The 135467-nt window shown below is 51.6% G+C and overlaps 5 protein-coding genes across 65 annotated transcripts; 1 reads left to right on the top strand and 4 right to left on the bottom strand.

Moving 5' to 3' along the window:
• Positions 1–35174: 35174 nt before the first annotated feature.
• USP11 (ubiquitin specific peptidase 11) lies at positions 35175–49861 on the bottom strand. Of its 8 annotated transcripts, none has more exons than XM_085007735.1 (21): positions 49697–49861; positions 42879–42988; positions 42575–42786; positions 42086–42203; positions 41801–41946; positions 41616–41677; positions 41392–41491; positions 40872–41045; positions 40634–40792; positions 40003–40227; positions 39782–39865; positions 39579–39673; positions 38635–38841; positions 37921–37973; positions 37458–37715; positions 37311–37381; positions 37021–37133; positions 36254–36403; positions 36051–36166; positions 35779–35867; positions 35175–35698 (listed from the first exon to the last, which is right to left on the bottom strand). In XM_085007735.1, the coding sequence occupies exons 4-21, from the start codon at positions 42129–42131 to the stop codon at positions 35561–35563; spliced, it is 2286 nt and encodes a 761-aa protein (XP_084863861.1). In that variant the 5' UTR covers positions 42132–42203; positions 42575–42786; positions 42879–42988; positions 49697–49861; the 3' UTR covers positions 35175–35560. The 8 variants fall into 8 exon arrangements, with proteins under 8 accessions (XP_084863861.1, XP_084863864.1, XP_084863857.1 ...); XM_085007738.1 differs by having other exon boundaries at positions 37473–37715; XM_085007731.1 differs by having other exon boundaries at positions 42575–42705.
• A 3076-nt stretch (positions 49862–52937) lies between these two features.
• Positions 52938–65666, bottom strand: CDK16 (cyclin dependent kinase 16). Of its 17 annotated transcripts, none has more exons than XM_085007810.1 (17): positions 65220–65666; positions 60939–61022; positions 59471–59678; positions 58726–58859; positions 58499–58624; positions 58343–58399; positions 58122–58236; positions 57370–57464; positions 57209–57271; positions 56834–56957; positions 56531–56651; positions 56323–56420; positions 56128–56233; positions 56004–56046; positions 55748–55838; positions 54340–54417; positions 52938–54254 (listed from the first exon to the last, which is right to left on the bottom strand). In XM_085007810.1, exons 2-17 carry the CDS (start codon positions 60942–60944, stop codon positions 54217–54219), a joined length of 1503 nt encoding a protein of 500 aa, XP_084863936.1. In that variant the 5' UTR covers positions 60945–61022; positions 65220–65666; the 3' UTR covers positions 52938–54216. The 17 variants fall into 17 exon arrangements, 16 of the variants coding, with proteins under 16 accessions (XP_084863936.1, XP_084863943.1, XP_084863933.1 ...); XM_085007817.1 differs by having other exon boundaries at positions 56004–56067; positions 56164–56233; XM_085007807.1 differs by lacking the exon at positions 65220–65666 and adding an exon at positions 64776–65121.
• Positions 65667–68699: 3033 nt separating this feature from the next.
• On the bottom strand, positions 68700–90738 carry UBA1 (ubiquitin like modifier activating enzyme 1). 8 transcript variants are annotated; one of them, XM_085007728.1, is made up of 28 exons: positions 90593–90738; positions 89808–89880; positions 87645–87746; positions 82670–82786; positions 82482–82540; positions 82214–82382; positions 81985–82119; positions 80937–81043; positions 80590–80680; positions 80346–80478; positions 79789–79886; positions 79553–79699; positions 79268–79444; positions 79043–79147; positions 78861–78941; positions 78360–78515; positions 76500–76665; positions 76144–76340; positions 74371–74435; positions 73932–74127; positions 73153–73227; positions 72837–73026; positions 71217–71305; positions 70826–70918; positions 70506–70697; positions 69352–69453; positions 69139–69239; positions 68700–69003 (listed from the first exon to the last, which is right to left on the bottom strand). In XM_085007728.1, the coding sequence occupies exons 4-28, from the start codon at positions 82784–82786 to the stop codon at positions 68868–68870; spliced, it is 3177 nt and encodes a 1058-aa protein (XP_084863854.1). In that variant the 5' UTR covers positions 87645–87746; positions 89808–89880; positions 90593–90738; the 3' UTR covers positions 68700–68867. The 8 variants fall into 8 exon arrangements, with proteins under 8 accessions (XP_084863854.1, XP_084863855.1, XP_084863853.1 ...); XM_085007729.1 differs by having other exon boundaries at positions 90620–90738; XM_085007727.1 differs by lacking the exon at positions 89808–89880 and having other exon boundaries at positions 86835–87746; positions 90635–90738.
• A 7126-nt stretch (positions 90739–97864) lies between these two features.
• Positions 97865–127540, bottom strand: RBM10 (RNA binding motif protein 10). 30 transcript variants are annotated; one of them, XM_021080362.2, is made up of 24 exons: positions 127235–127540; positions 125184–125325; positions 112939–113122; positions 111236–111466; positions 109308–109377; positions 107438–107511; positions 105911–105997; positions 103845–103905; positions 103529–103705; positions 103010–103170; positions 102738–102835; positions 102564–102651; positions 101765–101951; positions 101515–101657; positions 101303–101420; positions 101126–101217; positions 100875–101039; positions 99529–99678; positions 99366–99431; positions 99087–99275; positions 98936–99010; positions 98511–98617; positions 98306–98435; positions 97865–98211 (listed from the first exon to the last, which is right to left on the bottom strand). In XM_021080362.2, the coding sequence occupies exons 1-24, from the start codon at positions 127302–127304 to the stop codon at positions 98086–98088; spliced, it is 2991 nt and encodes a 996-aa protein (XP_020936021.2). In that variant the 5' UTR covers positions 127305–127540; the 3' UTR covers positions 97865–98085. The 30 variants fall into 30 exon arrangements, with proteins under 30 accessions (XP_020936021.2, XP_020936023.2, XP_020936022.2 ...); XM_021080364.2 differs by having other exon boundaries at positions 101765–101879; XM_021080363.2 differs by having other exon boundaries at positions 103013–103170.
• Positions 127541–128063: 523 nt separating this feature from the next.
• NDUFB11 (NADH:ubiquinone oxidoreductase subunit B11) lies at positions 128064–130595 on the top strand. Of its 2 annotated transcripts, none has more exons than XM_003135056.5 (3): positions 128064–128283; positions 130075–130205; positions 130369–130595. In XM_003135056.5, exons 1-3 carry the CDS (start codon positions 128077–128079, stop codon positions 130493–130495), a joined length of 465 nt encoding a protein of 154 aa, XP_003135104.1. In that variant the 5' UTR covers positions 128064–128076; the 3' UTR covers positions 130496–130595. The 2 variants fall into 2 exon arrangements, with proteins under 2 accessions (XP_003135104.1, XP_084863975.1); XM_085007849.1 differs by having other exon boundaries at positions 130297–130595.
• The last annotated feature ends 4872 nt before the right edge of the window (positions 130596–135467 follow it).

Here is a 135467-nt window from a genome sequence, read left to right as displayed (position 1 = left end):
GTGTAAGATTGTGAAATCAGGTGTTAAGATACCCTTAACACATCTCAATTTGAATGGCAGATTTGCATCAGGAATACTTAATTTATATTTAGACTTCATAAAATTTACAGATGAAAAGGTAGATTAGTATTCACAAGTGCTTCCAAATACTCGAAAGCTTTTCCAATAACTGAATTGAGTATCTATTTCGAATTTTAATGAATTAAAATGAACACAATTTTAAATTCCGTTCTCGGACTCACTAGCCTCAGGTGTTCAATAGCCACACCTGGCTGGTGTCTGCCATATCAAATGGCACCATTCGAGACAATCTGCCATGGACGGTGGTCAAGTTGAAAAGGGACATGGTCTCTGTTTGGGAAAAGCAAGCATCTTTTTTTTTTTTTTCTTTTTCTTTTTGCCTTTTCTAGGGCCGCTCCCTCGGCATATGGAGGTTCCCAGGCTAGGGGTTGAATCGGAGCTGTCGCCGCCGGCCTACACCACAGCCACAGCAACTCGGGATCCGCATCTGCAACCTACACCACAGCTCATGGCAACGCCGGATCCTTAACCCGCTGACCAAGGCCAGGGATCGAACCTGCAACCTCATGGTTCCTAGTCAGATTCGTTAACCACTGTGCCACTACGGGAACTCCGGAAAAGCATCTTAAGACCTTGTTTGGAAACCAGCAATTTCCCTTCTACCTATCCCAGACTTGAGCGGCAACAGCCCCCAGCTAACTGGACTCAGACTGGCCCCCATCATCTTGAATCGGTTCTCTCCAATCCTGTTGCTGTGGTCCTTAAGTCTGTCTTTTATAAACGGACAAGACTGCTTGGTGTGTCTCATGTGAGGTCAGCAACCAAGGGCCCGAGTCCTGAGCTTCTACCCTACAGGACTTGTCCCCATACTTGTCCCCATGCAGAGGCACAGTTATATGACCCCTGAAATTTTGTTAGTATGTTATGCTGTTGCACCTTACACCCTTAAACCTCTTAGAATACAGCAATGTCAGTGAATTTAATAAAAATAGTGTTCGTGGAGTTCCCGTCGTGGTGCAGTGGTTAATGAATCCGACTAGGAACCATGAGGTTTCGGGTTCGGTCCCTGGCCTTGCTTGGTGGGTTAAGGATCCGGCGTTGCCGTGAGCTGTGGTGTAGGTCGCAGGTGCGGCTTGGATCCCGCGTTGCTGTGGCTCTGGCGTAGGCTGGTGGCTACAGCTCCGATTTGACCCCTAGCCTGGGAACCTCCATATGCCGCAGGAGCAGCCCAAGAAATAGCAAAAAATAATAATAATAATAAAAAAGACAAAAAAATAAAAATAGTGTTAGTTAAAAAAAAAAAGACATGTTTTCGAGTTGTAGACCAGAGAGCACGCATGATAGAAGAATTCATGGAGATTGAAGGGTTGAAGGGACACAAAGATGAGCACTGATGGTGAATTGTTGACAGAAGCGCACATTCAAGGACAGGCCCAAGGAGCACTGAGGGTGGAAGAGTTAACAGAGGCTTGAGTTTGAGGTCAGACCCGTGAGGTAGTAATGGTTAAAAAAAATGGAGTTTTCCAGCTCAGACAAGATGGCATAGACTGGTTTTCTCCCTGTTCCTTCTCGCTAAACACAACGATCAAGCCTGGAAATAAAACCAGAGAAAACCAAAGGAAAACGATGACAGGTGGTTAAAAAAAAAAAGAAGAAGAAGAAGAAGAAGAAGAAGAAGGGGGACTCATTTAGGATTCCAGAACTGGGAGTTCCCGTTGTGGCGCAGTGGTTGACGAATCCAACTGGGAACCATGAGGTTGCGGGTTCGATCCCTGGCCTTGCTCAGTGGGTTAAGGATCTGGCGTTGCTGTGAGCTGTGGTGTGGGTTGCAAACGCAGCTTGGATTCTGAGTTGCTGTGACTCTGGCATAGGCTGGTGGCTACGGCTCCTATTAGACCCCTAGCCTGGGAACCTCCATATGCCATGGGTGCGGCCCTAGAAAAGGCAAAAAGACAAAAAAAAAAAGAAGGGGTCTTTGTTACAGCAACTCACCTGGATGAAACCGAGCAGGGAGGGCCCTGGGAGGTTTCTGGGCCCACAAGCTTTTCTGTGTCCCGCATTTCTTGTTTTTGGCAAATGGGCTTCAGACTCCATGACCTTCCCTGAGCTCCAAAAAGCAGGTTCAAACAGTTGCTGGTCAGGGAAGGGAGGGGATGCAGAGACCAGGGAGGAACCCTCAGGAGACAATAGTGCAGCCTTGGGGCGAGTCCTGGTTCCTCCTCAAGGAATATACATAACAATATCTTTGAGTTCTCCCACAGAACCAAAATCGCCAACAAATGCAAGATGTGGAGGAAGCCTTCTTCATTCCTAAGGAAGTAACCTCAGAGCCAATCCTGGGACCACCTAAACACCAGCTTTGAAAAACAATGCAAGCTCTCATCTATTCTGATCCTTATCAAGGGCCCTATTTTCTTTCTTTTTCTTTTTCTTTTTTTTTTTTTGGCTTTTTAGGGCTGCACCCATGTCCTATGGAAGTCCCCAGGCTACAGCTTGAATTGGAATTGTGGCCACTGGCCTATACCACAGCCACGGCAACACAGGATCCCACCCACGTCTGCAATCCACACCACTGCTCACAGCAACGCCAGATCCTTAACCCACTGAGCGAGGCCAGGGATCGAACCTCTGTCTTCATGAATGCTAGTCAGATTCGTTTCCGCTGAGCCACGACAGGACCTCCCAAGGGCCCTCTTTTCACTCCCAAACTATAAAACCACATCCCAGTCTCTTCCAAGAGGGGTGCAGTCTTTAAGGCATTAGCCTGCTGTGACCCCCATTGCCTGGCAAAGCAACGAAGCTGTCTTTTTCTCCTTCACCCAAAACTCTGTCTCCAAGTTTGTATTCGGCACCAGCAACAGAGACTGACTTTCGGCAACATAGATACTGGCTTTTATCAGGAATGGCCCTTTTGGTTAGTGAAGGGGGGCTGGGGTTCAGTAAGCCAAGTTATGCAGATCTGTGGGGTCAGTCATGAAGAGTCTCTGAGGTGAGTGATGGGGACCTTTTGAGATTAGTGATGGGGGTCCCTAGGGTGAGAAGTTGGAGATCTGTGGGCTGAATGAGTGCATGTCTGTCAGGTCTCAGACATAGCAATAATAATAATAATAATATTAAAGGTCATTTTAAAAATGTAAACCAGCTATGATGGAAAAAAATCACAATCATTAAAAACAATAATAATAACAATAATAATAATAATACAATGGATAAAGTTTTATTATTTCCTTGGCTTCTTTTGCAAAAAGTATACCTAGTTGAGCTATGGCTGTCTTGTCTTTAATAGAGAATAGCGTGGGGATTTCCCGTCGTGGCTCAGCGGTTAACGAACCATGAGGTTGCGGGTTCGGTTCCTGGCCTTGCTTAGTGGGTTAAGGATCTGGCGTTGCTGGGGCTGTGGTGTACGCCGGCAGCTGCAGCTCCGATTGGACCCCCCTAGCCTGGGAACCCCCATATGCCATGGGTGCAGCCCTAGAAAAGACAAAAAAAAAAAAGAATAGCAAGGCAAGATTAAATTTATATAATTATAAATTGTATAAATTTATATAATTATAATTCTAAATTTTCTTTTAATTTTTGACATTTATTTTGTTTTCACATTTTTTTCATCTCTTCACAGAGGTTTCGTATGTGCAAGGTACCTATCTTTTCCAAAAAGTTATAAATGCTTTTTCCTCTCCAATATCTGTTCCTCTAGTTTCTATCTCTGGTTTCATAAGCAGCATTGGCTCGTTCCTCTAGGGCATGTCAGGTCCCAATTGGGACCAATTGCATCTTTTTCTGACTTTAACGGAATGGCTTTTGTTGTTCCAAGATTAACATGCTGGTTATTGGTTTTATGACATTAAAGAAATATCCAACTATTCTTAGTGTATTAAGAGTTTTTATTTAGAACAATCATTTTTTTGAATCACATATGTTTTTGTTTGTTTGTTTTTGCTTTTGAGGGCTGCCCCTGCAGCATAAGAAAGTTCCCAGGCTAGGGATCAGATCGGAGCTACAGCCGTTAGCCTACACCACAGCCACAGCAACACCAGATCCGAGCCACATCTGCCACCTACACCACAGCTCACAGCAACACTGGCTCCTTAACCCACTGAGCAGGGCCAGGGATCAAACCCGCATCCTCATGAATAATAGTTGGATTCATTTTCATTGCACCACAATGGGAAAGCCTCATTCCATATGTTTTTGACGTCTGGAAGATAATCCAATTTTCTCTGAATATCAATCAGTACAATGATTTACAGTAATAGAGTTCCTTCCATCTGACTCTACTGGTAGTCCTGGGGAAAAAAAAAAAACCCACTTGTTGGGAGTTCCCGTCGTGGCGCAGTGGTTAACGAATCCTACTAGGAACCATGAGGTTGCGGGTTCGATCCCTGCCCTTGCTCAGTGAGTTAACGATCCGGCGTTGCCGTGAGCTGTGGTGTAGGTTGCAGACGCGGCTCGGATCCTGAGTTGCTGTGGCTCTGGCGTAGGCTGGTGGCTACAGCTCTGATTAGACCCCTAGCTTGGGAACCTCCCATATGCCGCAGGAGCGGCCCAAGAAATGGCAAAAAGACAAAAAACAAAAAAAACCCACTTGTTTATGCCTAATTACTCTTCTGGTGAGTGGCATGTTTCACATTATTTCATACATGATTTATGTCTTGATATGGATAAATGAAATTTGTCTGTAGTTACCCTCCCCTCCCACTTGGTTTCCTCCTCCTGGTAAGTTTGGATCAGTGTTATATTCAATTCAAAAAGCATTGAAAAGTTTTCCCTTTTATCTCTAAGCTTTGACAAATTTGAAGGGGTGCTGGTATGATTCCCCTAGGGTTCCCTCTGGGTCTGGGGCACTTTGGGAGGGTAACTTGAATTTTCCTTCTGTTCCTTCTGTGGCAAATGGTGTATTCCATTTTCTCTCTCTCCCAGAGTCAATGTTGTCCATTTAAATTGTCCTAAAAAACATCCGTTTCATTTAGATTGCCAAGTTCAGTTGGATGATATTGATCAAAGTAGTCTCCTATGATTCTTCTGACATCTCTTGTAATTCTGGCTACTTCTCTTGTACTTCTTACTCACTGCTTTTGTTAAAAATTAGGTCACTAATGGCTTACCTATATTATCCAAAGAAAAATTTATTTGGAATTATATGTTTGGGCTATCATTTTTTTCAGTTTTATACTTTTTCTTTCTTTCTCTTTTTTTTTTTTTTTTTTTTTTTTTTTTTGCTTCTTTAGGGCCGCACTAGCGGCACGTGGACGTTCCCAGGCTAGGGGTTGAATCAGAGCTACAGCTGCTGGTCTATACCACAGCCACAGCCGCGAGAGATCCTTAACCTACTGAGAGAGGCCAGGGATCGAACCTATCACCTCCTGGTTCCTAGTCAGATTCGTTTCTGCTGCGCTATGATGGGAATTCCAAGTTTTATACTTTCATCTATATTTCTTTCCTCTGCTTTCTTTTTTCCCTCTGTCTTCTTGAATTGTCATTTTTTTTTCTTGTTAAGTTTTTAAGGCAATAGTTTTTCCTCTCCATTTTGATTTAGGTATATTGTACGGATTCCATTAGGTAATTTTTTTTTAACTTAAAAAAATGCCTGCAGATAACCTTGCTTGATGTCTTAAAAATATTTTATTTCGGGGAGTTCCCTGGTGGCTCGGTGGGTTAAGGACCTGGTGTTGTCACTGCTGTGGCTCTGATTACAGCTGTGGTGCAAGTTAGATCCCTGGCCCAAGAATTTTCACATGCCATGGGCATGGCCAAAAATATACAAATTTTTTGGAAAAAAATAGTAAACTTAGAAAAGTCACAAGTACAGTATACAGAAGTTTTCTAGATTAAGGGGCTAATGCGATCCTTGGCTACTTTAACGGGTATTTCCTGCAAAGGAGGACATTCTCCTGTATAACCAAAACACAGCCCTCAAAATCAGGAAATGATGATGGTTGTACAACTAGAAATATTATAAAGTTCATTGAATTAAAAAAAAATCAGGAAAGGACATGAATATGTTACTACCATCTAATCCTCAGACCCCACTCAAGTTTTACCACTTGTCCCAATACTGTCCTTTCTAGCGAAAGGGTCCATCCAATTCAGAATCGCATATTGCATTTAGTTGTCCTGCTTCTTCAGTCTCCTTCAGTCTGAAACTATTTCCATGGGCTTTCCTTGACTTTCATCCCCTTGATACTTTTAAAGATTACAGGCCAGTTATTTAGTAGACTATCTCTCAGTTTGGATTTGTCTAATATGTCCTCATGGTTAGATTCAGATTTTGCACCTTGGGTAGGAATATCACAGAGGCGATGCTATATCCTTACCATTTCACCCTAACAATACTGAGAACATTCACTTTGGTTTTTTGTTTTTGTTTTCGTTTTTTTGCCTTTTCTAGGGCCAATTCTGTGGCATATGGAGGTTCCCAAGCTAGGGGTCCAATCGGAGCTGTAGCCACTGGCCTACACCAGAGCCACAGCAACGCGGGATCTGAGCCGGGTCTGCAACCTACACCACAGCTCACGGCAACGCCGGATCCTTAACCCACTGAGCAAGGGCAGGGGCCGAACCCGCAACCTCATGGTTCCTAGTCGGATTCGTTAACCACTGCACCACGATGGGAACTCCGAGAACATTCACTTTGAAATGTATTTTTTTCTTTTTGACGGCTGCACCTGCGGCATATGGAAGTTCCCAGGCTAGGGGTTGAATCGGAGCTGCATACACCACAGCCACAGCAATACAAGATCCGAGCCACATCTGCGACCTATGCCATAGCTTGCACCAACACCAGATCCTTAACCCACTGAGCGAGTCCAGGGATTGAACTCCATCCTCACAGAGACAACACTGGGTCCTTAACCCGCTGAGCCACAATGGGAACTCCTGAGAACGTTCACTTTGATTCCTTGATTAAGATGGCGCCTGTCAGGTTTCTCTACTATAAAGTTATTGTTTTCCCTTTGGAGTCGATAAGTATACAGTGAGGAGGTGTTTTGATACTATGTAAATGTCTCATTCCTCGTCAAACTTCCCATTTGTTCATTCATTTATTCATATTGGTATGCACTCATGATTTCCAATTTTATTCAATAGGTTATAATCCACAGCTTGAGGTTTTTAGCTTCTTTTTTTTTTTTTTTTTTTTTTTGCTATTTCTTGGGCCGCTCCCGAGGCATATGGAGATTCCCAGGCTAGGGGTCCAATTGGAGCTGTAGCCACTGGCCTACACCAGAGCCACAGCAACGCGGGATCCGAGCCGCACCTGCAACCTACACCACAGCTCACGGCAACGCCAGATCGTTAACCCACTGAGCAAGGGCAGGGACTGAACCCGCAACCTCATGGTTCCTAGTCGGATTCATTAACCACTGCACCACGACGGGAACTCCGTTTTTAGCTTTTTATTTTAAAATAATGATAGGAGTTCCATGGTAGCTCGGCGGGTTAAAAATCCAGCATTGTCACTGCTTCAGTGGAGTTCAATCCCTGGCTCCAGAACTCCTGCATGCTGCAGGCATGGACAGAAATAAAATAAAAAAAATAAATAATGATAGATTCATAAGAAATGCTAACAAGAATTGTACAGGAATTCCCATCTTGGCACAGCGGAAACGAATCCGACTAGGAACCGTGAGGTTGCAGGTTCGATCCCTGGCCTCGCTCAGCGGGTTAAGGATCCTGTGTTGCCATGAGGTGTGATGTAGGTCGCACATGTGGCTCAGAGCTGGTATTGCTGTGGCTGTGGGGTAAGCTGGCAGCTGTAGCTCCGATTCGACCCCTAGCCTGGGAACCTATGTATGCCGTCGGTCAGGCCCTAAAAAGACCAAAAAAAAAAAAATGAATTGTACAGGGAGGTCTTATGAATGCTTTGGCAGATTCCCCACATGCTAACATCTTGCTTAGCTATAGTACAATATCAAAACCGGGAAACTGACATTGGTACACATCACAGAACTTACTCAGATTTCACTGGTTTTAAGTACATTAATTTGTGTTTGTTTAGTTCCATTCCACTTTATCACATGTAATCACTACCACAATCAGTATAGAACTGTTCCATCCCCACAAAGCTTCCTTGTGCTACCCCTTAAGACCCAGAACAAACTTCTACCTTCCCCACCACTTGAATCCTTGGCAACTCCTAATCTCTTTAATCTCTTTTTTTTTTTTCTTTTTGGGGCTGCTCCCACAGCATATGGAGGTTCCCAGGCTAGGGGTCCAATCGGAGCTACAGCTGCCGCCCTACCCCACAGCCACAGCAACTCGGGATCTGAGCCGCATCTGTGACCTACACCACAGCTCATGGCAACGCCAGATCCTTAACCCACTGAGCCAGGCCAGGGATCGAACCTGCAACCTCATGGTTCCTGGTCAGATTCATTTCTGCTGGACCACAACGGGAACACCTCTATTTTGTTATTTCCATCTTATTATACAAATATAATCATAGAGCATGTAACTTTTTGAGATTGTCTTTTTTCTCTTTTTTTTTTTTCATTTTATTTTATTCTTCACCTTTTCTTTTGGCCACGATGTGCAATGGCTTGATGTGGGGATCTCAGTTCCCAGACCAGGAATCGAACCCGGGCGGCAGCAATGAAAGCACCAAATCCTAACCCCTAGACCACCAGGGAACTCCTGAGATTCCCTTTTAGCATTCAACGTAATTCCATTGAAATCCATCCAAGCTGTTGTATGTATCAGTGGTTTGTTCCTCTCTCTTGCTGAGCAGTATTCCAAAGTACAGATGTGCATCCATATCCCTAATGTTGAAAGATACTTGGTTTGTTTTTTGGGTTTTTTTTTTTTTTTTCAGTTCGAGGCTATTGTGAATAAAACTGTGAGCATTTGTGTCAGGTTTTTGTGTGAACATAAATTTTCAGTTCTCTGGGATAAATGCCCAAGAATGCTGGGTTATGCTTAGTTTTATAAGAAACTATAAGAAACTGCCAAACTATTTTCCAGGAAAATTGTACCATTTTACATTTCCACCAGCAACGTATGAGTGATCCAGTTTCTGTGTACTACCGGTATTTAGTGTTATCGTTCTATTTTTTTCAGCCTTTCTAATAGATGTCGTTCTCATTTTGGTTTCAATGTGCATTCCCCTAATGCCTAATGATCATCTTTTCTTATGGATACTTTCCAACTCTATAACCTTTTTGGTGAAATGAACTGCAATAAAGCAAAACCAAGTAGGAGTTCCCGACGTTGCGCAATGGGTTCAACAGCATCTCTGCAGTGCAGGTTTGATCCCTGGCCTGGCACAGTGGGTTAAAGGATCCGGCACTGCTGCAGCTCAGTGTAAGTTGCCACTGTGGCTTGGTTCTGGTCCCTAGCCCAGGAACTCTATATGCTGCCAGACAGCCAAAAATCAAACAAACCAAATAACAAAATAAAATAAAATCCTATCCTAGGCATATATTTAACAGGAAAACCATAAAACACTCCTGAAAAACACACAACTAGACTCGAACAAATGGAAGGAAAGACTAACATCATGAAGATTTCATCATCTTTAGGTTCATTTTAAGTTTAAGGTGATCCCAACTAAAATACCGTCTTATGTTTTCCTGCAGCTAGACAGGTTGATTATAAAGGCAACATGAAAGAATATAGAATGAGAGTATCCAGGACATCCCTGAAAGAAAGGAACCATGGAAGTTCCCGTCATGGCTCAGTGGTTAACGAACCCGACTAGGATCCATGAGGATGCAGGTTCGATCCCTAGCCTTGCTCAGTGGGTTAAGGGTCGGGCGTTGCCGTGAGCTGTGGTGTAGGTCGCATATGCAGCTCGGACCTGGCGTTGCTGTGGCTCTGGCATGAGCCGGTAGCTGTAGCTCCAATTTGATCCCTAGCCTGGGAACCTCCATATGCTGTGAATGTGGACCTAAAAAGCCAAAAAAAAAAGGTAAAGAAAGGAACCATGAGCTGGCTATTGTGAATGATGCTTTTGTGACCATGGGGGTGCCGGGAGCTCTTTGAGATAATGATGTCATTTCTTTCAGATATATACCTAGAAGCAGGATTGCTGGATCATATATATGGTAGTTCCATTTTTAATTTCTTGAGAAACGGCTATAGCATTAGTCAAATAGCCATGATATAGAAACAGCCTATTCATTGACAAACAAATAAAGAAAATGTGGTATATGTACCCGTGTGTGTGCGCGTGCACATACGCTCATGCGTGTATATTTCAGGTACGAGAAAGAAGGGAATCCTGCTGTTTATGACAACTTGGATGGAACTTGATAGTATTATGCTAAGTGAAATACGTCAGAGAAAGACGAACGCTGTATATATAGAATCTAAAAAGGGTAGACTTGGAGTTCCCATCATGGTTCAGTGGTAACGAACCCGACTAGTATCCATGAGGTATTGGGTTCGATCCCTGGCCCCGCTCAGTGGTTCAGGATCCAGCGATGCTGTGAGCTGTGGTGTAGGTTGCAGACAAGACTCGGATCCCACGTTGCTGTGGCTGTGGCGTAGGCTGGCGGCTACAGCTCCGATTTGACCCCTAGCCTGGGAACCTCCATATACCATGGGTTTGGCCCTAAAAAGACCAAATAAATAAATATATAAATAAGACAGACACAGAGAAACAGAGAGAATAATGATGGGTACCAGGACCTGGCCCGGGGGAAATGGGGAGATGTTGGTCAAAGGGTATAAACATCCAGTTATAAGATGAAAATGGTCTGGGAGCTACTGGGCAGCATGGCTAACAATACTGTACTGTACACTTGAAAGTTAATAAGAGGATAGATCTTAGTGTTTGCATCACACACAAAAAAGTAAATGTATGAGGTGATAGATGTGTTAACTAATCTTATTGTGGTAATTATGTCCTAATATATACATATATCAAATCATCACCTTGTACACTTTAAATGTATACAATGTTATGTCAATTAATTTTTTTGCTTTATTTATTTATTTATTTATTTATTTATTTATTTTAGGGCTGCACTTGCCGCATATGGAAGTTCCCGTCTAGGGGTCCAATCGGAGCTGCGGCTGCCAGCCTACACCACAGCCACAGTAATGCCAGATCCCTAACCCATTGATCGGGGCCAGGGATTGAACCTGCATCCTCATGGAGAGTAGTCAGCTTCATAACCCACTGAGCCACAGTGGGAACTCCCTACATGTTAACTATGTATCAATAAAGCTGGGGGAGGGGAGAGAAACCGTGAGAGGAGGGATTAACCCTCCAAGATATTAAATCATGCTATAAAGCCTCTATAATTACAACATGTAATATTGGCACACAGACTAGTTTAACTGAATAGAAAATGGAGACATAGATTCAAGTACACAAGGGATATTAATATGGTAGAATTGTCATCTCAAATCACTGGTGAAAAGATGAACACACTGTATATTGAGATGGGTCCTACATGAGAGTTCCCGTCGTGGCTCAGTGGTTAACAAACCCAACTAGTATCCGCGAGGATGTGGGTTCGATCCCTGGCCTTCCTCAGTGGGTTAAGGGTCACGGCGTTGCCGTGAGCTGTGGTGCAGGTCGCAGACACAGCTCGGATCTGGCATTGCTGTGGCTGTGGTGCAGGCCGGCGGCTACAGCTCTGATTCAACCCCTAGCCTGGGAACCTCCATATGCCATGGGTACGACCCTAAATAGACAAAAGAAAAAAAAAGATAGGTCCTATATGGATGAGAGATCTAAATATATAAAATAAAACCAACACACACAAAGGAAAGGCAGTGAGTTTGCACCACAGTGGGAACTCCATACTTTTTAATGTGTTCTTCTTTTTTTTTTTTTTTTTTTTTTTGCTTTTTGTCTTTTTTTGTTGTTGTTGTTGTTGTTGTTGCTATTTCTTGGGCCGCTCCCACGGCATATGGAGGTTCCCAGGCTAGGGGTTGAATCGGAGCTGTAGCCACAGGCCTACGCCAGAGCCACAGCAACGCGGGATCCGAGCCGGGTCTGCAACCTACACCACAGCTCACGGCAACGCCGGATCCTTAACCCACTGAGCAAGGGCAGGGACCGAACCCGCAACCTCATGGTTCCTAGTCGGATTCGTTAACCACTGCGCCACGACGGGAACTCCCTTAATGTGTTCTTTTAAGAAAATTTTAGTTCATGAAAATATTACCAGCAATCCAAAGGTTTTCTTAAAATTCAGTTTAATTTAAAACCTGAGGGATTTCCCATCGTGGCTCAGAGGTTAACGAACCTAACCAGCATCCATGAGGACGTGGGTTCGATCCCTGGCTCGCTCAGTGGGTTAAGGATCCGGCATTGCCGTGAGCTGTGCAGTAGGTCGCAAATGCGGCTCGGATCTGGCATGGCTGTGACTCTGGTGTAGGCTGGCAGCTACAGCTCTGAAAGGACCCCTGGCCTGGGAACCTCCATATGCCACAGGTGTGGCCCTAAAAAGACAATAAATAAATAAATAAAAATTAAAAAAATAAAACCTGAGGAGATGAGCCTGAATCTACCCCACATAGAAGATAGAAGAAATAAACAGCTAACCATGTGTAAAAAAAAATTTAGATATTTGGACAGTAATAGTGTTTAAATATAAGTCTCCAGCAACAGAAAGCTATTTTATTTACATCACTTGAGGGTTTACAAAAAGTGACTCTCAATACACAGCAACTGTACAAAGGATAAATGTCAGAATGCAAAGGACCTTTAAATTTAAATGTATAAGATTATTCTATCCTCAGAGTTTCCATTATGGCCCAGTGGGTTATGAATCCAACTAGTATCCACAAGGATGCGGGTTCAATCCCTGGCCTTGCCCAGTGGTTTAAGGATCCGGCATTGCTGTGAGCTACGGAATAGTTTGAAGATGTAGCTTGGGAGTTCCCGTCGTGGCTCAGTGGTTAACAAATTTGACTAGGAACCATGAAGTTGCAGGTTCAATCCCTGGCCTTGCTCAGTGGGTTGGGGATCTGGCGTTGCCGTGAGCTATGGTGTGGGTCGAAGACTCAGCTTGGATGCTGCATTGCTGTGGCTGTGGCATAGGCCGGTAGCTACAGCTCCTATTAGACCCCTAGCCTGGGAATCTCCATATGCCGTGGGAGCGGCCCAAGAAAATGGCAAGAAAGACCAAAAAAAAAAAAAAGATGTAGCTTGGATCTTGCATTTCTGTGGCTGTGGCGTAGGCCTGAAGCTGCAGCTTCAATTCAACCCCTAGCCTGGGAACCTCTATATGCCACAGGTGCCACTCTAAAAAAGCAAAAAAAAAACCAAAAACAAAAACAAAAAAAAAAGAGATTATTCTATCCAAAACATAAAGACTTTGCCTTACGCTTATCTGCTTATTTAGTATTTAGTATTCTTAGTATTAGGTATTTAGTATTATTATGATACTAAAGCCCTTATTTAGATTTGATTTCTGATTTTACCTATTTGCTTCAGTAATTTTTTTTGTCTTTGTAGGGCCACACCCATGGCATATGGAGGTTCCCAGGCCAGAGGTCTAATCGGAGCTACAGCGGCTGGCCTACACCACAGCCACAACAACGCCACATCCCAGCCACGTCTGCAACCTACACCGCAGCTCATGGCAACGCCGGATCCTTAACCCACTGAGCAAGGCAGGGATCAAACCCATGATCTCATGGTTCCTAGCCAGGTTCATTAACCACTGAGCCATAATGGGAACTCCCTGCTTCTGTATTTTTATTCCGAAGTTGCAGTAATGGTACGTGAATAATAAACATTCGTTTTCATGTTCTAATATTTTTAACAAAATATTTTCTAAATGAATCATATTCACCAAGACTTAATGAGACAACCTTATAGCTAATGGTACCGCTTCAAATTCCCTCTGTCCTAGTCATTCACACCTAGCCTATCATTTCTGATAAACTGTTAGTTTCTAAGCTACAAGTTTCTAAGTTCATTTATACAGGAACATTCGGGCCTGAATGTTCCTGTATAAATGGCAGGCCAATAGCTCCACGCTGGCATCCTGGCCAGCTTGTTTTTCTCCGCATAAGTCACGTGGTCAAGGCTGGACCGCAGTTGCCTTCATCCTGGCAGAATTCCTTGTGATCCTCCCCCAGAACAAGGGTAGTCGTTTGAGGACCGGTCACAGAACGTTCCTCATCTGCCTCCTTATCTCCCAGAAGTCTTGCCATCTTCCCAGAGGCTCCCACAAAGCCATTTCTCATCCCCCTGCCCCCACCGATCTGGTGACGCATTGCTGCTTGATGATGACTTGACTTTATGCTTGGAAACTTTCCCCTTAGGGTACGGTCGCAGGCTTCTGTGGAAGTCCTACAGCTGCTTGGCTGCAGTTTAGAGGCGGGTTCTCGGTGCCAGAGTGACCCACCATGCATGCTTTCTGTCCTCTGGCCCCTCTGGTTCAGGGTCTTCCTGTGGGACGAAGCATATAGGGAGTGACACAAGAGCGACCTTGATTTTACCGTCTGTGTAAAGGATCAATCCTTATGGTTCGTGGTCTCCTTACCAGCTGCATCTGTGGAACCAGAACAGGCCACCTTATCTGAACCGCTGCTTGAGGACAGCTTGACCACGTGACATCCAATGTGGGGGAGGTAACGTCATGATGCCTTTTGGGAAAAAAAAAGACATTCGGGCAGGGTCGGCCAAGGTAAGGGTTATGAGGAAACCCCCTGGGATCTGGCAGTGCATGCTTTTTTTCTTTTCGGGGCACTGCCACATGTAAAAAGCACTCATGGGGCAAACTACAACCCCCATACACGATTTGTCACCAGTAGGTGCGTCAAGATTTAGTGCAAGTGGAGTTCCTGTCGTGGCACAGTGGTTAACGAATCCGACTAGGAACCATGAGGTTGTGGGTTCGATCCCTGGCCTCGCTCAGTGGGTTAAGGATCCAGCGTTGCCGTGAGCTGTGGTGTAGGTTGCAGACGTGGCTTGGATCCCGTGTGGCTGTGGCTCTGGTGTAGACCAGCGACTACAGCTCCGATTCGACCCCTAGCCTGGGAACCTCCATATGCCACGGGAAGCGGCCCTAGGAAAGGCAGAAAGACAAAAAAAAAAAAAAAAAAAAAAAAAGATTTAGTGCAAGTACCTCTACCCTGTGTTGTCCAAAGCTTTCACTTTATACATGATATCCTATTGGTTGGCAAGTCCAAAGTCTTAGATGCAGCAGCTCTGACTATGGTATCACCTCATCTTTTCCAATAGGGATAGCTAATCAACCCCAGCAACATCCAGAGCCCTGCTTGCCATGGAAAGTTTCTTGGATCTATGCGGACAGATTTACAACACTCAGTCCCTCTGGAAGCCAAGTTTAAACACTTGCTGTCTCGGAGCTCCCGTCGTGGCTCAGCAGAAACGAATCTGACTGGTTGGTATCCATGAGGATACAGGTTCAATCCCTGGCCTTGCTCAGTGGGTTAAAGATCCAATGTTGCCGTGAGCTGTGGCGTAGGTTGCAGATGTGGCTTGGATCTGGCATAGCTGTGGCTGTGGTATAGACCAGCTGCTACAGCTCCGATTGGACCCGTGGCCTGGGAACTTCCATATGCAACAGGTGTGGCCCTAAAAAGACAAAAAAAAAAAAAAAAAAGGATTTGGCATTGCCACAATTGCAGTGTAGGTTGCAGCTTCTGCTTGGATCTGATCCCTGCCCGAGGAACTCCATATGCGGAGGGGAAACCAAAAAAAAAAAAAAAAAAAAATTCAACAGATCGCCATCCCACTTAATCTAGTCAAGCCTAATGAGCCTTTTGAACTACAAGTGTCAGTGACGGACAGTTATGCAGATTGGATGGAGTCTGTAGGAAAAAGAAGTTGCCTCTAGGCCACTTTGAGTCAAAGTGGTAAAACATTACTATCAGTAGGCTGTGAAGTTACATCTGTGTGTTGTCATACCCAGAGCAACCACTAAGAAAATGACACAAGCAATATACTCAAAATTGTAAATGAATATTCTAAAAATGTTCATGTACCCAAAGGAAGGAAGAGGAAACAGAAGAATAAAAATCAGAGGGGGAGTTCCGGTCGTTGCTCAGTGGTTAACGAATCCAACTAGGAACCATGAGGTTGTGGGTTCAATCCCTGGCCTCGCTCAATGGGTTAAGGATCCAGTGTTGCCGTGAGCTGGGGTGTAGGTCGCAGATGCGGCTCAGATCCTGCATTGCTGTGGTTCTGGCGTAGGCCAGCGGCTACAGCTCCCATTAGACCCCTAGCCTGGGAACCTCTATATGCCACGGGAGCGGCCCAAGAAAATGGGGAAAAAAATCAGAGGGAACACATAAAAAACAAATAAGAAAACGGCAGACACAAGCCCAAACAGATTTTACTAATCACTTTACGTTTAAATGGTCCGAATATACCAATTAAAAGCCAGACATTGGCAGAGTGAAAACACAATTCAACTATATGATATCTAAAAGAAATTCATTTCAATTATAATGACGTAGGTAGGTTGAAAGTCAAAGAGAGGAAAAAGATAATGCAAACATACATTGTTTAAACGTAGCCTTCAGAGCAAATAAAAGGGACAGAAACACAGCATGATGATAAAAGAATCAATCTACCATGGAGTTCCCTGGTGGCTCAGGGGGTTAAGGACCCAGCATTGTCACTGCAGCAGCTTGGGTCACACTGCTGTGGCACGGGTTTGATCCCTGGCCTGGGAACTTCTACGTGCCATGAGTGTGGGAAAGAAAGAAAGAGAGAGAGAGAGAGAAAGAGAGAGAGGGAAGGAGGGAGGAAGGAAGAAAAGAAAAAGGATCAATCCACCAAGAAGACATAGCAACCCTAAACATGTATACACTAAACAAAATCATTTCAAATACATGAAGCAAAAACTGATGGGTCTGAAAGGAAAATTAGATAAACCTACAATTACAGTTGAGGACATCAACACCCCACATCAGTAATTAGTAGAACTACTGGAGGGAAATTCAGCAATGATAAAGAAGATGGAGTTCCCATCGTGACGCAGTGGTTAACGAATCCGACTAGGAACCATGAGGTTGCAGGTTTGATCCCTGGCCTCGCTCAGTGGGTTAAGGATCCAGCGTTGCCGTGAGCTGTGGTGTAGGTTGCAGACGCGGCTCGGATCCCACGTTGCTGTGGCTCTGGTGTAGGCTGGTGGCTACAGCTCCAATTCGACCCCTAGCCTGGGAACCTCCATATGCCGCGGGAACAGCCCTAGAAAAGGCAAAAAAAAAAGAAAAGAACTGAACAACACTCCCAATCAGTAGTATCTAATTGATATTTATAGAACATTCAACCCAACAATAACAGAATACACATTGTTTTCAAGGGCCCATGGAACATTCACCAAGATGGACTATTACCTGAGCCATAAAACAAATCTCAAGAGTTACTGTCATGGCTTAGCTCAAACAAATCTGATTAGGAACCATGAGGACGCAGGTTCAATCCCTGGCCTCGCTCAGTGGGTTAAGGATCTGGCGTTGCGGTGAGCTGTGGTATAGGTTGCAGTCACGACTCAGATCTGGCATTGCTGTGGCTGTGGCACAGGCCAGCGGCTACAGCTCCGAGTCGACCCCTAGCCTGGGAACCTCCATATGTCCCGGGAGCGGCCCTAAAAAGACAAAAAATAAAAAATAAAAGTGAAAGAATAATGGGATCACCTACATATTGCTAGTGAGAATTTAAAACGGTACAGCTACTCTGGAAAATAGCTTGAGTTTCGCAGTTTCTTATCAAACTAAACATACAGCTAACCTATGACCCACATTGCATCCCTGGGCATTTATCCCAGAGAAATTGAAAGCGTATGTTCACACAAAAACCTGTCTCCAAAATAGTCTTAACAGCTTTATTTGTGATACCTAAAACTGGGATTAACCAAGATGTGCTTCAGTGAATGAATGGTTAAGCAAACGGTGGTAACATCCCTATGACAGAATATACGCAGTGACAAAAAGGAACAAACTATTGATACAGGGAACAGTGCAAGTGGATCTCAAGGGAATTACGCTGAGTGAAAAAAGCCAGTCTGCAAAGGTTTCATATTATATGGTTCTATTTATGTACCATTCTCGAAATAACACAATTATAGAGATGGAGAACGGATTAGTGGTTGCCAGGGGGACAGAGAGGGGGATGGGGGACCATAAAGGCACAGCACCGGGCTCTTTGTGCCAAAGGAACAGTTCTGTGCCTTGACCAAAGTGCTCATTACATGAAATCTACGCAGGTGATGGAACTGCATGGCAACATACACACACACACACACACACACACACACACACACACACACACACGGCATGTAAAGCTGGTAAAATTCGAATAAAGTCCATCGATTGTACAAATGTCCATTTCCTCATTTTGATATTGCCGTCGAGTGCTGGGAGAGCTGAGAAAAAGGTGGAATCTCTTTGTACTTCTTTTGTTTGGGGCAAGTTAGTGTGGATTTCTTATTTTTTCCAAATTCAAAGTTTAAAAAAGGGAGTTCCCGTCATGGCTCGGCGGTTAGCAAACCTGACTAGCATCCATGTGGGCGCAGGTTCGATCCCTGGCCCCACTCATTGGGTTAAGGATCTGGCGTTGCCGTGAGCTGTGGTGTAGGTCGAAGATGTGGCTCGGATCTGGCATGGTTGTGGCTGTGGTGTAGGTCGGCAGCTGCAGCTCCGATTGGAGCCCTAGCCTGGGAACCTCCACATGCCATGGGTATGACCCTAAAAAAGACAAAAAGACCCAAAAAAAAGTTTAAAAATGACGTGTGTGGGAGTTCCCACTGTGGCAGAGCGGGTTAAGGATCCGGCCTTGCCGAAGCTGTGGCATAGGTCACAGCTGTGGCTCAGATTTGATCCCTGGCCCAAATATACAGTATAAGAAAAACCGTGCATGGAGAAGGAACTGTGCTCAATTGGCAGAGTTGCGGCTGTGTGTGTGTGGAGCTTGCCCTGGGCTCGTGGACCATAAGTGGCATCTGACAACTGGTTGATCAGCCTCCCTGGGGACAACATGGCAGCAGATCGCACCAGACCCACACCTCTGTTGTCAGGGGTCTGTTTGTGACCCTTGCGGTGGATGCCCAGGGAATGAGACCCTTTCAGGATTGGCATCAATGGCTCAACACACTAGCTGGTCCCACACTGCCCAAGTAAGGACCATGGGCGCCTGGACACAGTGCCACACAGCGTATGGTAACCCAGTTACTGTTCAGGACGGGGCCCCAGCATAAAGCCTAGTGCATCCAGCACAGGAAGCCAAGGAAGCCTGGATATGTTGAGATGCCCTGTTCCACGGCCGGGTGGCAAAGAGAGCTTCAGGGCATGTGACCCTCTAGGTCCCTTCCCTCGCTTCTCTTGAGGTTGGCTGGGCACTGACTGCAGTGGACATGTTTTTAGGGCATGGCACTGCCACCTTGTCTGAACAGCAGGTGGGGACAGACTAGTCAAGGCCTCCGAGATGGACAGTCCTACATTTTGGATACCCCAAACATCCAGCCACCACCAAATGGGGCCACCTTTTAGCAAAGGTCACCGGGGAGGGGCCATTCGCTGAACATTTCATGGCCCGTATCACCTCCAGGGGCAAATGCCATTGAAAAATAGAATGGGTTCCCTTTTCTCCCCACGCTCTCCAGCATTGGTTATTTGCTGATTTGCTAATGATGGCCATTCCGACTGGTGCGAGGTGGTACCGCATGGCAGTTTTGATTTGCATTTCGCTAATAATTAGTGACATTGAGCGATTTCCCATGTGCCTACTGGCCATCCGCATGTCTTCGTTGGAGAAAGGTCTTGCCAACTATTACATTCAGAAGGGTTAAGCAATGAGGTCTACTGTACAGCATGGGCAACTGTAAACCAATCCCTTGGGATAGACCGTGAAGGAAGACACCATAAGAAAAAGAATGCATATGTGTGTGTGACTGGGTTGCTATGCTATACAGCAGAAATTGACACAACACGATAAATCAACTATAATATTATTAATTTATTTATTTTTGCTTTTGAAGGCTGCACCTGCGGCATATGGAGGTTCCCAGGCGAGAGGTCGAATCGAGGAGCTACAGAGCCACAGCAATGCCAGATCCGAGCTGGGTCCGCAACTTACACCACAGTTCACAGCAACACCCGGATCCCTAATCCACGGAGCGAGGCCAGGGCTCGAACCTGCGTCCTCATGGACGCTAGTCAGATTCTTTTCCGTTGAGCCACGACGGGAACTCCCTCTAATATTTTGTAAAGGGTGGGGGTGGGGGGAGTATCCTGGAGGTCTCCTTGTTGGAACTCTGTGCTTTCATCACTGCAGCCGGGGTTCAATCCCTACTTTGGGAACTGAGATCCACCTCAAACCGCTGCCCGCCTCGGCCAAAAATCAAAATCAAGGATGGACTCGTGAAACTGGAAAAAGCTAAAAAGAGAAAGAGAGAGAGAGAGAAGAGGGCCAGCAGAGCTCATCTTGCAGTAGAGCACACAGTGAAAGAGGCAGCAGGGGCTCCAGGTGTGGCAGTGCGCCCCAAGAGAACTTCCTCTTTGGAGACAGGAAACAAACTCCTGGATTTGGAGAACTGACTTGTGGTTGTCAAGGGGGAGGGGGGGGATGGACGGGGGGAGTCTGGGGTTCGTAGATGCAAACTCTTGCCTTTGGAGTGGATAAGCAATGAGATCCTGCTGTATAGCGCAGGGAACTATTATCTAGTCACTTGGGGTGGAACAGGACGGAGGATAACATGCAAAAAAGAATAAAGATATATATCTATGTATGACTGGGTCCCTTTGCTATACAGCAGAAATGGACAGAACATGGTAAATCAACTATAATAAAAAATAAATTAAAAATAAAAACAAAAATAAAGCTGGGGGCAAGGCGAAGACGCCCGGACTGGCTGTAAGAGACCCAAATCACTCGAGATGTCCTTTTCACTCTGTCTTCTTCCTTCCACGCAGAACTGCAGGAAGCCGGCACCTGCTGTAATAATTGATTTTTCCACTTCCACTACAGTTTATGGAACCCACTTCTGATGTGCTCATCAGGCCTATACTTAGTGGCTCCGCACAAACCAGTCTGAACTCTCTAGCAGGACCGGGGATGGACAGTCCCATGGTCCTGGACTTCTTCCTCCTGGCCACCAAGGCAGGGTAGGTGTCGTTGCCAACGCCTCTTGCTGCATCTGGATTACATGATGTAGTTAGCTGGCTTGGCTCTGGATCAAGAACCTGCCTGAGGTCTGGTCTCCAGCAGGTGTGATCTTTCTACTGGGAGCCGTAGTCCTGGTCACTCTGATCTGATGTCACTCAAGACAAATATAAAGGATTCTGTCCAAGTCCCTGTCAGTACAGCTACTAATGGGACTTTTGATGGGATGATTTTGTGCTGCTTTTAAAAAAACACATCAGGTGGCTTTTTATTTTTCTGGTTTTGTTCATTAGTGATGCCTGTATTATAGAGGAGATTTTATGAAGAGAAACTTTTTCAGGCAACGATGTCACTACCAAACACACACGATTTAATTCTGAATGTAAATAAATCAAGGTAGGCGTTCTCTTGTGGCACTGTGGGTTGAGGATCCAGTGTTGTCACTGCAGCATCTCGCGTCACAGCTGTGGTATGGATTGGATCCCTGGCCTGGAAACTTCCACAAGCCATGGGTGTGAGTAAAAACAAGAGGAGTTCCCGTTGTGGCTCAATGGTAATGAACCCAACTAGTATCCATGAGGATGTGGGTTTGAAACCTGGACTCCCTCAGTGGGTGAAGGATCCAGCGTTGCCGGGAGCTGTGGTGTAGGTCACAGATGCGACTCGGATCTGGAGTTGCTGTGGCTGTGGTGTAGGTCGACGGCTACAGCTCCAATTAGACCGCTAGCCTGGTAACCTCCATATGCCACAGGTACGGCCCTAGAAAAGGCAAAAAGAGGAAGAAGGAGTGGGAGAGGGAGAGGGTGAAGGAAAAGAAAAAGAAGAAGAAGGAGAAGAAGAAATCAATGTAGGTCTAAAAAGACTAGAATGGGGAGTTCCTGTCATGGCGCAGTGGTTAACGAATCCAACTAGGAACCATGAGGTTGCAGGTTTGATCCCTGGCCTTGCTCAGTGGGTTAAGGATCTGGCGTTGCCATGAGCTGGGGTGTAGGTCACAGATGCAGCTCGGATCCCAAGTTGCTGTGGCTCTGGCGTAGGCCGGCAGCTGTAGCTGTGATTAAACCCCTAGCCTGGGAACCTCCATATGCCACAAGTGTGGCCCTAAAAAAGACCCCCCCAAAAAAAAGGACAAGAAAAAAAAGACTAGAATGGTTTGAAAATCAACAATTTTTTAAGATCATATATACATGTAAATTTTATTGGAGTAGGACGTGTGCTTCTAAAGAGAATTATTAGCTGAAGGCAGGACAGGTCCGGCAGTGCCATTGTCAGGGAAAACCTCTGCCGTGGGCCTGAGGGACCTTGCACATCCCAACATAGGCCAAGGCGTGGCTGAAGTCTGACACAAGTGTTGCAGAATGTCCTGTGATTTCCTAGGGACATGACAAAACAAGCAGCCGGGTGAGGAGCCGTGGAGGGGCAGTTTTCTGTCCGCCTCCCCGGCTCCGGTGCGGCTGGGAAGCCCACTCTGCCCACATTTAGGGTACAGCTGCAGGCTTCTGTGCAAAGTCTAGACAATTGTTTGGCTGGGGTTTAGAGTTGATTTCTTTCTTTTTTTTTTTTTAAGGGCCGCACCTGCAGCATATGGAAGTTCCCAGGCTAGAGGTCGAATCAGAGATACAGCTGGCAGCCTACACCACAGCCACAGCCACGTGGGATCCGAGCCGCATCTGCAACCTATACCACAGCTCACCGCAACGCCGGATCCTTCACCCACTGAGCGAGTCCAGGGATCGAACCCAAAACCTCATGGATATGAGTCGGGTTTGTAACCCACCGAGCCACAATGGGAACTCCTGGAGTTTACTCTTCAATGACTCATGGTCTGTGCTGCCTGTTATCTGGCTCCTGAGGTTCAGTAGCCAACTGTGGGCCCAGGGACATGGGAGCTGACAGTACACAGGTCTTACTTTTGCTCCCTCTGTAAGTTCTACACTGTCTCAGTGCATTTGGCCTCACTGTCTCTCTTCCAGCTGAATCCATGGACCTGTGACAAGCCAGCCTAGCAGCTGCCACCACACTGCTGCTTAAGAGCTGCATTGCCTGAGTGACATAAATGTGCTGAAACACGAGGGAGGATATGCTTTCTCACACTTTGGCATTTTAATGGAATATCTTCTCACTGTCACTTTATCTTACAGAATTGCTTAGCTTAAATTAAAGTGGGAGTAAATGCTACATCCTAACATTACGTCTTTTTTTTTTTTTTCTTTTTTGGTTGCTCTGCAGCAAAGTTCCCAGGCCATGGATCAGGTCTGAACCGCAGTTGCAACCTACCAGCTTCGGCAATGCTGGATCCTTAACCCACAGTGCCCGGACCAGGGATTGAACCCGTGTCCCAGTGCTCCAGAGACACCACTGATGCTGTTGCACCACCACGGGAATGCCCATCTATGTCTTTTTTTTTAAATAAAATTAACTTTATTTAACCATTTATGCTATTAAAGGAGAATGTTTATGTGACCACAAAACTTTTTTTCGATATGATTGGTTTTTCTTTTTCTTATCCATACTGGGGTCAGTGCAACGAAAACAAAACAATGTTACTAAACAGATATAATATGAATCCAAATATATATGTTTTTATACATACCCTGCATGATAAAACTCTAGAAATTATGAGGAAAGTATCACAGTCAGTGGATTTCTTTTTTTTTCCTTTCTTTTTTCTTTCTTTCTTTTCCAGCCGTAGCTAAAATCTGTATGAAGCAGTGAGTTGCAGAGACGTCAACAGGAGCATTAGGCTATAAATAACACATCACACACCAACTTCAGAGAATGAACTCCCGGGGCCCTTTGCCCGCTGCTGAGTTTTGAACACCCCGTTTCCATAAGCTGGGACTCAAAGCAGTTCTCCTGACTCCAGTGCTTGAGTGTTTTTTGGGAAGCTGGGACTCAAAGCAGTTCTCCTGACTCCAGTGCTTGAGTGTTTTTTGGGTTTTGTTGTTGTTGTTTTTGTTTGTTTGTTTGTTTGTTTGTTTTTGTCGTTTTGCCTTTTCTAGGGCTGTATCTGTGGCACATGGAGGTTCCCAGGCTAGGGGTCGAATCGGAGCTGTAGCTGCTGGCCTACACCACAGCCACAGTCACACGGGATCCAAGCCATGTCTGTGACCTACACCACAGCTCATGGCAACGCCAGATCCTTAACCCAATGAGCAAGGCCAGGGATCAAACCCACAACCTCATGGTTCCTAGTCGGATTCGTTAACCACTGCGCCACGACGGGAACTCCTTGAGTGGTTTACATTATGCTACGTGCCTAGTAACTGGAAAAGCTGTATGTAATAAGAAATCAATTTACTTCATAGAGTTTGCAAGGTGATAACATAAAAGGAAGGACTTATTCTGAACAGTTTTGCATTGTTACATAATTATACAATGTTTTGGGTGACCAAAAAGCAGGGCTATGACAGAACATTTCAATACAAAATATCTCCCTATAGTGTCAAAAATGGGGCAGGGCAGGTGGTAGGTATTTACTCCATGGACGTTTAAATAGATCAATCCTGTTAATTACACCATTTTAATAATATTCTATGAAATCCAAATGTTCAAAAGACCAGCCTTAACATTCATACACATGCTGAAACTGTATTTTTTTTTTTTTTTTTTTTTTTTTTTTTTGTCTTTTAGGCCTGCACCCGTGGCATATGGAGGTTCCCGGGCTAGGGTTCCAATCCGAGCTGTAGCTGCTGGCCTACACCACAGCCACAGCAATGCAGGATCCGAGCCGCATCTGCAACCTACACCACAGCTCCCGGCAACGCCGGATCCTTAACCCACGGAGCCAGGCCGGGGATCGAACCTATGTCCTCATGGATGCTAGTCAGATTTGTTTCCGCTGAGCCATGATGGGAACTTGCAACTGTACTTTAACACTCATTACTAAATACTATTCATTGAATATTTGTTCCAAGCCCCACAGATGAGGACGGTAAGCCCCCAGGTAGGCCTCTGCCTCCTTTCTCACGCCATCTCTCAGAGCACACAGTCACTCAATCTGTCTGTGAGGCAAAATGGTCATTAGGAATCAAAAAGTTTGCTCACAAAATCCTCCAACTCACCTTTTAATTTTTTACTTGAAGACAAAACAAAAACACTGCAATTCATATTTTTTTTTCTTTTTACCACCACACCTGCAGCTAGGAGTTCCCAGGCTGGAAGTTCCCAGGCTAGGAGTCCAATCGGAGCTGCAACTGCCAGCCTACACCACAGCCACAGCAACGCAGGATCCAAGCCACGTCTGCGACCTACACCATAGCCCATGGCAGTGCCGGATCCTTCACCACTGAGGGGGGCCAAGGGATTGAACCTGCATCCTCATGGACGCTATGTTGGGTTCTTAACCTGCTGAGCCACAATGGAAACTCCCAATTCACATATTTAGACAACTTTATCACTGTTGCTTGTAGGAAAGTCCTATCTTGGAATTGTACAGAAAGTTCTTGTGTTTGGTAAAGTGGGGAATATTGGGTTCTGCTCATCGAATTGATGAAAGAGTATTCTTCATGCCACATGTGGATTATTAATTTTGCAGAGAATTTCAATGCCAAAAAAAATCCCCACTACATCTATTTATTTATTTGGGTTGCACCTGCGGCATGTGGAAGTCCCCAGGCCAGAGACTGAACCCGAGCCACAAGAGCAGCTGAAGCCACAACAGTGACACCACCAGATCCTGAACCCACTGAGGCACCAGGGAACTCCTGAATCAATATAATTTCAATGTCATTTCACAATTGAGAAAGGATCTCACAATTCTGTTGCGTTGCACTTTGCAAAGAAACCAAGATACCCTTTCTCTATCACAAACTATTTCCAGTTTCCATTTCATAATCTTTATTGGATGCATGAGGACTTTGGGGGTGGTAAAAAAGAAAGTTTTGGATTTTTAAAATCACTATGGCCTTTAAAAGTGTAGCAAGTTACTGCATTGTGCTTTCAAAAAAGGTATCAGGGAGTAACAATATAACAGAACAAAAACTGAAAATTATTTTCAAGGACTAAAGAAAGGAATTTGTAGTACATGTTGCATGCTCTCTGTGAAAATAGCCAACTGTGGTGAAATATCTTTGGCAGGGGGGAGTAGAGATTTTCACAAATACAGAAGAAAATACTACTTTTCTGGTTCTGAAGAGTAACAAGGACAAGGAAAAATATGTCAGAACAAGCAGACATATCAGGTTCTGTGTCTTGAGGATCAAAATCCCTTACTGATTCTCACTAAGAGAATCACTGTGAAGAAGAAGGTGAGTTTGATAACAGCATGAAAAACAGAAAGAGAACAAGAAAAGCAGGAAGCACATTTGAATAGCCACAGGAATGGCTTTGACCGTGAGCAATGGTGTCCGAATTTCAGGAGCGACAGAAAAAGCAGGTAGACAGATGGTGGAGGAAATTTGCTGCAACTCTCAAGCCATAAGGAAGAGAGCCTTGAATGTGTCACAGTTGCTTTTGAGCACTTCCGGGGTCATAGATCCATCTCTGTGAGGAAAAGCTCTGCTAGCCCTTCAAGACTGGCTGTCTTTGGGAAATATGGGACAGTTCGAACGGAAAAGCCTAGGATTTCTTTTTTCTTTTCTTTTTTTTTTCTTTGTCTTTGTCTTTTTTGTCCTTTCTAGGGCCATACCCGAGGCTAGGGGTCGAATCGGAGCTGTAGCCACCAGCTTACACCACTGCCACAGCAACATGGGATCCAAGCCGTGTCTGTGACCTACACCACAGCTCACGGCAACGCCAGATCCTTAACCCAATGAGCGAGGCCAGGGATCGAACCCTCAACCTCATGGTTCCTAGTCAGATTCATTAACCACGGAACCACGACGGGCACTCCAGGTTTCCTGATGAAAGGAAATCTTTGATGGGGTATTCAAACCCAGAGCAGCATTTTTTTTTTTTTTTTGTCTTTCTGCCATTTCTTGGGCCACTCCCGTGGCATATGAAGTTTCCCAGGCTAGGGGTCGAATCGGAGCTGTAGTCACCACAGCCACAGCAACACGGGATCCAAGCCATGTCTGTGACCTACACCACAGCTCATGGCAACGCCAGATCCTTAACTCACTGAGCGAGACCAGGGATCGAACCCACAACCTCATGGTTCCTAGTCGGATTCGTTAACCACTGCGCCACGACGGGAACTCCAAGAGCAGCATTTTTGGACAATATTTTTGAAGAGCATTTTTTTTTCATTTTTTAAAGTTTTATTGAAATAAAGTTGATTTACAAGGTTGTGATTATTTCTGCTGGACAACAAAGTGGTCCAGTTATATATACACACACATCCATTCTTTTTCAGATTCTTTTCACATATAGATTATCATAGACTATTGTGATAGCTCTTGTTGACCATCCATTCCATAATACCACACTATGCATATGCCAATCCCAAACCTGCAGGCCATCCCTCCCCTGCCCCCAACCTACCCACTTTGGTAACCATAAGTTTGTTTTCAAAGTCTGTGAGTCTGTGTCTGTTCTGCAAATAAGTTCATTTGTATTTTTTTTATATTCCACATATAGGTGATATAATAGGATGTTTGTCTTTCATTGTCTAACTTAGTATAATCATCTCTAGGTCCATCCATGTTGCTGCAAATGGCATTATTTCCTTCTTTTCAGCTGAGTAATATTCCATTGTATATAGGTACCATATCTTCTTTACCCATTCCTAAATCTTGATGGGCATTTAGGTTGCTCCCATGTCTTAGGTATTGTAAATAGTGCTACAATGAACATTGGGGTGCATATACCTCTTCCTCTTATGGTTTTCTCCAGATAGATGCCCAGGAGTGATATTGTTGGATCATATGGTAGTTCTATTTCTAGGGGTTTTTTTTGAGCAGCCCCCATTCTGTTTTCCATAGTGGCTGTACCAATTTACATTCCCACCAGGAGTATAAGAGGCTTCCCCTTTCTCAGCACCCTCTTCAGCATTTATTGCTTGTAGATTTTTTGATGATGGCCATTCTGGCTCTTGTAAGATAGTGCTTCATGGTAGTTTTGATTTGCATTTCTCTAATAATTAGCGATGTTGAGCATCTTTTCGTGTGGGGTTTTTTTCTTTTACCATTTGTATGTCTTCTTTGGAAAAATGTCTATTTAGTCCTTCTGCCCATTTTTTGATTGTGGTGGTTTTTTTTCATATTGACCTGCATGAGTCGTTTGCATGTTTTAGAGATTAATCCTTGTCAGTTGCTTCATTTGCAAATATTGTCTCCCATGCTGTGGGTTGCCTTTTTGTTTTGTTCATGGTTTTCTTTGCTGTGCAAAAACCTTCAAGTTTAATTAGGTCCTATTTTTTTTGTTTTGATTTTCATTTCTCTAGGAGATGGATACATCAGAGAGTGTTCCGCCTGTGCTTTTCTCTGAGAGTTTTATAGTATCTGGTGTTATATTTAGGTCTTTAAACCATTTTGAGTTTATTTTCGTTTTTTTCTTTTTGCTTTTTGCCTTTTAGGGCTATCTGTGTGGCATATGGACGTTCCTAGGCTAGGGGTCCAATCGGAGCTACAGCTGCCAGCCTACACCACAGCCACAGCAACGAGGGATCCAAGGCACATCTGCGACCTACCCCACAGCTCCTGGCAATGCCGGATCCTAAACCCACTGAGGGAGGCCAGGGATCGAACCCATGTCCTCATGGATACTAGTCAGATTTGTTACCACTAAGCCACATCGGGAACGCCTGAGTTTATTTTTGCCTGCAGTGTTAGAGCGTGTTCTAATTTCATTCTTTTACATTTAGCGATCCAGTTTTCCCTGTACCACTTAGTGAAGGGACTGTCTTTTCTCCGTCGTATATTCTTGCCTCCTTTGTCAAAGATTGGAGGGCAGGTAATTAGTATGTTCTTCATGGTTGTTTGGGTCTTATATGAAAAGACTCTCTAAGAAACCATCACCTTCTGTGACAACAGGTCAGGCCACTCGACTCTCAATTCAACCCCTGGTCCTCAGCAATGCAACAAACATTTAATTTAAGTCTAAAGATGATGCGCCGTAGCCGTCCTTAAACTCTCATGATGAGACTTTAGCAAATAGGGACCTCAAAGGGTTGTCCCCAAGAAACATAAGACGACCGAGCCTCTCTGCTGAAAAGACAATGCCAGACTCACTGAAATGCCACATGCTCTCAAGTCTACACAGCCCCTGGAAAGAAGCCCCCACCTGATGGCAGCGGTTAAACAAGGGCAATGCAGAACGGCATTTAGACATCGCTGAGGAAGGGGTTCGATGGTGGGAGGAAGGGGAGGAAATACGCAAAGCATCTTTTTTTGATGTAATCACCTGTTTGTTCCAGAAAAGATGCAAGTGAGTCATTGCTCTCCCTGTGTCTCCTCTACCCACGTCCCCCACAGCTCTTACAATTCCAGAGCGGAAATAATGGCCAATAATCACGGCCATCGCAAGTAACCAAGTGATGGTCACAAATGCGTGATCATGAATGTGAAATATCTTAAAATATAAATTACCCAAATGAGTAAAGCACGCACACACATCCTTAATGGAGGTTACCATAGAGACAGTGAGTCACACTGTTCCCACTTTTATTGCTTATCATGGCTCGGGAATGCATTCACTGTAATTATATTCCTCCTAAAACACTAACACACATGTGCAAGCACATGCGCGCGCACGCACACACACACACACACACGTGCACACACACACATAGGCTAAACCCAGTCAAACAATGTATTCCTACAAAATTTAGGTTACGCTATTGTTTCATCTGTGCTCTTGGAACCATGGAAACTCAGAGGAATAAGAGCTCCAGGTCCAGGAGTTCCCGTCGTGGTGCAGTGGTTAACAAATCCGACTAGGAACCATGAGGTTGTGGGTTCGATCCCTGGTCTTGCTCAGTGGGTTAAGGATCCGATGTGGCCATGAGATGTCGTGTAGATAGGTCGAAGACGCGGCTTGGTTCCCACGTTGCTGTGGCTCTAGCATAGGCCGGTAGCAAGAGCTCCGATTTGACCCCTAGCCTGGGAACCTCCATATGCTGCGGGAGTGGCCCTAGAAAAGGCAAAAAGACAAAAAAAAAAAATTAAAAAAAAAAGAAATTTAAGATGTCTGTCCTTCCTTCAAAAAGATCTTGGGGAGTTCCCTGGTGGCTCAGTGGGTTAAGGATCCAATGTTATGACTGCCGTGGCTCAGGTGGCTGCTATGGTGCAAGTTCAGCCCTGGGCCTTGGAACTTCCACATGCTGAAGGCTCGGCCAAAAAGGAAAAAAAACAAGGAACAATCTGGTCGTTACCAGGGGGAAGAGTTGGGGGTATAGATGAGATAAGTGAAGAAGATTAAGAGGAACAAACTAACCCCCCCCCTTTAAATCTGGGTTAAAAAAGAGCTACCACAAATGGCTGAATTCCTAAAGAAAGTCAGCTTTGTAAAACTGCTCACTTTCAGGAGTTCCTATTCTGGTGCAGCGGAAACGAGTTTGACTAGGAACCAGGAGGTTGCCAGTTCGATCCCTTGGCCTTGCTCAGCGGGTTAAGGATCTGGCATTGCTGTGAGCTATGGTGTAGGTCGCAGACACAGCTCGGATCCCGAGTTGCTGTGGCTGTGGCGAAGGCCAGTAGCTTCAGCTCTGATTAGAACCCTAAGCCTGGGAACCTCCCTATGCTGCAGGTGCGGCCCCAAAAAGAGAAAAAATAAAATAAAACAATAAATAAATAAATAAATAAAACTGCCCACTTTCAAATCTCATGCCAGAACCCCTAAGAAAGGAGCAATCCCTGTGAACCTGAGACATCCCTCCCTTGGCCACCCTGTGACGGAGAGCCCTTCATTAACTAAGAAGGCATTAATCCTACCATGGCCAGGGGCAAAGAGAGAAAGCTAGGGAATGAGGTGGTCTCAAATAATGAACCGATCTCTAAAGAGAGCTGGCCCTACCAACACGGCTCATGCCTTCAAATTATAGGAATACATTTCCTTTCTTTTTTTTTTTTTAACGCTAACACATGATCAAATTCATTAGCAGTGACAGTACTTTCTTTTTCGTTAAAGAAATAAAATTGCTTTTTCGCACATTTTCTAATAGTACAAAATAAAATAAATAAATAAATAAATAAAATAAAAAATACAAAATAAAATAAGAAATAATAGTACAAAGGGTGTGGCTATACACAGGGAACACTACTCAGTATTCTGTGATATTTTGTCTTTTTAGGGTCACACCCGCAGCATATGGAGGTTCCCAGGCTAAGGGTCGAATTGGAGCTATGCCACAGGCGCAGCAATGCTGGATCTGAGTCGAGTCTGCGACCTACAGTACAGCTCACGGCAATGCCGGATCCTTAACCCACTGAGCAAGGCCAGAGATTGAACCTGCATCCTTATGGATGCTACTCAGATTTGTTTCTGCTGAGCCACAATGGGAACTCCATATACTTCAATAAAATTTTTAAAATTGGAGACGTTCCCTGGTGGCTCAGGGGTTTAAGGATCCAGTCTTATCACCGCTATGGGTCACTGCTGGGGAGTGATTTTGAGCCCTGGCCCAGGAATTTCTGCATGCCACAGGCATGGCCCCCCCAAAAAAATTTAATGGGAAAAAAAATGAAGAAAATAAAAGAGTGGGGCTGTAGACAGAAGAACCTGCTGAAAGATACCACTTATTTGCTCTAGGACCGCGGGTGAAGGCAAAATGCCTACCTGCCTGAGCAGCAGCTCCATCATCAACAACGTGGCAATGATAACACCACATCCCACAGTGTCATCACAGAGGACAAATGAGAATGTATCTGGAAGCTTTTTGTGTGTGTCTTTTTAGGGCTGCACCCATGACACATGGAGGTTCCCAGGCTAGGGGTCGAATCGGAGCTATAGCCACTGGCATGCGCCAGAGCCACAGCAACGTCGGATCTGAGCCATGTCTGCAACCTACACCACAGCTCACGGCAATGCCGGATCCTTCACCCACTGAGCAAGGGCAGGGATCGAACCCGCAACCTCATGGTTCCTAGTCGGATTCGTTAACCACTGAACCACGACAGGAACTCCTGGAAAGAATTTTTTTAAAGAGTATATATTACGTATATATATGTAATTGAATCACTTTGCTATACAGAAGAAATGAACACATTGTAAATCAACTATACTTCCATTTTAAAAAAAGAAAAAGCTGGGGAGTTCCTGCTGTGGCGCAGCGGAAGCGAATCCGACTAGGAACCATGAGGTTGCGTGTTCCATCCCTGGCCTCGCTCTGTGGGTGAAGGATCCGGCGTTGCCGTGAGCTGTGGTGTAGGTCACAGACGCAGCTCGGATCCCGCGTTGCTGTGGCTGTGGTGTAGGCTGGCAGCTACAGCTCTGATTCGACCCCTCGCCTGGGAACCTCCATATGCCGTGGGCGCGGCCATTAAAAAAAAAAGAAAAGCCATCTTCAAAGTCCTAGGGAGGTTTTGTGGCATCTTACTCACCCTTGCCCTACCCTCCCCCTGGGACATGGAATTGTGGTCTGAAAGCAGCAGCCCGGTTCCCAGTACCCTCTCTTGAACTGGAGGGGGCAGAGCAGACTTACAAGTGATGGCGTACCTACTCTCTGTCCATCCACCTCGTTCTAGGTTCCTTTCTTCTTGCTTTCTTTTAAATTATTCATCATTCTGTTTCCCTCCCTCTTTTTTGAAACTTATACTTTTGCCAGTCTTTAGTTTTCATACCCTTATCAAAATACAGTATCAATCTAACTTGAAATCTAGGAGATGCATTCCTTAGTAGGCTTTAAACTATATCCAAATTACGATTTCCCTCCTCAGCTGTCTGATGTGTTGTTAAACTCATCCACCGACTTTTTTTGTCTTTCGAGGGCCGCTCTTGCGGCAAATGAACGTTCCCAGGCTAGGGGTTAAATGCGAGCTGCAGCTGCCAGCCTATGCCACATGCCAGATCCGAGCCACATCTGCGACCTACACCGCAGCTCATGGCCACACTGGATCCTTAACCCACTGAGTGAGGCCAGGGATCGAACCTGCCTCCTCATGGATACTAGTGGGTTCCTACCCCCCTGAGCCACAACGGGAACTCCTCCACTGACTTCTTAAAATTTATTATCTCAGATATGTCACTTCTGTTTGGTTCTTTATCAACGCACTTTCATTTTTAAAAGTGTTAAGTTTCTTGTTCCCATGTAATCATCTCTATTGCCATGACCAGGATGAGCATAACTGTTTTACATTGAGAGTTCTGCTCAAAGGGGTCTGTAATGCTGCCTCTTGCCTCCTATGTCTCCTGATTCTTAGGCATGTTGTCTTCTCTTTCTCTCTCTCTCTTTTTTTTTTTTTTTTTTTTTTTTTTTTGGCCTTTTCTAGGGCCGCTCCCACGGCATATGGAGGTTCCCAGGCTAGGGGTCTAATCCGAGCTGTAGCCACCAGCCTACGCCAGAGCCACAGCCACACAGGATCCGAGCCGCATCTACAACCTACACCACAGCTCAGGGCAACGGCGGATCCTTAACCCATTGAGCAAGGGCAGGGACCGAACCCGCAACCTCGTGGTTCCTAATCGGATTCATTAACCACTGCGCCACGATGGGAACTCCGGCATGTTGTCTTTTCAAGCTATTTTTGGCTGTATCAGGAAAGTTATTTTGAATGAATTCATTTGAGGAAGGCTTTTGTCCAGGACTGATTATCCATAGTTAATGAGGTCTCCCTGTGCTTAAAGCCGATTCTGAGCCAGCTCTTTATGCCTGCTTCCTCATCTGCAAAATGGGGTAACAGTGCTCAAATCATATGGCCTTTGTGAGGATTAAACGACAGTCATGCCTTTAACTAATATTTGTTGGAGTTCCCGTCGTGGCTCAGTGGTAGGTGAATCCAACTAAGAACCATGAGGTTGCAGGTTCGATCCCCGGCCTCGCTCAGTGGGTTAGGGATCCGGCGTTGCCATGAGCTGTGGTATAGGTTGTTGCAGACGTAGCTCGGATCCCGTGTTGCTGTGGCTCTGGCATAGGCTTGGCAGCTACAGCTCCAATTGGACCCCTAGTCTGGGAACCTCCATATGCCGCGGGTGTGGCCTTAGAAAAGTCAAAAAGACAAAACAAAACACCCCCCTAGGATTTGTTATTTTCACTTAGGTCCATCTGAGCCGGGTTCCTCACAGCAACTACGTTCATTGTCACCTGTTAATAGCAGGCCCAGAGGTTTGTGGGTAATAAGGCTGGGCTGAGTGAGCCTCAGAGGGGGTCTTGCTAGGTTCAGTGCCAAGGCCACAGGCTGCGGGGAATGGTGAGGCCCTTCCTGTGGGAATGGCCTCTCAACTGCCCTGATGAGGATTCCCTTCCTCAATGTTAAGAGTTGGGGTGTTCGTCCACGTCCAGATAACCACACATTTGTCCCCTCCACGCCGCCCCACGGTTGTCCCCCTGGGAGCCCTATTTCTTGGGGGTGAGAGCTGGTGGCTGATGGCAGGGCTCAGGTTGCATTTTATGCTCAGACACACCACGTGGCTCCCGTTCCGTGGTAGGTGCTCCGTCTCATTCTTCTGTGGGATGAGGCCTGGCGGGGGGAGCTAAGCACGGGGGGCAACCCAGACACGGCCCATCTGTCCAGTCGGCTTGGCTGGCTGGGGCCAAGTGTGCCACCTCTGCAGGGGTTCTCCTCAGAGGACAGTCCGGAGGGCCTGTGAGGTCATCTGGTTCGCATCTTTATGTCCACACAGATGCCTGCCTGTTCCGGGTGTACCTTCCCCACCTCGGCTGTGGTGTAGGTCACAGCCACCAAGATTTCTCTCTTGGGTCCAGAGAGGTCAAACGTCCCTCCAGGGACTCTACCTCCAGTGTAACTGATAAGGTGCACTGCCTTCTAGACATAACGGGAGCAATTACCTGACCTCTGTATCCTGCTTCCCCATCTGCAAGCGGCAATGACAACTCATAGGAGTCAGTGTTTGCAAAATGCTTTGGAAAACACTGGGCATGCAGTTGGTGCTGAGAACCATGTCTGGCACCCAGATGGTGCTTCAGAAGCCCTGAGACTATAGTACCTGGCACACAGACGGTGCCCCATAAGCACCCAGAGCAGCAGCCATCACACATCTGGTGTTTAATAAGCACACGGGCATAAAACTGGTGCTTCGTATGTGAAAAAAAAAAAAAAGAAAGAAAGAAAACCCACACTGCCAAGGAACACACTGGCACTTTTATATATACACAGCGCAAGGAAAAGGGTTTCAATAAGAAAATACACTCTGTGTTCGGGTGCGCCCCCCCCACCCCCTCAGGACACCCCAGGGTGAGGACAAGGGGGCAGGAGACAACCATAAATAGAGAATAGAAGGGAAGGGCAAGGCTCTAAGGGGCAAACACAGGTGGGGAACACACTGCTGGAGGGAGACACGACCTCTTCTTCCCCGGGAGAGAGCGAAATAGCAGCACAGGAGAACAGTAGCCACGACGAAGCCTGTGACACCTGGCACGGGTACCTAACACGGTCAGAGGACAGGGGTGGGCTCGGGAAGGAAGGGAGCGGAGATGGCTTCCTTCCCTGTGGCAGGGCCAGGGCCTCAGTTTACATCCATGAACTCAGAGCTGGGCGGGATACCACAGGCGGGGGACGCGGGGCGCTCAGAGAAGCCGGGCTGGGGCTGCAGGCGACGGGCCACGTCCTGGCGTTGGTAGAAGAGGACGTAGGCTGCCTTGGACTGCGAGGAGAGCACGGGCGTCAGTGAGGGTCGGGGAAAGGGGGGGTGGAGGGGGGGAGACAGGAGGATGCAACCCACACCTCGATCTGATTCTCCGTCACGGGCGAGACGCTGTTGTCATCAAAGTAGTGCCACTGACCGCTGTCCTTGTTGCAGGCGAACGTGGTGTCTGTAACAGAGGGCGAAGCCCGGCGTCCTCGGCCGCCCTCCGGGGCCTCGGAAGCGTCCAGGGCCCGCTCTCGCTCCTCCCACCCCGATGCCCTCGCCGCCCCGTCCACACGCTGCGTTCCCCACCGGGGGTACCCCGCCCCCCCACCCCCGGGGTGTGCCCCTGCCACCCCCGGGCACCTACAGTGTCCGTCACGCAGGCCCCCGTAATGGTTGGAAACCGCGATGAGATCGTATTTGTACAGCTCTGGGGCCGACTCGTTCTGCGGCTTGATGACGAACTCCGAGAAGTCCAGGTCCCTGGGGGTGGGGAGACAGGGTTAAGCAGGGTTACCAGCGCCCCCTTCCCCCCCCTCCACTTCCCTGCCAGCCTCCCAGGGACCAGACCGGATGGGAAACTCCACAAGAGTGTCCAGCTTCTCGCGGGAGAACTTGGTGTAGGAGAAGCGCTTCAGGTGGATGATGAGCGTCTCGGGCAGCATCCACAGGTCCAGCTTCTTGGTGGCCAGCTGGTGCTGCTTGCAGGTGGGGCAGTACCTACGGAAGGGGTCAGGACACAGACACTCTCTAAGCACCTACTGCATGCTCTGTGTGCCATGGGGCCTGCAGGGGCCGCATCTGGTCCAGAGATGCTCTCTTACTCCTAGCCTACCTCTTCTTTTTTTTTTGTCATTTTGCCATTTCTTTTTTTTTTAAGTTTTTTTTTATTTCATTTATTTTTTTGTCTTTTTTGCCATTTTTTGGGCCACTCCCGCGGCATATGGAGGTTCCCAGGATAGGGGTCGAATCGGAGCTGTAGCCACCGGCCTACGCCAGAGCCACAGCAACGCAGGATCCGAGCTGCGTCTGCGACCTACACCACAGCTCATGGCAACGCCGGATGGTCAACCCACCGAGCAAGGGCAGGGATCGAACCCGCAACCTCACAGTTCCTAGTCGGATTTGTTAACCACTGAGCCACGATGAGCACTCCTGCCTCTTATTCTCATTTGCTCTCCTGACACACTAAAGTCCTGCCAGCCACTCCCCAAGTACTTCCCAACTGCCTGGTGCGTGAGGGGCAGGGCGGCAGGAGGTACATGTAGTGGTAACAGGGACCAGGGCAGGGAGTCCCACCCAACTGGACCGCCAGAGGCCCTGTTCTGGCCCCTTACCAGGGGTTTTCCTTCTCCAGGGTCTCCACAGTGGTGAAGAGCTCGATGCACTCCTGCAGCCGCACCGGAGCCTTCTTCAGCACGTAGCCGACGCAGTCATGCTTCACGTAGCCCTAGGTCAGGGGAGGGGATGGCCAGGCATGAGGACGAGTGGATGCAAGGGAGCAAGCGAGGGAAGAGCACGGACTCTGAAGCTAGGAATCCGAGGCCTGGGCGCTCTGTGGGCCATGGCTCGGCGGAGGCATGGCGCGAGCTGAAGGTGCCCCCCGCATCCCCGGGAGCTCGTTTACCTCGGCCTCCACCTCGTCATAGTACCGCTTCTTCATCTCTGGCTCCCAGTCGATGGCGATGTACGGCTGGGCTGGGGACGAGCGGAGGTGGTCATGGGCCCTGCTGCCAAGGAAACCCCACCTCCCGCCTCCCCAACCCTGGCTCACAGCTGAAGGAGACACCATGAGTATCCTCGTTGAAGGTCGAGCGGTCGCTGGTCCCGTTGGAGTTCACTGTCTGCAGGGTGAAGAGGTGCTTGCGCCGGGCCCTCTGGGGCCAGTGAGATGGTCCAGGGGAGTTGTCCACGGGGGCCCGGCTCCCGCCCGCGACGCCAGAGCTGGGCCCAGCCTGCTCCAGCCCAGGGTCTTGGGAGCTGCTCCCAGCCACATGTCCAGGCTTAGGGAGGGTGTCCTTATCCTCCAGGTCTGCGAGGACAGGGGAGGATGTCAGCGGTGGGGCCGTGTGAGGCCTGGGGGGCGGAGCGGCCACGCACATCCGGGTGGACCCTGTGTGGGTCAGACCCACCCTGGACCCTGCCGCCTCGAGCCGACCCACCGCCCCTCCCTTGGCCGTGGGACCACACTCGCAGACCCTCATCCTGGCCGATCCGCCCTCCTTCCTCCGTCTCACCTTTCTCATCACCATCGTCCTCGTCATCCGAGCTGGGTCTGGTCACGTAGCGCCTGCAAACAGAACAGAAGAGACGCTCGGGGAGGGACACGAGGGCAGGGAAGGCAGAGCCTGGGATTCTTCTTTGCTTATGATGGGAGGCCCCTGGGAACCCTCCACACAATCAGCCGTCAAGGGTGAGCCCAGAAGGCCTCAGAAGATGCCAGGGGAACGCAGGAAGAGGCGGCCTGACAGTTAAGGAGGGTGGATCTTAGGTGTGACAGGTCACTGCTAAACAGACACACAACCAGTTGTAAACATCCATCAGGGAAGGCCTCTGAGGAGCGCTTGTGAGGGCAACATGATGAGGAGGTAAAGCCTGGTAGTGCGCTGCTGCTTGCCTCACTAAAGACTCCGGATCTTCAAAGCACAGTGAAAATCCATTGGTAAAAACACAAATCAGCAAGCCTCTCTGAGGAAGAGACAGTTAAGGACAAGATGAAGCTGTCTGTGTTTCATCTGTCTTGTTCACCTCTGGAGAGGTGGTGGGCAAAGCCAGAAATTGAGAGAAAGAAAGAAAGGAAAGAAAAAAAAAACAAAAACCTATGCATTTCTCTGGCCACGTTAAGTCTGAGCTGTCTTCTGCAAGTGGAAGGGAGGTGGCCAAGTACCCAGCTAGACACTCAGGTCTGAGTTCTGCCCCCCCCCCGCCCCCGACCCCAAGGGCAGACTCACGAGAGGCGGTACAGCAGGATGTGATACAGGGCGTCCCAGGAGAGGCGGTCCCGGGGTACCGACACCAGGAGCGGGTGCCCAAAGAGCATCAGGCCATAGTAGGAGTTGTTGTAGTCCCGGGCTGGGGTGCGCTCCCGCAGGTAGATGGGAAGCACAACGTCCTCTCTGGAGTTCTCGCCGATGGCAGCCCTGCCGGACACCTCGTATCTGCGGGGGATGGACGTCAGGTCATGCCTGATCAGGACACCCAAGAGGGATTCGCAGACTCCGCCCCAGGTACTCCAGCCACTCACCACTCATAGCCTGAAAATATTCTGAAAAGGGTCTGAAGAGTCACCCAGGGTTTGGTGTTTCACAAACTGTTGGGATGATGGACACAGTTCTTTGTCTACGTGATGTGTGATAAAGTACTTTGGTATTATCAGGGCACTGAGGGAGTGGACATTTTTTGTGTGTGTGATACAGGGACCTGGAACCATTCTCTTTCTGGAAAACTGCTGGGTTTATGAAGACCTTTTCTACTCATAAAGCACTTTTTATTGTCGTTATCCAAAGATTGCAGACTTGTTCTCAATGCTTTTGTGTTCAGCAAGCATCTCAGCATTCCCTGTTTCAAAAATCACCCGGCTTTGAAGGACTGCGATATGAGCAAGGAGTGCCTATCGGCCTCTGGTGCCTATGAAGGGCTAGTTAAGTGTTGAACAAAGGAAGGAAGAAAGAGGAGCCTCCCCCACATAACGGGGAAGACCGCACCCAAGGATGCCCTGTAGCAGGATGCCACCCCGCTCTCTGACCAGCCTGAGCCCCCCCACCCCACTGAGGCACATGGCCGAGGCCCCGAGCAAGGGCAGGTGCCCTGCGCATCAGGCCAAGGAGAGGAGAGGGGATATGGTTAACGGAGGAGGGTCCTGAGCACCCTCCATCTCCCCGGTGCTCTCACTCACATGAAGATGTCATCTCTGTCCAAGATGCTGCTCAGAGACTCCTCCAGCTGGTAGATCTTATAGAAGCGGTGACTGAAGACGTCGGCCACCATCATCTGGGAATGAGAGGCGGGGAGGGGACCGGTCAGTCTACAACGTCTCCCCTCCACCCTTCTGCCTCCGTTCCCCTGAATCCCAACTGCCCTCCATCCACAAAGCCTCACCCTTTCTGGCGAGACGCCAGTGTGTTTGGCCAGAGCCACACACAGATCCGAGATCTTGCCTTTCTTGGGGACCACGAGCCGGTGCTGAGGGAGAAACGGTATCCACAAAAGAGCAGCAGGACACGTGGAGAGTCAGGGCAGGAGACCCGGAGGCAGGGCAGAGGAATCCCACTCTGACCGCAGGGCCCTCATCACGGCCCGTGCCCCCACTGTCCCCGTACCTGCTCTGGCTTGCGGCGGGGGTCCATGGAGACGAAGAAGACCTCCATGACCCTCTTGTGGCTGACAGGCAGCGGGACACTGAGGTAGCAGAAGGGGTCGAATGTCACAGACACGTTGCCGCAATCGGGGCACACCAGCGTGGACTTGAAGAGGCCATGGAAAGTGTCCACGATCACGGAATCGTTCCGCCGTTTGTGGTTCTGCCAGGCCTCCTGAGCCACCTCCTGTTGACAGCGGTGTGATGGGCGGTGAGGTCCACCCGGGGCAGGGGAAAAGCACGGTTTTGGGGTGGATGCGCATGGGATTCCAGTTAAGGTTAAGGCCACGGGCAAAGTCCAGAGGCAGTGTTACCGCCAGGGCTGTCTGGAGACTGTTCACTGTCAGGGCTGGGGGTGAGGTGGGGCAGGGGCCCTGGGTGGGGGTTAATTCTGGATTGGTTGTAGGGGCCGGGAGTGGGGGGGAGCAGATGTGGCCTTGCTGCCAAGGCTGGGACCGAGGTCAGAAAAGAGGGGTGTAACAGAACATGGTCAGGTGTGGGATACGTCAGGGGGACCAGAAAATCCCTGGGGCAGAGGCCCCTAGTGGCTTTAATGAGGCCCTCGGGATGGGGGGGTCTTCAGGAGCGCCCACCTGATCTGGCCTCCCCGCAGCATCGCACAGCTCCACGTATTCCTTCTTCTTGACACGGTTGAGGTCCTCGTGCAGCCCATCCAGGAGGAACGACAGCAGCTCCTGTGAGTCATGCTGCTGGTAGCCCAGAAACTGGGACGCGAAGTGGCCGACCTTGGTCTGAGAAGATGGGCAGGGCCATCAGCGCAAGTGCGCGGGAGTCAGGCGTTGGGGGGGAGAGCCGTGGGCAGAGCTGTACCTTGAACACGTGGGGCACGATGGAGCGGTGGTGGCCGGACCACGCCTGCTTCACCAGGTCCGCGTAGGCCTCGGCGATCTCCCCCTTCATGCCCAGCGGGTTGCAGAAGTTGAGCTCCTCCAGGTAGCGGTTTTTGAGGAAGTACTCGGTGAGCTGCGGCACGTTGCTGAGGCACTGCAGGAGGCAGGGGCCAGCCAGGGGAATGAAGAGGAGAGCGCGGTCACCAGGGTGGGGCAGGAGAACAGCAAGAGAGCAGGGAGGAGGAAGAGGGGAAAAAGGGCTGGGGGGAGGGGAAGAGGGCACAGGGTGGTGGCGAAGGAGCGGAGCCACGGGAAGGCAGAGAGCGAGTGGAGGGGACAAGGCATCGACGTTCTGGGAGGCCGGGCATGTCACGCCAGACCTCTGGGGCCCCAGCGTCCGACCTGACCCCTTGCCCTGCCGTCCCCCCTCGCGCTGTCCCCAACCGCCACTGCTTGAAGCCACCCCCGTGCTGTGCCAGATCTAGCCCTCAAGGTCCAACCTGCAGGGCCGAGTTCATGAAGCACGTGTTGCCCAGATTGGTGAGACCGCAGATGCCTGGCTGGCCCTGGAAGTCCTCCTCCTCCTCCGTGGCGCTGTTCCTGGGGTGGATGAGAAACCCTTATGAGCTGAGGCCCTGCTACCTGCAGGTGAGATGCGCTCAGGGGCTCGGTCGTTCTGCCTACGGCGGGACCCCACTCTGAACCGGAAACCCCAAGGGCTCACATGGCGTGCGGCTGTGCGCTGGGCCAAGTGCCATCCTTGTTTCGGGTCTCCATGATGACCACCTGGTTTGGAGGGAGAGGAATAAAAAGCAGGAAAGGCATTCATGGAGGGCCGCCTGGCACCTGGCCCTCACTCACCCCAGCGTGAGCACTGCTGGTGGGCAGACAGGCCCTCCCCGCCCTTACCTGCCCAGTCTTGAGAGCGGCGTCAAGCACTGTGACGTGTGTGTTGCACAACCTCTCAAAGGAGCCCTCTGCGTTCTTGATCCACAGCCGTGTCTCCTCCTGGGGGCTCACCAGAAACTGCTCCCGCGCGGTGTGTAAGACGAGGTCTGGGCAGGGGGATGGAGCACACTCAGCACCTTCCTGAGCCCGTGAAGGAGCCACCCAGCTTGGCATCAGACTCCTGAGGTCGCCGAGCTGCGACTGCGGCTGGGAATGCCACCCCGGGCCGGCTCCCCGGAGACTCACCGAGCGAATCTGTGTGGCTGAATTGAGCAGTGTGGGCTGTGTCCATATCACTGTGCTGGACAAGCAGCAGTTCTACTGGGTACACTTCGACCTTCTGGATGCCGGGCAGCTCCACGACCTGGAAGGAGGGAAGGGGGCACACACAGGTGTACCCAGCCAGCACACACACGGACACAGGCACCAGCACCTGGGAGGAGCACGCCCACAGGCGGACACACAAGGCACCGTCACGCGTATGAGGATGCGTGGGGGGGGGCGGTGGCGTGCACAGGCAAGCAAACACAGGGGACACAGCAAGACACTGTCTAGTGACTGGTGAGGGGAGCGGAAAGCCGATACAGGTGTATGGATCCAGCACACACCTCCACACACAGCTCTGGACCCGTGCCCTGGGCCCACGAGGCCTTCCTCCTACCCTCCCCCCGACGGAAGCTCCCCCACCACCACCACCGCCGCCGCCGCCACCAGCGCCCCCTGCACCCACTATACCTTGCGTTCGACAGGAGGCTGGCCATGCTCTAGACCATACCAGTTGACCAGGTAATGCCAAGCAGCCGCTGGGAGCAGCACATAGTCCTCACCTTCCACCAGTCCCTTCTTGAGGCGCCAGTTTACCTGGTCTGCAGGAGAGCAGGGGGAGGTGGCAGAGGAACAATCAAGGAAGGAAAGTGATGAGTCACCCTGGCCATCTCACCAATGACCTAGCACAGAGAAGGGGCTTATGATCATGTGTGGCGATGGAGGGGACAAGAACTCCAGGGCGAGGCTGGCGTGGGAGGCAGAGGCCTGGTACCTTCAAAGAGCCCAGCATTGTTGATGCAGCCAGGGGAGGTGCTGGAGTCCTGGTCTCCTCCCTGCACGTACTCTTCCCACTTCTGGTACCAGTGCTGCTCCACGAGGAACCTGGACCAGACAGGTGACAGGGGCGATCACATGGTTACCAGGGGGTTGATGCTACCACTTCCCATGGCTATGAGACTAAAAGGATCAACACGTTACAGGCGGAGGTGACCAGGTTCGCGTACACTGAAAACTAAGACCAGGCTATACATGTCAAGCAAATGTTTGTAATGAAAAATGAGAAATGCTTCCCAGGATTCAACATTTCAGAAAACTTGCAGCCTCATATAAAAATAAATTAGAGGCAAAATTTATTCAGTGAGACCCAGATTTGGAGAGAATACTTAACTTCTTAGGATACTAAAAGAGAGTTGGTTAAAAAGAGACAATGTGCTAAGAAACAGCAAAAAAAAACACCCCAGCCTCATACCCACAGTGCCAGGAAACAGGAGATTTTATTCTAGAATAAACAGCAATTCACTCGTCTTAGTCTGTGGAGTATCACAGTTAAACTGGGTTCAAATTAACTGTTTTTTACAGCCAATGTTATGAGACTTTAACCATTGGTTAAGTGGGCAGTGTTTGAAAAGGGTACAAAAATCTTTCGCTAAGAACTTGAAAAGAAATTTAAATGCCAAAAGAATCACCAGGTTTTCCTTCAAAGACCACATACTGCCATCTTTAAAATCATTTTTTGTACTTGGGATTTATTTTTGCTCTATATTTTTCTAAGCTTATGGACTAGCTCACTCTTTATAAAACAGTGGGGAAAAACATATAAAATTTACCATCAGAACCATCTTTAAGTACAGCATCACCAGCTCTCTGTTAAATGACAAACTTTTATACACACGACTAGGAGACATTTAGGACTGCTGAAATCTGCCTTCCGAAAATGTCATGAGAAATTCTCAAGTCTGCAAAATACCTGACATATACGAAGTGCTAAAGGGATATGTGCTGTTACCATTCTGATTCCCCGGCTTGGACAAAAAAGTTCACGTACACAGGATCCTCATCCTCCCAACCCAAAGCTGCCCTGTTATGGATTTTTTTTTTTTTTTTGCTTTTTAGGGCTGCACCTGAGGCACATGGGCTCCCAGGCTAGGGGTTGAATCGGCGCTATAGCTAGAATCGAGCTGCGTCTGTGTGTCAGTGACCTACAGCCACAGCTCACAGCAATGCCAGATCCCTGACCCGCTGAGCGGGGCCAGGGATCGAACCCGCTTCTTCATGGATTCTAGTCGGATTTGTTCCCTCGGCGCCACAACGGGAACTTCCTCCGCTATGGAATTGTTGACACAAAAAAAGGCTGTCCCAAGTAACAGCCTCAAATAAACACTTCTTTAAAAATTACAAAGCTGATGAAAAATATGTTAACACTGTATTGGTTACTTTTCCAGCAGTCTAACTCCAGACATTGGATTCTTTAAAATGGCAACGTTCGTTTATAAAAGGGATCAGAAAGGTGGGGGGCTGGAGGTATAGAAAAACTTTGAAATAGTAACATGTCGCCCGAATAGGCAAACATTTTCTGTGGGTTGCTTTTTATTCATTTATTTATTTGAGGGGTTGCAGTGACCCCCACAGACCCTGCACTTTATGCATGCCAGGGACACGCACCCTCCCCAGCCCAGTGCTCAGGCCACAAACACTTTCCTCACTTAGCTTATCCAGAAGACCCGACCAGGGACCTGACCCCTGCCCCCTGCCCCCAACTTGCAACTTTGCAGCCCCCCTTCATGGTTTTTAACTGCCTTTATTGACGGTCTGTGAGGTTAATTTGCTCAGGAAGGCTAGTTTATTGTTAACGTGACCTTCGATGCACAGGGAGGCACAGCTCCTGGGGTTATTTTTTATAGCAGATTTTTCAAGGAAAGTTAACATTAAAACCACTCTTTATAGTGGTAAGCAAAACCTCCAGATCTGGCTACAACCTGAATTTCTAAAGGCTTCATAGAAGACCAAAGTTTTCCATAAATTTTCACAAAACATTGCTACCATACTTTCTCAATTCAAAGCCACTGAAAATTTTTAATATTTCTGAATTGGGATGTCTCATAATCTGTCAGCTCAGGTGGCAGTCATGACAGATGTGTCACTGTCTAATCAAAAAGCACCCAAGTGCTACATTTACGCCTACATATTCCATTTTTGGGGGTTGCTACTCTAAATGGTATCTTAAATTTTAATTTTCTAATTTCTTGTTGCTAGTACATAGAAATAAAATAGATACTGCTGAAGTCACTTAATGTTTGTGTTTCCTCGAATTTGTTAAAATGATGTGAAATATGTACTTATGGAAAGAAATTACTAACCAGTAACTGTCCTCTAGATTTCTCCTGTGTCTGGAGAAAATACTGGGTTATAATATTTTGATTAATAATTACACTAGATGTAATACAAAGAAACAGATATGTGGATATCAACTGAGAGATGAGATTTTCTACTTGTTTTGTTTATTATAGGGTTATTAGGTTATTCGGACGGTAAGTGTACTATTACATTGTTCTAAATTTATTATTTATATAGCTGTAAAAACCTAACTACGTAAATAAGAAGGCATATAAATCAATCTTTCTGCAAATTGTTAAATGAAGAGCGTACCAAAGGAGAAAAAATAGAATCTGAGCCATTTTCTGTAAAATGACAGTAATTCATGCCCAGATTGGCAATGCCTTTTTTGTCACCAAATCAGTTAACTCTTGGTGCTTGCCATTCTAATTCATTTTTTTTAAAAAGAATCCTTGCTTTTAAAAAAAAGTTAAGCTCCTAATAATCTTTGTTAGTTATCACTGTGTGTTTTGCAAGGTTGACTTGCAAATATTGTCTTCAACTTATATCATTTTCTATCTTGTTAAAAAAAACCAAACCATTCTTGTTTTATCGTTCCCAAATTCAGAATAACAACCCTGTTAAAATGTTTTCTTTTGTGCCTAAACTGTCACTGGGAGATACCACAAAGGTTTGCCCTATGATGCATCAGGTTTATCTAAAACGCCCCCCATTTTCATTCACATTTTCATAAAAGCTCTTTCACTTTCCAAACTTGATTTTTAAAAAATGACAAACCAAAAAGAAAGCTTGTATTCCTAGGTTTACTAGTTAATTATATTCAATTACAGATAGTAATATAAACACCTGTCCATCACTGCAGACTTTTGAAGCTAAAAAGCATACTCCCGTTCAAGCAACAAAGACGAGTACAGTAACTGTCTCCCAAAACACACCCTCCACTCCACCGCCCCAGGACTCTCGACTCACAAACCCTTTTCCCTTTTTGGTTCACAAAAAGTCTGAACAGGTACTGGGACTACCGCCTCCATTGGAGGGGAATTGTCAGAGGCCTATTGTTTATTTCAGTCTTTTCATTAGATCTAGCAGCCATGGCATATTTACCTTGTGTGACAGCTACAGCAGCAATCGGCAACCAAACGTGGAAATTTCAGTTGATTTAGTTCTAGCGTCTTCACTAAAGGTAATGGTTCCCCGCGCTACGCAGCCTTCTCCATTGACAGAAAACCCTCAGCATCTCTAGGCTCTTCTCGAAGCTCCAATGAGATGCTGCTTTCCCTTCGCGCACCGTTACCAATGCTGCGATACTGAACCCAGCCACCCACCTTCCTTACCTGAACAAAGAGAACCCCATGCTTGCTTACCTCTGTTAGGAAACTATCCACAACCTGCACAGACCTACAGACGCCTTCAGCTAACCAAGATTTAATTGTTGGGGGCGGTTCATCCTTGAAAATTTGCCAAGGAGGCTATACTAGCACAGCTTCTTTTTTTTTTTTTTTTTTTTTTTGCATCCTCTCTTAAAATGTAAGCTTCGCCTAAAAATAAAATCAGTTCAGATGGCCAAATGAATGAACTGCCCTCGGCCAGCTCTGCCAGCTGACAAAAGATAGAAGGTGCAAATATTAAAGTGGATATTAGGTTTATGATTTGGGCTTAGTCCATGACTTTGAAATGCTCTATAAACACAAATTTCCTGACCACTGCAGCAAACCCTTGTAAAATGGACTGCAAATTAAAGAATCTTGAGATGCTTTTTGCTCTATACAAACATTAAAAAATGGAGTTACGGAAAAATGCTGCATGATATTATCTACAAGAGCAGCGATAAACCAGCTTTAATACTGAACCAACACTGATAGGATACATTTTTTTTTATCATCAGATCATATTTTTTTATCCACATAACATGAAGTTAACTACTTTAAAAGTGAACAATCCAGTGGCATTTAGTACATTCAGTGTTGTGCAACCTCTATCTACTTCCAAAACACTTTCAACACCCAAAAGGAAACCTGGTAGGGGTGGGGTAACCTTAAAGGGTATTGTCACAACAAGGCTGTAAAGGCAGGATGGGGGCAGGAACCAAAGCCCCCAGGCCCTAGGCAACACCTCCAAATGGGCTATAAAAATGTTCCTGTTATTGCTGTTCTTCTGAGGAGGCACCGAGGCTTTGCCTTGCTGGAGAGCTATAGTGTGTTGGTAAAATAAACTGCTTGGCTTCCTGTTTCTCATTTGGAGAAATCCCCACTTGTCCCTCCAGGAACTGGAACATGTATCTCACTAGTGCTGTGATTAAGGAACTCTGTAAAATTAGCAACCCTCACTCCTAAAGGCTTTCAGGTGAGAGCCATGCTTGAGGCGATGGATCGAGGAACAGCAAGAGTCCAATATGGCCGGATGGAGAAAGTGAGGGGCAGGGTAAGGAGAAGAGAGATGGGAGAAGAAATGAGAGCCAGGGACCAGCCCCGCCATCATAAAGCCCCTGCAAGTCCCTGTAAGAATTTTAGCATTTACATGGCCTGAGAGGGGAAGACCGTTAAAACGTGTTGAGCAAAGTATTGTAAAAGCAATACTAGGTATGGACGAGGAAAATAGTACCTTCACAGTGGAGAAACCCAGCAGAGACCACCTTCCCCCAGGGATCAAGGCTAACGTCACCAATGACGTCATCTGGATACCGAGTACCCACCTGATATGATGCAAAAGACACACGGTATGCATCCAGTAGTTCATGTATATCCCCCATAAAATGAAAGCTTAGACCACAAATACTATTTAGGGATGCATACAATGGTGGAAAAACGTTAACGAAATTAAATTCAGGAGAAGAGTGTCCTGTGGCGCAGGGAGAGGGATGTTTTTCACCTGGGAGGGGCACAGAAGGATTTCTTAAGGTAACGGTCTGAATCTTCAACCCAGGTGGCTAATTCACACAGTTTTTACTATTTAAAATTTTTACTTTGAAATGGACTCAGAAAAACTGCAAAAATAATACAAAGAATTCCCGCGTGCCCTTCATCCAGATTCTCCAAATTTAACATTTTAACCATCTGCTCCATCGCTGTTTATTTAAATACATTTCTATGTACGCTATTCTTTCAAGCGTTTCAGAGTAAGCTGCTTACACGATGGTTCTTTGCCCCTAAATGTTTCAGTATGCATTTCCTAAAAACAAAGATATTCCATTTCATAATCACAATACAGTTATCAAATGTAAGAAATTAGGAGCACTAATATCTAATCTACAGACCTTAGTAAAGTTGTACCAATTTTCCCATTCATATCTCTCACAGCAGAAAAGAGAAAATACATCTTCGGAGAAAAAAAAAAAACCTGATTTTTAGAAAATAATTTATTTTTTCTGCTCCGGGATCCAACCCAGGATCACACGTTGCATTTAGTTATCATGACTCCTTCAATCCCATTAATTTCTTCAATCTGGAACAGTTCTTCATCCTTTGTCTCTCACGACCTTGAAATTTTTGAGGAGCACAGGCCGTTTATATTTTTTAGAATGTCCATCAACCTGGACTATGCAAACATTTCATATATATCTCTTCGAGTCTTAAGTATTTCACAATTTAAAAAACGAGATGCAACTCGGCGAGAAATACAACGAACCCAGGCACAGTACATTTCAAGCACTGGTTAGCAAAGAAATCAATTAAACAAGCCGATTTATCAAGATACGCATTGACATTTTTCAAAATAGCTATTTTTTTCCCGATTCCAAAAACAAAACCGTACTAAAACAGAAAACAAAGTAACATCGAAGGCCCCTCCCGTGCCAATCACCTGCACTTTCTCCCGTCCTGGGAAGGGCTCCGCCAGAGGCAAAAACCTCGTCGCGTCACAAACTTTGCTCATTCGCAGGCGCCATTTTCTGCTTCACAGGCACCACCTCCCCTCTGCAGTCTTTCCTTGGTCTCAGGACACGCCCCTTGGCCTGCGTCACAAGCCTCGTTCCCAGGCGCCAGCTCCCTCCGCAACGCAGGCTCCGGCTCCCGCCCCCCGCCCCCCGCCCCCCGCGCCCAGCCGCTCGGCTCAGACGCCGGGCTTCTGCCCGACGTCATCCGCTTCGCCTCCGTACTCGAGCGCGGATGGGCAGCCGGGGCCGCCCCCCGGATGCTCCATTATGTCTCGCAGACCAAGCGCCCCGGCTCCTCTGCCGAGACCGCCTGCTTCCCAGGCTCCAAGTTCCAACCACGCGGTCGGGCCGTTTTTTTTCTCATGCCCCGCCCCCTGCCTCTCCACAACAAACCGCGTCCCGTTCTCAGGCCGCAGGCTCCACCTTGCAGGCCCCGCCTCTTTCCCAGACAAGGCACTTCCCCGCCCCTCCCGTCCTCAGTCCCACAGGCCACTCCCCCGCCCCCACGGCAGCGCTCCTGCGGACCTCGGCCGCCGCGTCCCCCGCCGGCACCAACGCCCCCTCCGTCCCCTCCAGCAGAGGCTCTGCTCACAGCTCTGCCTCACCAGCTTTCGCCGGCCTGCAGCGGACGCCCTCGCCCATTCTCGCCGTTTTCGATCTGGCGCCGCTGGCTCTCGAGGCCCGGCACCGCTTCGCGCTGTAGCTCTTGGTCCTCGGCCGCAGCCGCTGGACTCGCTGCGACCGCCGCCATAGCCGTTCGCCCTCCACTCACAGCAACCGCAGCTGGGGATAGGAAGAGGCCCCTCAACTGCCACTTCCGGATTCTGGTCCCGGAAACGGAAGCAGAGCCCCCCAAAGAGCCAGGGGGCTACTGCCATCTTGAAACGGGACCCCACGCGTGGACGCGTCGAAGGGCCGGGCGGGCATCGGACCGTGGGCAGTCATCTCTGCGACCAATAGGCGGGGTAAAATCTCCAGTTGGGAACTAAGGACAAAGGTGCCTTGTGGGATTCTAACGCCATGTTGAGTCACGGCAAACGGTTGTGGGGAAGGTGAATTTAGAGCGAGGTGGACCAGGACGTATTGAGGAGTTCTCGGGGGAGACCCAAAGGTTCCAGGTCTTCTCGGTCCCATGCTTTGCTAGGAACCGAGGGCCTCTATCCTGGGAGCGGTGTAGTTAGCCAGACCAGAATGCCCTTCCTTCATGGCACTACCCTTCTTTTCCATCAAAACCTAATGCAAAAGAGGTCACCACTTCCAGGGTGCCACCCAGGCCTCGGGCCTCTTCCCTGCCTGACCTAGATTTATTCTCTGGACAAACGTGTTGAAGGGAAGTGAGCCCCAGGGCCAGGTGTATTTATTGGCGTTACAGCAATGATAATAATAGTTGGCCCTGTTCAGGTGTTTTATTGCACGTAGGTAGTAGCCTTAGGCAGCAGAATGCCTGTGGGCAACAGTGGGGACCAGAAACGTTAATTCACTTTGCCCCAGGTAGTATGTGGGGCAATAACTAATATTAACAATAATACTTCCCTCTTTGGAGCTGTGGTTTGAACTCGGGAATTCCAGTTTTACAATTGCAACCCTAAAACACCAGGCCAGAGATTCTCAAACTGTGGTCCTAGGCTTTCTACTGGATCAGGAGACCCTTTCCGAGGGTTCACAAAGTCAGAACTCCTCACAGTACTTTTCCATGGTCATGATCTCTTGCAAGTGCGGTGGAATTTTCCAGAGTCTGCATGACCCAAGCAAAAGCTCTTTTGATGTCCTCAATTTTTAAGAATATAAAGGGATCCTGAGACCAAAAGTTTGAGAACCAGGCCACTACACCAGGGTTTTTCAACCTAGGCACTATCGGCATTTCTAGCACTGTAGGATGTTTAACTGCATCCCTGGCCTCTGCCCACTAGGTACGGGTAGCATCCCCCAGTTGGGACAACCAAAAGTGTCTGCAGACACTGCCAAATGTTTCCTGGGAGTGGGGGGAAGATTATCCCCTGCCGAGAACCACTGCACTAGGCTATACCATCCTGTTCTCTGCCAGGGCTCCCGGCCCTCTGTGTTGACAATTGCTAATATTTCCCTTTTTGACTCCCTGCATCTACCTGCCTATTGGCTGTCTCCACCTGACCATCTCACAAACTCCCCGAGACAGGCTCATCATTCTGGGTCCAGTTCAGTGGCCTCCCTATCACCACCCATTCCCACAAGCAAAAACACACCTTGCGTTGTCACACTTCTAGGCCTGTGCACACACAGGTAGGTCCCTGGGCCTGGGGTGTCCAGAATACCCTTTCCCTGCGCAATTGCAAACCCCACTACCACCCATACACACGCTCTCAGTTTGCTTCTATTTTCAGTTAATTAACTTCTGCAGGGCAGCCTCCAGCTCAGACCTGGCACAGGTGAGGGGATCACAACTCAGTTATATACACTTTGAAGGATGAAAGGGAGCAGCCCTTTCACCTGGGGATCCCCAAAGTGGCACTGGAATTGGATATGGCATGTGGCCGATTAGGGGCACCTCAGGCCCAACTGAAGCTTGTCAACTTCTGTGAATGACTCTGACTGCCCCTCTGCAGACCCTCCCTACCCATTTAATCGGTAGCCTGTCTTTCCTACAGTCCAACAAGAGGCCGCCCTCCCTAGGCCTAGCCTTGGCTTCTCCACCTTCCAGAGGCCAACCTCTGCCCACACCAGTGACCCTACCACTTCCCAAAGCAGTTGGGTGAATTCTAGTCCTTCTAAGCCTGGCCTGGCAATCTTGGCCCCTTTTTGTAAGGTCTTCTTCTTCTCCACAGCCCTTGCTTCCAGAGGTGGCCATGTCATCCGATTCTAGCTAAAGGATGGCACGAGAAGTCTGCTGAAGAGCCTGTGGAAGTTTCAGCCCCGTTACAAGGAAATAGGTAGGGAGGGTGTTTTCCCTGCTTGCTTTCCCATCTTTAGGGACATGGCAGCCATAGTGGAACCATAAGGCTTCAAGCTATGACCGAAATGCTTACAGCAGCACAGTAGAGGTCCTTGGGCCACTGCCACTGCCGGACTTCAGTAACCAGTCGCTTACTTAGGTTTGCGTTAAGTGTAGCGTTCGCCTGGCCCTGCCCACCCCACCTCTTCTGCCTGGAAGTCTAATCCTAGGCACTGTCCCAGATGGTGAACAGGGGCTAGACAGAACTCCCAGGACAAAGGAAATCAAGCCTTGGGTTGAGGCCAAGTCCCAGGCTGTATCTTATGACCTCTCTAGCCCGTCACAAACCATCTCAGCTCTCCTAGGGTTGTCTCACACATGCCCATGGTTTCCATTACTTCCTAGACACCAGCAAACTAAACTTCCAGTTCCATCAATGGCCCCACTCCGGAATTTTATCTCTGTATTAAAGGATTCCCCCATCTCCTAAGTGGTTCAAAATCTGCCCTCCTCCCATATTCTCTCTCCAACTAGTCTGTCTCACAAGGTCCTAGCCAGACATGTCTTGGTCATACTGGGCTTCTTTGCCTCATCTCCCAACCCATTTTATTGGGCTTTCCAAGTGTCTTTCAAACAAACAGCCTCCCTACACCTGCCAGTCTCTACCCTCTATCTGGCTTCCTTAAATTCTTGGATAAATCTAACTCCTCTTTCTGCTAGATTCTTAGCCCCTCCTCTATACAGCCTTCCCTACCTGCTTCAACTCAATGTTCCGCCCTTATGTGTGCAACCCCTCAGATGCCTTTTTCAATCCGGACGCATCCCTGGCCCACTCCCAGGGTTCTCCTAGATGATGGGGACCAGGTATGAATTCTCCAAGGTCCCAGGACTCATCCTGGGTTGAGCCCGACTCACCCCAACAGGGATCTGCAATCAGGTTTTTCACTTTAGACTTTTTAATATTCATACAGCGATTATGGTGCATTCAGGAATCCCCCACCCCGAACCCCCTTGGAGGGCCCCTGCCCCTGCCCTCCCACCCCATTTGAGGGCCCCAGGGTTTAGAGTGGAGGGGAAGGGGAGGTAACCACCTGTCTGGGGACTGACCCCAGAGACTGTCCCTGCCCTGCCTCACCTTCCCCAGGGGTTAGGGAGTAATGCCTGGGCACACACACCCCACCCCCCGCAAGCGCCCGTCTGTCCCCTGCTTGTGCACATAGACACACTATGGCTCCTCACTGAGTTGGTCAGTTCCTGGCAGGGCCCCTACTCAACAGCACCGAGTGGGCTGGGGGCAGGAGGGCTGGGCTAGGGAGACCCTGAGAAGGAGGCCCCAGCTATGGGACTGCAGGAGGGAAAGAGTGGGGGCCCCCCACCTCATCCATCTCCCAGAGAGTCTCCAGTAGTCCCCAAGTCCCCCAGCGGCTGGGGATGGCAGGTGGGGGTCGGAAGGCGAATGGTCGAGGCATGCTTTCCCTTAGCTGACCCCAGGGTCTGGTGATGGGTCAGGGTTCTGAATAGGGGCTGTGTCCCTGCCGTGGAAAGGCTGGGAGCGGGGCTTCATTGCACAAAATACTGTAGGAGGGCCACACGCAGTTGAGTGGGGCCCAGCCAGTCTGTATACAGAGATATTGCATTTTAAAAATGAAAACCTCATTTAAAATAATTAAAAAAAAACAACAATGAATGAAACAAACAAACAAAAAAGGCCCACACAACATGAGGCAGGTGGGGCAGGCAGGAAAGCAGGCAGGGGAGCCTCAGACCCAAGGCATCACCATGTCCTGTCTGAGTGGAGCTCCCCAACCTGGACTAGCTCTGGACCCCTGGCTGGCCGTGGGGCAGTGGTCCTGGGGGAGGGTATGATGGCGAGGGGTATGGGCCTGGCCTCAGTGTAGGAGGCTGGCATGGCCATGCTGTCCGCCGGCAACTACCGAGACAGAGAGAGAGGAAGAAAGAGACAGACAGACAGACAGACCAGGCGAAGGAGCGATGAGAGCTTTGTTAGCACCCAGCAGACAGGCCAATGGGTGGGCCAACAGGCCAATGGTCGGGTGTCTGGACAGGCAGCAGGGGACATGTGGGCAGGTGAGCATGAGTCAGGCGGGTAGGTAGGCAGCAAGCAAGGAGGATGCAGTTGGGGGCTGCCCTGTGAGGGGTATGGCATCCCTCCAGCTGCTGCCTGCTGGGGCCTCGGTCTGTGGCTTAGAACTCGGCTTAGAACTCGGTGTCCACCACTCGGAAAGCTGGCCTGCCTGCGGGGGAAAGCAGAGCGGATGGCTGTTGGTGGCAAGCAGAGAAGGTGGATGGGGGAGAGAAGAGGGTGAGGGCCACACGTACCTGAGTCAGGCATTGATGAAGACCGAAGGCTGGCCTCCTTTTGTAGCTGGATCTCCTTTAGTGCAAATATGGAAGTAGCTGCAGGTGGAGGAGAGAGAGAAGTGGGGCGTGACCCATGAGGCCATCCGGGACCACCTCCCATGTGGCCCCATCAGGGAAACTAGAAAAAGCTGCGTTTCCTTTGAGAGCCTTGACTTTCTTCATCAAATAATCGCACACACAAACCAGTTACAACCAGGGAAAATGGAATATAGACTATTATGTGATGCCAAGAAGTAAGTAATTTTGTCAAGTGTGATAGTGGTATTGAAATTAACCACCTGTTAAGTCTAGATGATGGATGGTGTTTGGAATTTGATTGAGATTAATCCAGTGGGCCATTCTGTAGTGTAATAATGGTATTGCTACAGGTATTTTAGAGATACATGCTGAAATTGTTTATAGATGAATGATATATCTGGGACTTGATTCAAAATAATCAGAGTGAATACAGATAAAACCAGACTGGCCATGAGTTGATGATGACTTGTTGGAGTACTTGGGAAGACATCATATTATTTGGTCTAATATATAAATATATTTAAAGTGTCTATATTAAAAAGTTTTAAACGATGTAAAAAAAAGAACATCTCATGTGACTTCATTCCTGCAGGGTACAAGAACAGGGAAGACTTATCTATGCTGTAAGAAGTGGCAAATTAGTGGCAGCCCTTGGAGGAGGGGCCAGGAATAACTGAAGGAGGAAAAAAGGGCACTTTGGGGGGTTCCCGTCGTGGCACAGTGGTTAACAAATCTGACTAGGAACCATGAGGTTGCGGGTTCAGTCCCTGACCTCGCTCAGTGGGTTAAGGATCTGGCGTTGCCGTGGGCTGTGCTGTAGGTCACAGACATGGCTTGGATCCTGCGTTGCTGTGGCTCTGGCACAGGCCAGCGGCTACAGCTCCGATTAGACCTCTAGCCTGGAAACCTCCACATGCCACGGGTGCGGCTCCAGAAAAGACAAAAAAAAAAAAAAAAAGGAGGGGGGGCACTTTGGGGCAGCTTCTCATGTCCTATCTCCTTGACCTATATGCCAGTTACACGGGTGATTCGTTTGTGAAAATTCATTGTGCTGTATACGATGATCTGTCATTTCTCAGTGTCGAATTTACAACACTTGCTGTTTTAAAAAAGGTAAAGTGATTTTGCATGTTTTTATGTATGTTTGAAAGTTCCCATGAAAGGTAAAAGAAATCGAAAACTAAAAAACCTTTGTATAATAAACACATCACACATAGAAACAAGGGCATACCTTCCACCCCGCCCAGGGGTGGCACAGCCAGAGCCCGCCACAACCCGCCCAGCTGTCTGCAGCTGTCCTGTTCCCCAAAGCCCCCCCACCAGCTGGTCCATTCCCCAGGCCACTCACTGTCAGGAAGTTTGTGGATCCGCTCCCCCAGACTGAGGAAGAATGGATGTTTCATGGCATCCTCTGCGGAGATCCGGTTGCGACCTTCAAACTGAGTGGGTGTGTGTGTTGGGTGGGGGAATATTGACATTTTCAACACATAGACTGCTCTTCCTCCCCGCCCCAGACCCTGCCCCGTAACTCCATTTCCCCACACCTGGAATCCGTGAGACGCCCCGCCCCCACCCCCCAGGCTGGCCCAAGAAGGTGGTCTCACCTGCAGCAGCTTGGTGAGGAGGTCAGCCCCGTCGCTGTCAAGTCTACCGCAAGGACAAGGGGACCTGTTTTAAACTGAGTTTGGGTACTCTGGCCCCCAACACCCACCCACCCACCAGCCTCACCGGGGTGCATGGCTCAAAAGGGCCTCGGCTCGGTACTTGGGATAGTTGTATGTCTTGAACTCTTCGTTGGACAGGATGCCCGGCCACGTCTCCTCAGTTGGGGTTCCTGGCGGGGAAGCAGAGTTAACCCTAAGCATCTCCCGGGGCCTCCCTGGATGTCCCCACAGCTCCTAGGGCTCATCCCCCACCCCTCACCTAAGATGCGGAAGATGAAGTGCAGCTGTTCCTCCACCGTGGAGCCCGGGAAGAGGGGCCGGCCCGTGGCCATCTCATAGAAGATACAGCCCACACCCCTGGGCAGGGAAGGCACAGTGAACAGGGAAGCAGTTGGCTGGCTGGCCGCTGTAACCAAGCCACCTCCCCTTCACTGCATGGCCCCTGGCACACTTCCACCTGTCCTCACCACATGTCAATCTGAGTGGAATAGTCCGTGGATCCGAGCAGGATGTCGGGGGGACGGTACCACAGGGTTACCACCTCATTGGAGTAGGTCTTCGTTGGAATTGACTTGGCCCGGGCCAGGCCTGGCAGATGGAGAGAAAAGGCAGCTGGAATGGAAGAGGTGCTGGCCGGTGTCGGGGAGAATGCAGTTGGGGCTGAGGGCATCCTAAGCAAAGCCTGGAGAGGCTGGAGGGGATCGAGACAAGGTGGCTGTGGGGGAGAGGGAGGCTGGGGTCACTGGGCAGAAAGGGGAGGCCAGGGGTACCGAAGTCGGCCAGCTTGAGCTCTCCTCTCTCGTTTATGAGCAGGTTCTGGGGCTTGAGGTCTCGGTGTAGCACCTTCTGCCGGTGGCAGTAGGCCAGGCCACGGAGCAGCTGGAACAGGAACAGCTGGGGACCCAGGAACGGCAGGCAGAGGTCAAAGAGTATCCAGCGGCCTGAGCCCCAGCAGGCACTGCTCCCCCTCCCAAACACAGGCACTGTGCCCGGAGCCTTGTCTCACAAAAGAGGACAGGGTCCCAATGCCCTCCAAGGGCTCCCAGCAAAAAGGCCAAACGGGAAGTCTGTTTCTGGGAGATTTGTGGGGTGGAATGGGTGAGTGGGGGGCCCCCTTGTGCCCCTGCTTCCTGCCCCACACCCACTTTCACGTTGTGCATGTTGATGACGTTCCCACAGTCATCCAGGTACTGCTTCAGGTCCTTGTCCTGAGGAGAGCAGAGCAGGTAGAGGAAAGAGGGTCACAGCCTGTGGCTCTGGGCCACCTCCCCACCTCCGTCTGGGCCACACTGCCACTCAACCTTACCAGGTACTCAAAGACAAGGGTGAGGGACTTCTCCGTGTGGATAATATCATGTAGCGTGACGATATTGGCATGTTTGAGGTCCTTGAGCAGGGACACTGCAGGGAGCATGGAGGCAGAATGGGAGAAGAGTCAGGACCCACCCTCAGGACAGAGGCGAGGAAGAGCCCGGGGTTTCCTGCTTTCCCCATGCGGTTTGGGGCGGTGGTTCACAGCCACCGGCTCCAACCAACCTGATACCAGGAAGAAGGTGTGTCCCCAAGTTCCAGAGGTGGACACTAAGGCTCAGACAAGAGCGCAGAGCAAGAACCTGGGATGGCAGCCCCAGGCTTATGTGATACTGGATTTTCACAACCCATTTTTGGTTTCTGGAAAGGGGCCTTGCTCCAACCCTTAGTACACAAGCCTGCAGCTTATGTGAACGTGAATTTGCATACTCAGTTTCTATGCAATTCTGATTCATTCCATGTGATATTCTAACTAGAAACGACTGTGTCAAGTAAACTGGTGAGTACTTTCAGGGATATTCTCAGAACTGAAGCAAGCACCCTGCTTTCCAATGCATCTGCCTCTTTTCCACATGGCAAGATTCCTGGTTTCCCTAATTTATTATTTGGATATGGGGGGTTGGGGTGACGGGCACTTTCTCATGAAGCCCAGAGTTTCAGGAGGGAAGTCCCGGCCAGAACCCCCAGTCCCCATCACGCCGTGGGGAGAGCCCGGGAAGCCTGGAGCAGATGGCCTGAGGCCTGTACCTTCCCGGATGGCGGTGCAAGGTGCCCCCTCTTCGTGTTCCAGTCTGATCTCCTTGAGTGCCACGAGGTTGTCTGTGAGCTTGCTTTTGCCTTTGTAGACAGTGGCATAGGTGCCCTGGGACGTGAGGAAGAGTGACAGGAGAGGAGCTGTGAGGCTGCGGGACTTCTCACTGACCCCCTCACCTCCCCGCCCTACCAGAGGCCTGCTGGCTGTCTCTCACCTCTCCCAGCTTGTCCAGCTTGATGTAAGTCTCCAGTTTCCCAAAGCCGATCTCAGACTGGGGTAAAGGAGGCAGGTTGAAGTAGGCTCGGGGGAAGGGACTGGGGAGAAGAGGAGGAGGAGGAGGAGGAGACACGAAAAGGAGACAGATGCTCACCAGGCTGACACGCCGGAGGCGGCGGCTGAGCGGCTTGTCGAAGATGGGGCTATTGAGGGTCAGCTTCTCAAGGTAGCCCTCGGGCAGCCGGATGTCGGCTGGTAGTGACAGGCGCTTGTTGATGTCCTAGCAGGAAAGATAGGGGAGAAAGAGGACCATGAGCTCCAACTCCCCAGGCCTAACCCTCTTTTCCAGCCCCACTACTGCCCGGACAGGGGGTTAAGCACCTCGGTGGAGATCTTGCGTGGGGGATGGTTGCGCATGCGCACCCTCACTGGTGACTGCACCTCATCCGAGGACGTGGCTGAAGCCTGGTCACTTTCCCCGTCAGACCCCATCTTCAAGTCCTCGTGTACAATCTCTGGTCGTGGGGACAGGTGGAGGGCAGGCCAAGTGGGGTCAGGAGCCCCAGGACCACCCCCCCACCCCTGCCATGTAACACCTTCCCTCATCACACATGTGTGCGCACGGCCCCCAGAGCAGCCTGGCGTCCCTCAGGGAGAGGGTGGGAAGGCCCAGGGAGGTTCACGCAGGTCAAGACTGGTTGAATGGGGGTGGGTGGGGTGGGCAATAGTCACCTAGTGGAGCACCCCGTTTCAGCGGCGAGCTGAGACTGCGGCTGGCCCACGGCCAGTGGGCAGGCAGCAGCAGAGGCAGCCAAAGGCCCCAGGAAGGCAGGCCCAAGGCAGGCAGGCGCCAGGAGGCCTGAGGGGACTGTCACAGAGCTCAGGAGAAGGGCAGAGGGAGGCATGGGGCAGCTGTGGCAGGCAGGGCACCCTTCCTTCCTCCCCCTTAGGCCTGGGCACAAGGCCAAGGAAAGGGGCACGGATGGACAATAGAGAAAGGGTGCTGAGAGGATGGGGGAGAAAACGGTGAAAGGAAAATGAAAGTAACGCAGGTCTAAGAGGAACTTGGCTAGAAGGCAGCACAGCTGGGGACCAGTCTGGGAACAGGGACAGTCAGTGGACCTACCTGGTGCAGAGCTGAGTGGGCCCCGTCCAGAGCGAGGTTCCCCAGGAGCGGTACGTGTGGGGGCCTCTCCAAGGTCACTGCCACCACCACCGCCACTCTCATCAAGGCCTATCTGTTCTGGGGCACCATTGGTCTTGTCTACACTTCGGCCCCCTCGGAGTGTCATTGACAGCTGCCGTTTGATCTTCTTCATCCGATCCATGGCGACCTGAGCAGGGGGAATGGATGGGAATGGGTTCCACATTAGCATTTTCCTGACCCCCACGAGCGCCCCAAATCCCTGACCTCCCAGTGAGGCGCATTGACATGAACTTGTGTCAGTGTCCACCCAAGCACTGTGGAGCCCGGCCACCCCTCAGGATTCCCGGAAACCTGGCATGGATGGGGACCTCTGTCGGTGCCCACCACCTAGAACGGCCAGCCCCTGGGGACCCTGCTCCTAAGCAGCCCACCTGGGTACTGAGGCTTGGGTGGCTGGCTGAGGGAAAGGGCCCAACTGATGCAGCGGTGGCCTCCATGGCGGCAGCCTCATTGTGGGAGCAGGGAGTTCCACAGCAGGCACTGGGTGCAGCTGCACTGATGGACCCAGCCACTGGCGGGGCTGGGGGCTCGCCCAGGATCCTGGGACGACTGACACGGCCCCGGGCATGCCCATAGAATGGCATGTTCCGCTGGCACCAGCCCCACATCACCCCCAACTGCTGCCAAAGCAGAATGCTCCCTGTGACCACAAGGACCCTCCTGCCTCCCCCAGCAACCATCGTCAAGGTAACCAGTGGACTACCCCATTGGTCTAACTGGTGAGGGGTGTTGGAAGAGGAGGTTCCTGTCTGGACTCAACCACTGGGTGAGGTTATGGGGGGGGGGATGGAATCTCAAAGTATAGCTGCTACCCTAAGAGCTGCTAGAAGGATTCAATCAGGTTGGGACCATTGGGTCCCACACCTAGGTTTTTTACGAGCCAGGTCACATTTTTCCTCTACTGGAGAATGCACCACATCTCCCTTATCAACCCAAATGAACACCTCAGTCCTTAATGTGGCCCAGCCACCCAAGCCTCAGTACCCAGGTGGGCTACTTAGGAGCAGGGTCCCCAGGGGCTGGCCGTTGCAGGTGGTGGGCACTGACAAAGGTCCCCCTTCTCCCCGTCCTCATCTCCCCCTCAATGGTTGCTAGTTGCTGTTCTGCAGCCACACCCAAAAAGTCCAACCTCAGGGCCTTTGCACTGGCTGTTCCTGGTACCCTTCCCCTAGATTTCAAAAGAGCTCACTCCCTTACCCTCTTCAGGTCATTGCTCAACTATCACCTTTTTCATAGATAACCCTCCATGAATATAAGCCTGTTTAAAAATCTGAAACATCCTGAGTTCCCTCACCTGGCCAATTATTCCCCCCAGCATATATCACCTCCTCAGAAAAGACACCATCTACTTATTGGTTGCTTTATTCTTTACTGTCTGTCTCCTCACCGCCATAACTAGAAGATCAGCTCCGCCAGGGTAGATTTCTGTCTGTTTAGGTCATGGGTATATCCTGAGAACCTAGAATAGTGACTGACACAGAGTAGATGCTCAAAAAGTGCTTACAACAGAAATTAATGAATCAGAGGAATTCCCGTTGTGGCTCAGCGGAAACAAATCTGACTAGTATCCATGAAGTTGCAGGTCTGATCCCTAGTCTTGCTCAGTGGGTTAAGGATCCAGTGTTGCCGGGAGCTGTGGTGTAGGCTGCAGACGCAGCTCAGATCTGGCGTGGCTGTGGCTGTGGTGTAGGCCGGCAGCTGTAGCTCCCATTAGACCCCTAGCCTGGGAACTTCCATAGGCCACAGATGTGGCCCTAAAAAGAAAGAAAACAAAAAGAAACAAAAGTAATGAATCAAGGGCTAAGGGCCTAAGACCAACCTCTGCCAGGGTGAGCATGGTTGAGTCCCCACTACTCACGAACAACCCAAGACAAGGTAGCCCAGGGACACTGGCATCGGCAAGAAGATGACCTAGATGGGGCTGCTGGAGGGAACAGGGCCACCGAAAGGCTTAGGCCGGCCTTCTTCTGCTTCCTCCTGGGCTCTGGGCCAGCAAGGAGGGAAAAAGACCTGGCTCAGGAACCATCTGGACTCACAGCAGGGCCTAAGATGGCCCTGGGCCCAAGGGAAGTGGAGCTAGATAGGGGGTTGAGGATGAAGCCGGAGCTAGATTCGAGGAGAGAAGTGGGTCATCTGTTACCTTGAAATAAGGTGCTTACCCAAGTCGTCCCCAAGCCCCACTTTTCGCCTGAACTCATCACCCCCAGGAGGGTAGAGGGGCCAGCCTAATAGAAAGACCTCAGTAAAGAGGACGAAGTCCATCCAAAGAACCTGGGGATAACAGCAACAAAAAAAAAATCCTCACCCAGGAGGCTGAACACTGGCCTGAGGCTGAGGAAGGTGAAGCATGACCAGCCCCCAAAGACTGTCTTGTGTCCTTCTCTATGGAATGGATACCAGTTGCTTTGCCTGTTGTGGCAGGGAATAGGGGACGGGGAACGGGGGACGGGGGACAGGGGGGCGGGGGGGAACCACTCCATCCTCCTGGATGGAGGATGAAAAGGGAGCCAGAAGGAGCCATGGGTCCATGACCTCTAAGTGGAGACCCCAGGGGCTGGACCTGTTCCAGAGTTCAGTCTGGGGGGATTTCAGAAGATAGGGTACAACATCTGTGTATCATCCAATGCCCTCAGCAGGGGAACCCTGGGCAGGGCCCTGTGAACAGAGACACTTGAATATTAATATGCAGTAAAACTTTTAAATATTGTTTCAGTCTTCCGAGATTTCTGGATTTTAGAAGGAAGGAGCAAGAAACTGGATACACGACCCCACTCAAAAACGGGCACATGTCCTCCCTGACCCCCGGAGGGGATGCACCCATCCTCAGAATACTTTCATACCCACGGATACTCACCACCTCACATCACATGGACCACTGAGGACACAGCCATCACACTCTACTGACTCACATTAAGAACACACCATCCTGGAGTTCCCATTGTGGCTCAGTGGTTAACGAATCTGACTAGGAACCATGAGGTTGCGGGTTCAATCACTGGCCCCCGTTCAGTGGGTTAAGGATCCGTGAGCTGTGGTGTAGGTCGCAGACGCAGCTCGGATCCAGCGTTGCTGTGGCTCTGGTGTAGGCTGGCAGCTACAGCTCCAATTAGACCCCTAGCCTGGGAACCTCCACATGCTGTGGATGTGGCCCCAGAAAAGAAAAAAAAAAAAAAAAAAAAGAGAGAACACACCATCCTCATCCCGTCCAGACCCATCCCATAAGCACACTGGACTCTTGCAGTGTCCCGCTTCCTTCAGTACACACTGGACCCTCAGGAAGGTTTCCCTGCATTTTAACTGCCTTCGGCACCCCAATTTCCCTATTTATCTCTAACTCCGATCTGCACACAAAGCCTCAACGGAGCACGGACCTCCACCCAGTCGGCCCCTCTAAAGTTAACTCCGAGCACCACATACAGCCTGTGAACTTCTCTCCCAACATGATTCTGACCCCTATGAACATGCACTTGGGACCCTCTACCGCTAACCCACATGAGCACTCACCAGACCTTCATGCTGCCCTGAATGCCGTTAACACAGAGCGAACACTGCAGATCCCTGACCCGTTTCTGCCCACACTCAGGCCTCTCCACAGCTACGACCATCATGAGCGCATCCTCTGGTCTCCCACTACCCTATCCCCCCACTTCCCAGCAGTGAACACTGCAGATCCCTGACCCCTATTAGCACACACTGGGCCTCACGCAGAGCCGAGCCTCCCCATTAGCACACCCTGAACCCGTACTGAGCCCTGTTCCCCAGGGACACACGCGAACACGCTGTTCCATAATGACCTGACCCTCATTGGCACACACAGACCTTCATTCAGCCCAGAACCCTATTAGCACACTTCAGCCCTACATGGCTCTAATCCACTTGAGCACACCTAGACCTTCCCATATTTCTGTCCTTTATTTCTCTTTGCTCCAAGTCCTCCACAGCCATAACCCCTGTTGGTTGACAAATGGATCCCTTCAGAGCCCTGATCTTCCGGATCCCCCCAACAGATCCCCTCCACAGCTCTACGCCCCGCAGCACTCCCTGGAACCTCAACACACCTCAGTCCTCCCTCTTGGACACACACACACACTGTCTTCACAGCGTCCTGACACGCATTAGCGTATTCCAGACTTCATACTGCTCTGATTCTGCCCGCACTGGCACACATCTAAGTGCCCCCGTGACTCGAAATTCACACGGACAGCCACTAGATCTTCCTATATTACCCTGCCCCTTCTTACTTCTTATTACCGTAGAACCTCATCCTCCCTTGACCTCATGGACATGGACACACACACACACACAGATCTCACACCAGCCTGATCCTTAATGCACGGAACCTCTTACAGGGCTAAGACACTTCGCTGACCACCAACCCCCGGCCCCACGCCTATGTCCACAGCTCTGATACCCGTTAGCTCAGGCTCAGGTCTTCACTGCTCTGCCACATTAGCACATACGGGACCTTTATCACCATGTGCACATACCCTCTACAGCTAAGACCCCCATTAGCACCCTCTCAACACTCCAGTTCTTGCACTACCCTGCCCTCCACGGGCACACTCTGGAACCTCACACCTCGCAGTCCCTCACGGACAAATACACAGCATTAACGCCATCCTGACCACCCCCTTAGCACACACAGGGCCTCAGGAAACGGATCTTATTAGCACACCTTCTGGTACCTCTACCACCTTATCCCCCAGGAACACACATTGGGCCTCTCTCTACAGCTATAACCCCATTTGCATATCTCGGCACTCCTCCGACGTCCTCTGCCCTGTTACACATCCTCGGGTACCTCTGTTGCCCTGCACCGCCCCTCAGTTAGCACGCACTGGGCCTCAAAACCTTACACAGCGGGAAGATCTCACCACCACATGCTCTGATCCCTCCACAGCTCAGGCCCCCATGGGCAAACCTCGAGTCTTCCACCACTCCGCCACCCATTTCCACACCCTCTGGTCCTTCGATCACCCTGCTCCACATTTGGACCCACAGTACTTCCCATCCCCAGCTCCCAGACCGGGCCCAGGGCGGGGCCAAGGTCAGGGAGGCCCCAAATGACCCCCCGCCCCGGTGCATTCTGGGAAACTCGCTGGCGGAGTGGGGGGTGGCACATGCCAGCCGTGCAGCCCAGACCCCTGGGCACCGCCCGGGAGTCTGGGTTGATCCCGGTAGAAGGAAAGGCAGCCCCCACCCCACCCCTCGGGGACGCGCTCACCGGCGGGGGCGCGCGAGCAACCTCAGCGCCGCGGGGCCGGCGCGGCGGCGCCTGGGGCGGCGGCCCGGGCTGAGGCCGCGCGACCTCCTTCTCCTCCTGTTCGCCGCAGGCGCCCGTCCCAGTAGTCTTCGGCCATGGCTGCTGGGCCCGGGCCGCCGCCGGCTGAGGAGGAGGAGGCGGCGGCGGCGGCGGCGGTGGCTGAGGCGGAGGCGGCGTCCCGCTCAGCCGGCCATGAGCTTGGCCGCTGCGGGCGATGCCCCCGGGCTCGCTGGCGCCGGCTAGAACCCGAGAGCTCACGGCGGCTCGCGATTCAGAGCCGACTGTTAGCGGAGACGCGGCGGAACCCGGGGCCGAACAGCCAACGGCCCAACCGCTGCGCGCGCCGCGCGCCGCGCATGCGCACGCACGCGCTGGAAAGGGTGAAGTGGGAAGGAGGGGACTCACCTCGGACTGCATGTACCAAAAGACCCGTCCGCAGCGGGAGGGGGCGCGGCCATTGCGCGCCCACTGGGGAATGTGGCGCCGGCCCTGGAACGGCGCCAGGGGAAGTGTGGAGGTTGTATAGTACTCAGTGCCGATCTTGCTAGAAGTTTGTTAGCGCCGAAGTAGGCAGCAGCCAGTGACCAGCGTGCCAGTCACCATTCGCTCCCCCTACTCGGTCTCACTTGGTACATCCCCATGATGGCAAACTGGACTTTTGCAAGGAGGAAAAAGACAGATGAAGCTGTCAGTCCTACTCCCTTGAGGTGCCTCGGAAGGCAGGGATTTTAAAGGTTCGCGAGAAGATGACTTTTCTAGGAGAGGCGGCCAGGAGAATCATTGGCTTTTACCACCTAAGATAGGGCAGAGTCTAGCCCCGCCCAGCTGCTCCTCCCCCTCCTCCCCGACCGCGAGCTCATTCCCACTGTGAACGTGTGCGGCCCCGCCCTTTGAGGTTGTCGCCCAGCCAATCGGATTTGCCCCCTGGGGTGAGGCAGCGCAAGAATGAAGGGCGTGGCCTGGTTGGGGAGGCGTGATTTAGCTGTCCCGACCACGCCCCTTCCAGGTTTTCATTGGTTTTCACCGTCGAGAGGGCGAGCCCTCCTTTTTGTTCTGCGTTCCCGTTAACATAGGTGGAATATCTCGCAAGCTGTTTGGTCAAAATACCGTTCAATCGAATTTCGTCCCGCCTCTAACTCCTCCCATCTCGGTCAGTGAGATTCCCGGGGTGGAGCCTAGGCTGATGCGAAAGACCGACCTTTATAGGGACGAGTGCATTACTGTGCACGCTTGAGACTTTGGACTGGAAGGGACCTCTTTTCCGCCTCACGCGAGGATTTGCAACCTGAATTGAGTTTTACTGCCACCTCGCAACTACCTCTTCTGGCCCACCAGAGCCTCGCCCATGGCTTCCCCCACCCCCGCCACCTCCCCGGCTCTGCGGTTTTCCATTTTATCGGGTGGCAGCGTGTCAAGCACTGCCAAACAGACCTAATCCCTCACACCTCTCTGCCTGAAAAACTCGTAGCACTATCACCAAGCCCAGTTCAAATGGCCACAGCCTCCGGCAGGTCATCTAGAACATCTTTACACTGCACCCCAGTCCAAAGCCAGCTTCCCTGTTTCTTCCGTGCTTCCCTTTACCATACTCTTGGTGACACCAGTTCATACTAGAGCGGATTTGCCAGAGCATGTCGGGAGTGGAGATACCTGACAAAGACACCGCGGGATAGATAATCAGATCCATCGCTTCCACAAAGACACCGCGGGATAGATAATCAGATCCATCGCTTCCCTGACCTCAACTCTTACCCTTCTTCTCACTCAGCTCCGGGAACACTAGTATCCTAGCTATTCCCTAATAAAGCAGGTACAATCCAGCCTCTGGGACTTCACACTTGCTCTTCCCTTTGCCTGGGATGTTCTTTCCCTCAGAAAGCCACATCCCTCACTCTCCTCTTCCAAGTCCTTGTTTCAATGTCAGCTTCTTCATGAAGCCTGCCCCGACTCCCCTATTTAAAAACACCTACTGGCACCCCCATCAATCCAGACTCCAAACCTGGCCCTGTGGACCTTTGGAATGACACCAATCAACTTCTAACATACAGTTTACTTACTGTGTTTATTGTCTATTCTGGGTCTCACCCTAGCAAAACACACACACACACGCCAAACCAGAACAGGAATCTTTTTTTATTCGTTGCGGTCTCCAACACCTATAATAGTGCCTGGCACATAGTACGCGCTCAACAAATGTTTGTTGAGTGCCTGATGGTAAATAGTTCGAGGAAACCTTGTCCCGCCCTGTCCTTTATGCCTGCTGGATGCATGGAGCTCATTGCAGAGACCCAACCCCTGCCCACTGAGCCCTGGTCTCCTATCTTGCTGGTGTTATAAACATGACAGAGAAATAAAATGGCATGGGCGGGTAACTAAGATGCAATCAGGAATCGTGGGTTCTTGATGAAGCTGTTCTTATACCTTGCGCGAATTAGGTAGCAAGGGGATCTAGGAGCTGTGGTGCTGAAGAAAGGGACAGCAGTGCCTTGGAGAGTCAGGTGTAATGGAGGAGATACAGGGAACAAGGTCTAAAGCACCCATGAAAGGCCCTGGGATAGTGGAGAAAAGAGGCAGAGGAATCAAGTTTGTGTGCAGGCCTCAGACGCTGTAACAGTGTAAACAGTGGGGAGAGGGGCAGTGTTTGGCATAATCTAGAGCAGCAATAGTGGAAAAAGGACCCGCAGTGGGAAGACCTCTCCAGTTGACCTAGAGAGCTAGCATCGCCATTAAATGGATGCCAGAGGTAAAGCACTTCAGTCCCTCATGTCCCGGTGGGGAACGCAAAGAAAAGTATGGAAGGATGAGGTCACCCGAGCAGCGCGAGCCAAGGAAAAAAAAAAAAAAAAAAAAGCCATGAGGAAGGTGGGCAAGGGCGTACCCCTGTGCTTGGGATCTGGAACTGACCCAGGAGGCAACACATGTGGGGACAGCCTGTGATGGCTATCAGGTCAGGGTCAGGCCAGGCTGTGCGAGTCCCAATCCTCAGGTTTGAGTGAAGGAATGAGGGGGTCTGTTTCTAAATGGGAGAAGCTAGAGTCTGGCTGAGTGAGGGACGGAGGTATGAGTGGCATCCCCGGGCACCAGGTGGTGCTTTCAACTGTCTGGAGTGCTCGGCCAAGACCAAGGCAGGAGTGTGGGCAGCTCTGCAGTCCTCCTGGGGCTTGTGGTAAGCCTGCTCTAAGCAATTAACAACCCACAGCAGGCTCTCTCTGCTCGAAGGTGGGAGGCCTCAGGATAGGCCGACCAGGCCCAAGGGACAGGAAACGGGCTTTTCCTCTACAGATATTCTCAGCCACATATTTTCATCAAAACTGCAAAGTATGCCCAAACACTGGCATTCTTTGGTCCAGCAGAGCTGCTGAGGCCCACCCCCCCCCCCACTGCCCCGCAGAAGGGAATTCTTGGCACTGGGAACCTTGATGATAAAAGGCTTGTCCAGGATCTGAGTGCTTTTATCCAGGTGGGAAGGGACCTGCCCCAAGGCCATAAGCCACACTGACCAAGTCCTGGCCCCCCAGTTGCCATAACGTTCCTCTTCCGAGTTGGGGACAAAGTTAGAGGAGCTAAAGGATTTGCTCAAACGCTCCTATTTACTATCTCTCAAAATCAATACGGCAGGGAGTGAGGAGCCAGAGACGGAGAAGGTGGAATTTGAACCCGGCTCAAGGGAAGTCGCGGGGACCTAGGAATCTGCTCTCGAGGGCCTCACCAGCGCCTCCATTTCTTCCTAAGCAGGGAGGGGAGGAGGAAGATACGGCAATTCCCACATTTTACCTGCCCAGGAACCTGGCAGTGGGGCGAGGCTGAGCCCTTTGAGGTAGCATCCGAACCAGGCAGCTCCAGGAAGTCCCTTCTTTCCCTGGAACCAGCAGGGTGTGCCACGTCTGGGTTAATAATTCTTTATTAGGATTCAGGTTCCAAACAAGGTAGGAAGCGGCGGCAAGAGGGGTTCAGGTCGGGGGCTGAGGAGGGAACACCAGGCTTGGCTGCCAGAGGCCCTGGGCTGGGAGAGGTCTGGAGGAGGGGGCTGGAGTCAGCCTCAGGGGACAGGGGTCAGCGGATGGTGTATCGTACATAGGGGACCTCGACGTCCTCGCCGCTCTCGTCGTTGCAGCACAGCTCAAGCACCAGCGCCCGCACATGGCGGCCCAGCTTTCGCTTCGACACACGGCTTACGATCTCTGTCATCCTATGGGCGGGGGAGCAAAGGGTCAGGGGGACAAAAAGTAAGTGCGGAGGGGCAGGTGGCTGGCAGCAGGGGAGCTGGAGGGCAGGGAAACAAGGCGGACAGCTTCAAGATGAGACCCCCCCACACCCAACTCACGGCTGATCCAACCGTTCCTTGAGCTTGGCGGCTGGCATGAAGAAGGAGTAGAGCATAGACACGCCCTGGGACAGCATGGTGATCTCCAGCTTATGCTCTGTCTGCAGCGAGGGGGAAGGAGGACAGCAGTGTCACGGGGGCGGACAGGCCAGCCAGTCACCGGCACGCTCTGCCGCCCCCCCGGGGAGGGTGGGAGTGAGAAAGGGGCCTCACCTTGAAGTAGTCAAGGAACTGTTTGAGGGTCATCTCCTCACCGTTAGGCTGCAGCCCCTGCACCTCAAAGCGATCCCACAACGTCCACTCTTGGTTATAGTACTGCGGGACAAGGAGCAGGCCAGTGGGCTGGGGGCCGCCAGCGTCCAGCCCCGTCACTCTCCCCCTCCACTCACGCAGACATGCTAAATAAGTCAGATCGCAAGCCGCTTTTGTCCAAAATTTCCTCGTGGCTTCCAGCTCACCCCAAGGAGGCATTGAAACCCTCGCGAGAATGGAGACAAGGCCTTAGGTTGCCAGAATCCTCTTCTCTTCCCCCTCATCTCCATCTCATCATCTCATCCTCTCACTCACTCCACTCCAACAACCTCTTCTGCCTCAGACGTGCCAGGCACACTCCTACCTCAGTACCCCAGACACCAGCCCCCCGGCCGGAACACCCTCCCCACAAAGCCGGCATGGCCTGTCTCCTCACCCCTCCAAGTCTGGACTCACGTCATCTTCTCTGCTGGGCCGTCCCTGACCATCCCACGTTTTAAATCTCAGACTCATCTCCCTGCTGCCCTGGTACTTTCAAGTCCTCCTTATCCTGATCTTTTTTGGAGTTCCAAAATCATTTACTGCGTTAGTCTATTTCGGGAATAAAGCCCAAACACCCATAAGAGTACCTAGCATACAGTAGGTCCTCAATAAATATTTGAGTGAATGAATGAATGAAGCAAGTCAGAGCCCACAGCAGAACCCGAAAAAGAATGGATGTGTGTATGTGTATGACTGAATCACTCCGCTGCACCAGAGACTACCACACCATTGTCCATCAACTACACTGCAATAAAACTTTTAAAAAAGGGGGAAAAGAATCACTTAGCAGAGTAAGCAACCAATAAACATTGGGTGCTGTGATTGTGCAGTTATTAATCATAACTTAACATTCAAATATCTTTTCTGAGGGCTTCCACAGACAGAATCAGACCCTTAGCACATAGAAGGTACTGAAAAATACGAGGTCATGAGTGAACAAGGGGGTACACAAAAGGAACGGGTACACACGGACAGAAACCCTCTCCTGCTGACAGGCTATGAAGCAACCTGGAACCAGCCCTACAGAGAAATGCCCTGCCCACAAATCCACTTCCCCCGAAGCAAGCCCTTACCTGGTGACGGGGTGCCGCAAGGGGTTCAGAGAAGCCGAAGAAGGGTAGGGCCAAGTTGAGGAAACCATTCTTGTAGGAGTCAAGCTGTCGGTGCCCCTGCACCACCTTATACAGCTCTAAACACACAAGGCCAACCACGGCAGCCGTGGTCGTGGCAATGGCCGGGATGATCTTCCCTGCGATCAGCTTGCTCTGTGAGGCACAAAGGGATCAAGAAGATGGAAGTTAGGGGAGAAGAGGCTCGGAGTCTACAGAAGGGACGGGATGTGGGCAACTCCAGCCTGGGAGGGGGCGGGACGCCAGGTCGAGATTCGCCTCACCTTGTGCCGGTCTGCAGGGGGAATGTCATAGTTCTCTGCCCGGAGGTTGGATGCAGCCACGATGAAATCCATGTGGAAGTTGCTGTCATCATCCTTTTATGAGTGACAGGTTACGAGAGGAGGAGGGGGAGACAATAAGGAGAGGACCAGAGCAGGATGAGGATTCCTGGCCTCTGGGGACACAAGGATCCTCCCTGCAGTTACCTGCTGGGCTCTCGGATCGCGAAGGCCTGACTGGGAACACCTATCTGTTCAGGGCCGCGTAGGAAGCCCGTGATCCAATCCCACAAAGGCCTGGGGCTGCCAGACCCCCAGAGACCTGCTCTGTCCTGCCCGTCTGTGCTAATCTATTAGCTCAGCCCCCCGCCTACCCAGGGCCCCCACCCAGCACCTTCTCAAAGTCAATGGGGTACATCTTGAACCCAGAGAGCTTCTCTGGACTGGGCAGTGTGGCCTTGAGCTCTTCCAGACGGCTGTCATCTGCAGGAAGAAAGGGATACCATCAACCCTGTAGATCCCAGGCCGGGGTCTCAGGTAGAAACAGGAGCCCAGGTGGGGTAAAGTGTTTAGGCTGATAAAGGATTTGAAAAGGGGTGACATCCCGGAGGGCGGGGGTGGGGTGGGGGGGGAGGCCGGGTAGGGGGGAGAGGTGGGGCGTGACAATGGAGAGCAAACCTGAAGATGGGGGGGTGGGGGAAGGGGGCTATCAAGAGAGGCATCTTTAGAGACCCTAAGGAACTGAAATGAAGACAGTAGGACAAAGGGGTGACAGAGAGACCCAGATCTCCGGGTGAATAGAGTAGAGGGAGGTGGGGAGACATGGAGGATACAGGAGGAAAGGGCGTATGGAGGGGAAACTGGCAGAAATATGTAGATGTGGATATGGAGGAAAGATACGGGAGGACAGAAGATATGAGAAGTGGAGAAGAAGGACATATACGGAGGGCGAGACAGGTGAGAAAAGACTTTATATACGTGACAGACGCATCTTATATGTACCCTATATAGACTGTATACATATACAGAGTTTACATGCATCGTATCCACTGTATCTGCTTGATAAACATTACACACAGATACACACACGTGCCCGTATAGGAGGAGAAAGGCGGAGCAAACGTGGAGGAAAAGAAGTGGCAGAAACACACAGAGAGGAACAGGAGGGGCAGACACTGGGGAAGGAAGATGGGGATGGGGAGAAGATACACGGAGAGGAGGATGGGGGGGGATGGAAGGCAAGTGTGGAAGGAGTTACGCAGGTACAGACGCGTTATTGAGAGAAGGCGAGAGGCAGGGAAAGGAAGCCAGGGAGATAAATACACAGACCAGTTATCAGCAACCTACGGCCCAATAAGCCAGATTCGGTCTGCTGCCTGTCTTATAAAAAATCATATTGGAAAACAGCCCCGTTCCTTTGTTTACATGTTGCGTATGGCTGCTTTTGTGCCTCAACTGCAGAGGTGATGGGCTGCGGACACTACATGGCCTGCAAAGCCTAAGGGTCACGAACTGGCCCTCTACCCTCGACACACAGCATGAGCTGGAGGAAAGAGATGGCGAGAGATGGGAAACTGGGGTGGAGACACGGAGAGGGAGGTGAGGAAAGCTAGGCGGAGGGCAGGACCACAGTGAAGTCGCACACGGAGGAACGCGGGGGTGGGGCGATGGGGGCCGATGTCAAGGGAGCAAGGCCACTGGTGGAAAGCACACCCTCCAGATGACCAGATCACGGAGGAACAGAGGAAAGCTGCTCTTGCCAAGGCAAACACACACAGAGCAAGAGAAACACACAGCTAGCTCTCCTGAAGGCCAGAGAGTGGGGAGCGGGAGGTGGGAGTGAGGGACAGAATTGAAGCCCCCCGACCCTCCTCACTTCAGGGGAAAGGAGGCTCGAAGGAAGGTGTGGGGAAGCCTCAGGCCAGGGGTCGCAGAGCAGTGCCAGGGGCAGAAGACGGGGGACGGGGGACAAGTGGGGGCGGTGACCCCTGGCCGAATGGCCGAACATCCTCACCCACAGAGGCGTTGGCACTCTGCAGCTCCTGGTCAGAGACGTGGATCTTGACACCAGACTTGGGGGTGAACTCAGGGACGTGCACAGACTGTAGGAGCGTGGCCACGGCAGCTCGGTCCTGAGAGCCCGTCAGCCCGTAGGTCTGGGCGAACAGGTTGGCGGCAGCCATCACATAGTCCAGATGCAGGGGCTGGGAGGAGGCAGGGCCCGGAAGGGTGAGCACGCCCACTGGTCAGCCCTCGCCCGGGGAATCTCGGCCACCTGCCCCCCACCCTCCCTTCACCTGACCCCGGGAGCCCCCAAGTTGGAGACTCACGTTGTTGACATCAAAGGTGAGCGGGTGTGGACAGCGTTTGGGCCCAGACCAGAACGGAGCTCCCGAGCTTGTGAGCTAAGGAAGGAGATTTTTGAGGAGCAGGACCTGAGACGGGAGGCCTCTCTTAACCATCCTAACTTCTCACCTTGGCCCTGGATGTGCCCTGACTCACTAGCCCTGGCCGGGCACACGCAGGGGGCTGGAACCAATCACGAATGACCCAGTACGTAGGGTCCTATAGGGGCCACACTGAACCAGGGGCCTCAGTGACAAGACTCCTGGCACTCACTCTGTGCAAAACACACAGCCAGTGAAGAAACTCGCATGGACTGCCAGGCACTGTACTAACTTAATATTAGTAAATACCGGGGTATCCTCACAAGAACCCCCACGAGGTAGATTATCATCATCTCTCCTTTACTGCGAGGAAACAGAAGTGCAGAGAGAAGCTATGTGACTTGCCCAAGTGCAAATGGAGCTAGGATTTGAACCCGCGCTGACTGCTGAGCTCTGAACTGCGAAATGTCTCCCCTGTGACTCTGGGAGGCAGGTATGGGTCAGCCCATACCACAGGTAAGGGAAATGGGAAGGAAGTCTCTTCCTCAAAGGAAAGGGAACAGCAGAAGCAGATCAGGTTTAATCACTCTTCTGAGCTCCCCAGGCCTTGGGGCACCTGCCACCGCTGGACTAAGGACCCACAGGAACCACGTGGAGAGCTCACAGCAGGCTCGTTTCGGGAAAAAGCACTCTGCCAAATGGACCTGGCAAGTGGGCCTTACCTGGTCGGGAGGGAAATTGTGCAGCAGCTGCCGGATGTTGTTCGAGTACTGGGTGTGCCAGTGGTGGCAGGCCCAGGTCACGCAGTCAGCCCAGGTCTGTGGCCGCTGCAGCACCAGGCTGCGCTGCACGGCCTCCAGCACCTCCAGGGGTTGGGTGCCTGCCAGCCGCAGGGTCCGCTCCACAAACTTGGGGTCTCTGTCGGGAATGGGAGGGATCAAAGGGGCAGAATTACATGGCGGCCCCAGGAGTGGCCTCTGGGGCAACACCACTTTCTCCACGGAAAGCTAGTCCTGACCCCCCGATGGAATGAGGCCCAAGCATTCACTGATTCACTTGAGAAGTGTGCCCAGTGCTGGGTGTGACGGTGGTGAGGAGAGCAGACAGGATGCCTTGGCTGATGGGCAGGGGGCGAGGGGGCGAGGGCATCTGGTTACTCACGTGAGGTATTGGTTGACGTTCTCTGCCGGCTGCTTGAAGAGGCCTTCGAACTCGTCTCGAGCCCACTGCACACAGAGCAAACAGATTACAGGGGACGACGCTTGCCGACATGGGCTTCCAGGGGCATCAGAAAGACCCTCAGTGGACAAATCAAAGAGGAAGAACACAGCTGCTCTGGAAGAAGGGAAGCCCCTGCTCCCCACCTTTCCCACCTACCCCCGGCACCTCAATTTAAAACCAATGAACTTGATCAGGACAGTAGTTACACTAGGGAATGTGGGGAAAAAAAATTGGGATCTATGTACCTTACTCGAGGTATGTCATGCCACAATAAAAAAGAAAAATGCAGTTATAGATATCTTAAAAAAGAGAGAGAGAGAGAGAGAAAAAAAAAAAAAAAAGAGGGGGGAAAATAAAAAGGAAAAAGAAAATTCAGACCAAAACTAAGAACAATCCCTATGCAGGCCCCGAGAACTCAGCAGCCAACTGGACAGAGGCTCCGCCCTCTGAGAACTCCTAAGACAGCAAACTTGCAGGCATCCGAGGGAGTTAGCTGCTAAGAGGTCTAGGTTCAAATCCAGCTCTGGCACACGTATCCAGCTTTGTGATTCCAGGAACCTGTGCCCTCCTTTCCGGAAACAGATCCTGTTACAGCCAGAGCTACCTCATGAGTTGCAACTATGTATGTATTCAAAGTTTGTCTGATACAGCATCAGATACATAGTAAACGCCAAGCGCTGTACAAACAGCCCGGGGTGAGGTGGTCACCTCCATTTCTCAGAGGAAGCATCTGAGGCGTGGCGAGGCCAGGCCCAAGGTCCCACAGGACCTAGGGAGACTGTGGTGGGTGCCCAAATAGATACACACCCGGTCTGGAACGGCAGGGTTGGCAGAGAAAATGACAGAGGAAATGTTGTTTTCCCCTCTCTATTCTGTTCCCACCCCCGTACTTCTACTAAACACACTGAGTGGTTTGCTCTCGAAGACCATACTGAGAGTCAGCCGACAGCACAAGGGTCATCCTTAGGTTCTGGTCGAGGCCTGGGAGCTGGATGACCTAGTTATATTCGCTCTGTAAAAGAAAACTCGGCCAAAGAATATGTGCACTGCCCTGTATTCTGTAGGTATAGGCATTGTATTGACAAAATCATCCCAGAAAATCAGCTTTTAAACCCCATTTGAGCACCGGTGGGGGAAACCTGAATATGGACTGAGTGTAAGAGACAAACAAATATCCAGGAGAGACAGTAAGAAGTCACCACTAACTTTGTTCAGCATGGAAGTGGTGTCTTGGTTAGACAGCGACAGTCCTCAGCCGCGAGAGATCATGCCCCCAGGGGACATCGGGCAATGTCTGAGGACATTTTTCGTTGCCACGAATGGAAGGGGCTGCCATTGGCACCTAGTGGGTAGAAGCTAGGGGTGTTGCTGAACATGCTACAGTGCTTGGGATGCCCCCATGGTCAACAGTGCTGAGCCTGAGACCCTGATAGAGGGGAGCAAGGAGTGAAGCACCGTGATGTCCGTGACATACTTTAGCAAAACAAGAAAAAACCGACTCTAATGTTCACGTTTGAGTGTTCCCCGTACCCTTCTTTCTATTCGTCTCAATGCTGAAACATCTCCAGAGTACAAGTAAAACAAAAACAAACAAGAAGAAGAAGGAAGGAATCATTCTAGGAACCTAGGCTGCAAGATGGGAAGCGAGAGAGGAAGGTTTAGAGAAACAGCCCAGGTGCCTGCTCCCTGCCCTCTCTGCCCACCGCCGATCACCTGCAGGGTGTGCTCGATGGCATTGGGGAAGTTCTTCAGTGTGCAGATGGGGATGGACTTCTCAGGCGGGTCCTGGCTGGAGCTGTACGATTCTGTCAGGAAGGGGATCACCACCTGCACGTTGCCCTTGGTGCCCAGCGTGCCCGACTCCAGCAGTGGCTTACGGTAGTACACACAGCGGCGGTCCATGTACATGCCTGGCGGGTGGGGTCACAACACACTGCGAGTGCTGGCCGAGAAACATCAGGAAACAGGCACCTCCAACACACGCACACGCACACACATTCAAACGCACGCACACACGCACGCGTGCAAGCAACCTGGCCCTTGATCTCCTCATCTGCCTCCAAACTCACGAGCATCCACGTTATCCAGGGCATTGGCCACGCCATCCAGGTTTTGGAAGAAATCGTCGTCATAGATGCGCTCGGTGTCAGGGCCCACACGGTTCTGGTGGCTTGTCACTCGGATGTGCGGATTCATCTGGCGCACAGCTGCAGCAGCCGTGTCAGACTTTAACTTCTGCAGGGGGTGGGGGGACAGGGGAAGAGAGCTCAGCTATTCGTGCCTGCACCCGGTGAACCTCTACAGAGCTGTCCTCCGGAAGGCGGACTTCGTTGACACTGAGAAGAACCAGGCCCTGAGTTCAGGAGGCTCCCGGATGCGGCAGAAGACAGTCGGTGGCAGTACCACACGGCCGGGGCTCCGAGGGATATGGCAGGGGCGAAGGGCGAAGGGAAGAAGCGGACAGACACGGACTGGAGACCAGAGGCCAGCCATCTGTTCTTCTGCCCCACCCGACACCTATTGTTCTTTCAGTTAAAGGCAACCAGGACCTAGGGGACATCCCCCCCGCCCCCGAAAGAAAAGAGAATCTTAGCACGCAGACAAGCAGGATGCTTTCCAAATCCAAGTCGGGTCATGCCCCTCCTCTGCTCAAAATTGTCCCCCGGGCTCCCACCTCCACTGAAGGTGAAGTACGTTGGCCCCCCGTTTCCCTTGGCTCATCTCCCACTACCCCCCACCTCAGGATCTGGCCTGGAGCACTCTTCCCCAGGAGGGGTTCTCCTCCCTCCCACCCGCCAAGTCAGCAGAAGTGAGCCCTTCCTTAACCACTGTAATCAAAACTGCAAACCAATCTCCCTGGCCTGCCCGCTGCCCTTATCTTGTTTTTGTTGTTTCCTCTGCACAGCACTTATCACGGACGTTAACTCTAAACCTCGCTGCTGTACCGTTTCCTGCTTACTGTCTGTGCCCACTGCCCCCACGAGAATCTTTGCTTCTCGTGTATTGCAAGAACCTAGAACAGCATGTACCTCAGTAACCACTTGGTGAATAAATGAATGCACCAAAGGGGAACCCTGGGCCAGCAACGGTGACACTGTCCCCTACCAAAGGCTGCCCAGCTAGGTCCCCACATAACCCAGCTTCTATCTGTGCAAAGAAGAGTGAACCGAGCACAGGCGCTCTCCTAGGAAAGGCCTGCGGGCCGGGCTGGCCCCTGGCTGGCGCCTGGGAACTTGGATTTGGAGGGGTGCCGGCCATTCCCTGCCCGAGAAGGGCGGCTCCTGGTGCCTAGATCGCTCATGCAAATGAGGTGGTTTAGGCTCAACTCCTGCTCTCCTTCTGGGAGTCTGGAATTTGGGTGCGTGCCCAGCAGAGGCTGCCTACATGACCAGCCCAGGGTAAAAAACCCTGCGTGCTGAGTCTCTAACAAGCTTCCCTGGTTGACAACACTTCACATGTGCTGGTGCAGCACGCTACTGCGGGAATTGAGCGTGTCCTGCGCGACTCCACTGGGAGAGCAGTCTTGGAGACTTGTGCCTGGTCTCCCCCAGACTTTGCCCCACGAGCCATGCCCGTCTGCCAGGCCTGTTATGCATCCCTTTGCTGGAAGAAACCATAGCCGTGAGTATATCCATATGCCAAGTCCTGTGAGTCCTCCTAGGGAATCACTGAACTTGGCGCCCCCAACACACTGTCCCCACCAGCAGTGATAAGAGGTCAAGGGAAAAGAAAAAAAAAAAAAAAGGAGAACGCAGAGATTCAACAGAAGGGCACTTAATGTTTGTTGAGTGAATGACAGAGAAAAACTGAGGGAAAGAGCTGAAGGAAAGAAAAAGGCGGTAAAGCCCCCTCTCTAGGAAGAACGGGAACAGAAGACGAGACGGACACCAAAAATGGCAGAGTCCCACCTCCGCCCCCAGCGCACTCACTGTGACGTCCCAGGGCCGGAACAGAAACTGTCTGTTCAGATTTGACTTCTCGATGGTGTCCATGTCTGTGACGACAATTTCTCCGCCCTCCCCGCAGCCCAGCCCAATCATGGCGAAGTTCTTGAGCAGTTCACAGCCAATGGCCCCTGCGCCCACCTAGAAGACAGCGAGAAGGGACACGGAGGCCAGTCGGGGTGGTGCGGGTCAGCGTGAAGTCTCCCACCCCTCCTCACGCTCCCTCCCCGTGGACGGCAAGGGAGGGGACAAGGGTCTGGTGCCGCAGCCTCAAGTGCCAGGGCTAGGAGAAATAGCCCAGTCATCTGAGGGAGGAGGCACCAGATGGGAAATACAGACGGACGCACCAGGCTTTCCCTCAAGCTAAAACGGAAAAGATCACGTGAGGGGAGACCCGAGAACCAAGAGACCCTCCCTCAGGAGACAGAGGTGGCCAGAGGCCGGGGCGATGAAGGGAGTGGGTGTCCAAGGGACCCAATCACTCACCAGGAAGTACTTCTGCTTGCCCAACTTCTCCTGCAGGTCCGAGCCGAAGACAGCCACCTGCCCATCGAAACGGTTCTGGCGCTGAGGAACACAAAGGGAGAAGGGTCGGAGAGGGGCCTCGCCAGCAATGCCCCTCCACCCCACCCCCCGTGACACCTTCCCCAGGGGCCCTCCTCACATACTGGGAGGCACTTGTCCTCTGTGAGGGCCTCTTTGTCCTCCGGGAGACACTCCAGGGCATCAAAGTAGAGCCACTGCATGATGGGCATAAACTTCCCGGAGCAGGCCTGGGGATCGGGCAGGAGAGGGGAAGGGGTCAGTGGTTAACTGGGGTCTGACGCAGACGAACAAGCGACGGACTCGGGGAGGTGCCTGGCCCACCCGAAGCCTTCTCTGCCGGCGCTGACCTTCATGACTTCCTGGGCAGCCAGGCCCCCAATGAAGGCGTTGATGGGTGCCAGATCCCCAGCAGCCACGTATGCCAGCTTCCGGATGAGGTCCTCGTCCAGGCTGTCCTGCTGCACTGCTGGCAGGGCTCGAGCATTCACGGCCCGTGCTAAGGTCACCAGTTCTGTTGCATCCTCCTGGTGGGGCAGAAGGAACCAAGAGCACACCTGTCAGGCCCCTGGCGCGGGCAGAGAGGCACGGGGGGCCTTCCGTGCCAAGGTCATCTGGCTCGCCCACCTCCCCACCTCATTGCGGGGCCGAGGGGGCCGGCCGTGCTGAGCACAGAACTGGTGCAGGGCCTGGAAGCCAATGTGCAGCTGCGCGGGGCGGGAATACTTGGCGAAGTCTGTCATCACAAAGTCAGGCTCTGCCAGGGAGGCCAGCAAGGATTTCTGTGGGAGGCAGGGCATCAGAACCCGAAGAGTGGAGAACCCGGAGATGCCCAGCCCCCGCCCCCCAGCCCACCACTCCCCACACTCACAAAGCTGATCTTTTTAGGTACTTTGACCTGGCTGACGATGCCTCCACGGATGTAGTCGGAGAAGCCGGAGGTGTCACAAATGCTAAAGGTGTAAGGACCTAGGGTAGACAGGGAAGCTACCAGGTTACCCACCCTCCCGAAAACCCACAGCACCCACAGGGTGAGGAAGAATCCTTCCCTGACCCAGCCCAGACCTTAGGAGCCATCTCCTCTCCAGCCTGGGCTCCAGCTGAACATCAAAAACCATCTCCCCTCTGTCCCCAACCCGGCACAGAGCCATGGGACCCCGGGTCCCTGACCCCAGGTCCACACAGGAAGATGTTCCCTGCTCCCCATGCAAATCAGCTCAGATCCTCTGATCTGCGTGGTTCAAATACCAGAGACCTTTCCCCTCTCCATGCAGATACCAGAGGCTGACTCGTAAAACCGCTCAAACGTGAGACAGCACCTCTCGCCTATGTCCCTCGTTCTGCGTGGACCCCAGGATGTGTCGCCCCTCACGCAGAGCCCAAGGAGACACCTCCTCCATCTCCTGATTCCCCACGGCCCTAGCTCACCCAGGACTTTGATCTCCATGGGCTGACTTCCGTTGAGTTCAATCATGCCCTGTACTTCCGAAAAGGAGACAAAGTCGCCACTCTCGAAGCCATGTCGGGCCTCATCCAGGCAGGTAACCACACCGGGGTTGTCCTGGTTAAAAGGAGCAGTGCCTCAGAGGCAGGCCCAGAGCACCAGGAGCAGACAGGAAGGCCTGCTGCCACCCATCCGCCTGCCAGGACCCCTTGAGGCTGGTCTTCTCACCTTGGTGACCATAGAAACCATGGCACTGAGCGGCTGCTCCCCGTTGGAATCTGTGAGGATCATTTCCTCTCCAAAGTCGCAGAAGAGCTGCCTGTGGAGGGAGGCAACAGGGCTGGTGCTGGAGTCCCATGTGCACAGGGACCCCATGGGTCCCTCCAGATGAGGCAACTTTGCAGAGCAGGTTCAGCCCATCACTGCTGGGACTCGGACGGCGCTCCCGCTGCATGGGTAGAGGTAAATCCGCAGCATCCAAACCCCGAGGTGCTAAGGGGGCTGAGGACAGTGAGAGCTGGGGGGTCTTGACCCGGGCACGGCAGGGGGCAGGCGAAAAGGTTGGAGGCACTCACCCAAACAGGCCCCGCGTGTCTGCCACCACCAGCTTGATGCCACGGCTGTGACAGAACTCCCCCACACGCAGCTGGTCCTCCAGGGGGGTGTTGGTGAGGACCACCACCTGCGGAGAGGTGGCGGTTCAGGCCAGGGCCCGGCACCGGACGAAGCCTGGTGGGAGAGCTCAGGGAGGCCTGGAGGCTTTGCCAGCTCTGCTCTTGCCCAACTACGAAGTATCTACTGGGTGTCAGATCCAGCCCAGGGGGGCACTGGATGAGGGGAAATGTGAATCCCTAGACTACAGCAGGCCAGGTAAAGGGGCAGCTGGTAGGACAGAGTCTGGAGAACAGCTGACACCCGCATCTGCCAACACCCAGTGCCGCCTGCCTACAGCCCTGCCATGCCCTGCGAGACACAGAAGCAAAACTCTGGCCTCAGCCAAAGTCTGAGCTCACTCCTACCACACCCATTTGCTCCCGATTCTCAACACAACACCTGCTCAAGCCAGGATCCTTGGGACTTTGCTCTCTGCCCGAAGGCCCACCCATTCCCAACAGGGTGAACACCCGCTGCGACATCAGGGCTCACTGGGACACCCCAGGGCAGAATCTCAGCTCCTCTTTCTGGCCCAGAGTGTTGAACAGCCAACCAACCAGGTGGCCCTTTATCACGTGCCAGCTGCCATGCTGAGTGCTCAGCCCTCAGAGAATCTCGAGGAGGTCGGCGTTACTACCACTCTCGTGTCTACAGACAGACAAGAGGCAGGCACGGGAGGTTCAGCGACCTGCCCAGGGCCACACGAGCGCAACTGGAGACGCGCGTCAAGGCCATCTGGGTCCAGTTTGCACATGAAACCGTCACGCTGGACTGCTGGCCGGCTCACATCTCCCCCTCACACCCCTGAAAAGCCAGGTCCAGAGTGTGAAGCCTGCCCGCATCCCCGAGCTGCAGGCGCAGCATGAGACCTGGCACACAGGCTGGCCCCATTAATTACTCGTCAGATGAACAAACCGGAGATGGGCTCTGCGAAAACCGGGGGGGAGGCGGGGCGGTGGGCCAAGGTACCTGGAAGCCACTGAGGAAGTCCTCCACGAGTGGCCCGGTGTAGGCGCTGACAGGCACGTAGCTGTTGAGCTCAGCGAGGCGGGGCTGGGAGACCTCAGCCCGGTTTTTGCCGATGTCCTCCTCCCGCAGGTAGAACTGCAGAGGGCAGTGAGGGAATGAGAGAGCTGGCTGTAGGAACCGGGGTGGGGGGGGCGCCTCAGCGGAGGAGAAGGGGGCTGGGAGGAGATACCTGGGAGGAGAGGTCTGCCCACTGGGCAGTGCCCTGGTCATGCAGGGTGACGGCCTTGACCCCACCAAGGATGATATTCTTGGCAATCTCCACACCCAGGCCCCGCAAGCCTGATACCAGTACGCTGGAGGTCTGCAGCCGCTTCATTGCCTCATGGCCCAACACATACCTGCCAGGTGAGGGGGCGTCTCAAGTCGGGGCCCGGCCCTCCTGAGCCACCTGCTCAGCGCCCTCGCCCACCTCACAGGCCAACCCCGGCCCCACTTACAGCTGCCGGGAGTAAAGGCCCTCATCTATGTCTGCTTCACTGCCGTTCTTCGCCATTCCCTAGGGATGGAGGAGAGGAACAGGTGCCGGGAAACGTGCAGGAAGAGGGCAGGGTGACAGAAGGACAGCGACACTGAAGACCTTCCCAACCAGCGCCCCGCCTGCCGTCTCCATGAGGAAGACACTCACGTTGGTTGGCACCGAGGGCACTTCGGACAACACGGAGTGGGCAGGGGAACAGTTAGAACCCGGCTTTGGATCAGGCCCGGACACGCGACGTTTCTTGGACAGCGGCGAGCTGGACATCTGGAGGGGACAGAGGTTAGAGGTGAGCAGGGGGCACATGGGTGTGCCTGCTGGTTAGTGGTGACTGCGGGGAAAGGGAAGATGGACGGGCCCATGTCCCCATTTTACAGACGAGGAGACAGGGACAGAGAGGTGAGGGGACTTGCCCAGGGTCACACAGCTGGCAGGGCTAAGATCTGAACCCAGGTGGTCTGGCTTGCAATCCCTGCTGCTGACCCCCAGGCCATGCGCCTTCCTCCCCAGCCCAGCATAATGAGGGAGAGACTCCAAGCCTGTGGGGGGAAAAGGAGGGACAAGAAGCACGTCCTAGGGTTGGGGGCACTCAGACGCAGGACAGAGATTCAGGTCAGACCCTGCCACTCCTCAGAAGTTATCACTTAACTCCGACGGGCTCTGTTCCCTGGCCTGCACAACCCCCCCCCGGGGGGGGGGGGGGCAGGGCGGACAGGACCACTTACCTACCCCACGCAGCTGTTGAGGTGACAAGATATAACACAGACCAGAGAGCCTGGCACAGAGCAGGTGGGCAAGAGTAAGCAGCCATTCTCCTCTCCCTTAGCCCCAGCAACAGGGGTCCGAGAGGGAAACGCAGCTTGGACAGCCAGCAGGGGGACACGATGGCATGAGCTACTTTGCCGAGAACTCAGTCCCCAGAGGGGCTCAAGAAGAAGAGGTTTACAAAGTCCAACCCCCTTCCCCACCAACCCCAGCTCTGGGAGGGGAAAAGACCCAGGGCCAGGAAGAGAGGTCGCAGGGAGAGAGAAAACACACCGCCCAAGCCTTGTCTGGGTGGAGAGTCCCTCCAACAGGTCAATAACAAAGATAAATGAATATTGATGAGGAGTCGGCCCTGTGCCAGATGTCAAACTAAGCACTCCATCCTCAGGCCAGCCCCGGGGCCGCTGGGACCACTGGCAGTAACATCCCCAACCCACACCGGAGGGAAAAAAGTCACTCAGGGATGCCCAGCGACTTGACTGAGGTTCCCACAAAGAGAGTGGCCAAGCTGGGACTGCACCAGAATCCGCTGGCCCTGAAGCCCAGGCTGCCTCCGAGTTAGGGAGTTTCATCCCCTCAGGGGTCCTGACCCGGGGCCGGCAAGGCCGAGCGACCTCGCCCGACAAAGGGGAACACCTGAGCTCACAAGGACCGGGGACCCAGAGACAGCACAACACAGCCTGCTCCGGAAGGGTGGGGGGGACGCGATCTAGTCACTGGAGAGGACAGGACCCCCCAATCCGTCCCCCTCACCCCCAATGCTCCTCTAAGCCTCCACGTTCCTGCACCCAAACACAGCAAGTATCTCCATCTGGGCACCTGTCACATGCTAGCGGCAGTAAGCAAGAGCAAGACGACAGGAGCTCCCCACCACCTACCAAGAGCTTACGACCCGTCAATCAGGGAATAAAGGGCTTTGTCTAATCCTAACAATGCCCACGAACCAGATAACCTTATACCCACATCACAGAGAAAACAATGGCTCAGGGAACTCGAGTCACTTGCCCAGAGTTATGCAGCTGAAGGACTGTTGGCCAAATGCCTCGTGGGGGAACAGAGTCCGGATCCAGCTCAGGGCCCAGCTTGCAGGCCTAAGAGATGAGGGGTGTGGGAGGGGGACCCAGGAGGCCGGAGGCTGGCTAGGGCCCAGGTCGCCCAGCTGAACTGCTGGGCATGCCAAGAACCAAGCTAGGTAGAAGAGGCTTGGTGAGTCAGTAGTGAGACAGAAGTCAATCTTATTTTTCCACTTCTTGACCTCCTGACCCGGAGTAGGGAGCTCATTTCCCATGAGCCCCATTTTCCCCCTCAAAGCAGGGGCAAACAGAAAACAGAACTACCTTCAAGGGGCCGCTAAGGAGGGTAACGAAGTCAAAGGTTTGGGTCAGAGCTCAGCCACCTGATACCTGCAGAGACCTCCACTACTCAGCTATCTCTTTGCCTGGTCTCTGGTTCGGTGGCTTAGGACACACCATCTCCCTGCTCCTGAAATCAGAGATGACCTGGGCCAGAGAGATCTTTGCTCTCTGGACCTTTTGCATCTGGAGCCCTAGTGCTGGCCAGTGAGAGTCGAAGCAGGTTTTGGTTGGTGGTCTGAGAGTGGACTTCAACGACAGAGCTTTGGAAGAGACCAGTCTCAAGGCAACAAGAAGGGGTCTGGGGCAGAAACCCCAAAGAGGAGCTAAATGATCCTCCACCCCCAGTCTAAAATCAATACCTTTCCTCGCAACCTATGCTCAAGGATCCAGTCAGAGTACGTATACCATCAACCGTTCAGGAAAGTTGAACTGGGGCTCAGAGAATCTCCGAACTTGCCTGAGGTCTCCCAACTGGTGATTTTTGAGGCCTGAGCATTCTCTAGCACCCAAACCAGAGAAGAAGGTTTGAGGCAGGAGTCCTGGAGCAGGCCTGAGAGGGGAGGCGCAGGGTCAGGTTATCAGGATGGAGAGAAGCTAGTGCACAGGATGCTGGGGCCTGTCAAGCCCCCTGGGAGGGATTAACTGAGAAGTCCCTGGGAATAAAAGAGAGGAGTCGGGAGGTGGTTGTCTGAGCCCACAGAGGCTCAGAGGGAGATGGGAAAGGGACTATTAGAAGCCGTGGAGAAGGGGGGCAGGAGGGGCGGGGCCAGGCAAGGTTGTTAAGACTCACATTTGGGTCCTTGGAAAAGGAGCTTTTCCGAAAGCTGGGAAATTGCACTGGAGGCCCCCAGGACTGCAGAAGGAATGGGTGGGAGGTTGTGGGGCCCCAAGAAGGCTGCGGGAAGATGCTGGGGTCTGGAAGGAGGGTGTTCTCCAACAGGAGGATGCTGGGGCCCTGGGGGGGGGGGTCTCTGCTGGTGGCAAAGGGAAATCTTTGACTAAAGATAACAAGAGACTTACAGGGGAAAGGTATCTCGACACTGATGTCAGAATCCCAGGAGGTTAAGAGGGTGGTTGCTGAGATTCAGGGTAGGGCTGGAGAGGGATTTCTAACGGAGCACAAGGGCCTTGTGCTGATCTCTGATTGGTACACGCCAGATACTGCAGCTGCTCTGAGGAGTGGAAAGGGGAGATTGAGCCCAGACAGCGCTGGCCCTAAAAAGTTCAGTAAGCAGATACTGGCTAGGTCCCCAAGTTGGGTATGCGTTCTCTACCCAATTATGGGGGAACCCCAACGGAGGTGCTGAGGGTAGATGCTGCGAAGGGGGGTTTCTCCTCTGATGGAGGACAACTGGGCCTGTTGTGGGAAGAGAGAACTGACAATGAGGTTGGGGTCCTGGGAAGCTGAGAGCCTAACTGAAGGTGCTGGGATCTCAAAAGGCTCTGAGGGCGGAGTCTTAAGCCTTGTGTGAGGTTTAGGGGATCTGAGAGAAGCTGGAACCCTGGCTGGCTTTTGAAGGCAGAGATTGAGTGAAGGGTGGGGTGTGACAGGCAAGTCTCTGATGGAGAGGGCCAAGGGCCAACAGAGTCTGCAAGGGCTGTTGCTGGCAGAAAGACTCTCTGATGGAGGATTATGTGTCCAAACAGTTTCTCTCTGGTGTCTGGTTCCCTGGGAGGCTCTGAGGGAAGGTACTGAGGGTTAAGGTTGTCTGATGGGAGAGAGGCTGAGGCCTGCGAGGGGTAGTCCCTGAAGAGAACACCGGCACCATAAAAAAAAGTGAGCATTCTCTTCAGGCGGAAGAAGGCCCTAAGGGCAGATTTGAGGAATTCAAGGAGTCTCTAAAGGGGAACAGTGAGGGGGACCTCCAAGTAGAAATGCTGGCCTGGAAGGGTTTCTGCAGGGAGGATGCTCCAGCGCCGGGTGGGGTTGGGAGACCTGACATGTGGAGGAGGGATATCTGACATGGAGGCCAAGCCCAAAGGGCCTTTCACAGGGTCTAGACCCCCTTGCAAGCTCTGAGGGCAGATGAGGCGATTGGAGGGAAGGTTCTCAAGAAAGATGCTAGAGAGGACTCAGAAATGAAGCCAAATGGACCCTCCCGAAGGCCTGGCCCTTCTTGGAAGCTGCGAGGGCAAATACTGGGGGACTAGGAGTGTCTGAAGAGAGATTCCGGAGAAGGTCTTTAACAACGTACACTGAGAGGAGGCTTTGACCAGGAACGCCGATCCTCTAAGTCTCTATTGCTGATAGGGGGAAGTTCCGATCTGCGATGCAAGGCTCAGGATGGGATCAGGTCCCTGACTAGGAATACTGGCCAGAATCTCCAAAAGGAGATCCTGGGGGGTCTGGATCCTAACGTCCGATTTTGGAGCCCCGGGGGACTGGGCTGGTCCTGGATGGGAAATGTCGGCCCCGCCCCAAAACCTACCCCCCCACCTTCTCTCCACCGTTCCCGAGCGTACGAGTCATCACGGCCCGCCCCGACATCAGCTTGGCCCAGCGCCGGCCCTGGACCCTCCACTGCTTCCCGAAACCCCTGCCCCGGCCAAGGCGCTGAGAAAGGCCGTTTGTTACCAATGCCGGTTCCCCGGGTCGCGCCGCCGCCAACTCCTCTAGGAGCCGAAGCCAAGCCCGGCAGCCACCCTCCTCCTTCTCCTCCTCCTCCTCCCCGCCGCCTGGGCCGCCTAGAATCGCCGCCGCCGCCGCCTTCTCCTCCCCCGGCCGTAGTGGCTGTGATCGTCCCCGCCGCCACCTCCTTCACCTCCGCCGCCGACACAAGATGGCGGCCGCTGAGCCTGAGGCCGGAACAAAACCTTGGGCCCCACCCCCCAGAAACCCGGATGCAGGCAGGCCGCGCCCACTCATGAATCATGTATGAAGGTCTCCTACTGTCTGTGATGCATTCAAAGGGGAATAGCTCCACCTGGTGGCTACGGTAGCAGTAACTAGGAAAACAGGTAAAACTACACAGAGGCCACGCCCATGGAACGTGAATAATGAATACCTTGTAACGGCCAGGCTACTGTGGAAACCAAGAAAGGACAGCAAGGCCACACTTCCTGATCATGAATTATGCATGAGGCCGGGTGGCTGGTTGACTAACACCCTGGAACCAGAAAGCCAATGTTAAAACATGGAAGCCACACCCCAATGCTCATGAATAATGAATGACCTTGCTGCAGCCCGGAAGCCAAGGAGACGGAGGCCACATCTTATCATGAATAATGCATGAGGCCCTGTGGGCAAGAACAAAAGACAGGTCCGCCTATTGCTCCGTCTAAAACCCTGTAAGCGGGGAAATAGGGCTAACAAAGGGAAAACACACTGCCCCCCCACCCTCGGCTAATGAATAATGAATGATGATGCTGCCTGCAACACACTGCCCCCCCACCCTCGGCTAATGAATAATGAATGATGATGCTGCCTGCGGCCCAACCTGGAAACGCAGAGAGGTCAAGAAAGGTCCCACCCAGTTACTCATGAATTATGCAGGAGGCTGGATGGACAGAAACAGCCCCGTGCAGCAAGGAGGGATGATGGTACTCCAGCCAAGGCAACATGGTCCCTCCTTCCTGTTCATGAATAATGAAAGATGCTGCAAAGCCACAGGGGAAACCCAGGGGAAGTGTAGCTGCCTCCTCCCTACCCTTAACTAACTGCACGTGAACCAAGGCTGCCTTGGTCCAACCAAACCCAGATTTACTACATGCCTCTGGCAGGTGCCTCAGTTTCTACAACTGTAAGATGGGGAGAGTTATAGAACCCAACTACCTTATTTATTTATTTATTTATTTATTGTCTTTTTTTTGCCTTTTCTAGGGCTGCTCCTGTGGCATATGGAGGTTCCCAGGCTAGGGGTCTAATCGGAGCTGTAGCTGCCAGCCTGCACACAGCAATGTGAGATCCGAGCCATGTCTGCAACCTACACCACATCTCGCTTGGCAACGCCGGATCCTTAACCCACTGAGCAAGGCCAGGGATTGAACCCACACCTCATGGTTCCTAGTCAGATTCGTTAACCACTGAGCCGCGACAGGAACTCCAGAACCCAACTACCTTATAAAGGCAAAATGTGTTCCAATGGAAACCAGAGAATATGAACAATGGAATGAGCTCAGAACAGTGCTGGTACAGGGTACTGCCAAATTTTTTAAGCATTAGATACTTAAATAGCTAGGATAGACTACCTGGTCACCAGAGATACAACTGTATACCAAAGCCCCAGCACACAATAAGCGCGCTATACATTTCCATCCAATAGTAATAATAGATCACATTAACTGATGGCCTTCTATGTGAGGGTTCCTGTGATGCGTCCCTTCCATGCACTGTGCCACTGGACTCAGGAATGCAGAGCAGGAAATCAGTTCCTTCTTGTCCTTCAGGTCTCAGTTCAAAAGCGACCTCCTTAGAGAGTTCTTAAACCCTCACAAAAATCATTTCCACCCACTGATGCCTAGCTGTGGGACTTAGGGCCAGACACCTCATTTCTCTGGGCCACTGTTTCCCTGCTCATAAAATGAGAGCAGCAGTCACCTACCTTGCGACGGAGTTTAAATGAATACATATGTAGAAAGGGCTCAGAACAGTGTCTGGCACAGGGTGCTATATGACCATCCACAGTAGTAGCACCATTAAATTGGATGGGTGGGAGAGAGACATTCGGACATTTGATTAAGACTACAAACTCTGGAACTAGACTAACTGGATTTAGAATCCTGGCCCAGCCACTCACAGACGGGGAGTAACCGCAGGCAAACTACTTGGCCTCCTGGTGTCCCAGTTTCCTCATCTATAAAACGGGATGATAATAACCTACCTCCTGGGATTGTTGTGGGGATTAAATGGGCTAATAAAATGCCGAATGAGTGTAAACTAATCTGATCATCATTATGCTCAGACTCATTTTTTTCAGGCTCACAGAACAACTTGCCAAAGATCACACCAGCTGGCGTGGATCAATGAGATTGGCATCTACAGCCTTTGTTGATAATTCTGGGGTTACTGGGCAATAAGGAATGAACAATGCGGGAGGCCTCGTCCCGGACGCAAGATGCAAAACTTCAGTCCTGAAACCTCTAAGGGAAAGCTAACAGCGGATCATGCAGATGAAGCCGTAAAAGCTACGCCCCTGGAAAAGCCACAGAAAACTCCGGGCCCTACTCACCTTTACGCTTAATCAATGAGATCTAACTTGCCGGGCAGGCTGCAGAACGCCCCTACAGCACACCGATCCTCCCCTTCGTGAAAAATTCACAAGCTGATACTTCCATCGGACCAGGTGTGAAAGGGGCAAAAACGGGCTTCCTCGACAGCCCACCTCCTCATGAATGAGGAAAAAAGCCACGGCCCACCAAGGCCCGGTGGCACCCTGACCCCTCGGGGAGAGCCTACCGGCGTCTCTTCCACAGCCTGAGCGAGGGGCTCCTCTTCCTAAAAAAAAAGCGAGGGCCCCAACTTGCCCAGTCTCCCCGCCCCTAATACCCAAACGCGGTGAGACATCATAATAGAACTAGAGGTCACAAAGGCCACGGATAACTCCACATGCCACGTCGGTCCCGAACGTTCCCCCTGTCATCAGGACCTTTCCTGAAACGAGCCCTCCCCAAATTCCGCCTTGAGTTCAGGAACCTCAAACTTTGCCTCCACCCTTGCGAAGCACACCAAATCCTGCCCCGTAGACAGAGCACTCATACACGGACCCTAAAGGTCTCCCCAAACATCCCCCAAACCCTGTCTCCAAGGGATATATAAAGCCTGCCTCCGAGGGATATATAAACCCGGCTTCCAAGGGAAGCTCCTTAAAACAAACTCCCCAATCCCACCCTGGAGTCCCTAAACGCCCCTTGCTAAAGGTTCCCTCAAAAAAGCCACCTCTAAATGCCACCCCGGGCCCAGAGCCCCCAAATATGCCCATTCGGGGATCCCCGAAATTGAGCCCCCTCCCTTAACTACTGCTGTCCAGGAGGCTGGGGGTACCGTGCTCCAGCTCACCCCCTGCGCCGGGCGGAAGCCTCGCCTTCCTGCTGGAGAGGAGCCGAAGCCACGGGGCAACGGAAGAGCAAACCACCTCCGCCGTTCAAGAAGAGCCAGAGTTTGCGCGGAGCTCGGAAGCGCGGGGCCTTGGAGGGCCCCCGGTTTGGAACGTACCACAGATACTTAGCCAGAGGGGAGGCTGCCCCTGCTTCTGCGCCGTCGGCGCCCATGTCAGACCCAGACACCCCTGAGGGTTGTGGTACTTTCCGAACGCGCTAGGCATGCTGGGGATGGTAGTCCGGGTCGGGCCGGTGGCCGGTGCACGTGGTGAGCATCCGCGCCCCTGGGAAAATGTAAACTAGGGCTGTGGAATTGCCGGACCTGTGCTCTGCAGAGGACATAGGAAAGGGGATCAGAACACAGGGAAAGGCACACCCATTCTACAGATGGGAAAACTGAGGCTCGGGTAGCCCAAGGAGTTCTTTCATTTGACATTTATGAAGCTCAAGCTGTGGGCCAGGTGCTAGGGATTCTTCCTTGCCCTCACGGAGCTGACACACTAGCGAGAGATACAAACCGTAAATGTAATAAATAAATTACAATTATATTAAAAACATGTGACTATAATGTAAATTATATAAAATAAAGTGGACATATAAAGTTTACATAGTTTACATAACATGATAGTGTCAATAGGTAAATAATTTACATCTGTAAATGTCTTATAGGAGTTCCGGTTGTGGCTCAGCAGTACTCAACCAGGCTAGTATCCATGAGGATACCGGTTCCACCCTTGGCCTCACTTAGTGGGCTAAGGATCCGGCCTTGGCGACGGCTCGGATCCCGTGTGGCTGTGGCTGTGGCTACGCTGGTGGCTTACAGCTCTCATTCGACCGCTAGCCTGGGAACTTCCATATACCGTGGGTGTGGCCCCCAAAAGACACAAAATAAATCAATAAATGTCATATTAAATACATTGTGTATAGTCTATGTTCACATGTGAATATACAATTAAATACATATATAAATACAATATATATGTGATAACTGCTAAATGTTACTGGAAAAAATAGAACAAAGTGGGGACAGGTAACATTTTTAAATAGCGGGGTCAAGGAAGGCCTCCTTGGGAAGATGTTTGAGCAAAGATGTTTAACACAAAATGCCTTTATCACCTTATCCCAAATTCTGTATCACGTATCCTGTCCTCAAATCCTCCACATTTGTTCATTTGAAAAAGGTTTATTGAGTGGCTACTAGGGGCATGCCACCAGGAGCAAAGCAAAGAACATAGCAAGGATATCACTGCCCTTGCAACAGTCAAGAACAGTCTTTCATCAGAACTTTTCGTTTTTTTTTTTTTTTTTTTTTGCTTTTTAGGGCCGCACCCACGGCATATGGAAGTTCCCAGGCTAGGGGTCTAATCAGAGCCACAGTGGCCGGCCTACATCACAGCCACAGCCACAGCAACGAGGGATCCAAGCCGTGTCTGCGATCTACCCCACAGCTCACGGCAGCGCCGGATCCTTAACCCACTGATGGAGGCCAGGGATCGAACTCGAGTCCTCATGGATGCTAGTGGGGTTCGTTAACCACCGAGCCACGAAGGGAACTCCAGATGTTTGGTTTTCAATTCTAAGAACTATGGGGCACCATACAAAGATTTTAAGTAGGGGAATCACATTATATGCATTATATTTTAGAATAAATAATCTGGCTGCTCTGTGTGGAGAGAGAACAAACTGTAGGGGGGAAAGTGGAAGCAGAAAAGCCAGTGGACAGGGTCCAGGAAGTGATGAGAGAGGGTCAGACCAAGGTGATAAAAGAGGAAGTGGTGTTGGTGGGGGGCTGAGGTTTGATTTTGAATTGGTTTTTGTCTTTTTTTTTTTTTTTGCTTCTTAGGGCCACACCCATGGCCTGTGGAGGTTCCCAGGTTAGGGGTCTAATCGGAGCTACAGCTGCCAGCCTACACCACAGCCACAGCAATGCAGGATCCAAGCCGCGTCTGCGACCTATACCACAGCTCACAGCGATGCTGGATCCTTGACCCACTGATCGAAGCCAGGGATCAAACCCGAAACCTCATGGTTCCTAGTCGGATTTGTTTCCACTGCGCCACGATGGGAACTCCTGAACTGGTTGTTGAAAGTCAAGACACCAGGATTGGCTGTGACATCAGTTATGGGGCACAAAAAATAGGAGTCCTGGCTGACCTGCAGTTTTTTAACCTGAGCTGCAGCAGGATGGAGTTGTCATTAACTAACATGGGAAATACTCCACTAGGAGCAAGAGGGGGGCAAAATCAAGAGATCGTTTTCTGATGTGTTATATATTTTTTTCTTTTTGGCCACCCTTAGGCATACAGAGTTCCCAGGCCAGGGATCAGATTGGAGCTGCAGTTGCGAGCTAAGCCTCACCTGTGGCAGCACGGGATCCCTTTAACCCACTGTGCCGGGCAGGGGATGGAACCTGCGTCATGGTGCTTCAGAGAAGCCGCAGATCTCCGTTGCGCCACAGCGGGAAATTCCGGATGTGTTACATTTTTGATGCCTGTTAGACATCCAAGGTCTGGAATGTGTCAGTTGAGTGAACAGTTTGGGGCCAAGTCCGAGATTCAGGGGATGGATTTGGGGACCATCAGAGGTGACGACTGAAGCCATCAGTGTGGCCAACTTCTCTGAAGCATTGATTGCCTTCACATGGATCAGTAGGAGTAACTGAAGCAGGATTTGGACTTTCCAAAGTGAGAGGGAAGGGTATTCCAGTCAGAGGGAACAGCTTGAGCAAAAAAGCCTGTGGAGGTAAGAAAGCGGGGGGTGGGGGGGAGGTGGGGGGGGAGAGTTGTGACGTTCCGCATTGCCCCCAGCCACGAATGAGACTGCAGCTGGCTCACAGCCTCACCAAGCAGATTGTCAAAGCCTTTGGATGTTTGCCAGTGCAGTGTAATTATAATTTACATTTCTGGAGTTCCCATCGTGGCTCAGCGGTTAACAAACCCCACTAGCATCCCCAAGGACTCGGGTTCAATCCCTGGCCTCCATCAGTGGGTTAAGGATCCAGCGTTGCCGTGACCTGTGGTGTAGATCACAGATGTGGCTCGGATCCCGCATGGCTGTGGATGTGGTATAGGCCGGCTGCTGTAGCTCCGATTGGACCCCTAGCCTGGGAACCTCTATGTGCCGCAGGTGCGGCCCTAGAAAAGACAAAAGGACAAAAAATAATAATAATTTGGATGTCTCTTATTAGGAATAAACTTGGGCATCTTTTCATAAATTTAGAGGTATTCACACTTGTTTTCTGTTCATTTCCCTTATCCATGTTCTATTGGGTTTGTTGTACTTTTTTTTTTTTTCTTTTTACCTTTTCTAGGGCCACTCCCGCGGCATATGGAGGTTCCCAGGCTAGGGGTCGAATCGGAGCTGTAGCCTCCGGCCTATGCCAGAGCCACAGCAACGTGGGATCCGAGCCGCGTCTGCAACCTACACCACAGCTCACGGCAACGCCGGATCCTCAACCCACTGAGCAAGGCCAGGTATCGTACCCGCAAACCTCATGGTTCCTAGTTGGATTCGTTAACCACTGTGCCATGACGGGAACTCCTGGCTCAGGATTTTAATACTGACGATGTTTTCACTTTGTTCCCTTCACTAAGATGGTATTTGCCAGGGTTCTACAATTTTCCCCTTTGGAAGTAGCATGTGTTTCCTTGAGAGGTACTTTGAATCTATGTAAATATCCCACGTACATCAAAGTGTAACCCTAGTTTTAGCACCCAGAGATTTTATTTTCTTTCTTTATTTTGTCTTTTGAGGACTGCACCCACGGCATATGAACTTCCCAGGCCAGGGGGTCAAATCAGAACTGTAGCTGCCAGCCTACATCCCAGCCACTGACACACCGGATTCTTAACCCACTGAGCAAGGCCAGAGATTGAAACTGTGTCCTCATGGATGCTAGTCAGGTTCATTATTGCTGAGCCATGATGGGAACTCCAGCACCCAGAGATTTTAAAACATTAATAGAACATCATTATTGGGCCGTGATTATTAGTTGACATTCTACTGTAAAGGGGATATTTCTCTTCTCCATGTGTTATTCTTTTATCCAGTAATTGCTGTTAAGTACAGATTTATGGGTGCTTGAACTTTAGCAGATGCTTTCACTGTGGCTGAGACTATTATGTTCGCTTACTTTTGGTCTGTATACATATATAGCTTCTCTGATGTTGACCCAACTTTGCCTTCCTGGGGTAAATCCTATGTGATCAAAACACATTTGCTAGGAGTTCCCATCGTGGCTCAGTGGTTAATGAACTCGGCTAGTATCCATGAGGACGCGGGTTCGATCCCTGGCCTCACTCAGTGGGTTAAGGATCCGGCATTGCCATGAGCTGTGGTGTAGGTTGCAGACGCGGCTCGGATCTGGCGTGGCTGTGGCTGTGGTATAGGCTGGCAGCTACAGCTCCAATTCGACCCCTAGCCTGGGAACCTCCATATGCCACGGGCGTGGCCCTACAAAGACAAAAGACAAAAACAAATTTGCTAAATATGCTGTTCAATTCACTTGGCTAAGATTTTATGAAGGGTTTTTACTTCTACATGTTTAAGTGGCTTGAAATGTTCTCTTCTTGTATTATCTGTTTTGGGGATCAAGATTACACTAACATCATAAAGTAGACGTATTTTGTTCTTTTTCTTATATCTAGAACAACTTTTGTGAGATCACAGTTAACTGTTTCTTGGGAGTTTGGTAGATGGCACCTGGGTTCTTTTTTTTTTTTTTTTTTTTTTGTCTTTTTGCCATTTCTAGGGCTGCTCCCTCGGCATATGGAGGGTCCCAGGCTAGGGGTCGAATCGGAGCTGCAGCCACCGGCCTACACCACAGCCACAGCAATGCGGGATCTGAGCCGCGTCTGTGACCTACACCACAGCTCAGGGCAACGCCGGATCCTTAACCCACTGAGCAAGGCCAGGGATCGAACCCGCAACCTCATGGTTCCTAGTCAGATTCGTTAACCACTGAGCCACGACGGGAACTCTGTCTGGGTTCTTTTTTTGGCGGGGATAAGGAAGATTTTGACCACCATTTCAACTTCTTTATTACTTTTTTCCCTTTTCAAGTGATCTGCTTTTTTCACAGAATGGTTTTGGCATTTTATATTCTAAGGAATGTATTCATCTATATTTTCATTCATTCATTCACTTATTTATTTATGTTTAGGACCACACCTGCGGCATATGGAAGCCCCCAGGCTAGGGGTTGAATCAGAGCTACAGCTGCTGGCCTAAGCCACAGCCACACCAGATCTGAGTCATCTGTGACCTACACCACAGCTCTCGGTGACGGTGGATCTTTAACCTCTTGAGCGAGGTCGGGGATCAAACCCATATCCTCATGAATACTAGCCAGGTTCTTAACCCACTGAGCCACAACGGGAACTCATCTATATTTTCAAATTTACTACATGTATTTATTTTTTGGCCATACCCGAAGCATCCCTAAGTCCCTAGGTCAGGGATCAAACTCAAGCTACAGCAGTGACCCGAGCCATAGCAGTGACAATGCCAGATCCTCAACCTGCTGCACCGTAAAACTCCCTAGATTTTACCCATACAGCTTGTTGAATGTTTGCCTAATTGTACCCCCGTGCAATCAGCACTCTTGTCAAGATAAAACCTTTTCATTATTTCAGAAAGCTACCCTGCAACTTTTTTTTTTTTTTTCTCTTCTATTTAGGGCGGCACCAGTGGCATGTGAAGTTCCCAGGCTGGGGGTTGAATCCGAGCTGTAGCCGCTGGCCTACATCACAACTACAGCAATGCAAAATCTGAGCCGCGTCTGTGACCTACACCACAGCTCACGGCCATGCCGGATCCTTAACCTACCGAGCGAGGCCAGGGGTCAAACCCTCATCCTCATCGATACTAGTCAGGTTTGTTACTGTTGAACCACAATGGGAACTCCAAGTTTCATTTCTGTTGATGTTTGTATCAGTATCTCGGTTCCATTCTCCTCTTGCTGGACATTTGGGTGGTTCCTAGTTTTTGGCTCTTCCGAATAGTTGCTATGAATGTACACACAAGCCCTTTTGTTGGCATGTTTGCATTTATTCGGGGTTCTAAGAATGGAATTGCTTGGGCATAGGGTAAGCGTGTGTTTACCTCTGAAACAGCCAAAGTTTTCCAGAGGGGCTGAATCATTGACTACTGCCAGCCATGTATGAGGGCTCCTTGTTGTGGGGTTTCTGGAAGCTGGGCTCTGGGGAGTGGGAAGAGGGAAGGGAACGTGGGAGTGTCTCCAGACGAGAGGCCACCCATCCTGAGATTAAGGCTCTCTCTGCTGGCTTCTACTCCTACTTCCCCTCCCTCTCCCTGACTTCCTCTCTCCCTGGGCAACATGCCCATCCCAGATGAGCACCAGCCCACCTCTGGGGGCCATTTTTCTCACCCCATCCCCACAACTGGTGTGGGGTCATGTCACAATGCATGCTAGCCAGCTGGGAAGGGGCTGGGCCAGTTGCTCTTCCTACACCACCTCCTTGTCTCACAAGCACATGTGCCTTGGGGAGGGGCGGTTCCTGACCCCATTTCACAGCCCAGCCCCACAAGGCCCAGAGAGGGCAGCCCCAGCTTCACGTCACACCTACAGTCAGCGTGTACACACAGGAGTACTTCTGAGTCACGGGACTGGACCCAAACGGTGGGGTGTCTCTGGGACCTGGGATTGGCAGGCTGATTTCTCCAGCTCCACACCTCTGGGGTCATCATCCCTTTGAGGGCACAAGGCCCACCAGCACCAGAGTGTCCACTGTTCACTTAGAGAGGCCCTGGGGAATCGTCCCTGGACCCAGGGAGGGCCAAGTACCATTTAGCCTTGCGATTAGACATCGAGTGCAGCTTTGGGGTAGTGAGGCTAGGGGGTGGCGGCGGGGTGTGTGTGTGTGTGTCTCAGTCCTGGCTCTGACCCAGAGGGACTTAAGGTCTGACGGTGCCTTGGCGGTGCTGGATTTCCTGGTACAGCACAACCGGCTGGACCCGACAATGGTGAGGGTCTGTGACCAGGACCTTGTGTTTTGGGGTACAGGCCAGGACTCCATGTTCTGCCCCAACCCCCACAAGCTGGGGAGCGGCCATGTACCAGACACCGTGAATGCCACCACTGTCACCCACCTCAGCTTGACAAGGCCCCTTGTCCATCTGTGTTTACGTCCTTGTGTCTGCGTGGGACATGAGAGACACTTGCAAGGTGTAGACTTTTTGGCTTTTATTACAAAAAGAAGGTCATGATTCCAGCCCAGTTTTTCAACAAAAGTCACCAAGTCGCATTCCGACTTGGTCAGAGCCTCTCTGGCTGGGGAGTGGGGCTGGCAGACAGGCACAGGGCCCTGCTCAGACCACCCATCACTTTATCATTCTCCCCTGCCCCAGGCTAGACACCCAACATTAAGTAGAAGCAGGTCTCCGAGCTGCTCACTGGGCCTCGTTGAAGCGGGTCACCATTGTCTTGTGCAGCGTCTCCTTGTAGGACTCGGTTGAAGTGACCCCATAGGAGCTACCTCGGGCACCCAAGCCGGAGCCTCGCACCCGCGTCTGGGCCTGTGTGAGGGAGGCAGATTCTGTCAGGTTGGCCAGGGGCTGGGGCGACGGTGGGGAGCAGTGGAGGCTGGGGATGGGACCCTGGGAGACACACCTCAATGGGAGTCACGATGCCCTGTTTTTTGCGGCCCAGGCCACTGCCCTCTTTCCAGCCCATAGCCTGGAGCATGCGACTGCCAATGTTGTCACTGCCCAGCCCGTCCCGCGTGGGCTGCTCGAAGTCCCTGCAGTGGACAGGGGCAGAGTGTGAGTGGCTGGCCAGTCGGCCCCAGGCCCCCCACCCAGCCCCGGGCACTCACACAGAGGCTGCAGACATGCCACCATACTTCCTCCTCTTGGGCTCGGGTGGCTCAGGGATGCCATACTTCTCTCTGCGTTCAGCTGCACGGTCCCGGTACTTCATTTGCTGAGGGAGAGAAAACGCGTGCGTCTGTGTGACAATGAAGGAACTGACTGCTATCTGCAGGAAACGTGGGCGCAGTCAGGGGGCCTCCACGGGGAGCTGGATCTGGGGAACAGGTCTGAGGTCCTGCGGGCAGGACAAGGTGAGCACGAGCAGCCGGCATTGGGGCACCGGGAAGAAGCCTCGCAGGGCCAGGACGTGAGGTGGCTGACGGCAGCCGGGCTGTGTCTAGCCGAGGGACTGGAGCACCAGCTGCCCACAGGGCCAGGCCACCTGGCAAGGGCCGGAGGGGTAGGGTTCCGGGAGTGGGTCACGGCTCACCTCCATGTCGTTCTTCTCAAGTGCTTCCAGCTCATTTTCTGACAGGTGGGCTCGCCGGTGAATCTCAAGGTTTTGCTGCAAAGACAGGAAAAGGCATGAAGCGGCTGGGCCGGGCCAGACCCGGGTTCCCGGCCAAGCCGCCCTCAGTCACCTTGTGGAGCCCGGAGAGCTGCTGGTGCCGGATGAGCGCCTCCTTGCTAGGGAACTGGCGCCGGCAGAGCAGACAGGCCAGCTTCTGCCAGTCAGTGAGCTTCTCCTCCCGCTCCGGGCCCCCGCGCTCCTGCTCCTCTTCGCTGTCACTCTCCCCACTATAGGCTGCCACCAGTCCCCGCGGTGGGCTCTGGGAAAGGGAAGGGTGAGAGGTCAGGACCGGCTGGCTCAGAGCACCCCCGCCTTGCCCCTCGCCCCTCCCTCTGGCCCGGGTACTCACTGGGCGGTCATCACTGGCCAGCTTTGGCAGGTCCATGCTGGTGTGCTGCCTCTCGGCTAGTGCTCCCTGGGGTGGAGGGACACAGAAATTCAAGGGAGTCCACAGAAGGACCAAAGGGAGGACAAGACTGGGGACATGACGTGGATGGGCAGCCACAACACACCTTCTTCTCGAGGATGGCGTAACCAGCATCCGCGGTGGCCGACTCCCGTCTTTCATCGTCCCGCAGGGAGCTGATGGGCTGGAAGCTGTTCTTGAAGTTTTCTTTTTGTTTGTTGAGGCTGCGGGCCCAACGTTCCATGTCCTTGGCAATCTAGGGGCGAGGGTGGGGGTGAGGCTCTCAGGAACCCTCCAACTGCCAGGGTCACCAACTCCATCCACTGCCCCTGCAGCCACCTGTCCCTTCCTGCCCTGCGGCCTCAAGCAGGTGAGAGAGGTGGTAGTGAAAGTCCCCATTCCTCTGTCATACTGTCATCGGTGCTCCTCAGCAAGCCCCTCCTCGGCTGTGCCCCCATTCTCCTGACGGGCACCCACGCTATTAGGTTCACTGTAGGTTTTCATTTCATCATTCTAAACTGCAGAGAACGGCTTGCTCTGTGTGTATAATTTTATTTAATTAGTTAATTTGTTTTTTAAGGACCGCACCCGTGGCATATGGAGGTTCCCCAGGCTAGGGGTCGAATTGGAGATACAGCTGCCAGCCTATACCACAGCCACAGCAATGCCAGATCCGAGCTGCATCTGTGACCTACACCACAGCTCAGAGCAACGCCAGATCTCTGACTCACTGAGGGAGGCCAGGGATCGAACCCACATCCTCACGGACAACTAGTCGGATTCGTTTCCACTGCACCACAACAGGAACTCTGGTGTCTATAATTTAATTTACACGTGATACTATGCTACGTTCTACACTGCTGCCTACCCTCCAGGCACAACACCATTTTTAGAATTTATGGGGCTGCCAAGGGGACACGGAGTTCTTGATCCTAGGTGGCGCACCCAGACTGTCATACTCTTCCTCCATAGACAAGACCCTGAGCTTCCCTCCACCTGCCCACCACCACGGAACACTGCCACGGCGACTTCCCCGCCCGCCCGCCCCAATGGGCCGGTGAGACGGTCTCTGGGATGGGAACAGACAGACACGGACATGCACCCTTGAGCAGGGTCCTGGGCCCCAAGGAGCACCCGCGCCCATTCGTTTCCGCACGGTGGGCTGGCCCGGCTTCAGGTATGCCCCCGCCAGCCCACACTTCCCACCAGGGGCCCGGAAAGCCGACAGGGTGCACCTGGATGGCACGGGCCGCCCCAGGGAGGAGACGGCCCTGGCTCGAGGTCACACAGCCAAGAGCAGAGCTGGACCGGGAGCCTGGTCTCTCTGGAGCACAGACACCACCCAGGGACACAGCCCCCGCCATCCCCTCCCTCGGCAGCCGAAGATAGAATGGCATTCCTCGGAGGAAGACAGCGAGGGACCGGGGAGCGAGGGCCGGCCCCAGCGTTCACCTGTTGGGCCGTCTTGGTCTTGTGCTTTTCCTTCTTCTCCTTGCCCTCCTTCGAGGGCGCCCCCGTCTCCTTATGCCCATCAGCTGACTGCTCCAGGGCAGGGACGTAGGTCCGCCTCTCGCCATCCCAGTACAGGTACTGCTGGCTCTGGGCGTTGTAGTAGTACTGCAGAGGTGGGGGAGAAAGGGTGTGAGGGAAGGCCGCGAGCAGAGGATGGCAGACCATGCCCACTCCCCAGGCTGCCCTATCACCTGGGAGTTGGGGTCATAGTAGAGGCCGGTCTGAGGGTCGTAGTAGTAGCCGGACGTCTCGTCGTACTGGTAGGTGGAGACGTCAGGAACAGCTGGCGAGGGAGAAGGGGCAGGGTCACACTCCCGCCGCTTGGTGAGCGCATCCCCCACCCGTCCCCGTAGACCACGGCTGCTCACGGTACTGGCTGTAGGACTCCTGGGCAGTGGGACTCGTGGCCGGTGGCAGGGAAGAGCTGGGATGGGTGGGGCTCTGGAGCTCAGATTTGAGCACAGCAGGTGACATGATGGTATATGACTAGGAGGGCAAGACAGGGCAACAGGGCTCAGTGCCTGCCAAAGCCCCCAGGCCCCCCGGGAGCCACTCCCCAGTCCCCCTTGATTTCCCTCACCTGGCTGTTGGTGGCAGCGCCCTGACCGCCACTTGCCTCGGCTGCTGACTGCTGGTAGACGCCAGGGGTGGCACCTGGCTGGGCACGGGAGAAAGCCTGCAGTGACACAGAGTCTGCCCCGGGCTCCAGGGAGGCCTCGGGACCTGTAAAGAGGCACCAGGAGAAAGGAGAACGCCTGTGAAGGACAGGGTCCAGCACCCTCCGCCCGCCAGTCCCCACTACGGGCTCTGGGAGCGATGCCGGGGCTTACCTGCTCCGCTTGGGTCCCCTTTGGTTCCCGTGATGCCGGGGCCCTTGGCGCCTTTGAGGTAGCCATGGGCATAGAGGGACGACTCTGTGCCCTGGCTGCCGCCATAGCCCTCATCCTGTTGGTAGTAGCTGTAGTCGACCGGTGGCTCCTCCGGGGTGGCCCAGGCACCCTCCCCACCCTGGGAGGCCTGAGGGGCAGGTGGGAGGGGCTCATTAGCAGAGGAGGGGGTGCGGGAGTCGGGGGTGAGGGGAACCTGCTAAGAGGCATCTGCCCACAGATGAGGCTAGTGTCTGTCAGCTGACAGAAAGCATGCAGCCCCCAGACAAGTGAACCTCGAGGGCCACCCGGCCGCAGCAGAGCAGGGTGGCGACAAACACAAGCCTGGAATGAAGACAGACAGGTACCAAAATGCTCCCAGGGCTGACACTGGTACGTGTGTTGTGTGGTACGCGTGTCGCTTGTCAGAAAATACCATCCTCCCCTGCTTTAGTCTTATCTCCCAATTTCCTTACAGCCGCCACTTTCTATCAAATGAAGGTGTAATAATTTAGGATGGTAAGTAACCACCAGACGGAAGAGAAAAGCAGCCAAGAGAGCACTGAAAGGAAAGCCTGGAAGGAAGTGCCCAGGAAGGGAGCTGCAGTGAGGCCCCCGAAGCCCTGAGCAGCCACCACGAGAGGGTTTGGGGTCCACGGGAAGCCAAAACAGCAAGCCAGCCCTCCTGCCTGCAGAGAGGGAGCGGGAGGGTGGAGGCGGCCTGAGTGCGGGGATGCTGGGGCGGAGGGGAGTCTCTGCGTACCTGCGAGATGGCCCACTGGGCCGCGGCAATGGCGGTGCTGGCCACAGAGGCAGCATTGATGCGACTGCCTTCGTTGGAGGCCATGTCCCTGGGGAGGATGTCAGAGACTGGGAATGAGACAGGAGGCCCCGAGCTGGGGGACAGGCGGGGAAGGGACACAGGTGGGGCCCTGACCTCTTAGAACCTTTGGCAAACTCAACGTTGATGGTCTTGCCGTCGATGGTGAGCGGCGGGTGCAGGGCCTGCAGGATCTGCAGCAGCTGGGCTGCCTCCTGGGGGAGAAGGGGGGGGCAGGGGCAGAAGGGTCAGGCCCGGGGAGGTCCCCGGCTCCATTGCCCCACTTCCAGGCTTGGGGCCGCGGTGTGGGGGGCTGGGGTCAGGGTCCCTCCTCCCCGCCCCGGGGGCCGGGACCCTGGCTGCCCGGCCCCCCCCTGTGCCGCCCTCACCACGATGGTGGAGAGCTGGATGAAGGCGAAGCCACGGTTCAGTTGGGTCTGCTTGTCCTTGATGACGCGCACGTTGGAGGACGACAGCACTGCATAGGGGGCCAGGGCCCCCAGGATGGAGTCCATGGTGCTGTGTGGGTTCAGGTTGCGCAAGATGATGGCTGCGGGAAGAGGCCGAGCATTCAGGTGCATCCCTGATATTCTGCTCCTGCCCTACCCTTGGGTGGCTTCTCAATGCTCCCTCTCCTCTGGCCTCTGCAAAGACGTCCTCTCCCCTCTTCCTCTTGGAGAAACTCTGCTTGTCAGTCCAAGCCCCATCTCAGTCACCCACCTGCCGAGAACCTTCCCAACGCCCCACAAAGTCGAGTTTGGGAACGTGCTCCTCTGCTCATCCTACACTACATGTCTGTCCCCCCGCACCGGGCGGAGAGGACCAGGTCCTGGTCACCACCATCAAGAGATGGCCTCGGAGAGTCCCGTCGAGAGCAGGGAGGAAGGAGGAAGGAACAACGGACTCACTGTCGTTGGCGTTCTCCGAGCTGGGCTCTGAGCCCTGTGACAGGGCCTGGGAAGCCAGCACTCCCTGGGCCTGGTAGGGCTGCGGCAGGGGGAGCAGGCCTTGGCTTAGCTCCCGACCGCCCAGCGGCAGAGTCTGCTGATCCAACCTTGCGCCCAGGGGCAGCTTCTGCTCTGCCTCTGTCAGGGGTTGCAGGGGACAGGTCAGTGACAGGGGAGCCTCCCATGCTGGTCGCACCCGCCTCCCGCAGCGCCGGCCCCTTAGCCTTCTTCCCGCTCCCACCACGTCGCAGGGAGGAGGGAGGCAGGAGGGCCGTACCTGACTTGGGCACGCCACATTTGAAGCACTTCTCGCGGCGTTTGAAGTTCTGGACGCCACACTGTGAGGCACAGGCCAGCCGTCAGGGGGACTGGGGCTTTCCGCTGTGCCCTCCAAACTTGGATCCAGAGATCCCCCAGGAAACCCGCCATGCCCCCGGGGAAGGTCCCAGGGTCAGGGGTGGCCAGCGGCTTTGGCTGTCATTCTCAGTCCCGTGAATCCTCCCTTTACGTGGTCCCGAGTTTGTCCTCAGGGCCAGCTCCTCAACTCGGGAATCCACACCCCCCCACCTCGGTTACCAGCTGCCACCTCCTCTGCGGTAGCAACTCCCGGAACTGCCCCCTACCGAGTTCCTTTGGTAGACTCCTCTTCCCAAAACATGCTTCCCTATTCAGAGACCTTCACCATTTCTACCCCCCAAAGCCAGGAGCCCCTCTCCTGCCAGACTCCCAGCCCTCCTTTGTCTCGAGGACTGGGCTGGATCCTGCCTCTCTGGAGAAATAAATCTGCTGTGGGCAGTGCAGCCTCTGGAGACCCCCGGCTTTCCGCACATTTCCCTCTCTGTTCCGTGGTCAGCTGCTGAGCACTGCTCCCGTGCCAGGCTCTGCCCAGCATGTGGCCTCTGGCCTCCGGGCCTCACAGCAGGAAGCCGATGTAGCACAGAGGGGCAGCGGGATAGTCACCCACAGGGGCTCTGGGAGGGGAGCAGGCCGAGAGGTCCAGCTCACTCAGCTGGTAAGGTCAGCAGAGAGGTTGGATCTGTGAGGCCCAGGAGTTTGGTTTGGCGTTGCTGGGGATCGACTGCTAGCAGAGGGGACAAGAGGTTTGTGTGGCTGGTGTAGGAGGGTGAGGAGAGAGGCAAAAGCTGAGGCTGGGGAGGGAAGAAGCCGACGCCAGATCACAGAGGGTTGTCACGCTCAAGCTCAGAGCTGTGGGGGTTTTGAGCAGAGGCGGCGGCATATGGTCAGAGGTGCTTTTACAGGAATGTCACAGGTGAGGGGGCAGGAGAAAGAGGCAAGAAACCGGCACACCAAACAGGGGCCTATGGTGACTGAGGGAGAGGGTGAGGCCTAAACGGTGGCAACTCCTAGTTTCAAGGAGTATCAGAAAATACAGAACGGCTGGAGTCCTTGTGTCACTCTGTCCCTAGCCCTCCAGAGACGCTGGACACCTGACCTCTGATACTACTTTTTTGGCCTTCAAACAAATGGGCGCCAATTCTTAGTGGCACAGAGTTCTTCTTGGGGGGAGGCCTGGGGCCTCCACAAGCCCTCAACCTCCCCTGAGGCCTCCGGGCTGCCAGCCGGCTGCAGGAGATGGGGCTGTGGAGTCCCAAGGCTCCCAGTGAGGCTGGCCCCGGGGGAGATCTGAACCCACGGTGGCATCCAGGGCCCATGATCGGGAGCAAGTCACGGCTCAAGGTTCCATCTCTCTGAGCCTCAGCTCCCTGACTGCAAAGACCTACATCGCGTGCCCCCTCAGTCTCAGGTGGATGCGGTTTTGTCAGAAGTTGGATCCCCTGACAAAGGCTCTCCGAACAGCCTACACATTCCTCCAGGACAACAGCTGACATAAAACGGTGCTAACTGCAGGCCAGGTGTTGTTGCAAGCGTGACCCCCGCCCCCCTCGTGACCACATTTCAATCCTCCCAACCACCCTGGGGAGAGGTACGGCTTCATTAGCGTTTGCATTTTAGAGGTGGGGAGAGTGAGGCAGAGAGAGGTTAAATGCCCTAACCCAAACCGAGGCAGTTTTGGAAGAGTCCAATTTCAGCCAGCCTGGCTCTCAAGTCCGCATTTTACACACCGCGTTATGCCTCCACTGGCGTTCTGTCACTCACGTAAACATCTGTCTAAAGTCTACTGAGGCTTCAGGCAAGATCGTGCTGCATGAGGGAAAGCTCGGTACACACTGGTGGGAGGCGGCAAGGAGCAGAGCTGCTCGGGCTGAGCCAACCCTCCACGCCCACTGCACTCAGAGGCCCCAGAGAGACAGAGATGTGGCTGCCGCTGCCGCCGCCGCCGCCGTTTCAATCCATGGCAACTGCTGCCCACCGCCCCTGTACCTTATTACACAGCCAGTCCTCATTGATCTTGGGCTTGGGGTCGCTGTAGTGCATGGACACCTTCTGGCCCAGGATGTTGAGGGAGTGCTGTGGGGAAAAGCAGAGCACAGTGAGGCCCGGGCAGCAGTGCCCCACGCACCGTTTCAGCACAGGAGAAGAGAGTGAGCGAGCCCTTCAGCTGGATGGATGAGGGACAGGGAACGGAGGGAGGTCGGAGAACTGACGAGGGAAGAAGGAAGGGAAGGAGGGAGGGAAAGCGCCACAGCCCTCGGGCGCAGCTGTTTGCTGCCTTTCCGGGCACGCGCACGCACACGTGAACACACGCCACCAGGCACACAGTGCTCGGCTGACCGAAGCTTGCCGGACAGCGGGGGACGCCCCCACTTGGCCCTGACACTGTCAGGCCACACCTAGGGCCAGCACTACACAGGCTACACTTGGGATGAGGGGGGACGGGGAGGGGAGGGAGAGGAGGGGAGAGAGAGAGAGAGAGAGCGCACGCGCGCTAGTGCTGGAGAAGGGGAAAAAGAAAGAGCCATATTTAAAGGATGGATGGTCCTGCTGTGAGGCTGTCTTCCCGGGGCCGGCAGGGTCCCGGGCCCACGGCACTAGCCTGTGGACTGGCAGAGCTGGCCCCAGGGCCGCCCCTGCTGAGCCAGCCCCCCTTCTGCCACATCGCCCCTTCCTCCCCCGAGGTTTTCCTTCGGTGCCCCACACCAGTGAGCTGGGCTCTGGGAGGGCGAACAGAGCAGATCCTTGGGTCTCTGATGGTCCCAAAGCTGCTGGGTTGGGAGCCTGTGCCGGGCTGGGGGAGAAGCAGGCTCCCCTCCCTTCTGGACAGCACGGCTCCCTGCTGAGAGGGCAGGCCTGCCCCCCAGCAGAGTGGGACACATGGTGACTCCTGTTGGGGGGGGGGCAGGTGCAGTGGGAGGGTGGGCCGACCAAGGTGAGTCCTGATGAATGAAACGACCACTCCTGACTGGTGCTTGAGATCAACAGAGCCGTGCGGGCCTATCTCATGGAAATCAAAGGGCCAACCAAACTCACATGCAGGGAGAGCCGGCAAAACAGGACTGGCTAGTTAGTGTGCCAACAGCTATAGGTTCCCCGGTGGCTGGACTTCCAGCGGGGCCTGACGAGAGTGGGATGAAGCCCTGGCTCTGCCTAACCCCCGAGCAGGGTGGTCCCCTAGGGAGTGAGGGAGTGGGAACCTAAGTGAAAGACCCTCCCTCCCCCTACGGCAGCCCTTTCTCTCGAAGCTCAGCCGGGAGAGGAGGAGAGGCAGAGCTAGTGCCTGGCCAACAGGAGGGGCCACTGGTGAGTGTGGGCTCTTGGTGGGAGGCCCAGTGGGCAGCGAGAGGTGGGAAGAGGAGACAGTGAGGGTCAGGAAGGGGGAGAGAGAGGGGGTGGGGGACGGGACACAGGGCCACAGGGCAGGGAACTGTGTCCGTAAGAATCAGGCGATGGGGAGCGCTCGATTACAAAGTAGTATTTGTTTGGGGGGGGGTTCAAGTGCGGCAAAGCAACCTGATTGGCTTCCATCCATCGTGTAGCGTCCTGCAAGTGACTAAACTCGACGAAGGCGAAGCCCCGGCTCTGACCTGGAGACAGCATTCAGATACAGACGCAGTGGGTTAGTCAACAGCTTTGGACACACGGTGTTCCCGGGGGTGGGACCCGAGGGGAGAGGACTGGGGGGCAGAGAGGGAAGTGGGGAAAGGAAAAAGGAAGAAAGGGGGAGAGAGAGAGAGAAAAGCAGAGAGAGAAAGACCAGGGGGTGGGAGGCAAGGTAGATGGCTGGGAGGGGTGGGAAGGAGGGAAGCGAGGAAGGGAGGGAGGAAGACAGTCGAGGAAGGTTGGGGGGCGGTGGGGGAGGGGGTACACACACGCCAGCTGGGAAGAGAGAGAGCCAGGGCTCAGGCACACCTGCCTGGACAGCCTGGGGTGACAGAGACAGAGAGAAGGAGCTGGGATGGAAAGGGTCCAAGGAGAGGTCTGTCTCCAGAGAAGGCAGGAGGGCAGAGGGGCCGGCTGCTGGCTCCACACAGGCCAGAATAAACAAGCAAGTGGTGGGGCCCAGCACGAGGCCGGCACAGCCCGGGGTGGGGGGCCTGTCTCAGGTGTTTCATCAAAGGAGCAAACGAGAAGCCAGGTCAGGCTGCTCAGTGAAGCTGGGAAGGCTCCGGGCCCATCAGGAACCAGACGGGGCTAGGGACACCCCGTTGCCTCAGCCTCACCATGGTGCAGGGGAGGCGGGCCTCACTGGGCAGCCGCCTCGGGGCCAAGCTGGGAAGATTACAGCCACCTACGGTCCAGGTCCTCCTAGACGGCAGGAGAACGGGGGCCAGGATCAACCAGGTAGACCGTAAAGAGCCAGTGGGCACCTGGGAGAAGCATCCAGGGCCGCAGAGGGGGCTGCGCCTGGGACACCACTTCAGGACGAGAGAGACCAGAATCCTGTCAGCTTGGCTGGGGTGCAGCAGAGCAAGACCTACATGCCACCGAGAGAGACTCCAGGCCTGGCCAGGGTTGGGAAAAGGATCCAGGGCTTGAGGCCGCAGGAAAGCAGCTCCTTCTTTGGAGGGACACACACAGGGAGGGCTTAGACACGGCGGGACTCGAGGGGCATGCTTGATCTCCAAAAGAATAACCGTTAGGATGCACGGGAGGATGGAACAGTATAATCAGAGGGGAGGAGATAGAGAGATAAGACATGGAGGTGTGGGGAGGAGAGAGACTGAGAGATGGAGAGAGAAGCCCAGGCAGAGCGAGGCCCCACTGTGCCTGCCTCGGGGAGCCTGGGCCAGAGGTCCTGCAGAGACAACCCCCCCGCCCCCGCTAACCTCAGGCCGGGTCCGAGCAGCCTGCAAGAGGGAGGGAGGGAACAAGCGAGGCCAGCAATCCTGGCTGCTCCTTGGGATGCGCCCCTGGACAAGAGCCATCCCCTGCCTCCCCTCTTGGGACACACGGGTGGGGCCATGTCAGACCTACTTTCTGGTCAGAGGCTGTTACCAGAAAAATGTGGGGAAGAGCAAGGGGCAGGGGCAGGAGAAGAAAGGCGTCGACCGGTGGGGACGGGGCTACCATTTCAGATACTCGGAGTCCCAAAGATGAGGTTCCCGGGGGGCCTGGCCCTGGCCCTGCCCCGGGGGAGCACCCGGCCCGGCTCCGAGCCACGCCCCTTCCGCAACAGCCCCACACAAGAGGCTGCTGGCTGGAGCTGGGAGGAGAGTGGGACGAGGGGGAGAGAAGAAGAGAGGGTACCCCCCAAGCTGCCCATTCCCAGCTGTGGCAGGAAGGCAGGGTAAGGAGGGTGGGGGAGAAGGCAGAGGCAGGAGGGAGACTCGGAGGCTGAGGCTGGCCAGCGGAAGGGGAGGGTACTGGAACGAAAGCTCACCTGAGGATTTGTTCCGCATCAGCCGCACCTCCCGTGCTTGGACGCCGTGGGACTGCAGTTGGCCACGGATCTGTACGGGGAGACACGGATTGGGGCAGGCTCAGTGCAAGGGGGCTGCTGGGTACCTGAGGCCGCCTGGGGGCCTCTGGGGCCTCAAGGGGTCACTGGCAATGCGCACACACCGTCTTCTCTCCCTCTCTCAGGGCTTTGGCCCCGAGGGACCCCAGCCCCAGCCCCAGCCCCAAACCAGGACCCAGTCTTAGCTTTCAGCCCAGTCTTGCAGAGTGAGTCAAATGAAGAAAGGGGCGTGGTGCAAGGTGAGGAAGCATGGCAGCGTAACAACCCTCAGGGGCGGAGAACGGCAAGAGAGCAAGCGAGCCAGCAGCTCAAGAACGGTGGGCAGGGGTGGTCTGACCACAGGCTTGGTGCAGCCACAAGGCGAGGAAAGCTGGGATGCAATTCTGGCCCTTCACAAAGGGACTGCCCTCCAGCTTGAATCAAGAGACCCACGACACGAGCACCAAACTGGGAAGGCCTGGGGTCTGAGCAAACCCCAGCCATGTGCCCTAGACCATGAATGGAGCAGTAACTTGGGGTGGAGACCAAAAGGCATGGCCGTGGGGTTCAGAAAGCTTCCCAGATGACCTAAGCCAGAGGGAAGCTGCAGAGGCCATTTGGGACCTGGGCCAGGTGGGGCAGGGTCCCTAGGGCAGTAGCACCCTCTCAGAAGATGGGGAGCCTGTGCTGGGCATTCTCGGGCAGCAGCCTTAACGCCTCTGGGCCTCATCAGGTTAAACAACAGAAGGGAGAGTAAACGTACACACACGAGGCTGAAAAAAGAAAGACACAGAGGAGCAGATCAGGACTGCTAACGCTAAGGGCTTGGGAACAGCAAGAATGTGGGCTCCGGGGTTCAGCGGTCCAGGTTCAGACTCCAACTCCGCGTGGCCACTCACTGGCCGCGGGACCTGGGGCAAGTTGCTTCACTACTGGGTGACCGGCTTCCTCATCCGTAGGATGAAAATACAAAGAGTACCTTCCCTGCAGGGTGGCTGTGAGGATTCAATCAGACCTGACACATGGCCCACTGCGTGATACAGTCTCAGAGAAATGTCAGCACTCAGTTACCATCTGACCCTGAACAGGGCAGGTGGGCCAGACTTGAAAAGCTCTCACACACACAGGTGGGCTTTTCTCTGCGACAACATAGGCAGCCAGCGGGTTTCAGAGGAGAGCTGAGCAGCGAACTCCCGGTGGTGGGGAGGAGGAGGAGAAACTCCCGACTAGCCGACCAGTGAGGAGGCTGTTCTAGACGCCCTCTCGGGGTTTTGCTGCTCGCTAGGGCAGTGTGTGTGAGAAGGGAGGAGGGTGGGAGGAAACGTCACACAGGAAAACAGGGTGGGAAGGCTGCAGCAGCAGTGAAGGAAGTCAAACAAGAGCCCAAGGCTCTGTGGCCGTGCCAGTGGGGAGATTGGATGCTGCTGGCAAAAGAGGGTGGGGGTGGGGAATGAGAATAAGCCCTCAGAAAGGCCCACAGGGAACCTCCCCACCCCCCAGGCCCCAGGGTCTCCGCATTATCTCTGCCACCAGCAATAACTGGCACCGGGCCTGCTGAGCGTCTGGCCTTCGATCAACATGTGCAGAACGGATGGATGACCAGTGGAATGTGCAGAAGGAATGCTCTGTTCCCTCCCACACCCACCACCGCAGCCCCTTGGCCTTGTCAGCCTATCCAACGCTCCTCCCTTCCAGACTAAGAGACGACAGGGCCTGCCCAGGGGACGGATCAGAGCTGGGGGACAGGAGCTGATGGGGAGAAGGGATGAAAGGTGCTGAGGTTGGGGGTAAGGGAGAAGCTGAGGTCCCTGGAGGAGACTCAGCCTGGCCTCCTGCTCTGTCGCCTGCCCGGGGACATGGGGGGCACGTACGTCATCCTCAGTGGCTGCCTGTGGCAGCATCCTCAGCATGACGATGTTACTGGCCTTCTCCTCCTCCTCCTCCTCCTCCTCCTCCTCCTCCTCCTCCCCTTGCTCGGTCCGATAGTCCTGGTCCCGATAGTCGCCGTCTCGGGGGAAGCCTGGTGGGCCGGTGGGGCTGTGCCTGTGCCGCCGCCGCCGCCTACGCTGAGTCTCAGAGCCCGGGGAGGCCTCGTAGGAATCCTGGCCAACAGAACGAGACGAGAGACACCAGACGGGCAGTCAGTCTAGGGTGGGCCTAGGGCTGGCCGCTGGCTCTCTGAGGGAGGCAGGCTCTGAAAGCCAGGGGTGGGCGGGCTCCGGCTAAAGGCTTGGGGCAGGCAGGGTGGATAGGCTCTGGACCACAACCAATTTCTGGGGTTGGAAATTCTCCCCAGGATGCCCTGGGGGGCACTGCTTTGCTGAGGAGTGGGGAGAGGCTGGTGGCACGATCGGTGTGGGGGAGGAACTCCCACAGACAGGTGACCAGACACCACTGAAACCTCGATGGAAAAGGGGTTGGCACACTAAACCCGGCTCTGTGTCCTCCCCCTCCTCCCTTGCCAGCTCAGCCAGTATGTGCACAATTGTTCCTTGTGCCCCAGAGGACCATACCTTACCTAAGATTCCCAGCCCAGGCCCTGCAGCCAAGTTGTGGGTATAGGACTAGCTTAAGACCTCGGCCAGAACCAGACAGCAAGGGCTGGCCAAGGTGCAAGGGCTACGGCGCTGCCCCTTGGTCCCCGACACAGTCCTCCTCCATCTCCATCAGGCTCCCTTCTAAGCGGGTGTGGTCACTGGATTCTCAGGTGTTGCCCAAACCGTCCCTCCAGGACGAAGCTGGCCAGGCCTGGGTGCACAGCCCTCCTGGCCTCACAGTGCTCCACCATTCCTGGTCCACCCAGGCCCACCTAGTGCCCTGGAGACATCCAGGCACAGCTCGCAGCTGCCCCTGAGGAAGCTTGGCTGCCCACCACAGAGGTCTGCACCAGACCCCCCGGAGGGTGGCTGGCAGCCCACCGTCTGCCTCCCAGGGCCGGGGGTACAAGTGCGCTCTTCCCACCCTGCCGGATAGGAGGGCTGTCGGCTCGCTGGGACCAGGGGCCTGACTGCCCCCTCAAAGCGGGGTTCCTCTAAGGCAAGGCGGCTTCTGCCCCTCAGACAGGGGCCCCCTGATGGTGAGCATCTGGCTTCTCGCCTCAGGCCAGGGCTAACTAGCAGTCATGGAAGTAGCTAGCCCCTGAGGGCAAAGGAGAGCACCGAGGGGTCTTTCTCTTCTGTCTAGGGGCTCTGCCACCTCTGAGACGGCCCACGGTCAGCCCTGCAGAGCTGCTCTGCTTAGTGCTGTCGTTTCTCAGGTGCCCTCCCAACCCTAGACACTGGGTCCCCGAATTAGCTGGGAGCAGGCAGTACAGGGCTTGCAGTGAACCCTGCACAACAGGGAAGAAGGGAGAGAGGTGGTGGCCAGGGGCCCTCAGAAGTACAGAGCCAAGCACATGGAAGTCAGGGAGACTCAACTTGGGAGAGGAGCCCTCAGAGAGGGGAGTGGGGACAGACCCTCCAGGTGAGGCAAAGCCACCGAGCACAGTCCGAAGGCATGGGAGCTGAGAGCTACCTGCACATGGTGCTGCAGCCAAACAGAGGCCCCGCAAGAAGCGGCCCTCCCCGGCCCTCACCTCTGCGCTCTGCTCCTCGGACGAATCATCATAGTCGTGCTTGCCCTCCTGGCCGCCGTACTCGCGGGGATACGAGCGGTAGTCCATGTCCCGGTAGTCGTGGTCTCGGCTGCGGTTCTCCCCGCCGTCATCCTGTGAACGGTCGGCGGCTCCGTAACGGCCAGTCCTGTCTCCACGGCCCCCTCTGGGGAGAGAAGGATGGGGAGCGATGAGAGGACAGTCCTTTCAGAAAGGGGCAAGCGGTGAAGGTGACCCACCGGCTCACTTCCTCTGGACCCTCAGCCCCAGCCCGACAGGGATCCCCACCTCCCGATCCCATGCGGGGAGTGGGCTTCTCCCTCAAACCCCATCCACTCCTCGCCTTCCCTCCGCCACCTCTCCCATCCGTGCCTGTGTTCCCTCACCGGGCCCTCGGGTGTAGCCCGCTGACTGGTGGCCTTACCTCCACCCAGGCCTCCCCCAGTTCATTCTCTACACCCCGAATGTGAGCATCTCATAAGGCAATGCCGATCTGGCCCAACCACATCGCTCCTTTAACGACTCCCTCTTATTCTCAAGACAAAACTCGGGAGTGCTCAGCAAGGTCCCGCAAGGTGCGCCGGGTCCCGAGGGGTGAGGTGCACTGCGCCGCCCCACTCGTTTGCCAGTCGCCTTGCTCGCACCCGCAGCCATTTTGTTACAACGGCTCCGACTGCAGTAACGGTAAAATAATGATCTCAACGTTGATTTAATGGGCATGTCTTTCGTTCTTTCCTTTTTTGCTTTTTAGGGCCGCACCCATGGCATATGGAGGTTCCTAGGTGAGGGGCCAAATTGGAGCTACAGCTGCTGGCCTACACCGCAGCTCACGGCAATGCCCGACCCGCAACCCACTGAGCGAGGCCAGGGATTGAACCCGCAACCTCATGGGTGCTAGTCAGATTCGTTTCTTCTGAGCCACAAAAGGAACTCCTGGGCATTTCTTTGATGATTTAAGAAATTACTAGACTATGAGCTTCAGGAGACAAGGGGACCATACCTGTTGGTTCACTACCCTATTTCCCAAAGGTGCCTAATACTCAGCAGACGCCCAATGATAATTTTTTTTTGGTCTTTTTTGCCATTTTCTTGGGCTGCTCCCGTGGCATACGGAGGTTCCCAGGCTAGGGGTCGAATCGGAGCTGTAGCCGCCGGCCTACACCACAGCCACAGCAACGTGGGATCCGAGCCGCGTCTGCGACCTACACCACATCTCGCTTGGCAACGCCGGATCCTTAACCCACTGAGCAAGGCCAGGGACCGAACCCGCAACCTCATGGTTCCTAGTCGGATTCGTTAACCACTGCGCCACGACGGGAACTCCAATGATTGTTTCTTTTTTGAAAAAGCAATGATTTTAAAAGTATTCTAAACAGAACCCACTACATAGCACAGGGAACTATACTTAGTATTCTATAATGACCTGGATAGGAAACGAATCTGAAAAAGAATGGATATTTGTATGTATATAACTGAATCACTTTGCTGTACACCTGAAACGAACACAAAACTTCAATAAAAAATAAAAATGAAAAAAATTCCTCTAAAAGCAACCAATACACATCTACTTAAAACAAGAAAAAACGGGCCCCCCTATAAACTACTACTAGCAGGATCCCAATGCTGGCCAGAAACAACACTAAAATGTCCATTATCGACACCATCATTAACATGATTCCCATATACTAGCTATAAAACAAACAAAGGAATGAAGAAAAGAGATGAAAAGGTGGGAAGGAGAAGGTAAAACTACCATTATTTGTAAATGATATGAGGATGTGCCGGCAAAGCATAAGAGAATCAAATGAAAAATGATTATAATCATAACTCACTGTGGCTCAGTGAGTTAAGAACCTGACATAGTGTCCATGAGGTTGCAGGTTGGATCCTTGACCTCGCTCCATGGGTTAAGGATCTGACACTGCAGCGTAGGTCGCAGATGTGGCTCGGATCCAGTGTTGCTGTTGCTGCGGCCATGGATATAGGCCTCAGCTCCAGCTCCAATTTGACCCTGTAGCCGAGGATCTTCCATGTGCCATGGGTGAGGCCATAAAAAGGAAAAATAAAATAAAATAAGTCAGATGCTGGGCACAAAATTAATATGCCGAAATAAATACTTTGCCTGTATTGAGAGCCGCTGTTTAGAAACAGTAAGATCCTAAATACCCAGATATGTGTAAGACCTCATAACTGTTCTTCACACATATAAAACCATGATACATTTGGAATGGGTCAAAGATTTAAATGGGAGTTCCCGTCGTGGCTCAGTGGTTAACCAACCCGTAGTATCCATGAGAACGCGGGTTCAATCCCTGGCCTCACTCAGTGGGCTAAGGATCCAGCATTGCCATGGCTGTGGTGTGGGCCGGCGGCTACAGCTCCAATTCAACCCCTAGCCTGGGAACCTCCATATGCCTCGGGTATGGCCCTAAAAAGACCAAAAAAAAAAAAAAAAAAAAAAGATTTAAATAGAAGAAATGAAACCACAGAAGAAAAGTAGGAGAAAACATGGGATTTTTTTTTTTTTTTTTTTGGCTGTCCCACAGCATATGGAGTTCCCAGGCCAGGGATCAGATCTGAGCCGCAGTCGTGACCTAAGCTGCAGTTGCAGCAATGCCAGATCCTTAACCCACTGTGCTGTGCCAGGGATCGAACCTGCGTCCCAGAGCTCCCAAGACTCCACTAATCCTGTGGCCCCACGGCAGGAACTCTGAGATAATTTTTTTGATAATCTTGAAATAGGGAAAACTATAATCCAAATCCATAAGCCAGAGAAGAAAGTACTATTAAATTTGACTCTATTAAAATAAAACATTTCTGCCCGAAAAAAACAAAAATAGAAAACCCCAAATCATTACAAACCAAGTCAAGACAAACACTAAACAGGGGACATATATGGAAAAAAGAAAAAGGAAGAGAATTCACAGAAACTACATACAGTTGACCTTGAACAATGTGGGGGTTAAGGGTGCTGACCCCTCACTCTGTTGAAAATCAGAGTGTAACTTATGTTGGCCTCCAGATCTGTGGTTCCTCCACATGCTCAGATTCAACCCATCATGGATCGCGTAGCACTGTAGTGTTTAATATTGAAAAACATCTGAATTATCAGTGGACCTGCACAGTCCGAACCTGTGTCGTTCGAGGGTCAACTACGCAGATGGTTTATATTTGAAAAGATGCTCTACCTCACTCACAATTCAAGATGAAAATTAAAACTATACCGGATAAATCATTTTTATAATGCTTAAAATTTATTTCTGTATATTTTTTCTAAACTATTTTTACTGTGATAATAAATAACAAAAATGTTACCATTTTGAAGTTTACAACGCTGTGGCACAAAGTACACCCACCATGTTGTGCAACCATCACCATCTATTTCCAGAAACTTTTCATCACCCCAAACAGAAATTCCACACTTATTAAACGCTAACTCCATGCTGGCCCCACAACTTCTATTCTACTTTCTGTCTCTGAGTTTGCCTCTTCCAGGTATCTCATAGTAGAATTATGTAACACTTGGCCCTCTGCGTCTAGCTTATTTCACTTAGCAGAATGGTTTCAAGGGTCAACCATGGTGTAAAATGTATCGGAATCATATTTTTCATGGCGATATATGCATGTATGGTATATACCCCATCGGCTGATGGACACCCGGGCTGTTTCCACCTACCGGTGCTTTTTGATACTATGAATGATGCTATGAACACTAGTGTACAAGTCTCTGTTTGAGTGCCTGCTTTCAGGGCCTTTGGGTATATACCCAGGAGTGGAACTGCTGAATCACAGGATAACCCTATATTTAATTGTTTGAGGAACTGCCTAACAGTGTGCCACAGCAGCTATTTTACATCCCCACCAGCCACCGCTTCCAATTTCTCTGCATACACTTGTTAATACGCATCTTTACATGTGCCGATTGGCCATTTGTGTACCATTTTTGGAGAAATATCTATTCAAGTCCCTTGCCTTTTTTTCCTTCTTTTTACACCCACACCTGAGGCATACAGAAATTCCCGGGCCAGGGGTCAAATTGGAGCTGCAGCTGCCAGCCTACACCACAGCCACAGCAACACCAGATCCAAGCCTCATCTGTGACCAGTGCTGCAGCCTGTGGCAACAGTGGATCCTTAACCCAATGAGTGAGGTCAGGGATCGAACCTGCATCCTCACAGGGACAACATCAGTTCCTTAACCTGCTGAGCCACAATGGGAACTCACTTTTGCTCATTTTTGAATTGGGTTTCTCTGTTGCTGTTTAGTTCTTTATATATCCTAGGTGTTAACCCTTTATCAGATACATGATTTGCAAATACATTCTACCATTCTATGGGTTATCTTTTCATTCTTTTATTTTGCCTGCTTCACATTACGTGGAAGTTCCCGGGCCAGGGATCAAACCCTCAGCACAGCAGCAGCCGATCCTCTGCAGACAAGACCGGATCCTTAACCCACTGTGCCACAAGGAACTCCGTCTTTTCATTTTTTTTTTTTTTGAACAGCATTTTTTGATGTACAACAGTTTCTAATCTTGATAAAGTCAAACTTATTTTAAGAAATGATCATTTTAGATTTACAGAAAAGTTCAAAGATAACAGAATTCTCACACCTTTCACCTAGCTTCTCCTAATGTTAAGAGAACCATGGTACATTTGCCAAAACTAGAAAGTTAACTGAACTACATACTTTCTTAGGATTTCACCAGTTTTTCCACTATTATCCTCTTTCTGTTCCAGGACTGAATCCAAGATACCACATTGCATTTAGTCATCATAGCCCTTTAGTCTCCTCTGGGCTGTGAAAGTTTCTCAATCTTGTCTTTTTTTCTTTTCCCCCTACAACCGTGACAGAATTTTTAAGAGTTCTGGTCATGGGGAGTTCCTATTGCGGCTCAGCAGTAATGAACCCGACCAGTATACATGACGACATGAGTTCAATCCCTGGCCTTGCTCAGTGGGTTAAGGATCCAGTGATGCCGTGAGCTGTGGTGTAGGCAGCAGATGCAGCTCGGATCCAGCGGGTACTGGTCAGGTATTTTGTCGAATACAAGAGACAGGAGTTGCCCTTCTGATCACATCAGATGGCAGGTGCATGCTATATCAACATGACTTCCACCGTGATGCTGACCTTGGTCATCTAGTTATGGGGGGATCCACCAGGTTTTTCCACTGTAAAGTTTCTTTTCTTTCTGTCTTTTTCCCTTTTCTAGGGCCGCTCCTGTGGCAAACGGATGTTCCCAGGCTAGGGGTCGAATCGGAGCTGTAGCCATTGGCCTACGCCAGAGCCACAGCAACACGGGATCCCAGCTGCGTCTGCGACCTACACCACAGCTCATGGCAACGCCCGATCCTTAACCCACTGAGTGAGGCCAGGGATCGAACCTGCAACCTCATGGTTCCTAGTCAGATTCGTTAACCACTGAGCCATGACGGGAACTCCTCCACTGTAAAGTTTCTTTTACCCTTACAATCTATCCTTTAGAAGCAAGTCACTCACACTCAAGAGAAGATATACTTGCACACATACAGAAAAGAAACAGTATTCAGTGGCAGCACTGTTAAGAGCAAAGGACAGGAAACAACTTAGAAGAGTCAGGGAAATTCTGTTTAAAACAAAGACTAATGAGGGGGACAGAAGCCCTACCACACATATTATTACATACTATAAAGATGACCAAAAAGAAAAAGAACTCCACAAAATGTGTATATTTCTGGAAAACAAAATGCTAAAATTGGCAGAAGTAGATAAAATTACAATAAAAAACCCAGGCCCTTTGAAAGGTGAGTTTTACCAAGATTTCAAGGGACATGATTCTTATGTGAGTTTCTCCAATAAAGAGAAATAGCAAAAGCTGCCCAATTCATGTCATGAGGCTACCCTGACTCAATGCCAGATAAATACTAAAAAAAAGGAAATTATAGGATCACATCACTGATGAACATGGGTGCAAATATCCTAAACAAAACAAGTATCTAAGCAAAGATAACACTGTTTTAAAAAAGTATACATAACATTATTTTAATGATTTTTTTGCCAAAAATTCATGAGTAAACATTAGAAAAACCCAAACTGAGGCGTTCCCATTGCTGTGCAATGGAAACGAATCCAACTAGTATCCATGAGGTTGTGGGTTCAATCCTTGGCCTCACTAAGTGGGTTGCAGTTCCAGTGTTGCCGTGAGCTGTGGTATAGGTTGCAGACACGGCTTGGATTCCGTGTTGCTGTGGCTGGGGTGTAGGCCAGCAGTTGCAGCTCCGATTTGACCCCTAATCTGGCAACTTCCATACGCTGCGGGTTCAGCCCTAAAAAGTGAAGGAAAAAAAAAAAGAAAAAAAACCCAAATTGGAAAACCAGCTACCAAACTGACATGTATTTTTAAAACATACCAAGGTCATAACAGACAAAGACTGAATAACTATTCCAGATTAAAGGAAACTAAAAAACTGAAGTAGTTCAATGAGATGTGTGATCTTTATATTAGACACCGGATTAGGGAAAAAAACCTACAAAGGACAAGTGATGACATCTGAATGTAGACTTGAAAGACAAAAGTACTGTATCTATGTTAAATTTCCTGATATTGGATAAGTACCCTTTGGTCTTAGGACACACGTGCTGTAGTACTTAAGGGTCAGGTCTTCCACTAACTCAAATGATTCAGAAAAAAATGGTATATATAGAGAGGGGAGGGGGGTAGAGGGGAGGGAGGAGGGAGGAAGAAAGAGGGGAGAAGAAGTGGGGAGGGAGGGAGGAGTAGGTTTGAAGGTTGGTAAATCAAATGTGGCAAAAATGCTTACAATTAGTGATTCTGGGTAGAGGATTGCACTTGTAATTTTCTGTCTTTTTAGGTCCACACTCGTGACATATGGAAGTTCCCTGGCTCGGGGTCAAATCAGAGCTACAGCTGCTGGTCTACACCACAGTCACAGCAACGCTGGATCCGAGCTGCATCTGTGACCTACACCACAGCTCATGGCAACGCTGGATCCTTAACCCGCTGAACAAGGCCAGGGATCGAACCTGCATCCTCATGGATACCAGTTGGGTTCGTTAACCACTGCGCCATGATGGGAACTCCATACTTGTGATTTTTTTTTTTTTTTGGTCTTTTTGCTATTTCTTTGGGCCGCTCCCGCAGCATATGGAGGTTCCCAGGCTAGGGGTTGAATCGGAGCTGTAGCCACCGGCCTACGCCAGAGCCACAGCCAACGCAGGATCCGAGCCACATCTGCAACCTACACCACAGCTCATGGCAACGCCGGATTGTTAACCCACTGAGCAAGGGCAGGGACCGAATCCGCAACCTCATGGTTCCTAGTCAGATTCGTTAACCTCTGTTCCACGACGGGAACTCCTTTTTTTTTGTAAATTTGAAGTTTTTCCAAAATAAGAAGGTATAAACACATACATACATACCATGATCAAGAAGGGATTCTCAAGAATATAAAGGATGCAAATTTAATGCAATTTATAAAGTTGCTAACAAAAGAGGGAAAAAAGCATGTAATTACAAACTTCAATATTAGTTTCTGATCAGTCTTAGCAAACTCAGATTAGAGAATTTTCTTGACTTATTAAAGACTACATTCTAAAAGCCTACAGTTGGGGTTCCCATTGCAGCTCAGTGGTAACGAACCTGACCAGTATTCATGAGAACATGGGTTCAATCCCTGGCCTTGCTCAGTGGGTTAAGGATCCGGCATTGCTGTGAGCTGTGGTGTACACTGCAGATACAGGTCAGGTCTGGTGTTGCTGTGCTGTGGTGTAGGCGACAGCTGCAGCTCAGATTTGACTCCTAGCCTGGGAACTTCCCTATGCCACGGGTGTGGCCCTAAAAATAAAATAAGACAAAAAGCCTACAGTACACATTACACTTGATGGTTAAGCAAAAGGGGCTGTTTATCAGGCCTGGGCTTGGGCTGACTGCTTATCTGCAGATGTCCTTTATGGGAAAGAAAACAACTATATTGTTTAAGCCGTTATTCTTTGGATTTTCTGTTACAATCTGCCAAAATGAATTTTAATTTGTGATTCTTAATTACAATGAATCTTAACCAGCATCACTGATACTACTTAACATGGTACCAAAAGTCCTGATCAACACTGTGGGGAAAAAGAAATCAGAAGAGCCAGGATTGGTTTGTACACAACACGACCAACTACTTAGAAAGACCATCAAAACCAACAATGAATGATTAGAAATAATAACAAAGAGAACACAGCAGGAATAAGATAACTTACAAAAATCAAAAGCTTTCCTCCAGCCCAGGAAATACTAGCTTGGAAAATACAAAAAACAAGATGTCAATAAAAACTACTGAAGCACCTAGGAATTACCTTAAAGAATAAATGTCCAGATTAAACCCAAAAGCTTTTGCACAACAACGAAAACCATCAGCAGAACAAAACGATGACCTACTGAACAGGAAATATATTTGCAAATGATATGACCAATAAAGGGTTAATTTCCAAAATATATAAACAGCTCATACAACTCAACATCAAAAAAAAAAAAAGCAACCATCAAAAAATGGGCAGAAGACCTGAACATTTTCCCAAAAACATACAGACAGCTAACAGGCACAGGAAGAGATGCTTCACATTGTTAACTAGTAAGAGAAATGAAAAGCAAAACGATGGCATATCACTTCACAATCATCAAAACAGCTATCATCACAAAGTCTACAAATCACAAATGCTGGTGAGGATGTGGAGAAGAAGGGAATCCTCGGTGTACTGTGGGTGGGAATATAAGTTGGTGCAGCCACTACGGAAAACAGTCTGGAGGCTCCTCAAAAACTAAAACTAGAACTACCACATGACCCAGCAATTCCACTCCTGAGTATCTATCTGAAAAAAACAAAAACGCTAATTTGAAAAGGTACATGCAAAAAAAAAAAAAAGGGAGGGAGGGGAGTTCCCGTCGTGGCGCAGTGGTTAACGAATTCAACTAGGAACCATGAGGTTGCGGGTTCGGTCCCTGCCCTTGCTCAGTGGGTTAACGATCCGGCGTTGCCGTGAGCTGTGGTGTAGGTTGCAGACGCGGCTCGGATCCCGCGTTGCTGTGGCTCTGGCATAGGCTGGTGGCTACAGCTCCGATTTGACCCCTAGCCTGGGAGCTTCCATATGCCACGGGAGCGGCCCAAGAAATAGCAAAAAGACAAAAAAAAAAAAAAAAAAAAAAGAAAAGAAAAGGTACATGCACCCCCACAGCAGCATTATTTACATTATTTAGGTTGGAAGCAACCTAAGTGTCCAACAACAGATGAATGGATAAAGAAGATACAGTATATATGTATGTGCACGTGTGTATATATACATACAGACACACACGCACACAGGAATACTGCTCAGCCATTAAAAGAATGAAATTTTGCCATTTGCAACAACATGGATGGACTTGGAGGGTATTATGCTAAGTGAAATAAGTCAGAGAAAGAAAATTCTGATATCGCCTACATGGAATCTAAAAATTAACAAACTAGTCAATGTAACAAAAAAGAAACAGAATCCCAGATAAAGAGAACTAGTGGTTACCAGGGGGAAGAGGAAAGGGGAGGGCGAGACAGAGGTAGGGCATTAAGAGGTACAAATTACTATATATAACACAAGTAAGATACAAGGCTGTGGTGTACAGTAGAGTTCATAGCCAGTATTTTATAATAACTATAAATAATCTTTAAAAAATTATCACTATGCTGTACCCTTGAAACTTAAAAAGTATTGTACATCGTCTACACATCAATTAAAAAAGAACACCCAAGACTTGTATTTTTAGTTTATTCAGATTTACGGCCTTTAAATGAACTCCAAAATATTTACCATACAGCTCTTGGATGACTGCTTACAAAGATGACAATTCTCCTCAAATTAATAAAATTCAATACAATCTCAATCAAAATTCTTGAATTTTCTGAAGGACTTGATAAGCTTTTTACATAAGGCTCTGCAAATGGCTAGATCAACTCTGAAGAACAGATCACTGAAATGAATCAGATCATTCAAGACAGATCCATGTACATGAAGGAACTTGAAATGAGAGGTACTGCAAATTAATAAAGAAAGAACGGACTATTTCAGGGGTGATACTGGGAAAACTGCTCACCATTTGGAGGAAAATAAAACCAGAACCTACCTTATACCATATTCAAAAGTGGACTCTAGATGGATTTAAAGACCTGAGTGCAAAAGGCAGAACTACAGAGAATAACCTTTGTGTGATCCAGAGGTAGGAACAGAGAAGATTCTGAAAGGATAGACTGTAAGATGAAAAAGTGATCATTTTCAGGAGCTCCCATCATGGCACAGCAGAAATGAATCCAACTAGGAACCGTGAGGTTGCGAGTTCGATCCCTGCCTCACTCAGTGGGTTAAGGATCTAGCGTGGCCGTGAGTTGTGGTGTAGGTGGCAGACGAGGTTTGGATCCTGCATGGCTGTGGCTGTGGCCAGCAGCTGTAGCTCTGATTAGACCCCTAGCCTGGGAACCTCCATATGCCTCAAGTGCAGCCCTAAAAAAAGCAAAAGAAAAAAAGAAAAGAAAGTGATGATTTTCAGCACACCAAAATTAAGAACAGGTATAGAGCCTTGGGGAATGGCTAAATAAAAGGCAGTAGGCACACCTCAGGGTGTCCCTGGGACCAATTAGAAGCAAAAAACTAACATACATATGGCAACTAACATACATACAGACAGATCTTAAAAACGCAGTGCTGAGTAGTACAAAGTTCAGGAAACAGAATGAAGACTGTAGCACTCTACCATTTGTGTAAATTGAAAACACAGACACTGAAAACAACACTACATATTTTGGAAGGTACATTTCAAACACAACAGAGCAGCTGCCTACAGCTATGGGAATTGCAAATAAAAAGGAAAAAATAAATATAAGGTCTTGTACCAACCTATGATAGAAGCCTACCTTGAGGTGAAAAACTATGATTAACTCAAACCTTTGCACTTGGGGTCCTTTAAAAGCCAAAAGAAAGTCAGTGGTTTTATTTGGTAATAAAGTCTGAAGCAAGTATGTTACCTACACAAACTAAGAAATTGCCACAGAGCGCTTCCAGTGAATACCACCCAAAATTGAATGCCTTTCAAAAGATATTCTGAAACAAAGACTGATGATGACCACATCTAGAATTTGGGCTCAGTTTTCAGAAAATGAGATACTATAATTCTACAGTTTTTAAAAGGTAGAAGAAACCCTCTGTAAGACATTAAAAGGGATCTCTGTATTTTACCAAGTGTCCCAACTGTTTCTTGTTCATACCAGAGTTTAAAAATAACTATCCGAGAGTGTCCCATTCCAAGATAAATATCACACCAACTTCAACCCACCCTGTCCCTGAATCCCAGATCTTAAAAATGCAGTGCTGAGTTCTACCTGCTGACCTGGCTTGCCCCATACTTGACCTGGGCAATTCCTGATTCTGAAGGCACCACTCCCATCCATCCCTCAAACCCAAAGCTACAGCCCACACCTTTCCCCTGAGAATCCACAGGCACTTACAACCCACCACCCACCTGCCACCCACCTACGCCTCTCTTCCTGCAGGGGCTGTCCACATCTTAGTGGATGGCACCATATACCTATCTGGGTCAACCAGACTGGAAACCTGGGCATCAGCCTCCATTCCTCCCTTTCTCTTGATCCCTTCCCACCCTGTAACCAAACACGACACCAATCAAGCTGTTTTGTAATCATCTGTAACTGTGTAATATCCCCTGTGAGACCCTAAGTAAGGAGAAGGCTGCAATCCTATTTTTGTTGTTTTTATGGCCACACATCTGCAGCATATGGAGGTTCCCAGGCTAGGGAGCTATAGCTGCTGGCCTACACCACAGCCACCCCAGATCTGAGCCACATCTGCGACCTACACTGCAGCTTGGCAACGCTGGATCCTTAACCCACTGAGAGAGGCCAGGGATTCAACCCACATCCTCATGGACACTATGTTGGGTTCTTAACCTGCTGAGCCACAACAGGAACTCCAAAGGCTGCAATCTTATCTATCTCATTCACCAATGCACTCTCAGAGCCTAGCGCAAGTTCTGGCTCACAAGTGCCAAATAAACATCTGCTGAAAAGAAACCAATCATCTGCTGTGCTGTTTTTTTTTTTCCTTCCCCCTGCCCGGAAGCCCCCTCCCAGCGCTTTCCTGGGTCAGTTCGCACACAAGGACAAGCCTAGGCTGCTTGGAAGGGGTAGGAGTGGGTAACTCACCGTCTTTCATACTCCATGTCCTGATACGGCCTGCGGGGGCTGCTGGGGCCCCTCCTCAGCCGCTGGCTCCGTTTCACTTCCCAGCCACCCCCGCTGCTGCCACCATGATCTGCCAGCCTGGGCGATGCCTCCTGCAGGGACTCTAGGGAGAGGAGAAGGAAGAAAGGGGTCAAGGCAGTTGAGGCAGAGACGGGTTCCTTGAAAAAACCTTTTCAAGGCTCTCTGCTGTCCCTGAGCCCAGCGATGTTGTTTCCCAACTCGAAATACTCCTGGGGACCAGAGCAGGAAGGCAGTCCCTGTTTGGCTTGCTCCTTCCTTTCTTTCCCCACAAACGTGAAGCTAGAGCCCGCCACCCTAGACACAGCATAGCCTTCAGCAGAGGGGGAGCATCTCGCAGAGAGACCCAGTGGCGCCACCCATGCTGTCTGTGATCAGGGCTCTGCCATTGGAGACTGGTAGACAAGTTCAAGCCCAGAGCTATCTGCCCGGGCGGGCAGCAGGGGAGAGTGGGCTCTCAGTGCTGGGTGACTTGTCTCAGATCAGGCACATTAGACATCGGGGCAAGACACCACAACAGGGGTCCCAGGCACCCACCAGGCTACCATCCGCGAGCCTCCAGGGAATATTTCATCCTCCCCCAAAGACGCTGGCTGCCCACTCTGACACGGCAGGAGACCACGAAAGGCTCAGGGGGTGACGGGGCTAACTTGGCAATGACACAGCTGCCGCCTCCCTAGGCTCCTGGCCAACACAGTTTTGGCTCCGCACCGCAACTGGCTCAGCCCTGAGCCCTGTCTCTTATGCACAGCCAGGTCCCCCAAGGGGGCTCCCTCCCCAGAGCTCTGGACCCGAGTTGTTCAGAAGCAAAACGAGTCCTTTCGGAGCCTGTTCTGAACCGATGTGTTATTCCTCCGGGACGTATGGGCAGTCACTTTACCCAACCCTCAGGCTCCGGTGAGAACTAAGGAAGGCCTGAGAGCCTTGAGACCAGGCCAGGGGTCACCACAAAGTATCCCGGAATCTTTAGGCCCCACCCTCTGAACAAGACTCAGGCAAAGCCAGGTGGTAACAGCACCTGCCCCAAACTAGGTTGCCACTACACCTTTCCTCCGCGGATACACTCACACCGATTTTCTCTTCCTCCTCAAGCCACAGAGAACCAGCGCTACCCGCTCCCGGATGGCTAAGAGTTAGAATCACGACCAGGGGCTCCAGTGGATGAGAGCCGGACACAAAACCCTTTAGATCTGGCAAAGGAGCCAGGGTTATACACTGGTATCCACAACAGATAGGGAACAAACTCAACAGAGTCAAGCCCCGAATAACTAGGGGCCAAAATCACAGACAGGAATCCAGGGTAAATACAAGCCATAATCATCCACTGAGGCCCCCTTTCACAGGATGAGCGTCAGAGTAACAGATACGAAACACCCTCTTCCCCCACCCCCCACCCCCGCAAAGAAGGGACACTAAGTCTTACACACGTTCCTTGCACTTCCTCCCACCCAGTAAGTGGATTAGGGCCAGTTGTAAGAAGACTTTCTGGGGATAAGGACCCCTCCCCATGGATAAGGACCAGGGTTACGGACACACGATCCGAGGATAGAGACCCCAGTCATACGTTCTCCCTCCTCCCCCACTCAAGAATAAGGACCAGAGCCACCAAACACTTCCCCGTGGATAGGTAAGTACCAAAGTCACACAGGAGAGCAGACAGCACACTTCCTATAGATAAAAACCAAAGTCGCAGACACTCGCCTCCCACGGATAAAGTTCGGCGTCGCAGACACACTAAGCCACAGTAACCCACTCCCATCCGTCCCTCCCTTCCCCCAACCCGCGTGCACCCATCCTGTGTCCCAATCGCGCACGCGCCTCTGCTCTCAAAAGGAGAAAAACAAAAAACAACAACAAAAAAAGACACCCCCTCCCGAGCACAGACCGTGTGAGCATCGGGGGTTCTGCACGAAAACCCAAACCTGCCGCCCGCAGTTCGCCCTCGCGCCTCCTCTACGCGTTCCCCCCCCCCACCCCCGCCCCCGGTCCCTTACCTCCGCCCCCACGACCAGCGTCGACGCTCACCTTCTCGGCCCGGGCTGTCAAGGGAGGGCTCCCGGACATCACCTCGGCCCGCCGCCACCTCCTCCAACTCTCCCAGCTCAGCCGGAGCCGGTCCGCGCAACGACCCAGTCCGAGGCTGAATGCGGAAGGGCGGAGGACTGGGGAGGGAAGGAGCGCCCAGGCGCGCTGCCCTCCCCGGGCAACTCACTGCCGCCTACTCCCAGCCGGCCGCGATCACCAGCACAAAATGGCGACGACGAGAAGGGAGCCGGCGCTTCGACCACCATCCACCTACTAAGGGAGCGCGCTCTGGCCGGCCCCGTCTATTGGTCGCCGTCCTTCGTGGGCCAGCCCTGGCCTGCTCTGATTGGCAAGCGCATGCCACCACCCCGCTCCCCGTGCGAACGCCCGCAAGTCGAGAAAAAGAGTAGCTATTGGCCAATCCGGCGAGGCCCGCTTTTTAGAAGCTCGGCTTCCTAGGAAGATGAAAGACCAGCGGAAGCTCCGCCCCTCTCGCCAAAGGGCACGGGAACTCTCCTCGAGATTGGTTGGGGACTGCATCCACCCAAGTGTCACCGTTTTCTTCTCGTCAAGAAAATAAGCAGCCTTTTCGGCCAGAAATTCCACAGCCTGACCGAGAAGATAGGAAGCTGGTTGCTCCCGTGAGGCCATGACAGAGGGAGGGAAAGAGGACGTTTGAAAACAAAATCCCAACTCGGGACCTATTTAGTGCGGCGGGGGCGGAGCGACAATTCTCGCGCTCAGGCCCAACTGCAGCTGCGCAGAGTCACATTTCCGTCCCCGCCCCCGCGAGCCTGCAGAACGAGCTGTCATGGCGGCCGGGGTGTTAGGTTTGTGCGCTCGCCGCCTTTTAGCAGCAGCGGCGACGCGAGGGCTCCCGGCTGCCCGTGTTCGCTGGGAGTCCGGCTCCTCCAGGGCTGTGATCGCCCCGTCCGCTCTGGTGGGAAAGCGGCCGCCGGAACCGACTATACGCTTGCAGGAGGACCCAGATCCGGAGGACGAAAACCTCTATGAGAAGGTGAGAGGGAGGGGAAACGGGACGCCGCAAGGGTCAATCGGGGACCTGCGGACGGGGCGCCGTAGAGGACGTACTTAGTCGGCTGAGGATTGCGCAGCTGGCAAAATCCTCAAAGATTTGGGAGTTCTTTCTAGCTCCTTTTCCTCCTTTGTCCCCTGATAACCTTCGGTTCAGGGCCAGAGGCGAGACTGACCTTATTTTCCAGACAGATATCAAACCTGAAATGAGCAGTATACCATAACAGCAATAATATTAAACACTGATACGGTCCTTGCTCAGGTGTTCGAAACACTTTATAATATTAACTTATTTAATCCTCAAAACAGCCCTATTTCGAGGTAGGTACTATTAATATACCCATTCTGCAGATGAGGAAACTGAAGCATGAAGGTGTTAAGTGACTCCTCCAAGCTCACTTAACTGAATGTGTGGCAGAATCAGGTCTGCTGTGCTATCCTGTTAGCAGAGACTGAAATCAGAATGCCTGAGTTGGAATACAGGCCCTGATAGTTACTTACATATGTGACCTTGGGCGAGTAGCTTAACCCCTTGGTGCTTCAGTTTCTTTGAAAGATGGGGAAAGTATTAGGACACTTTCTAAAAAATAAAATATTACACCTGCCTCGTGTAATTAAATGAGTCAGAGTGCTCAGAACAGCAATTGGCACTTATTAAGTACTCACCATTAGAAGCTGTTAATTATTCTTGCCACTTTCCACCTTACCAGGATATTGTGCAGTTTGTGCTTGTGAAAAGGCCTGGCACGTGATAGATGCTTCATCAATACTAACCTTTGGTTGAGGAGCTTGGCTCTGTAGGATGCTTATTCATTTATATATTAATTCTGTAAATATGTATTGAAGGCCTGCTGTGTGCCAGGCTAAGTTCAGGGTGCTAGGGATTCAGCCACATGGGAGTTAGATAAAGCCCTTGCTTTCACAGAGCATACATGATAGCAGAGAACAGGGAAAATAAATGTATAGAATATTAGAAAACAGTGATATAGAGGAATTCCTGTCGTGGCTCAGTGGTTAACGAATCCGACTAGGAACCATGAGGGTGCAGGTTCGATCCTTGGCCTTACTCAGTGGGTTAAGGATCCGGTGTTGCTGTGGGCTGTGGTGTAGGTCGAAGACGTGGCTCGGATCCCAAGTTGCTGTGGCTGTGGTGTAGACCAGCAGCTACAGCTCTGATTGGACCCCTAGCCTGGGAGCCTCCACATGCCGTGGGAGCGGCCCTAGAAAAGGCAAAAAGATAAAAAAGAAAAAAAACCCAGTGATATAAAGTATGCAATCAATAATATAAGATAATGTGATCAGAGGATTTGGGGGCTATACTGCTTTGGCAAACAAGTAAATGCTAGAAAGACTGTTAAGCAAGATAAGTGAATGGATAGTGACTTGGGGTAGGGAGTTATTTTATTAGTTTGAGCCATAGGAAATTGCCAATATTCAATAATTTTTGACCTGTTAAAAATGTCAGTTTGCTCTAGCTCAACTTAATAGACAAGGTGACTAGGAAATGCCTCCTGAGGGGAGCGATGATGAAGCCAAAACCTTGATTGAGGAGGCAGATCCAGCCACAGCTAGGTCGGCGGGAAAAGCTTTCCCAGCAGAGGAAAGAGCAAGTGCAAAGGCCCTGTGGTGGGAAGGAGCTTGACAAATCCTAAGAATAGAGAGGAATTTAGGAAGGGAGGGAGGAGCTTGGTCCAAGGTGAAATTGGAGATCGGGTTATACTGCTTTGTGGAGTGGCAGGAAGCCTTCATTGACCTCTTCTTCTCTTTGCCTCAGAACCCAGATTCCCACGGTTATGACAAGGACCCCATTGTGGACCTCTGGAACATGCGGGTCGTCTTCTTCTTTGGCTTCTCCATCGTCTTGGTCCTTGGCAGCACCTTTGTGGCTTATCTGCCTGACTACAGGTGCATGGGGTGTCCAAGAGAGTGGGGTGGGTGGGGGCAGAGGCAGGGGTGGAGCTTTAAAGAGACTGTCAGGAATCCTGTCCCTGTGCAGCAATGGGAGCTAAGATGGGGATTGGTGTCCATGGAGGCTCCCTCAAGTCTACCCCCACGCTGCTGCCTCCAGGATGCAGGAGTGGGCCCGCCGGGAAGCTGAGAGGCTCGTGAAATACCGAGAGGCCAACGGCCTCCCCCTCATGGAATCCAACTGCTTCGACCCCAACAAGATCCAGCTGCCGGAGGATGAGGACTGACCTGGGGCCGAGAGAGGCTTAAGAAGCACCTCTTTCTTTATCTCCTGTCTGCCATTCTGCCCTTCTCTCAGAGCACCTAATTAAAGGGACTGAAAATGTGCCTGGCTGGTGTTGCTTTTGTTGTGAGGGGGCTGTGGGAGTGGGGGTGTCAGGCTTTAAAAGCTTTTTCTAGGTATGCAGGTTAGCTGTTGCCATGTGACAAACACCCTAAAACTTAGTGGCTTAAAACAATAATTTGGTATTATCTTTCATGGTCCAGTGGTTGACTGGGCTCAACTAGGTGGTCCTTCTTGGGGTCTTGCGTGGTTGCAGTCAGATGGTGGCTGGGCCCAGAGTCATCTGGAGGCTCAGCTGGGCTGGACATCCAGGATGGCTTCTTTACTTCCATGTCTGGTACTTCAGTCTGCTATGTGGCCTCTCCCTCCAGCAGAATAGCCTGGGCTTTGTATATGGTGGTTAAGCGCTCCTTTGAATGGAGGTGTAGCACGTAGGAAGAAACTGATGGCAGCCGTCTTTAGAATAAAGCTACCACACCGAAACCTCCTATGTTGGAAGAAGGGCCAGGGTGGCCAGGGATTGAGGGTGGCGGCTGAGAGCAGGGCTCTTCTTTTGCTGAGGATGAGTGCTTGTCTCCATCCCTGCCTTCTTCTCTTGGCTTTGGGCTTCCTTCCTTCTTTCCTCCCTCCCTCCTTTCTTCCTTTTCCCAGGCTAGGGATCAGTCAGAGCTATAGCCGCCGGCTCATGCCACAGCCACAGCCATGCCAGATCCGAGCCACGTCTGCAACCTACACCACAGCTCACGGCAACACCGGATCCTTAACCCACTGAGCAAGGCCAGGGATTGAACCCGCATCCTCATGGATACTAGTTGGGTTCATTACTGTTGAGCCACAATGGGAACTCCTCTTTTTTTTCTTTTTGGCCACCCCACAGCATATGAAGTTCCTGGGCCAGGGTTGCAACCTAAGCCATAGCTGCGGCAACGCCGGATCCTTAACCCACTGTGCTGGGCCAGGGGTCAAACCTGCATCCCAGTGCTCCCAAGACACCAATCATCCCTTTCTGCCACAGTGGGAACTCCTCAGCTTTGGGGTTTCTGCCTCTGCCTCATGCCTTGGTGAGTCTGGATGACTCTTCCCTTCTGCTCCCATCTGGGTGGTCTCTAACTCAGGATACACATGTCTCTGTGTGCATGTGTATCTGTTTCACTGCCCGCTTATCCCTTGCCCTGACTTTCTGTGTCTCTCTTCCGAGCAGAAGTCTCTCCCTGCCCCCCCATCCCCAACATTATTTTTCTCTGGCTATTGGCTATCTCCTTGCATCGTGGGCTTATTCTCAGGCTCTCTCTGTCTCTGTCCATCTCCCTGGATCTGGCAGATGGAGTTGGAGACTTGCTTTGGCTCTTTGTTTCTTTCCAGCAAGTCTCTCCTAGATCCCTGTTAATTCTGGGCATCTGGGTTCCCCTTCTTGCCCCTGGCATCTCTGCCTTCTCCTCGCCGGCCCCCTTCCACAGCTCACACTTTCAGATTCCCGCATCACATGCGTGTTGCTACCCTCTCTGCATGTCCCTGCTTGGGGCATCGGAGAGGGCAGGGGCCGCCCAGTCACTGGCTGCCAGAACATCTGGCCTGATGGACCCACCACTGCAGGCAATGCCCCTATACATCAGGAAGAGCCCTCGCTTGTATGTAGCTAAGGTGGGAGTGATACACCTTCCTGGGACTGAGCCGTGGAAGGAAGCCCTGAGTGCTTCCTTGTGGGGCCAGTCTCCCAACTCAAGGACAGCTTCAAAACAGAGAATGCTAACATATAAAGGAAGCACTTTCCGCCCTCCAGCCTGCACTTACTGGGACTCTGGAAGTGAAAGGGGCACGTTATCCCAACCGCCAAGTACCTGAATATATTGGGGGAGTACCCCCCATAATAAACCTCACCCTGTTGCAGCATTAACCACCATGGACCCAGAGAACACGTCCCCCCTGCTGGCCCCCACCAGGATGCCAGCTCCAGGAGGGCAGTTCTTCAGGTATGTCTGTTCACTTAGAGCAGGGATTGGCACAGTATGTGTCTGAAAAACATTGGTATTATTCCCTCCGTTGTAGATGCCATCCCTTACCCCTCCAATGCCCTTCGGCTTTTTTCTTTTTTTCGTTGTCTTTTTTTTTTTTTTAAGGCCACACCTGCAGCATATGGAGGTTTCCAGGCTAGGGATGCAATTGGAGCTGTAGCTGCTGGCATATACCACAGCCACAGCAACTCTGGGTCCTTAACCCACTGAGCGAGGGCAAGGATCAAACCCAAGTCCTCATGGATACTAGTCAGGTTTGTTACCGCTGAGCCATGATGGGAACTCCCACCTCTTTTTTTTTTTTTTTTCTTTTTGTCTTTTTAGGGCCACACCCGCGGCATATGGAGGTTCCCAGGCTAGGGGTCGAATCGGAGCTACAGCTGCTGGCCTACACCACAGCCACAGCAACTTCGGATCCGAGCCACGTGTGTGACCTACACCACAGCTCACGGCAACACCGGATCCGCAACCCACTGAGCGAGGCCAGGAATCGAACCCACAACCTCATGGTTCCTAGTCAGATTCGTTTCCACTGTGCCAAAATGGGAACTCCCGCCTTTCCTTTTCTTAAACCGTTGAATTAACAGTATTAGGGCTCACAGTGTTTGTGGGTTGGATCCACGTTGTTATGCAACCAGTAGTTTGCCCATTCTCATTGCTGTATTCTCTTCCTTTGTACAAATAGACCACACTTTATTTATCCCAATGTTGATGGGCATTTGGGTAGTTTTCTATTTGGGGCTATCAAGAATAATTCTGTGGGGAGTTCCTGTTGTGGCCCAGTGCATTAAGAACCTGACATAGTGTCTGTGAGGATGTAGGTTTGTTCCTTGGCCTTGCTTAGTGGTTAAGGATCTGGCATTGCTGCAAGCTGCGGGGTAGGTCACAGATGCGGCTCGGATCCCATGTTGCTGTGGCTGTGGTGTAGGCCAGCAGCTGCAGCTCTGATTCGACCCCTAGCCCTGAACTTCCATATGCCGTGGGTGCAGGCCTCAAAAGAAAAAAATAATTCTGTGAACATTCTTATATACATTTTTTTGGGGGGGCCATACCCATGGCATGCAGAACTTTCTGGGCCAGGTAGCAAACCTTTGCTACTCCAGTAACAGAGCCACAGTGGTGACAACATCGGATCCTTAACCCACTGAGCTAAAAGGGAATTCCTCTTGTATATATTTTGATGGATATATGCACACATTTTTCTTGGGCATATAGCTAAGAATGGAATTAATAAGTCACGAGGGTAGGCATAAGATCAGCTTTGTAAGCGTTCCCATCATGGTGCAGCGGAAATGAATCTGACTAGGAACCATGAGGTTGCAGAGTTGATCCCTGGCCTTGCTCAGTGGGTTAAGGATCCGGTGTTGCCCTGAGCTGTGGTGTAGGTCACAGACTCGGCTCGGATCTGGCATGACTGTGGCTGTGGTGTAGACCAGCGGCTGCAGCTCTGATTGGACCCCTAACCTGGGAACCTCCATATGCTGTGGGTGCGGGCCTGAAAAGACAAAAGGAAAAAAAAAAAAGACAAAAAAAAAATGATCAGTTTTGTAAATCATGCCAGTTCTCCAATCTACACTTGCCCAGTGGTGACTGTCACCTGCTCACCGTCACTCAGCACTCCCCATCTTTCTCCCTGTAGCCATTCTGGTGAGTGACTGACCTTTTAAGGGCCATGTCGGGATGACGAAGTGGAAGTTGAGTGCCTACTGTGTGCCAAGCCCTGACAGTGTGCCAGACATGACAGATACCAGGATCCTTGTCCTCAGGAATTTCCCAGGGTGGGGGTGGAGGCTAGTGTGAACGGTCAGAGACCTTGAACTAAATGTTTTCACTCTACTCTTTGGCCCCAAGGATATCTGAGCCTTCCTATTTGGGGCCCAGCTTTGCTCCAGCAACGTAACAGATACAAACCCCCTTCACCCTTCAGGCTAAGACAATATGGATTATGTGCAAAGCCCAATGAACAAGGCAGTCATGTTCCTGTGGCAGACACTGTCAGTTCCCTGCTTGTGTCCCTGCGAAATGCGTTCACCGGTCCCCAGAACTCGGCTGTGGGAACAAGTTCCAATTGCCCGCAGCGCTAAGTCGCTGCATTGTCTCATTTCCGCAGGTCCTGTCCCCACTGCTCTACAGGTGCTTCCTGGCATTGTATCCTTGATAAACTACTTGACTTCAATCCTTGTCTCAGGGTTGGCTTGAAGTATAGATGTCAGGTAGTGTATATATATATATATATATATATATATATATATATATATATATATATTCTTTTTCATGTTCTTTTTCCATTATGGTTTATTACAGGATATTGAATATAGTTCCCTGGGCTACACAATAAGACCTTGTTGTTAGAAGGAGTTTAGGGAGTTCCCATGGTGAGGCAGTGGAAACGAGCCCAACTAGTATCCATATGAGGATGCAGGTTCGATCCCTGACCTTGCTCTGTAGGTCAGGGATCCGGCATTGCTCTGAGCTGTGGTGTGGGTTGCAGACAAGGCTCGGCTCTGGCATCGATGAGGCTGTGGAGTAGGCTGGCAGCTGCAGCTCTGATTCGACCCGTAGTCTGACCCACAGTCTGTGATGGGAACTTCCATATGCTGTGAGTGCGGCCCTAAAAAGCCAAAAAAAAAAAAAAAAAAAAAGACAAAAAAAAGGAGTTTAGATTTTTCATACTATATAAAGCTGACCAGAAACTTACTGAAAACCCAGCTTGGCAAAGTCCATCCCAGACAACTCTGAACTGTCCAAGGGGACTGCTCACAGTTTTACTTCTGAATTACCCAGGGAATAAAAACAAAATATCTTTCCAGATTCACAATGACTGTTACTGATAGACATAGCGCTGCAGAATAAACTGACAACAGTTAAAATGTGAACTTAAAATGTGTTGAGGGGAGTTCCTGT

Source organism: Sus scrofa, chromosome X (assembly GCF_054392235.1).
Source record: "Sus scrofa isolate SSC_HxYL_T2T_F1_AM1 chromosome X, Sscrofa_HxYL_maternal_Yorkshire_Landrace_v2.0, whole genome shotgun sequence".
Lineage (NCBI taxonomy): Eukaryota > Metazoa > Chordata > Mammalia > Artiodactyla > Suidae > Sus > Sus scrofa.
Note: the sequence above shows the minus strand (reverse complement) of the source record. Positions and strands in the feature narration are given on the sequence as shown.

Coding starts and splice junctions, on each gene's coding strand:
- USP11 (XM_085007731.1), bottom strand. CDS start 49,842: ATGGCGGCGGTCGCAGCGAGTCCAGCGGCTGCGGCCGAGGACCAAGAG. Junction 40,793..40,871: donor TCGTGCCCCACGTGTTCAAG/GTACAGCTCTGC, acceptor CCATCTTCTCAG/ACCAAGGTCGGCCACTTCGC. Junction 39,674..39,781: donor CTGGCGTCTCGCCAGAAAGG/GTGAGGCTTTGT, acceptor TCTCATTCCCAG/ATGATGGTGGCCGACGTCTT.
- CDK16 (XM_005657784.4), bottom strand. CDS start 60,231: ATGGTTGCTGGGGGAGGCAGGAGGGTCCTTGTGGTCACAGGGAGCATT. Junction 56,652..56,833: donor GCTCAAGCTGGCCGACTTCG/GTACCCCTGGCC, acceptor TCCATCTGCCAG/GCCTGGCCCGGGCCAAGTCA. Junction 56,234..56,322: donor CTTCATCTTCCGCATCTTAG/GTGAGGGGTGGG, acceptor CTTCCCCGCCAG/GAACCCCAACTGAGGAGACG.
- UBA1 (XM_085007728.1), bottom strand. CDS start 82,786: ATGTCCAGCTCGCCGCTGTCCAAGAAACGTCGCGTGTCCGGGCCTGAT. Junction 81,044..81,984: donor ACTTCCTCAGTGGCTTCCAG/GTACCTTGGCCC, acceptor ACCTCTCCGCAG/GTGGTGGTCCTCACCAACAC. Junction 70,919..71,216: donor ACCCCATTGACTTTGAGAAG/GTGCTGGGTGGG, acceptor CACTCATAAAAG/GATGATGACAGCAACTTCCA.
- RBM10 (XM_021080362.2), bottom strand. CDS start 127,304: ATGTCCGGGAGCCCTCCCTTGACAGCCCGGGCCGAGAAGGTGAGCGTC. Junction 102,836..103,009: donor TCCAGCTCTCCACCATCGTG/GTGAGGGCGGCA, acceptor CTTCTCCCCCAG/GAGGCAGCCCAGCTGCTGCA. Junction 101,658..101,764: donor AGGGGACCCAAGCGGAGCAG/GTAAGCCCCGGC, acceptor GCCTCTTTACAG/GTCCCGAGGCCTCCCTGGAG.
- NDUFB11 (XM_003135056.5), top strand. CDS start 128,077: ATGGCGGCCGGGGTGTTAGGTTTGTGCGCTCGCCGCCTTTTAGCAGCA. Junction 128,284..130,074: donor ACGAAAACCTCTATGAGAAG/GTGAGAGGGAGG, acceptor TCTTTGCCTCAG/AACCCAGATTCCCACGGTTA. Junction 130,206..130,368: donor GCTTATCTGCCTGACTACAG/GTGCATGGGGTG, acceptor TGCTGCCTCCAG/GATGCAGGAGTGGGCCCGCC.